General features: G+C 40.0%; 2 protein-coding genes across 2 annotated transcripts; one reads left to right on the forward strand and one right to left on the reverse strand.

Moving 5' to 3' along the window:
* Positions 1-32,238: 32,238 nt before the first annotated feature.
* LOC120860714 (double-strand-break repair protein rad21 homolog) lies at positions 32,239-59,378 on the reverse strand. The gene is made up of 14 exons (XM_040236461.1): positions 59,099-59,378; positions 51,709-51,883; positions 46,399-46,528; positions 45,142-45,241; positions 43,581-43,687; positions 43,082-43,288; positions 42,502-42,627; positions 42,053-42,175; positions 40,522-40,745; positions 39,181-39,340; positions 38,624-38,769; positions 35,561-35,710; positions 34,551-34,634; positions 32,239-33,930 (listed from the first exon to the last, which is right to left on the reverse strand). The coding sequence occupies exons 2-14, from the start codon at positions 51,850-51,852 to the stop codon at positions 33,739-33,741; spliced, it is 1,893 nt and encodes a 630-aa protein (XP_040092395.1). The 5' UTR covers positions 51,853-51,883; positions 59,099-59,378; the 3' UTR covers positions 32,239-33,738.
* Positions 58,868-113,582, forward strand: LOC120860711 (alanine and arginine-rich domain-containing protein-like). Its single transcript, XM_040236458.1, has 3 exons — positions 58,868-59,049; positions 109,058-109,412; positions 113,205-113,582. Exons 1-3 carry the CDS (start codon positions 58,868-58,870, stop codon positions 113,346-113,348), a joined length of 681 nt encoding a protein of 226 aa, XP_040092392.1. The 3' UTR covers positions 113,349-113,582.
* The last annotated feature ends 30,597 nt before the right edge of the window (positions 113,583-144,179 follow it).

Genomic DNA, 144,179 nt, shown 5'->3' on the forward strand with positions numbered 1-144,179 from the left:
CAATTTTTATTAAATCACAATGTTTTTGTGTAGTTAAGAGACTGGCTTTTATATCAAATGCATACATTTTTCTGAAGTTGATTCCAAAATGGAATTTTAGAAATATGTAGCTGGATAATATTTTTAAATATTAACTTTTCCTTCTACTGTAGTTCCTTCCTTCTTTTTTCCCACTTAAGAAGGGAGTCTGGGGACAGTCCTGTGGTTAAGACTTCACGCTTCCATTGCAGGGAGCATGGATTCGATCGCTGGTCAAAGAACTAAGATCCTGCATGTCATGTGGCATGACCAAAAAAAATGGAGTCTATTCTATACTTTACAGCCTTGGAGGAAATCTGCTATGACCAACCATGGGAAGGTTGATGGCTCTAGAGAGAAATAGCTATATGATACCTTTTAGCAAATAAAAGCTTCAGCAGACTTAAAGAGAAGTTTCTATGTCTCAAGCAACAGAGAACCACTGATCCTGAAGCCATCAGAGAGGAACAGTGGATATCATATGGGTAGCTTGTGTGGACAGATGATCAACACAGAGAGCCCCTCCTGAATGATGTGAGACTGAGGAAGAACTTGGAATCATGAAAGATTCCCAAGCTGGTTGGGTAGAAACACCAAGAATGATTGTCATGCGGTTTCTTACCAACTTGGTTGTGTAGAGTCTTGAATTTGAAGTTTAGTTTATAGAAAAATAAATATGGTTTATACATTTAGATGAGAGCTACTTTTTTTTTTTTTTTTACAAATATTATGAGCAATGGTTAACATAAACTTGTAGCTTCCCAAGTGAGGGATTTGAAGAGATACATTCATTTGCTTGTCTGCTGAGAGGGTGGGTGGCTCAACTGAATTTGATTCTATCACCTTATCACAGGGCTTTTAATTTGAATGCTTAGATCCCTAAGTGATCCCTCAGATCACTAGGAAATTGGAAAGCGAAAAGATTACATCTTCAGTAACTAGTAATTGAAATATAGATTTTTTTTTCTATTATAAATGTTGGCAACAAACCTTAGAAGTGTTAGCAATATTTATCATTTCATCAGCAATAGACCTCACACAGATTTTCATCTCATAATACGTGCAGGTGTATCAACATGCTCTTTGCTACTTGTTGTTGTTTAGTTGCTGAGGAGTATCCAACTCTTTGTGACTCCATGGATTGCAGCACTCCAGGCTTCTCTGTCCATGGGATTTCCAAGGTTAGAATACTGGAGTGGATTGTCATTTCCTTCTCCAGGGGATCTTCCCAACTCAGGAATCGAAACCTCAGCTCCTGCAATGGCAGGTGGATTCTTTACCACTGAGCCACCAGGGAAGCCCAAAATTGTGGTAGTTTCTAGATTTATTGCTAGGTGTTCTTATTTATTTAACAAGTAAGCACTGTTTGGTTCAGTTCAGTCACTCAGTCGTGTCCAACTCTTCGCGACCCCATGAATCGCAGCACGCCAGGCCTCCCTGTCCATCACCAACTTCCAGAGTTCACTCAGACTCACTTCCATCGAGTTGGTGATGCCATCCAGCCATCTCATCCTCGGTCATCCCCTTCTCCTCCTGCCCCCAATCCCTCCCAGCATCAGAGTCTTTTCCAATGAGTCAACTCTTCCCATGAGGTGACCAAAGTACTGGAGTTTCAGCTTCAGCATCATTCCCTCCAAAGAAATCCCAGGGCTGATCTTATCACAAATATTTTAAATATTTTGGTAATTTATATTTGAACATAATTTGTTTTCTTTGTGTTCATATGTTTTGTCTTGAGCATTTGCAAACATTATTCTGACAAATGGCCCATAGGCTTCAGTAGATAGTAAAATCTGTTCTTGGCATAAACAACTTAGGAGTGCCTGTTTGGTTAAATTCCAGGCTGGAGTCACCTCAGGAAGAGACAAGATAGCAATAAGGCAGCTCCTAGCTTTTCTTTTCCAGGTCCTCCTTACCCAGAAGATATGAGGATGTAACTTAACTCTGAGAGGATCTGACCTTGTACAGTCATTTCAGGCTCAATAAACCGCAGGAGCCCAGCAGTTTATCTGTCTGACTTGACAGCTTCCACCAGGAGCAGTGTTTACTAGGTCTGAGGGCCTGAAACTGCTCTGCAAGCTTTGGCTGTTGACAAATTTGCCTCTCTTCTTAACTTATGAGCTGGTGCCAAGATGACTTCTCATATCAGTGAAATATCTTTAAAGCTGACATTCTGGGCTTGGGGCCTCTTCTCATTTTACCAGCACCAATTCCATCGTGTCTTTGAATCCACTGCATTCAGGGCCCAAGGCCTCTATCGTCTGACTCACTTCTGCCCTCCCAAATGCCTTCTTCTCTGTCCACATCCCTTCCAGCTGTGGCAGGTGATGGTGCCAAGGGGCTGGAGGATTCCAGCATCCAAGACTTGCAGGCCCCTGCCAGGACCAGCTTTCACCATCTGAGAAGAAGAGAATGGAATCAAAATCAGGCCGAAAGCAAAGGCTGTGCTGAGCCGAAGTCTCTGATCTTGTCATTTTTTTTTTTAACACAAAACTGCCTGATCCAGAACCCCCTTACTTAAAGATCAACCTGATAATAAGACTTTCCAGTCTCTGTTACCAAAGAACGTTTTACCGCATGCAACTCCATCTTCTGTTTTAACTGTAGTAATGAGAACTAACATTTTATAATATCTGAAGTGCTTATTTATTTATTTATTTATTTATTGGCTGTGCTGGGTCCTCATTGCTGCATGCAGGCTTTCTCTAGTTGCAGTGGGTGAGGGCTGCTCTTCAGCGTGGTACATGGGCTTCTCACTGCGGTGGGTTCTCTTGTTGCTGAGCATAGGCTCTAGGTGTGCAGACTTCCATAGTTGCAACATGCAGGCTCTAGAGAGCAGGCTTCAGTAGTCATGGCACATGGACTTAGTTGCTCCATGGGACATGGAATCTTCCAGGACTAGGGGTTGAACTTGTGTCCCCTGCATTGGCAGGTCGATTCCTACCCACTGCACCACCAGGGAAGTCCCGAAGTGCTTTCTTAAATTATGATTTTATTTGCCCTCAGAGCAATTGTGTCCATCAAGTTTTCTTGTTCCCATGTGACAGAGGAAATGTCTGAGCCCTGATAGGTTTAAGACTATCTCTATGAAAGCACTGCCTGGAAGGTAACCCCGGACTTCTGACTGCAGAGGCAATGCTAGTTTCACTGCCCCAAACTTTCCGCCGTGCCATCTATGTATGTGCATGCTCAGTCGTGTCTGATTCTTTGCCACCCCATGGACTGCAGCCCACTGGGCTCCTCTGTCCTCGGGACTTCCCAGGCAAGAATACTTGGAGTGGATTGCCATTTCCTCCTCCAGGGGATCTTCCTGATTCAGGGATCGAACCCACGTCTCCTGCATTGGCAGGCAGATTCTTTACCAACTGCGCCACCTGGGAAGCTTTCTACTGTAGGAAGAAGTAAATGCTCAAGCTTGTGCTTTGTTGGCCATTTGTGTTCTGCACTGAGGTTTTGTTTCTTTCAGACAATGTTTTAAAAGAATTCATGTGCATTCCTAACATTTAGAAATTTGTAAATTTCACGTCAAATTCCAGGTTCCTGAATTTTTTCCTCTCTGGATGAACTAAAAAGTTTGATATGTAGGGTATACAATACTGCAAGGCAATAATTAACTAGAGCTGAGTAGTGAGGTTTCTTTTAGATGGTGTGTGAATTACCTAGATTGCCGCAGTCCCCACCATTCCCGGTAGAGTCCTGGCATTGAGGCTGAATATCAGTTGTCATTTATTATTCTCTTTGTTATATTTTTCTTATAGTAGAAATAAAAGAGAAATGGAAAACAACTCTTAAACTCATATCTCAAAAGTGGAAAAGTGAAATCTAGGCCAATTGCCTGGGTCTTGTAGGAATTTGAGTGTGTGATTCCTTATGGAGACAGTTGTTCCCAAATCTGGATGTCCATTGTAAACATTCTGGAAGATTTTAAAAAATACATGACTCTGGGCTGTGCCACAGACAGACCCATTGAGTCAGAATTTTCAGGTGTGGGCCCCAGGATTGGGAATGATTGAGGCAGAAAGAGAAGAGGGTGACAGAGGATGAGATGGTTGAATGGCATTGCTGATTCAATGGACATGAACTTGGGCAAACTCCAGAAGATGGTGAGGGACAGGGAAGCCTGGCATGCTGCAATCCATTGGGTTACAAAGAGTCAGATACAACTTGAAAAATGAACAACAATGGTTAATGATTTGTTAATATTTCACTGAATGAAGACCTTGGTCTGGTCAGGTCTCCTGAGGCTTGAATCAGCATATAGGGTGGGGTTAATACCAGGCGAGTAGGGTGGAGGGACCTAGCTCCAGCTTCTGGGGGCACCTGCCAGGAACTGCCATATGGAGGCTTCTGGGAACAAGCTATGCCTAGTAAAGAAATAAAAGTAGGGAATATAATGAATAATTATGACATTTCATTTGGAGTTATTTTCCAAAACAATTTTGTGTATGTGGTTTTATTTCACGCTCAGGTGTGTATACTACAGATAGCTTAAGCAGAGATTCTGTACTTAAAAGTGGGTCAGTGGTGGTTAATAGCTGCTGTGTGTTATGTTCCCCATAGACTGTCAAGAACCCCTTCTTCTCTACTAAAACACTGTAAGAAAAAAAAAACCACTTAATAGGGACTTCTCTGGCAGTCCAGTGCTTAAGACTCCGCACTTCGGGGCTTCCCTGGTGGCTCAGGTGTAGAGAATCCACCTGCCAATGCAGGAGACATGGGTTCGATCCTTGGTCTGGTATGATCCCACATGCCTCGGAGTAACTAAGCCTGTGTGCCGCGACTACTGAGCCCACACACTGCAACTACTGAGCCTGCGCCCTAGAGCCTGTGATTCACAAGAGAAGCCACCACAATGAGAAGCCCTTGCACCGCAACTAGAGAGTAAGCCCTGCTCACCACAATTAGAGAAAAGCTCATGCAGCAATGAAGACCCAGTGCAGCCAAAAATAAATAAAAATTATAAAAAAAGGTTCTTCACTTCTACTGCAGGGGGCGTGGATTCGATCCCTGGTTGGGGAACTTAGATCCTGCATGCCGCATGGAGTGATCAAAAGTATTTAAAAACAAATAAAATTTTAAAAGAGAGGAATGATGGAATAAAAAATAATATTTAAAAAATCAGTTAATAGTATTCATACTGAAGATAAGTTTGGCAGAGTATTGACATTATGTGAGCATCATCATAAAAGTGGCTTGGGATGGGATGAAGGCTGTTGTGCTAAAAGTAAAAATTTGGTCTGAACCTGGTTGGTTGATGAGTGAGAAGCTAGTGAGATTACGGGAAACTTGGTCAAACAAATGTAAACATTGCAGAGAAAAAAATTAGGGTAGTGTTAGAAAACAAGATGGAGAAAGCAATGGCACCCCACTCCAGTACTCTTGCCTGGAAAATCCCATGGATGGGAGCCTGGTGGGCTGCAGTCCATGGGGTCGCTAAGAGTCGGACACGACTGAGCAACTTCACTTCCACTTTTCACTTTCATGCATTGGAGAAGGAAATGGCAACCCACTCCAGTATTCTTGCCTGGAGAATCCCAGGGATGGGGGAGCCTGGTGGGCTGCCGTCTATGGGGTTGCACAGAGTCAGACATGACTGAAGCGACTTAGCAGCAGCAGCAGCAGCAGCAGAAAACAAGATAGGCAGCTTGAAAAGGAGTTTAGTTATATGCCAAAGGGAACAGAGGGTTGGAACATAATTGCCCTAGATTATACTTTACAATATGATCCTCTGGGCTGGCTGTATATAACTTCTGTGTAAGGATAAGCCTGTATCATCTTAATGGATTTTTGATAGAATACCAAAATTTTAAAGTAACAAGGCTGTGCTTCTATCAAGAAGTAATTCTCCTCATAACTCATTTTTTATTTTAATGTTCTGTACAGTGACTTGCTCATCACTCTTTCTTTTTTTCTTAACGATCCTAAGTATATTTTTCCAAAAAGCAACCACTGACAACCCTAAAGCCATTGTTCAGAGTTCTGACTCCTGTGAGCCTCTCAGGTAATACTGTTCCTAGGATTCAATGTCATCTTTCTTATCCCGTCATTTGCTTTCTTGGCTGCCAAGCGTCTTCCATTTATCCGTCTCCTTTTTCTTGTGTCAGGCCATTCTGAGTGGTAATTTTTCATCCTGTCTATTTCCATATCCCAGTGGCCCATTCATTTCCTTCAGGCTCCCTTTCCTTCCTCCTCCATGTCCCACTTCCTGACAGCACTTTCTCTAGTGAAGTTTTGAAGCATTTCAAGAGTTGACAGCTGAAGATGGTGATAGGGCTGAATGAGAAGATGAGCTTATTGAATAGCAATCCCAGGGTTTCACATTAGAGCTCTTGGTGGCAAATGATGGAAAATCAACTCAGCTTAAGGAAGGAATTCCCAGTAGTAAAGACTTTGTATGCCAGTGCAGGAGACACAAGAGATGTGGGTTTGATCCCTGGGTCAGGAAAATCCCCTGGAGGAGGATATGGCAACCTGTTCCAGTAGTCTTGCCTGGAAAATTCCATGGAAAGAGGAGCCTGATGGGTTACAGTCCATTTGATCACAAAGAGTCAGACATGATTGAGCATGCATGCACATAGCTTATGAAAAAGGGAATTTATTGGTTCACGTGTCAAAAGGGGTAAAGCAGGATAGGAGGGATTATTGTCAGAACCTGGACCTCACAAACTAGAACCAGAATTCAATGAATTTTTTTTTTTTTGATGTTTCATTCTATAGGTGGGTTTCCCTTATGTGCTGGGAAATATGGCTACTGACTTTCAGCTCCAGATTCATATTCTCCAGCAGACAAAGGGCTTTCTGTCTCCTGCCCACCCCCTCCAACTGCAGATCCATATATCATTCCCAGGGAAGGCATTTGATTGGTCATGGGGTTGGGGGAAGGGACTAGGATATGGCACTAACAACCTCACCAGAACCATCGACAGGGAGAAGAAAAGAGTGGTTCTTGAAAGGATTCTAGGACAATAAAAATAGTATATAAGCACTATAGAATTAAAGCAACTTTTAATAAATTTTTTCTTACAAAATTATACAGGAAAGAAGTCCCTTCCTCTGTAGTAACCCTTATAATTAAAAAATTACTTTGAAGAAAAGATTTATAGTACAGGTATTCCCAACTACAGGGCTTTTTGTTTTAATCAAAACACTATGTTAGATTCTTTTAAAAAAGTCTAGCATTGCATGCATGCTAAGTCACTTCAGTCATGTCTGACTCTGCAGCCGTATGGATCAGCCTGCCAGGCTTCTCTGTCCGTGGGATTCTCCAGGCAAGAATACTGGGGTGGGTTGTTATGCCCTCCTTCAGGGGATCTTCCTGACCCAGGGATCGAATCCACATCTCTTCACCATTAATTCATTAGCACCACTAATCCATACTGGTTGAGTAGTTCCCTCCTGCACTGACTCTGGGCTTGGTGGTTTGATTTGTTCTGTCCAGTTGGACAATAATACAAAACAGAAGCTTGAAACATGTGGGCATTGGGGCTTCCCTTCACCTACTGCTCTTGAGAACCCTGTTAAGCCTGGTTAATGTGCTAGATTATGAATGGCATGGCCGGGTTATACCCATTGTCTCTACAAACAGTGAACCATTGAGGTCACTGACCACCAGTTGACCATGAAAACAGGAGTGAGCAAAGATGACACCACATGGAGCAGAAGTGATCTATTCCTGCTGAATCAAGCCTTAAATTCTGAGGATGGTGAGGCAACAAACCATGTGGTCATCTGAGGGGAAGCCATTCCAGACAAAGAAAGTTCAGTTCGGTGCAGTCGCTCAGTCGTGTCCGACTCTTTGTGACCCCATGAATTGCAGCACGCCAGGCCTCCCTGTCCATCACCAACTTCCGGAGTTCACTCAAACTCACGTCCATCGAGTCGGTGATGCCATCCAGCCATCTCATCCTCTGTTGTCCCCTTCTCCTCCTGCCCCCAATCCCTCCCAGCATCAGAGTCTTTTCCAATGAGTCAACTCTTTGCATGAGGTGTCCAAAGTATTGGAGTTTCAGCTTTAGCATCAGTCCTTCCAAAGAACACCCAGGACTGATCTCCTTCAGAATGGACTGGTTGGATCTCCTTGCAGTCCAAGGGACTCTCAAGAGTCTTCTCCAACACCACAGTTCAAAAGCATCAATTCTAAGTTACCAGCATAATATTCCTGGGGTATGACGGGCCGGACTTGGTCCAGGCGTAACAAGGAAGCCAGAGTGACTGGAGTGCAGTGAACAAGGGGAAAGGAAGTAGGAAATATGATCAGGGAGGTAATGGACAAGAGTGAAGTTACCTGGGACCAATGCCATCACAGTGACTGGTGTTTACTCTGAGTGACATAGGAAGCCATTGGAAGGTATCGAACAGAGTCATCATCCATCTGGCCAAGGTTTTAACAGGATCACTCTGGCTTCTCCCTTGAGGACAGTTTGATGCGGGGGAATTGGCTAAGGTGAAAGGGAAACCAGTTGGGAGGCTATGGCAATGATCCAGGGAAAGAGAGAATGGACACTTGGATGATAGCCATAAAGGTGGTAAAAATGGTTGAATTTTGGCTATATTTTGAAAACAAAACAGCAGGATTTCTTGGAAGGTATGATGGAAGAGGTATGAGGGAGATTAAGGAGTCAAGGAGGGACCCCAAGGTTGTGGGTTTGAGGAAATGGTATTTCCATTGACTTTGATGGTGAAGTTACAGGAGGAAGTTGTTTGTAGGTGAAGCTCAGAAGGTCAGCTCTGGACATGTTAAATTTGAGATGTTCGATAGATATCTCAGGGAGAGGTCAAGCGGGCAGCCAAGAGCTAAAGATTAAAGTCAGCTAGAGGTATAGGTTTCAGCGTCATCAGCATGTGGGTGCTATTTAAAGCCATGAGACTGGAAGAAATTACCAAGGGAATGTGCACAAATGAAAAAGAGTTTCAAGGACTGAGCCTTGAGGTATTCCAATGCTAAAGATAGGGAGATGAGGAGGAATTAACAAAGAAACCTGAGAATGAGCTTCTAGTGAAGTGGAAAAAATAAACAGCAAGAGAGTGAATGTGAAATACCCCAGAAGCCAGGTCAGGAATATATTTCAAAGACGAACCAAGTGGTTGAATGAGCAAATGTGCCAACAAAATCATTGTTGTCAGGCCAGCAAAATCATTATTGACCACGTGATAATCATATTGCTGAGTATAAAATGACAAACTGGATTTCTGGTTCAAATCTTCTGTGAGGTGGATACTTCAAGTTGAACCTAGAGCACTGAAACTCCTTTGGGTCTGTTGACCAGATTGGGTAATATGAGGGTCAGACCTTGGACTATAGTAAATTCGTGTGACCTTGTGAGGCTATTTGGCAATCCCTCTGTTTGTATCTGCTTTTAATGATATTTTGGCTTTGTCACGTTCAGGGCCTGCCTGGGAATTCAGTCTTCACATGTGCCTCTAGCCAGCCTGCCCTGTCAGAGCTAATCTATTAGCTGCTTTATGAGATATCCCATCTGGGCTGGGTCTTTCATGGGTAGGTTCTTGGAGTCATTGCCACACACGTGGTGAATGGAGCAGCAGAAACTATGACCCTTATCACAGTCAGATTGGAATTCGTACAGCAGAGACTTGCCTGGGAACCAGAAGATGTTGTTTCTAGTGCTAGCTCCATCACTTACTTAGATCTGTTATTTAGGGTAAGTTACTAAGTTTCTTAGGGTATTATCAGGAAAGGTTAGATTATATAGCTGTTAATAAATTAGCACTAAAATCTCAGTGGCTTAACACGATAAAGGCTTATCCCTTGCTCCTGGTATATATTTATCCCAAGTTTATGAGCAGCCTCCATTCTCCCTAGTTACTCAGGGACCAGCTAGATGGAGGTTCCACCAGCTAGTAGCTACTGACGCACTCCCACCCTCCTTCCTCCCTTGAGCTCAGGGGAAGAGAGGAACAGGACTGGGAGAATAAGGTGCAAATGGGTTTTTCACTTCCTCAGTTCTGAAGAACTAATTATGCTTCATTTCTGCACAAAGCCCATGGGTGAAAGCTAGTTTTGTGACCTCACGTAACTATTGTCAAGTCATGAAGCATGAAGAAACAAATGAAATCTTCACTGACCATGGTAGTCTAAGTCACACTAAGTTTCTATATCTGTTGATACGTTTAATAGCAATACTGTTATTATCATGGAGATATGATTATCAATCTCATAATAATACTATTATTTATCTCAGATGTTAGGATTAAGTGAGATGCTTTCAGGTGACATGCTTAATGTACAGCCTGACTCCTAACAAATGTTGGACAAGTTCTAGACGTGATAAATGTATTATTAATAGGGCTTTCCTGGTGGTTCAGTTGGTAAAGAAGCCACCTACAAAGCAGAAGACTGCCTGCAGCGCAGGAGACCTGGGTTTAATCTCTGGGTTGAGAAGATCCCCTGGAGAAGGAAATGGCAACCCACTCCAGTGTTCTTGCCAGGAAAATCTCACGGACAGAGGAGGCTGGTGGGCTACAGTCTATGGGATCGCAAGAGTCAGATATGACTTATTTTTATTAAAGTGGGCAGTAAATGTTCTTTTGTTATTATTATCATCATCATTTTGTGATTCTCTTAAGAGCAAAACTGATTTTGCCTAAGCCCTTAACCGTTTGTCACTTTGGGGCCATTGTGAAGTCATTCTTCCCTGAAGTTTGGCTTAGGATCAAGACAAGGGCCATTGACAAAAACATTCCAGGAAAACTGGAATTGAAGACGGCTTCTCTTTACCTTCTTCCCTTGGCCTGCCCTTTCTCTCCAGTATTCCTGGCCACAAATGCCTCTGCTGGCAACCCAGGAAGAAGTCTGAAGATATTGGAAGCATTTAGCTCTTTCTCCTCCTAAGTGATTTTCCAGGGTCCAGAGCACTTCTTACATGTCCAGGCTCTCAGAGTGTGAGACACGGGAGGCTGCAGGGGCGGCTCAGTTTTCCTGGCAGTCAGGCTCCCATGTAAACAATGGAATGAGGTGGACTTAAAAAAATGGCCGCACTCAACAAGCAGACTTACTCTTGTCTGGAAATGTTTTTCAACTTTCTCTTTTCTATCTGGTTTGTCGAGGTATGAAGATCCCACATGACCTGATTTAAAAGCAGAAAGGTCTGTTGAGAACCCCTATTTGTTGTTAAACATAGGGATATGGAGAAGACTGTACTGAAGGAGAAATGCCGGGTAGTCCTTTGAGCCTAGACTCTCCACAAAGTCCAGCACAATTGAGTAGCCCGAGAGTTAATCCTGCCTACTGCCTGCTACCTAGGCTTTGCTTCCTTACATTTGCCCTTGAAATCAATCCTGCTCTTTTTTACCTCCACGCCCTTCTTCTTTTTTAAAAATTGCATTTATTTTTGGCTGTGCTGGGTCTTTGTTGCTGCCCATAGGCTTTCTCTAGATGCAGCGAGCAGGGGCTCCTCTCCAGTTGCAGCGCACAGGCTTCTCAATGCAGTGTCTTCTCTTTTGAGGAAGCATGGGCTCTAGGGCGCAGGCTTCAGTAGTTGTGGTGCACAGACTTAGTTGCCCCACGACATGTGGGATCTTCCTGGACTAGGAATTGAACCTGTTTTCCCTGTGTTGGCAGGCAGATTATTTGTCATTGGCTCATCTGGGATGTTCCCCGCCTTTTTTATGCAATTATGTATTATGTGTGTAATAGGTATCTGTCTATCTTTTTTAATCTATCTGTCTAGGCCAGGTTTAGTTGTGCCACGTAGGACCTTTACTCACAGCATGCAAGACTCTTAGTTGTGGCATGTGAGGTCTAGTTCCCTGACCAGGGATCGAACCTGGGCCTTCTGCATTGGGAATGTGGAGTCTTAGCCACTGGACCGTCAGGGAAGTCCCTGCCCTGCCCTTCTATCAGTCATCTGTATTCTACCTGGCAAATGAAATCACACTCATTCTTCAAGGTCTGGTTCAAATGCTGCTCACTGCCTCCTTGAAATCTTTGAAGATGTCATTGTAAGGATTATGTTTTTATGCTATTAACAGTGTCTGGTGTTTAATAAATGTGTGTCAAGTTGAAAACCTCACTCTTCATTAATTTTATCCTTTAGTTTATGTTTTTGGAAGCCATCAGCTATGTCAGGGTTTGTGATTGCCCCAGAATCTCATTAGGAAAAACATTAAATGTTGAAATTCCCCCAAACTTTCAAGTTTATAAAACTTGAAATAGTTACTCCCAGACATCATCCCTAACTACATGGTATTCCCTTACCTTCTGTGAAATTGGCTTGTAGATCAAGGTTTAACCTTCAGTTCAATTCAGTTGAGTTGCTCTGTCGTGTCCGACTCTTTGTGACCCCATGGACTGCAGCATGCCAGGCCTCCCTGTCCATCACCAACTCCCGGAGTTTACCCAAACTCATGTCTATTGAGTCAGTGATGCCATCCAACCATCTCATCCTCTGTCATCCCCTTCTCCTCCTGTCCTCAGTCTTTCCCAGCATCAGGGTCTTTTCAAATGAGTCAGCTCTTCGCATCAGGTGGCCAAAGTAGTGGAGTTTCAGCTTCAACATCAGTCCTTCCAATGAACACCCAGGACTGGTCTCCTTTAGGATGGAGAGGAGGATCTCCTTGCAAGGAGATGCAAGGTTGGATCTCCTTACAGTCCAAGGATCTCTCAAGAATCTTCTCCAGCACCACAGTTCGAAAGTATCAATTCTTCGGTGCTCAGCTTTCTTTATAGTCCAGCTCTCACATCCATACATGACTACTGGAAAAACCATAGCCTTGACTAGATGGACCTTTGTTGATGAAGTAATGTCTCTGCTTTTGAATATGCTATCTAGGCTGGTCATAACTTTCCTTCCAAGGAGTAAGCGTCTTTTAATTTCATAGCTGCAATCACCATCTGCAGTGATTTTGGAGCTCCCCAAAATAAAGTCAGCCACTGCTTCCACTGTTTCCCCATCTATTTGCCGTGAAGTGATGGGACTGGATGCCATGATCTTAGTTTTCTGAATGTTGAGGTTTAAGCCAGCTTTTTCACTCTTGTCTTTCACTTTCATCAAGAGGCTCTTTAGTTCTCCTTCACTTTCTGCCATAAGGGTGGTTTCATCTGCATATGAGGTTATTGATATTTCTCCCAGTGATCTTGATTCCAGCTTGTGCTTCATCCAGCCCAGCATTTTTCATGATGTACCCTACATAATAGCTAATAGATAAAGAGCAGTGACCTCAGGCCAAGCACTGTAAGTGCTTTGCTTGCATTATATTATTTAATCCTCATAGGATCCTTGACTAGTTTTTGCAGTAGAGAACCAAGATGTAGAGAAGTGAAGGCAGTCCCATGGTTGGTTTCTAGTTAGAGACAGAACTATTACTCAATTCACCTTTCTCTTATTCCAATTTCATGCCCTCAGCTCAACGAAACTTTCTCAATAAAGAGAAACTATCAATTAAAAAAAATGTGTTGGAGTATAGTTGATTTACAACATTGTATTAGTTTCAGGTGTACAGCAGAGTGATTCAGTTATACAGATACATATATTTATTCTTTTTTAGATCCTTTTCCCCTAAAAGTTTATTACAGAATATTGCCTTGAGACCCCTGTTCTTGTTGGTTACCTATTTTATATATAGTTCAGGTCAGTTCAGTTGCTCAGTCATGTCTGACTCTTTGTGACCCCATGAATCGCAGCACGCCAGGCCTCTCTGTCCATCACCAACTCCCGGAGTTCACTCAGACTCGCGTCCATCCAGTCAGTGGTGCCATCCAGCCATCTCATCCTCTGTTGTCCCCTTCTCCTGCCCCCAAACCCTCCCAGCATCAAAGTGTTTTCCAATGAGTCAACTCTTCGCATGAGGTGGCCAAAGTACTGGAGTTTCAGCTTTAGCATCATTCCTTCCAAAGAAATCCCAGGGCTGATCTCCTTCAGAATGGACTGGTTGGATTTCCTTGCAGTCCAAGGGACTCTCAAGAGTCTTCTCCAACACCACAGTTCAAAAGCATCAATTCTTCGGCACTCAGCCTTCTTCACAGTCCAACTCTCACATCCATACATGACTACTGGAAAGACCATAGTAGTGTATGTTTATTCCAAGCTCCTAATTTATTCCTCCTCCCCCAACGTGTTTCCCCTTTGGTAATTATAAATTTGTTTTTGAAATTTGTGAGTCTATTTCTGTTTTTTTTTTTTAAATAAGTTCATTTATATCATTAAATTAGGTGCTTTGTATGGATTATGTCATATGACATTTGTGTTTCTCTGACTTAGTATACCTATCAATGTTTTGATGATTGCTATTGACATGATTATTATCCATCCATGAGTTGGTTCTCTTATTTATTTTCCTACTGTGTAGGAGACTGCCAGCAACTGTGATAATTAGAGTGGGACTTGAGAACCCCTTTGGCCAGATGCCCTGTGGAAATAACACTGTATCAGTCCGCTCAACTTGGACAGCCTCATTCCATCTCTGAATTGTGTGGGAATTTCCCACTGCACAGCTGTTGGCCATTTGAGAATTAATTAGTCCTAGAGCATAAATAATAACTGACCAGGGGGAGGGCTCTTCCTCCTTCCAGTTGGGGCTCCAGATGCTGGCCAAGTGTTTGAAATGGCAACTCTAAGACTGGGGCTAACTTGTGGTATCTGAAAATATCATCTGGGAATTGCCTGCCTCAGAGCCACAGGAATGCTTGTTAAAAATGCAGATTCCTGGGCCAGATTTCAGGCCTATAGATTCATAATCTCCCACATGCCTCTTGCATTCATAACATCTGAGAAACACTGCATTGTTGGGCTTTTGGAAATTTGAGAGGGTGAGACTTTTGTCTCTATGTGTAATCTTTTTCTAGCCCTGCTTCTAAGAAGAGGTTTCTATTAGGTTATATGCTTATATAGTGGTTGTACAGTGGTTATCATGAGCTGAAGCATAAAGTCAAATAAGAATTCTCCTGTTAGGCTTAGAAAATAAAATAAAGGCCCTGGGAGAAACGAAGACAACGTTATTTAAAGAGGAAGCAGCCAGCCTGTGGTCTTTGAAGCGGTAACAGAGAAAACAGTCCTGGAAGCCTTGCTTTAGTGTTCTTTCCTTCCAGCTTTTATACTCCATGCAACAGAAGCCACACAGCTAAGGCTGGATCTGCATGTTAGAAGCAATTTTGGATCATATATCATATTTAAAAATCAGTGTTCAAGAAAATCTGGATTCATGGCCTCTCTTGATAAACCCCTAAATGTGGCATCCTTGGGTCCTGTTTTCTGAACCAGCAGTTGATGAAATTTTAACAGACACCACCCGCCCCTCCCACTTCTGTTTGTCCAGTTCACCGCTATTCTCCCTCTGCTGTCTTGCTGCACACCGACCTTGTCACTCATTTCCATTACCTGCCGGACGTGCCTAAGCACGTACCCTCCTGGCAATGCATGTCTGGGAGAGAAGTGGGAAGAATACTGAACAGGAAGCAGAGGCTGCTGGAAGTGTGTTCTTGGAATAAGAGGCCCCCACCATTTTAAATTCCTATGTTGACTCACTAGTTGAAAAAAAATGTAAATGTTTAGAGGAAACAGCATGAAAGCAAGATGACAAGGCAGGACCAGAAGGTCATCAAAGTAAGTGGCTCCAGTTACCTCCTAATGCCCAGGGCCCTCAACTCCACCTGGGAGGTCACATCCAGGGGTCGCTTCCCATATTTATGGAGCAAGGCTGGTTGTCTATGGATGTCCTTATCCTCCAAGTTCTGTAAAGTGGTAAATTCTTCTTCTTCTTTTTTAAATTGGAGTATAGTTGCTTTTTGGGCTTCCCTGGTGGCTCAGTTGGTAAAGAATCTGCCTGCAATGTGGGAGACCCGGGTTCAACCCCTAGGTCGAGAAGATCCCCTGGAGAAGGGAATGGCTCCCCACGCCAATATTCTTGCCTGGAGAATTCCATGGACAGAGAAGCCTGGCAAACTACAGTTCATGGGGTTGCATAGGGTTGGACACGACTGAGTGACTAACACACACACATAGTTGGTTTACACTGCTGTGTCAGTTTCTGCTGTACAGCAAAGTGAATCAGCCATACATACATATTTATTTCCTCTTTTTTGGATTTCCTTCCCATTTAGACCCCACCAAGCACTGAGTAGAGTTCCCTGTGCTATACAGTAGATTCTTATTGGTTATCTATTTTATATGTGGTAAGTGTATATATGTCAATTCCAGTCTCCCAGTTCATCCCCCACACCCTGGGTGTCCCTAGTTGTTCTCTATATCTGTGTCTCTTTCTGCTTTGCAAATAAGATCATCTATGTCATTTTTCTAGATTCCACATATATACATTAATATACACTATTTGTTTTCCTGAAGTGATAAATTCTTAAATTACATTTATGAAAGTGAAAGTGTTAGTTGCTCAGTTGTGTCCAACTCTTTGCGACCCCACAGACTGTAGCCCACTAGGCTCCTCTGTCCAGGGAGTTCTCCAGACAAGAATACTGGAGTGGTTGCCATTTCCTTCTCCAGGGGATCTTCCAGACCCAGGGATCAAACCCAGGTTTGATTGCAGGCAGATTCTTTACCACCAGGGAGGCCATAAATTACTTTTATAGAAGAGACTTAGAGACTTGTAGAAATGAATTTTTTGTGTGTGTATGATAATGTGTATATAGTGACAAAAGAAAAATGTTTTGATGCAGGTAGTTACATACTTTCTGATACTTTCTAGGTACCAGCTGTTGGTCTGGCTTGATGCTTGTTGTGTTCATAGAGTATGTTATTTGATTCTCACAAACCCCATGAAGTAGATCTTGTTACCCAACCTTAAAGATGAGGAAGCTTAGGTTCGAAGAAAAGAAGAGGTTTGCTTAAGGCATATTAGTGGTAAGTGACAGTTGTTCAATCGCCAAGTTGTGTCCAATTCTTCTTGACCCCATGGACAGCAGCATGCCAGGTTTCCCTGTCCCTCACCATCTCCCGGAGTTTGCTCAAGTTCATGTCCATTGCGTCAGTGATGCCATCCAACCTTCTCATCTTCTGTTGCCCTCTTCTCCTTCTTCCTTCGATCTTTCCCAGCATCAGGGTCTTTTCCAATGAGTTGGCTCTTTGCATCATGTGGCCAAACTATTGGCAAAGCTTTCAGCATCAGTTCTTCCAAAGAGTATTCAGGGTTGGTTTCCCTTAAGATTGACTGGTTTGATCTCTTTGCTTTCCAAGGGACTCTCAAAAGTCTTCTACAGCACCGTAGTTTGAAAGTTTCAATTCTTCGGCACTCTGCTTTCCTTATTGTCCAGCTCTCACGTCTGTACATGACTACTGGAAGACTATAGCTTTAACTATATGGACCTTTGTCAGCAAAGTGATATCTTTGTTTTTAACACACTGTCTAGGTTTATCACAGCTTTCCTGGCAAGAAGTAATTGTCTTCTAATTTCATGGCTGCAGTCACCATCCACAGTGATTTTAGTGCCCAAGAAGAGGAAATCTGTCATTGCTTCCACCTTTTCCCCTTCTATTTGCCAAGAAGTGATGGGACTGGATGCCATGATCTTAGTTTTTTAATATTGAGTTTCAAGCCGGCTTTTTCACTCTTCTCTTTCACCCTCATCAAGAGGCTCTTTAGCTCTCCTTCATTTTCTGCAGTTAGAGTGGTATCATCCGCATATCTAAGGTTGTTGCTATTTCTCCTGGCAGTCTTGATTCCAGCTTGTAACTCATCCAGTCTGGCACTTCACATAATGTGCTCTGCATTTCAGTTAAATAGACAGAGTGACAATGAATAGCCTTCTCATACCCTCTTCTCAGTCCTGAATGAGTCAGTTGGTCCATACAGGGTTCTAACTGTTGCTTCTTGACCTGCATACAGGTTTCAAAGGAGACAGGTAAGGTGGTCTGGTATTCCCATCTCTTTAAGAGTTTTCCACAGTTTGTTACAATCTACACAGTCAAAGGCTTTAGCATAGTCAATGAAACAGAGGTAAATATTTTTCTGGATTTCCCTTGCTTTCTCTATGATCTAGTAAGAAATTTGATCTCTGGCAATTTGATCTCTGGTTCCTCTGCCTTTTCTAAATCCAGCTTGAACATCTGGAAGTTCTCGGTTCCTGTAGTGCTGAAGCCTAGCTTGGAGCATTTTGAGCATAACCTTACTCACATGGGAGATAAGTGCAATTGTACTAAAGAATTGAACATTCTTTAGTACTTACCTTCTTGGGAACTGGGATGAGGATTGACCTTTTCCAATATTGTGTCCTCTGCTGGGTTTTTCAAATTTGCTGACATATTGAGTGTAGCACTTAAATAGCATCATCTTTTAGGAATTTTTTAATAGCTGTGCTGGAATTCCATCACCTACACTAGCTTTATGGGCAGTAGTGCTTCCTAAGGTCCACTTGACTTCACACTTCAGAATGTCTGGCTCTGAGTGAGAGATTACATCATCATGATTATCCCGGTCATTGAGATCTTTTTCGTACAGTTCTTCTGTGTAAAAAGGTAAAGTGACAGAGCTGGGGTTTTAAATTCAACTGTGTCTGATTATGAAGTCAGTAGTTTTTCTACCAGGGAGTCTAATGTTATATTTTCTCATTTTTTTCCATGGTTTCAAGAGACATGTTATGGTTGAAGACATATATAATGATATTTATTGGATTGTGTTATACTAACCAGTAGGTCATGCCACCTTAGAAATTTAACAGCATTTTTCTAAATGATAGGAATGTTTACTTGCTTTTAGGTTAGGACGATCACAGGTGACTCATTCTAACTTCTAAGAATTTATAATTATTTTTCAATTATTTAGCATTGTATGGTTTAATATTTTTGGAAAAAGATCCTTAAAAGAAAGTGTATTAAAATCTGTGATTTCTTTCAAAGAAAGTGGGGAAGTTTTGCCAATTAACTATAATGATCATTCTTTCATTTCATTCATTTTTTTCTCTAAATTTATTGAGGTTATATTGATATATAACATTGTACAAAGAGCACAGCATGTTGATTGATACACCTGTCTATTACAAAATTATTACCAATATGGTGTTCACTAGTTCTGCTATCTCTTCACATAATTACCATTTCTTTTTTTGTAGGGAGGATATTCAATATCTATACTCTCAGCAACTTTCAAGGACATAATAAAATATTATCAATGATAATCACCATCATATACATTAGATTCCCAGACTCATCTCATAACTGAAGTTTATTCTCTGATCAACAGCTCCCCTTTTCCCCCACCTCTCAGCCTGTGGTCCTACCATTCTACTCTGCTTCTATGAGTTCAGCTTTTCTAGATTTCACACGTCAGTGATATCATACAGTATGTGTCTTTCTCTGACTTACTTCACTTAGTATAATGTCCTCAAGGTCCATTTATGTTCTAGTAAATAGCAGGATTTCATCATTATGATTGAATAATATTCCACTGTGTGTGATGTATATTTACATACATTTGTATTTACATTGTATATTCACATTTCCCCCTCATTTTTATTGTTGTTGAAAAACACTGAAGTGGTTTCCATCAGTTCAGTTCAATTGCTCAGTCAAGTCCGACTCTGTGACCCCATGAACCACAGCTCGTCAGGCCTCCCTGTCCATCACTAACTCCTGGAGCCTACCCAAACCCATGTCCATTGAGTCAGTGATGCCATCCAACCATCTCATCCTCTGTCATCCCCTTCTCCTCCTGCCCTCAATCTTTCCCAGCATCAGGGTCTTTTCAAGTGAGTCAGTTCTTCGCATCAGGTGGCCAAAGTATTGGAGTTTCAGCTTCAACATCAGTCCTTCCAATGAACACCCAGGACTGATCTGCTTTAGGATGGACTGGTTGGATCTCCTTGCAGTCCAAGGATCTCTTAAGAGTCTTCTCCAACACCACAGTTCAAAGCATCAATTTTTCTGTGCTCAGCTTTCTTTATAGTCCAACTCTCACATCCATACATGACTACTTGAAAATCCATAGCCTTGACTAGATGGACCTTTGCTGACAAAGTAATGTCTCTGCTTTTTAATATGCTGTCTCAGTTCAGTACAGTTCAGTCACTCAGTCGTGTCCGACTCTTTGAGACCTCATGAATTGCAGCACGCCAGGCCTCCCTGTCCATCACCAACTCTTAGAGTTCATTCAGACTCACGTCCATCAAGTCGCTGTCTAGGTTGGTCATAATTTTCCTTCCAAGGAGTAAGCATCTTTTAATTTCATGGCTGCAATCCATATCTTGGCTTATTCTTTGGTGATAGCCATTCTAGCTACTGCGAGGTGATATTTCATTGTGGTTTCTATTTTTTCTTTTTTTTGCTTTGAAGTTGTATGACTTCTTTGTATAATTTGAATATTAACTTCGTATCAAACAGATGACTTACAAATATTTTCTCCAATTCTGTAGGTTACCGTTTCATTTTTTTGATGGTTTCCTTTGTGCAGAAGCTTTTTACTTTGTAATCCCACTTATTTTTGCTTTGTTGCCTTTGATTTTGGAGTTAAATCCAAAGAATCGCCAAGACCAATGTCAAGGACTTTACACCCTGTGTTTTTGTCTAGGAATTTTACAGTTTGAGGTCTTAAGTTCAAGTCTTTAATCCATTTTGAGTTGATTTGTCTGTGTGGTATAGGATAGGGGCCCATTTTCATTCTTTTGCAGATTTCTTGGGAAATCTTATGGACAGAGGACCCTGGTGGATTGCAGTCTATGGGATTGCAAAGAGTTGGACATGACTTAGAAACTAAAACAACAACAACCCAGATATCCCAATGTTATTTATTTGGTGCTTTTGTTGTAAATCAAATGATTTATATATGAGTGAATTTATCTCTGAGCTCCATATTCTAGTTCTTTGATCTATTTGTTTTTATTGCCAATACTGTATTGTTTTAATTAATATAGCTCTGAAATATAATTTGAAATCAGGAAGTATGATTCCTCCAGCTTTGCTCTTTCTCAAAATTTCTTTAGCTATTTGGGGTCTTCAAAGTCAATTTCCCTTGGGGTTCTCAGTCCCTTTGCCAGATCCTCAAGTTGGGAAGTCTGTTGTGGGTCCTAGAACTTTCATAACAGTATGAGAATTTATTTGGTATAACTATTCTGCAGTTTGTGGGTCATCTGCTTGGTGGCTCTATGGTAGGGTTAATGGCAACCTCCTCCAAGAGGTCTTATGCCACACCCAGGACAGCTGCATCCAGAGCCCCTGCCCTTGCGGCAGGCCACTGCTGATGCACACCTCTACAGGAGACATTCAGATACTCAAAGGGAGGTCTGGCTCAGTCTCTGTGGGGTCTCCTAGTGTCCACAAGGTTTTGTTTGAGCCCTCCAAGCATCTTTGGTGTGTATGGGGTTTGATTCTAAATGTAATTTCGCCCCTCCTACCATCTTGCTGGGGCTTCTCCTTTGCCCTTGGACATGGGGTATCCTTTTTTGGTGGGATCCAATATTCTTCTGTCGATGGTTGTTCAGCAGTGAGTTGTAATTTTGGAGTTTACAGGAGAAGATGAGTGCATGTCCTTCTACTCTGCTGTTTGTCATTCCATACAAATTTTTCAGTTCATTTCAGTTCAGTCACTCAGTCATGTCCAACTTTTTGTGCCCCATGGAGTGCAGCACGCCAGGCTCCCCTGTCCTTCACCATCTCCTGGAGTTTGCTCAAACTCATGTCCATTGAGTTGGTGATGCCATCCAACCATCTCATCCTCTGTTGCCCCCTTCTCCTCCTGCCTTCAGTCTTTCCCTGCATTAGGGTCTTTTCCAATGAGTCAGCTCTTTGCCAGAGTATTAGAGCTTCAGCTTCAGTCCTTCCAATGAATATTCATGGTTATTTCCTTTAGGATTAACTGGTTGGATCTCCTTGAAGTCTAAGGGATTCTGAAGAGTCTTCTCCAGTACCACAGTTCAGAAGCCTCAATTCTTTGGTGCTCAGCCTTCTTTATGGTCCCACTCTCATATCCGTACATGACTATTGGAAAAACCATAGCTTTGACTATATGGACCTTTGTCAGCAAAGTGGTGTCTCTTCTTTTTAATACACTGTCTAGGATTGTCATAGCTTTCCTTCCAACTCCTTTCCTTTTAATTTCATGGCTTCTGTCACCATCCGCAGTGATTTTGGAGCTCAAGAAAATAAAAGCTGTCACGATTTTTACTTTTTCTCCATCTATTTGCCATGAAGTGATGGGACTGGATGCCATGACCTTAGTTTTCTGAATATTGAGTTTTAAGCCAACTTTTTCACTCTCCTCTTTCACTTTCATCAAGAGGCTCTTTAGTTTTTCTTTGCTTTTTGCCATAAGGGCGGTGTCATCTGCATATCTGAGGTTATTGATATTTCTCCCAGCAATCCAGCATTTCTCCAGCATCTCTCCATATAAGTTAAATAAGAAGGGTGACAGTATACAGCCTTGACGTACTCCTTTTTCTATTTGGAACCAGTCTGTTGTTCCATGTTCAGTTCTAACTGTTGCTTCCTGACCTGCATACAGATTTCTCAAGAGGCAGGTCAGGTGGTCTAGTATTACCATCTCTTGAAGAATTTTGCAGTTTGTTGTGATCCACAGTCAAAGGCTTTGGCGTAGTCAATAAAGCAGAAATAGATGTTTTTCTGAAACTCTCTTGCTTTTTTGATGATCCAACAGATGTTGGCATTTTGAAATCTGGTTCCTCTCCCATTTCTAAAACCAGCTTGAACATCTGGAAGTTCATGGTTCATGTACTATTGAAGCCTGTCTTGGAAAATTTTGAACATTACTTTGCGAGCATGTGAGATGAGTGCAACTGCACAGTAGTTTGAGCATTCTTTGGCATTGCCTTTCTTTGGGAGTGGAATGAAAACTGACCTTTTCTATTCCTGTGGCCACTGCTGAGTTTTCCAAATTTGCTGGCACATTGAGTGCAGCACTTTCATAGCATCATCTTTTAGGATTGGAAATAGCTCAACTGGAATTCCATCACCTCCACTAGCTTTGTTCATAGTGATGCTTCCTTAGGCTTACTTGACTTCACATTCCAGGATGTCTGGCACTAGGTGAGTGATCACACCATCGTGATGATCTGGGTCGTGAAGATCTTTTTTGTAGAGTTCTTCTGTGTATTCTTGCCACCTCTTCTTAATATCTTCTGCTTCTGTTAGGTCCATGCCATTTTTGTCCTTTATTGTCCCCATCTTTGCATGAAAAGTTCCCTTGGTATATCTAATTTTCTTGATGAGATCTCTAGGCTTTCCCTGTCTGTTGTTTTCCTCTGATTATTTTATTTCCATTGGAAAATTGTTAGGGATTACATTGAATCTGTTTATTGCATTAGGTGGTATGGATATTTAATAATATTCTTCTAATTCATAAGCACAGTCTATCTTTCCATCTATTCATGTCTTCAGTTTTTCTCATCAATATTGTATAGTTTTCAATGTATGCTCTTTCACTTCCTTAATAAAATTTATCCCTCAGTATTATATCCTTTTTGATATAATTGTAAATCAGATAATTTTCTTAATTTCTCATTATAATAATTTATTGTTAGTGTGTTGAAATGAAACTGATTTTTGTGTACTGATTCTGTATCCTACAACTTTACTAAATCTGTTTATTATAACATTTTTTTGAGGGGGAGAGTCTTTAGGGTTATCTATATATACCCTGCTTATTTAACTTATATGCAGAGTACATCATGAGAAACGCTGGGCTGGAGGAAGCACAAGCTGGAATCAAGATTGCCGGGAGAAATATTAATAACCTCAGATATGCAGATGACACCACCCTTATGGCAGAAAGTGAAGAGGAACTAAAAAGCCTCTTGATGAAAGTGAAAGAGGAGAGTGAAAAAGTTGAATTAAAGCTCAACATTCAGAAAATGAAGATCATGGCATCTGGTCCCATCACTTCATGGCAAATAGATGGGGAAACAGTGGAAATGTCAGACTTTATTTTTGGGGGTTCCAAGATCACTGCAGATGGTGATTGCAGCCATGAAATTAAAAGACTCTTGCTCCTTGGAAGGAAAGTTATGACCAACCTAGATAGCATATGAAAAGCAGAGACATTAATTTGCCAACAAAGGTCCGTCTATTCAAGGCTATGGTTTTACCAGTGGTCACATATGGATGTGAGGGTTGGACTGCGATGAAAGCTGAGCACCGAAGAATTGATGCTTTTGAACTGTGGTACTGGAGAAGACTCTTGTGAGTCCCTTGGACTGCAAGGAGATCCAACCAGTCCATCCTAAAGGAGACCAGTCCTGGGTGTTCATTGGAAGGACTGATGCTGAGGCTGAAACTCCAATACTTTGGCCACCTCATGCGAAGAGTTGACTCATTGGAAAAGACCCTGATGCTGGGAGGGATTGCAGGCAGGAGGAGAAGGGCACGACAGAGGATGAGATGGCTGGGTGGCATCACCGACTTGATGCATATGAGTTTGGGTGAACTCTGGCAGTTGGTGGTGGACAGGGAGGCCTGGCGTGCTGCAATTCATGGGGTCACAAAGAGTCGGACACGACTGAGTCAGACGCGACTGAGCGACTGAACTGATACATACTATCATCTATAAGTAGATACAGCTTTACTTTTAATTTTCTGATTTGGATGCCTTTTTTTTTTTTGCCTAATTGCTCTGACTATTGTACTATTGTACTGTTTTTAATAAAAACTGTATTGTTTTTAATAAAAAGTTCAAAGATTAGGCGTTCTTGCCTTGCTCTTTATCTTAGAGAAAAAGCTTTCAGCCTTTCAACATTTAGTATGATGCTAGCTGTGGGCCTGTCGTATATGGGTTTTACTATGTTGAGGTACATTGCCTCTATAGCCATTTTGTTGAGAGTTTTGATAATGAAAGACATTGAATTTTGTCAAATGTTTTCTGTACTTCTGTTGATTTTTACCCTTTTGTTACTGAAGTGTATCACATTGACTGGCAGATATGGATCCATCCTTACATCCCTGGGAAAAAACCTAACTTGGTTGTGGTGTATGATCCTCTTAATACACTGTTATAATCAGTTTGCTAATATTTTGCTATGTTTGCATTTATATTCCACAGGGTTATTGGCCTATAGTTTTCTTTTCTTGTAGTGTCCTTGTTTGTTTTTGGTATCAGGGTAATGCTGGCCTGGTAAGATAAATCTGCACATGTTCCTTCTCTTCTATGTTTTGGAAAGGCTGAGAAAGTTTGGTGTTAATTCTTCAAACGATTGATGGAATTCATCAGTGAATCCATTTCCTCCTGGGCTTTTTTTAAAATAGTGGATTGTTTTTGATTACTGATTCAGTCTCACCACTTGTGATTTTTCTATTCAGATTTTCTATTCCTAATTCAGTCTTGTAGGTTCTAGAAATTTATCCACTATTCTAAGTTGCCATGTATTATTTATAATATTCCCATATAATACTTTGTATTTCTGTTATCAATTTGTCTCCCCTTTCATTTCTAATTTTGAGTCCTCTCTTCTTTATTAGTAGCCTAATAAACAGACATTTGTCTGTTTTGTTTATCTCTTTTTTAAAAAAAGCTCTTAGTTTCATTTTTTTCCCCTAATATCTTTTTTAGTCTCTATTTCATTGATTTCCACTTGAATTTATTATTTCCTTCATTTTATTAACCTTAGACTTAGTTTTTTTCTTTTTTATAAAGATGTAAAGTTAGGTGGGCTATTTTCTTTTTTACAGTTTTTATAATTTATTAAGATGTAAAGTTAGGTGGGCTATTTTCTTTTTTACAGTTTTTATAATTTATTAAGATGTAAAGTTAGGTGGGCTATTTCTTATGTAGGTATTTTTATTTACTGCTGTGACCTTCCCTTTTACAACTGCTTCTGCCTCCCGTAAGTTTTGGTTTTATCTGTTTCCAATTTTTATTTGTTCCAATTTATTTTTTATTTCTTTTTCAATTTCTTCTTCAACCCATTCGTTGCTCAAGGGCATTTTGTTTTATCTCCCCATATTTGTGAATATTCTAGTTTTCCTCTTGCAGTAGATTTCTAATTTCATACCATTGTTGTCAGAAAAGATGCTTGATATTATTTGTTTTCTTTAATTTGGTGACACGTTTGATGGTCTAATACATAGCTATTCTTGAAGAATGCTCCATGTGTACTTGAGAAGAATGTGTATTCTGTTGCTTTTGGATGGAATGTTCTGTAAATGTCTAAATCCATCTTGTCTAATGTATCACTTAAGTCCAGCATTTCATTTTTGAATTTTGGTCTAGGTGATCTATCCAGTGTTGAATGTGGGGTACTAAACTCCCTACTATTACTGCCTCTTTCTCCCTGCAGAGATGTTTATTATTTGCTGTAAAGCAAGGGCTTCCCAGGTGGTGCTAGTGGTAAAGAGCCCACCTGCTAATGCAAGGGACATGAGAGACCTGGGTTCGATCCCTGGGTTGGGAAGTTTCCCTGGAGGAGGGCATGGCAGTCCACTCCAGTATTCTTGCCTGGAGAATCCTCATGGAGGGAGGAGCCTAGAGGGCTACAGTCCATGGGGTCACACAGAGTTGGACACGACTGAAGCGACTGAGGACGCATAATGTGTATATTTGGGTGCCTTGATGTTGGGTATGTCAATATTCATAATCACTATATCTTGATGAATTGAGCCCCTTTATCATTATACACTGACCTTCTTTGTCTCTTATTAATGTTTTTGGCTTAAAGTCTGTTGTGTTTGGTACAAGATTAGTTGCCTCCACATGCTTTTTTTTCTACTTGTAAGGAATCTTTTCCCATCCCTTCACTCTGAAGTGAGTCTGCGTAGGTAGTATATATTTGGGTCTAGATTTTAATCCCTTCAGCCATTCTGGGTGTTTTCATTGGTGAATTCAACTCACACATATCTAGAGTTATTATTGATATGTAAGGACTTAACTAATGCAGTTTTATTAATAATCAGTTTGTTTTCTATTTCCATTGTTTATTTTTACCTCGTTTCTGGCTACTTTTATAAATTGGTGATTTTTTATGATCATATATTCTGTTTCCCCTTTCTTTATCTTTTATGCTTTTACTATAGGCTGTTGCCTTGTGGTTAATAAGATGGTTACAGAAGATGTCTGATAAATAAAACAGTCTATTTTAAGATGACAGAAACTTTAATTGTCTACAAGAGCTTCACCTTTTTGCTTTTCTACCTTTAAATTTTTGATGCATTTACTTTTTATATATATAGTGTGTTCATTAACAAATTATAATAGCTATAATTATTTTTAATACTCTTTTCTTTTGATGTTTTTGACCTCCCTGGTGGCTCAGATGGTAAAGTGTCTGCCTACAATGCGGGAGACCCGGGTTCAATCCCTGGGTCGGGAAGATGCCCTGGAGAAGGAAATGGCAACCCACTCCAGTATGCTTGCCTGGAAAATCCCACAGACAGAAGAGCCTGGTAGGCTACAGTCCATGGGGTTGCAAAGAGTCGAACACGACTGAGCGACTTTCTTCTTCTTCTTTTGATGTTGATACTGTAGTTAAGTGGCTAACACATCGTCCTACTACAGAATTAGTTTTCTAAGTTTGAATGTTTACTTTTACCCATATGCTGTATACTTTTGTACATTTTCATGTTACTGATTGGCATTATTTCATTTCAGCTGGAAAAACTACTTTTAGCATTTCTTGCAAAGCGGGTCTAGGGGTGATGAGCTCTGCCGGATTTTTTTTTCTGCTCTAGAAAATTTGGGGCTGGCAATTATTTTTCTTTCAACTTTGAATATGTCATTGCATCTCTCCTGACCTAGACTTTTAGCTGAGAAATCTGCTTAGAGCCTGATGGAAATTTCTTTATAGGTTATTATCTTTTTCCCTTGGCTGCTGTTAGGATTATCTCTTTATTTTTGATTTTTGACAGGGTCATTATAATGTGTCTTAGATATGGTTTTATTTGCACTGAGTTAATAGGGTTATATTAGCTTTGTATACTTGGATATATAATTCTCTACCCAGACTTGGGAAGTTCTTAGCTGTTATTTCTATTTTAAATTGAGGTGTTATCTCTGCAACCCCATGGACTGCAGCACCCCAGGCTGCCCTGTCCTTCACCATCTCCTGGCGTTTGCTCAAACTCATGGCCATTGAGTCAGTGATGCCATCCAGCCATCTGATTCTCTGTCGCCCCCTTTTCATCTTGCCCTCAATCTTTCCCAGCATCAGGGTCTTTTCCAGTGAGTCAGCTCTTTGCCAAAGTATTAGAGCTTCAGCTTCAGTCCTTCCAATGAATATTCAGGGTTATTTCCTTTAGGATTAACTGGTTTGATCTCCTTGCTGTCCAAGGGACTCTCAAGAGTCTTCTCCAGCACCACAGTTCGGAAGCCTCAATTCTTAGGCTCTCAGCCTTCTTTATAGCCCCATTCTCATATCCATATATGACTACTGGAAAAACCATAGCTTTGACTATATGGACCTTTGTTGGCAAAGTGGTATCTCTTCTTTTTAGTACACTGTCTAGGATTGTCATAGCTTTCCTTCCAAGAAGCAAACGTCTTTTAATTTTGTGGCTGTAGTCACCATCTGCAGTGATTCTGGAGCCGAAGAAAATAAAATGTCACCATTTTTACTTTTTTCCATCTTTTTGCCATGAAGTGATGGGACTGGATGCCATGATCTTCATTTTTTGAATGTTGAGATTTAAGCCAGCTTTTTCACTCTTCTCTTTCACCTCTCATCATAAGCTCTTTAATTCCTCTTCACTTTCTGCCATTAGGGTGGTATCATCTGCATGTCTGAGGTTGTTATTTCTCCCAGCAATCTTGATTCCAACTAATGCTTCATCCAGTCCAGCATTTTGCATGATGTATTCTGCATATAAGTTAAATAAGCAGGGTGACAGTATGCAGCCTTGATGTACTCCTTTCCCAATTTTGAGCTAGTCCATTTTTTCATGTCTGTTTTTAACTGTTGCTTCTTGGCCTGCATACAGGTTTCTCAGGAGACAGGTCAGCTGGTCTAGTATTCCCATCTCTTTAAGAATTTTCCACAGTTTGTTGTGATCCACAGTCATAGTCAGTGAAGAAGAAATGATTTTTTTTTTAATTCCCTTGCTTTTTCTATGATCCAATGGTTATTTGCAGTTTGATCTTTGGTTCCTCTGCTTTTTCTGAATCCAGCTTGTACATCTGGAAATTCTCAGTTCACATACTGTTGAAGCCTAGCTTGAAGGAATTTGAGCATTACCTTGCTAGTATGTGAAATGAGTGCAATTGTACGGTCATTTGAACATTCTTTGGCTTGCCTTTCTTTTGGATTGGAATGAAAACTGAGCTTTTCCAATCCTGTGGGCACTGCTGAGTTTTCCAAATTTGCTGGCATAATGAGTGCAACACTTTAACAGCATCATCTTTTAGGATTGGAAATAGCTCCGCATGAATTCCATCACCTCCACTAGCTTTGTTCATAGTAATACTTCCTAAGGCCCACTTGACTTCACACTCCCAGATGTTTGGCTCTAGGTAAGTGACCACACCTAGAGTGATCGTGGTCATCTGGTTCATTAAGACCGTTTCAGTATAGTTCTGTGTATTCTTGCCACCTTTTCTTAATCGCTTCTGCTAGGTCCTTGCTGTTTCTGTCCTTGATTGTGCCCATCTTTGCATGAGACGTTCCCTTGGTGTCTCCAGTTTTCTTGAAGAGATCTCTCGTCTTTTCTCATTATGTTGTTTTCCTCTATTTCTTTGCATTGTTCACTCAGATGACTTTATCTCTCCTTTTCTTTGGAATTTTACATTTACTTGGGTTTATCTTTCCCTTTCTCCTTTGCCTTTTGTTTCTCTTTTCTCAGCTATTTGTAAGGCCTCCTCAGACAACCACTTTGCCTTCTTGAGGTGAATATATCATTAGTTTCAAGTGCACAACATAATGATTTGATCTTTGTATATATTGCAAAATGATCACAGGTTAACATCCATCACCATATGTAATTACAATTTTTTTCTTGTGAGAACATTTAAGATATACTATTATCAACTTTCATGCAGTACAGTATTAACAACTGTAGTCACCGTACTATATATGACATCCCTATGACTTATAGCATGAATTTTATACATTTTGACCTCCTTCACCCATTTCACCAATCCCTCCTTCCCCATGTACCTCTGGCAACCACTAATCTGTTCCTTGTATCTGTGAATTTGGGAGTTTTTGTTTTAGATTCCACATATAAGTGATATCACATGGTCTTTGGTTTTCTCTGACTTATGTCATTTAGCATACTGTTCTGAAGTTCTGTTTTTGCAAATGGTGAGGTTTCATGTCATTTTTTATGGCTGAAGAATATTCCATTGTGTGTAAAAAAGACACACGGTTTTTATCTATTCATCCATCATAAGACACTTAGGTTGCTTCCATATGTTGGCTATTATAAATAATGACGCCATAAATTTGGATGTGTGTCTTCTTCAGTTAGTTTTTGATTTCTTCCTATAAATATTGAGAAGCAGATATGCTGGATCATATGTTGACTCTATTTTTAATTTTTAAAGGACCCTCCATACTGTTTTCCATAGTGGCTGCACCTATTCAGTCTAACAGCATACCAGGTATTCCCTTTTCTCCACATCTTCACCAACACTTGTAATTTGTCTTTCTGATAATAGCCATTCTGACAGGTGTGAAGTGCTATCTCATTGTGGTTTTGATTTCCATTTCTGTGATTATTAGAGATGATCTTATTTTTTTCATGTACTTGTTGGCCATCTGTATTTTTTTTTTTTTTTGGGAAAAATGTCTGACACTCTCCCCATTTTAAAATGATTGTTTTGCTATTGGGTTGTATGATTTCTTCAGTTTACCTATTAATCTCTTATCAGATATATAATGTAAATGTTTTCTCCAATTTTGTTTTCAGTTTTCTGGCAGTTTCCTTTGCTGTGCAAATGCTTTTTGGTTTTAGTCCTACTTGGTAGTCTTGTTGCTTTCTAAGGTCAGATCCAAAAAAATCTTAGTTGAGACTGATTTCAAGGAGCTTATCACCTGTTTTCTTACAGGAATTTTATGGCTTTACATGTTAGATTCAAACTTTACTTGATTTATAGTAAATTCTTTAATTTCCAGCCTCATTCTTTTGTACGTGGTGGTGGTTTTCTCAATACCATTTTTGAAGGGACTGTCATTTCCCAATCGTATATTCTTGGCTCCTTTGTTGTTAACTGGCTGGTCAAGTTTGTATCTAGGCACCTTCCAGGTGGGCCTTTTGTCTGCTCCCTCTGATTTGGGCCTGGGTCTGTGTGCACATGTACTCCTGAGTCAGTTATTTCCTTTGTTGTTTGCTACAGTCCTGTGGTTTCAATGTCAGCTTGTGAATCCTGTTGGTATTTAGAATTAGCTCATGAAGGGTCCTTCCCTCAGGCAGCAGTCATAAAAGCTGGGGCATCAGACATATGTATGATCTCGTCTCAGGGATATACTGGTGACTTGAAGCAAGCTAGAGGTGTCTGTTGGTTTTCCTAGTCTCTGAAGAGGATCACAGTCAGCCCCTACAGGAGTGCTACATTAGAAGCCTGAACCCTAAGCATCAGCTTTTTTTCTCCCCTCTGTGTATTTATATTAAAAAAAAAAAATTGAGTATAACTGCTTTACAGTGTTGTAACGGTTTCTGCTGTACAGCAACGTGGATTAGCTGTATGCATACGTACATGCCTTCCCTCCTGAGCCTCTGTCCCACCATTCTAGGTCATCACAGAGCACCGAGCTGAGCTCCCTGTGTTATGTAGCAGCTTCCCACTAGCTATTTCACACGTGGTACTGTATGTATGTCAGTGCTCTCTCCATTTGCTCCCCGTCTTCTTCCCCTGCTGTGTGCACAGGTGCTCTGTACCTCTGCATGTCCACCAAGCATCAGCTTTCAAATAGAAGCTTTTCTTTGTCGAATGTTTCCTGAGTGCATGAAGTCTTAAGTGTCTTAAAAGTTCACAGCTGGTGGTGGGACAAGTCAGATGCTTGAATGCAAAGATGGGTTCATTGCAAGTTACCTATTGAACGCCCTGGCTAAAGTAGATTTCTCATATGGATCCAGTAAATCTCCAGGACATTGTTAATTGGCTATGTTTGTTTAGACCCCCAAGGACACACCCCCCCATGTCATAATTTCTATGTACTTAACAATTACAAGACTATAACTATGCCCCAAAAGATTCCTCAGCATTAGCCATTTATTGGTTTCATTTTAATCTTAATACATTCTAATATACCTTGTAAAGATTTATTATTTTATACTCTAAATATCTCTTTAAAAATTCACTATTTGTGTGGATAATTATTTCTAGTTAAGGCAAAAAAGATGAAGCAATATTCTTGGGGGATGCCACCAACTGAACACCAATACTCCAAAATTTACAGCTTATAACACAACTTTTATTAGAAAAGTTATACATAACATAGCATCAACTATTTTCAAGAACAATATTAAACCCAATAAGCAACAAAAACCAGACTAACAAAATGTGTAACAAGAAACTAATGACCTTTCTATAATCAAACATTCAATTATCTACAATGTCTTTATACAAAAGGAGAAAAATCCGTGGTTTACAGGCACATGATACTGAAATAAAGCGGCAATAGCAATTTTATACAATTACCATTCTCAAGAAACTGAATCATCAAAACAGGAATTACGAGTTCACAAATTTAAAACATCTCACATAATTTAAAATTATTGGGTATACAATGAAGTCTGAATGATTTTTTTTTTCCATACAAGTGCCAACACTTAAGCTAGAACTTTTAGTGTGTAATTTTGCCCTAAAAAGTTAAGACATGTTTTAATCATAACAGTCACATAATTTCTGGTGCTACCTGGTCTGTTAATATTTAAAGCCTTTATTTGGATGTTTTTCTTCACTTAATTTATAGGAAACTATTGGATTTCTGTTGCAAAGCTATTACAGTTCCAAACAAAGGAGTGTGCAAGCTTTGGACAAAAAGATCAGTACTAAAACTTACAATAAATATCAAAGAAGCCATTAGTTTTTACAGCACTGTCTGCTTAAAGGTTAAGTCTACCAGTTGTACAATTTCCCATCAGTCTGTACTTTCAGTTAGCATAGCAATTTCTATTTTCATGATCTGAATACTCAAATATGTCCAAACATCATTTTAAAACCTTGATTTATAGCTCCTGGAAAATTATAGATGCTTTTTATATTTATTCTACTCTAAAAAGTCTATTTCTGCTCATTTTAGAGTCTCACTAAAACAACAGATTTCAGCATAGTAAGATTCATTAAAAAGTTTCAAATGGAATGATTTACAAAATAGGGCACTTTAAACCAAGTCCTATCTTTTTACAGTTACAGTACAATTTCACATACCAACCCCCACCCCCGATGGTGAATTGTGAAATTATACTTTAAAACGTATCCCGAGAAGACAGTCTGTCTGGGGCACCATCCCCGAAGGACAGTGCTCCCTTCTAAGACTGCTGGGTGTTGCTGATGGGAAAAGACAATTTCTGTCAAAGATTCAGACTACTGTTCTTAACTGTCAGATGTTTTTTCCTGAAACATTCTCCTTTATAATGCAGTAATGGAGAACTAAGATTAAAAACGCCAACCTTCCGTTGCTACTCAATTATATGCGCCAATATTGCACACATCTGTTGCGGACTGATCTTGGGGTGCTTGCTTTCTCCACCAGAATACAAACACCATACAAGCAGTTCTGCTTAAAGAGGAAATGGGTAAATTTAAAATACTGGAAAAAATGAAAAAAGGCAGAGACTTTGTACAGACAAAAAGCTAAATTTTCTGGAAGGGTTTTGTGTGCCCTACACATGGGGGCAATTTGTACACACTAGTGAAATGAACACTAGCTCTAATGCTTCTAGCTGCTCAAATAATGTGGAACCTTGGTCCCGGTGTTGCAATGATATCACTGTATGGTTCTTCCTGTGTCAGCTCAATAGCTTGCTGCTTTTTAAGAACCAAGAAGCTGTAGAACTTTGCTGCAGCTTGCTTTCTGTTCGTGTTTCGGCACAACTCAAGCAAACTGATAGATTCAGCTCCAGTTTTAGCGAGAGCTCGCTGAAATAAAACAAGAGGAAGAAATAAAGTAATCAGCAGACCAAATCAGTAATTTTAGAAGCATACTATTTTTGTATATTATGTGAATGTTTCTCATGTTAAAGCAAAGGGACAATGTTAACACAGACTCATTTCTTTGTAGATTTAATTGAACTGATAAAATAGTAAAATATAGCACTTACAGTTTCTCAAACTTTCAACTATCCTTTGAATCTATTTTAGGAGACCCTGAGCATCTTGCCTGGTATTTCAGACACTCAAGCAATCTCCTCTGTATCTGATACATGAAGGCCCAAGGATAAGTGACACTCTAACCCTGTACAATGATTTGACAAATTTAATGATTCAACATATTAAATTTGCTCAACCAAAAATAAGATGTATACACACACCAAGGAGCTCTGCTTTGCAGAGTAACAATGGGAAAGTGTTCACCTGGATGCTTTCCAGGCTTGATTTTAGCCTAACAGCTTATGTATTAAAGTAATTTAAGTTATGTGGTTTTGGAAGGTTTCACAAAAGGCAGACTTGCTGGTTATGTAGCATGTAACTTTTCCTTTTAAGGAAACAATGCCAAAAGCCTTTGATGAAATTTTTTCTCTAAGCCTTCACTAGCATACCTGAAGACCATGAAGCATCTGCTGGGTCCTTTTGTTCCACCTTCTTTCCTCTTGATCCTGATCACCCCCTGAAGCATCTTCATCCTAAGTGAAAATGACCCCACACAAAACTGACAAAACTGCTACAAAATGAAGCATTTCTGTTATCTCCTGAAAGCTCTAAATTGTGTATTTTGGTTAGTGGAAAAAACACTTAGCATTTAGTTCAGTCTTTTTTAAATTACAGAAGAATGTCCTCTGTGCGTTTAGCTGATGATATGATTCTGTACTGATCTAGAAGCATGGGATCTACACAGTGTGGTCCATGGACTAATGCTGGCAGGCAATGGGTTATTGGCCGCTGCTAAGAAACATACCAGGTGTTTCAAAAGAAATGGGCTATAATTTATAATATATATTTAACTGTAATAGCCTGGTTCCCAGTCATCTGCCACCTACAAGACTGAGGTTGGCACTGGGCAAGAGCTGAGATACTCCCAAACTATGTTGGAACTATACACTATACATAATATCCAAAGGACCAGGAGTTAACAATCTCAAAAATATCAGAAAGTATAATTTTAAATACTAATTGAACACAGTCTGAGATACTCTAGAACACAGGTTGGAAGAACTCTGGGGTTAAATTCTTACTTTAAAACAATGTTAGGTTCATAACCAAGCCCTAAATGGTTATGAAACCTATGCTGGCATAAATTACAAATATGAACAGATGGTAGTGAGAATTAGTCTTGGAATAAACTTTAAACATAAAGGTTTAAATAAAATATTTGACAGGACATCAAATAGAAAAATATCTAAGTCTTCTATAACAATTTTAAAGACCCAACAAAGACGGGAGGGTGGGGGGTTGGGAAAACAAAAGAATTTGGCTAAGTTTTGCTTTTATTCAAACATTTTTCATCACTCTGATAATTAGCTCCAATATGAAAAATAACAGCAAGCTGGTGGAAGATTTTCACTAAATCTGGATGGGACTGTACTCATCAGATCTTTTTACATTTCCTTACCTCCTCCTCCTCCTCCTCTTCTTTCTCCTTCTCCTTCTCCTTCTCTTTTTCTGGTAAAAGTTCTAACTCTGGAATTAACTGACAGATATTTGGAGGCTCTTCTGGGGGCAGCTCTACAGGAGGTATCTCCATCTGCTCTGCCTGCTGAGGCTTCAAGCAATAAAAACAAGGCAATTTAAGGATGCACATTTTAAAGGTGGCTTCTTTTAAGTATGTAGTTGCTGCAGTTTTTAAAATGAAAAGAAATATTGGGGTCACACCTCCACACTTCCTCATAATCAAAAACTGATTACAAATCTCAACATTAGTTTACAAAAGAAAATCCATTCACTGTCTTATCCTAGAGCAAAGGTGCTTTGTTTTTATACTTACTATTTGCAAACACTTAACAAAAAACCCTCAAAACTTTCTGTATTAACATTTTAGGAATAAATAGAATCCACTGACTCCAAGGCAATGCAAAAAGGCTCTAACATTAATTAGCCTGGCACAGGCAACCATTACTGTATAAGAATGCTTTAAGGTTATTGCAACTCAGCTTGAGTGCTAAATAGGCCTTCGGGCTCTTCCTGAAGCAAATAATACAAATGAGACTATTTTTCTGGATCCATTTCTTGTATTTTTTTCTCTGACTTAAGAGAAACAAATGAGAACATTAAAATACTGACAAGGGAACAATTACCCAGAGAGTGGTACTAAAGCAACCCACCTATTATCTGCTCCCCGTCCTGAACTCAAAAAGAAAAATGTGCCCAGCCTTTTACAACTCCTTAACACCAGGGGGTGCTTAGAGAACTAGTTCTTAGAATTTGCAAGGAATATTCTTTTGCCAGTGTCTTGATGGAGGCTGAACCAAGAGCCTAAGGTAACCAAAAGTCTCCCTTTGTCCAAAGTAATGTATTCTATAGACTTAAGCTTGGGAAGCTTCAAACCAGACCACCTTTCTTTTCACTTACAATAGGACACTGAAGTGAACTTAATGGTAGCCAGTTAAAATGAAGTAGCAAGATGCTACTTTACTTTTCAGACAATGAGATAGCCTGAAACTACTTTGTACTATAGATAGGCAGGAATGTTTGCTACACAATAAACCAGAATCTGGAAGAGAACAGAGGCCTAGGGATAAATCTACACTATATGGTCAATTAATTTAGCACAGAAGAGCCAAGAGTATACAAGAAGGAGACGACAATCTCTTCAATAAATGGTGTTGGGTAAACTAGACAGCCACATGTATAAGAATGAAATGGATTAAAGACTTGAATCTACGATTTGAAACCATAAAACTCCTAAAAGAAAACACTGGTAAGAAACTTATTGGTCTTGACAGACCCTTTTGGATTTGACACCAAAAGCAAAGGCAATAAAAGCAAAAATAAACAAGTTGGACTTCATCAAACTAAAACACACTACAAAGGATACCATCAATAAAATGAAAAGGCAACCTACAGAATGGGGAAATATCTGCAAATCATTTATCTGATAAGAGACTAATATTCAAGATATATAAACAACTCAACTTAGCTCAAGAGCAAAACAAACTGAAAATGGGCAATAGATCTGAACACAAATTTTTCCAAAGACAATATACCTGATGACGAATGGTACAAGAAAAGGTGCTCAACACATCTCTAATTAGTCAATGTAAACAAAAACCATCTGACACCTGTCTGAATGACTAACCTGTTAGAACACCAAAAAAGAGGAGACAGAGCAGCAAGTGTTGGCAAGGATGAGGAGAAAACGGAACCCTCATGCACTGCTGGTGCAAATGTAAATTGGCTCAGCCATTATGGAAACAGTGTGGAAGTTCCTCAAAAAATTAAAACTTTAATTAAAACTAGAAATTGCACCTCCAGGTATTTATCCAAAGGAAATGAAATTACTATCTGGAAAAGATGCTTCCATGCTCACAGCTAAGTTATGAAAACTACCTAAGGGTCCATCAACACATAAATGGATGAAGAGAATATGATACACACACAGATCTATTATTCACCACAAGAAATTATGCCTTTCGTGACAACATGGATGGTTCTGGAGAGCACTATGCCAAGTGAAATCAAAGATGAGTCCTCTATGACAGCTGTATCACTTATATAAGCAATCTTAAAAAGCTGACATTCATAGAAGCAGAGAGTAAAATGGTGGTCATGAAGGCTAGAAGGTAGAGGAGATGAGAGGTAGTAGATGCTGGTCAGAGTATACACCTGCAGTTATAAGTAAGTTTGGGGGGATCTAATACACAATATGATGATTACAATCAACAATACAATTGTCCCTCCGTATCTGCAAGGGATTGGTTTCAGGATCCCTTCTAAATAGAAAAATTCATGGATGCTCAAGTATCTTACATAGAACACTTATTCCAGACAGCCCTCAGTATACATCCATGGATAAGGAGGTTCAACCAACTATAACTACATACTTGAAAATTGCTCAGAGTAGATCTTGTGTGACAAGAAAAAAATCTAATTCTGTAAAGTGATGGATAGTAACTAAACTTATCATAGTAATCATTTCACAATATATACATGTATCAAGTCATTATACTATACACCCCAAACTAATACAATTTATATGTCAATTTTATCTCAATAAAAATGGAGGGAAAATGTTCCATCTTGCTAACAGTTATTTATCAGCAGGAAGCTTGTTCTATTTTATTCAAAATGTATTTAACAGGTTCCTTATGTTGCTTTTCTTATTCTATCTAGAATTGTCTGATTCACCATGGGCTAATGTTTGAGAAATAAAATAAAATTAGAACCTAGTGTCAAGGATTCCATATTAGCCAAGGATGTTCAGGCCACTCTGAAGCAAGACTATCCAAGAAGAGTCAGAAAAAACCAAAAGCTTCTAAACTAAAAACAACTCCCCCTCAGGGCACACTGTGTTTAGATCCCTGGCTGCCATTCTTTCTCTCTGGATCCATTCCTTGCTATTTTCTGCCCAAACCAAGATACTTCAAAAGGTCTCCTTAAATAACACTTGCTACCAATAGGGATCCTTAAAATACTGTCTGAACATCCCAAACATTTTTTGATGGAGAGATGTGCTTACAGGGATCACGGGTTCTGGGTCAATTTGTCCCGCTTTTCGTTTAACTCCCTGAGGTGGTGGTGGGGGCATGGCTGACTCATCCAAGTTTGTTCTGCTGGTCTCCATCGACTCCTGGAGGCGGCTGGGCTCTTCCAAAATAGGCTCATCTACAATTGGTCATATGAAGAGAAGACTTAGGTCATACAGTCCTTAACAATACTTTAGAACCATTTAATATTAATATGCTACAACATAGGTACTTTCCCTAGTAAGGAAGACAGAATAAAATTTTACCTCCACAAAAGTTACTCAATTTATAACAATACATTTCAAAGTAGGAAGGAGCTTTAAAAGGACAGATGCCACTTCCAGTCCAAGGCAGGACAATCCTTTAGCAGACCAGCACTCAGCCAAGTCCTAAACCTCTACGCAATCAGAGACTATAAGCACGTATTTCCCTGTTCAAAATTCTAGTACACGTCTTCGTTCCTGGTTTCTTTACTTTGGCAATATATAGGTAAAATTTAAGCCAAATGTTCACTTAAACTTTATGAGGGAACTATTCTAATAAAACAGACCGATAACATCACGCTGCTGATGTTGCTGCTGTTGGTCCTCTCTGGGAACCTCTGGATTTTCAAATTCTTTGAGGAATTCATCCAAATTATCAGCCTCTCCTCCTTTCCTCCTTTTTCGAAGATCTTCTGGTACTAGTGGTGTAAGACAGCGTGTAAAGAGCTATAAAAAATTTAAAAATCAATTATATAATCTCTACTACAAATCACAAGAAATGAAAACCTACCACTAACATTACAATGTTTTAATAGTTGGTATATATATACATAAAATTGAGCATGATTTCTACTTAATGTTATAGCATATTCACAGTCCATTCTATAATTTGAAGTCCTGTAAGATTTTCATTGCAGCAATTTTAGAAAATTTCAGGATGAAATTTTTTTATCCATTGTCTAACTTGGAGATTTAGTTTTAAATTTACTGACCTGCAGTTTATTTTCACATTTATACACTTAAAACTCAATCTAACTGAAATCAACCCAATAGCTTTACATGGTACCCTTTCACTTAATGATATGGTAATTTTATTAACTATTATTTCTAGTATTTTTAATGACTGAATATTCCACTGAGTGGAAATATATATGGGTCTGCATATATATGCCACGTTTGAAAGATTTTTTAATATTTTAAAGTTCTTTAGAAAAACTTAACTGTAAATAATAATTATTTAACATCTTCATGGAGTAGTTTTTTCCCCCATATTTTAAATTATCTCCTCAGGAAAAATTACTGACAATGAAACCACCAAGTCAAAACAAAAAAACAAACAAACAAAAAAAACTTAAGAACCTTTTCCAAATGATTGTGCGTCCAAAAAAACAGCAGTTTTAACAAAGCTTGCCGCTTTAGAGACTTTCGATTATTAAAAAAAAAAATCTGTTCTAAGAATATTTCAACTCTAGAAAAGGGGTTGTAAATGAAAAGAAATTCTCATAAAGCCAGAAATCTGTATTGTGGGTAAAGTAGAACCAAACCATGTTTTAGCCAGAAAGCACCATCTACAGAATATAGACTTGAACCATGGTACACAGTAAGGCAACAGAACTAATAATTTATCACAGGAAGTGGAGGAGAGAGAACTATTACTAAAAACACCAGTGGCTTTTTAGAATAGTGAAAATTCATTCACATCTTTTAGAAATGTAGGTGTCACTTATCATAATCTTTCAGATCAGGTTTATGTTCAGTATACTGTGGTTTAAGGGAGAAAACAGAAGATGCCATATGGCTGGCTGAACATTACCTGATCAAAAACGATTTAAAGAGAAGGTTTTAAAGTTTATTTTAAAAAATGATCAAAATCTGTATGAAATTTAAAATCCTGCAAACGCTATTACCTTCAGTAGTCTGTTATTCCATAAAGGCTGAGCAGGTAAAGAGAAGAGTTTTTCCACTCCTCCTGTCTCTTTCCACATCATCAATTTCTTGGTGGGTGGTGCCAGATCCAAAGTAGTAACAATATCAGAATAATCACTAAGCTGGGCTCTAATTGTCTTGCTATCCAACTCTTTAACACTGTCAACAATGAGCTTCCGCTTCCTCTTGGCTTTTGTTTCTTTGACTGGCATGATAAAAGAAAATAAGGTCATTTTTCTGAGAGGCCAGCAAGAACTGTACAACTTTGGTCTCATTGTATTTCTGCCTTTCTACATGCCTAGAAGAAATGTTAAACTTTCATGAGTACACAATCTATTTTAACTGATGTTTCCCAAGCACCATATAGAAGCCGACATATGATAAATATTCAATAAAAATTTGCTGAATGAATATGTATAGACTTAGCACAGAATTGGCCAAAAAAAAAAAAAAAATCTAAGAACCAATTCATTTTTGCCCATGTAGTTTTATACTGTAAACACGAAACATACTGCACCTCATTCAGAGTTAGACCCAAGTGCTAGGTTTTGCCAATTAGGTGAGTGACCATTAAAAAAATTTTACTTTGCTAACCTCTTCATGGTATTAAATAAATTCCTCAAGATTTCATTCTGTCATACATTATATAACTCTATTGGTTTTAAAGATAAAATATGCACATCGTTCAAAATTCAAGAAGCTGTTACACAGTGACAGCCTCTGTCCAGCCCCTGTCCTCCAGCTACTGAGTTCCTTTCCTTGAAATTAAAAGTTCAAGTTCTTGTAACAGTTGGCTAAACTCAGCTGTCTTAAACAATGCAGTATTTGTCCTTTTATAGATCTCTGTGATATCTGTCAATAATACAGTACATAATTTACTTAATTACCCAGGTTACCCTACTACTGAAGTTCCGTGAGGAAAGACTTGTTCATTTTTATATTTTCAGTTCCTAAATCGAGTTCGTTACACAGAAAGTACTCTTTTTAAACCAGAAGCCATGTACCAATTTTGGTGATCAGATTCTAAGTAGAAAATCTCGAAAAGTTAATCTTGTTTTAACTTAGAAGTAATAACAATACCTTGAGTCACACTGTAAATAACTTATTCCATCCCACTGTACCCAAAAACCATTTAGAAATTTTTAAGTTTCACATCCAAATTACATATTGCCTCTTCTACTCCGAAAAGGCACCTCCAATTATACTTTGCTGTGCTTCTTATTTAAGCACTATAACTGATTTAGTCCATCTTGTTATTTTACTGAAAAATGCCTTGCAGTGTTTTTAAACTGTTATACATGTGACCTGTTTGCATTTTTGTAACCCCCAAAGACTGAGATACATATTTGCAGGAAGCCTGTTTCATCCTTTGGAAAGTTATTTCACAGCAACTTGTAAAAACATTCTGTAAGATACTAAAATTGTCATTGATTAAAGATTCTACGATAGATGCTGGACAAAGGAGAAAAGTTATTTAAAATGAGGAGATTACTGGAAAGTGTGTTTGCTCACCAGTGATATCAATAGGTTCCAAAGCAAAGGCTTCTTCCTCATTTGGAACAAGCGTTGTCTGATCAGTCATAGTTGGCAACGGTTCGACAGGATCCACTGAATCAGGACTATCAGGCCCACCCACTATAAAAACAGAAAGCTGGTCACAAAAGGCTTGGAATTTACTATACATCCAACAAATGGCAGGGAAAAAACCCCTGTGAGTAACTGAAAGAAACCCACTGGTACCAAAGAGAGAACATTTTTCTAATTATAAGGTCTTTCCAGTTGACCTACTGGCCAAAACACAGGGAAAGCACAGGCTTAAATACGTAAGAGACTCAAGCATAAGCACCTTTTCAGATTCACAGTTCATTAAAAGCTGAAATGGTTAGTTTTTGGTCTTCTACATGAAATATGTTTTTGGATGCCATACAATCACATGCAATCACTGAGCACGAAATGCTTACTTGACACGTTATCATCCTCGTCCATATCATCGTGTGCAGGCTGCTCTGGCAACATCACCCCCGCCTCAGACAGGGCAGGGGGATCGTCAAAGATACCGCCATCATTATTACTAATCAGCTTGTCATCTGAAATAGGGAATGTAACTTAGTTGCAGTTTAGAAAAGAAATGCTGAAAGATCAATAGCCAATCACTGGGAAAATAAAATTATGTCAAAATGGATTAAATTTTTTAAATTTAAATCTGTATTCAATATGCATCTGTTCTCTTCATGGTAGTATATGGAAGTATTAAATACTTCCACACATGGGAAAAAAGTCTCTTTCTTAATTTTAAAACTTAACAGACACAAATAGAGAAGCCTGAAGAATTAGTAAAACTTAAAATTCCAAGACAAGCACTTATAAACAAAATTAGGTATTGCTAACATTTTAAGGTTACAGGCTTACAGAAAACTTCAACTGAACCAACTGGTCACGATTCACACATATATACCTAGAGAGATGCTCAAGACTGAGAATTAGCAGCCACTCTAAAACACTGCAAGTAAATAAAGAATTTATCATCGTGTAGTGACTCACCTAATATACCACCATCATTTCCTTCTCCAAAATTGTCATCCTTATATTGGTCTTCATATTCTAAATGGTTAATTTTCTCATTAAGATTGCTGGTGCTCTGCTCAGGCTCTAATAGGAGATTAGAAGCACCAGTGCTTGCTAACATGTCATCATCCTCGAAAGCGCTGCCTTCTCTCATTATCTCACGATCATCCATTCCAAAGTCACCTAAACAAATTTTAGTCAGTCATTAACAAAAAAAGTTAAAAATACTGCTGACAGAAAAGAAAATGCCTTATGATTTAATTATAATGCTGTATTTGCCTAATAAAGTCTTATGTATCTTTGAATATTGAAACATCTGGTTTAAACTTTAAATCTTCAGCATCTACATTGCATAAACCAATTCTGAGGCGTGATCAGAAAATTCAAATAAGATCCAAATTTAGGTTATCCTAAATATGTCTAGTGACATAATTTAACATTACAGCTAGTGGCTAATGATCTCCTTCTCTGTTACCGAAGTCATTTTCTTGTAGAATACTGATGTTTCCAACTTCTTCTCTCATGGTTATCTCTTCCACTCTACTCTGGTTCAGGCTGAACTGCTGGGCCACATCGATGTCACTATAAAAGAATTCCCAAAACACTTCAGTCTCAATTCTCACTGTATTGTTTTATAAGGGAAAACATATCTCAAATTCTATTCTATAAGGGGGGAGAAAAGCAAACACACAACCTATGGAGCCTAAATATTTGACATTAAATAAATACAATCCAAGAATCTAAATGATTTAGAAGCAAATTTCATTTGTGTTTAAATCTTAAAAATGTTAATGACCAGTGAGCAAAATATAGTATGCTGAAATCACTACATAAAGCAACATGGTATACACAGAGGAAGAACTTAGAGATGCCTGGGTTAGAGAACCATGGGTTTTCATCAGGGCCCTGCAATTCATAGGCTATGTGAACACTGACATTAACTGCCTTTTCTGGAACTTTGTTTAATATGAACCAACCTCAGATTGGGTGATAGTGGCAGCATGCATTTAGTGGGGGAAAAAAAACACCTGCATATAAGCAGACCCTTACAGGTGAAACTGGTGTTAAGGGTCATCTGTACACATTATATAAAACAAATTATATAAAAATGTACTGATAATGAAAGAAACTGGATGATCAGTACCTGGAGTTCATAATACTAATTGCTCTTACTTTTTAGCTGTGTTAAAAAGGAAAAATTCCACCATAAAAATTAAGAAAACCAAAAACAAAAAAAAACACCAAAGTATAAAGAGAAAAAGTAAAGCAGTCAAATAGTGCTGAGCACTAATTAACACAATAAATTCAAACTAAGTAATAAATTTACATTTAAGCCACAGATTGTTTTTTTAAAAAGCCAAAAAAAAAAAAAAGTTAAAAAATAAATGGGGCTTGATGTAGAGGGTTTCTTGGTTAATTGTGCTACTTAATCACTTGGTCACAGTCGCATTCCCTGTCACGGTCATGAGACCTGGCTTCTGAAGACTTGAGAAGAGGCAGACAACTCAGCAAAGCGTGCGGTTACAGTGGCCATCTCTGTACAACTTTCTGTTCTCAAATGTGTGTTGTGACAGTGACCTTCACTCGCTCTTTGTATAAAGTTATCTCACATGTTTATTAAAAAAAGAAAAGAAAAAAACTTGTGGCTGAGTATAGCTTGGTCAAGATGATAAAATGCTAGAAGACGTTAGTAAATACCTCTGGAAAAAAATCATGAAGCTACAGTTCAAGTTTATTGATATCCTCATGTAAAGCAAACAGCTAGACAGCTGTTCAATTTACATAATGGCCTAAGCAAATCAAATTCTCCTTAGCAGTGGTAAAGCTGACACCGTTTACATGGTTTTCTTACAGAAGAAACACTTCCTAGTTATATGTTTCATATTTATATACTATCATAAATACAGCATGTGCATTCTGGCTACATGTTAACTCAATGTCAAAACACCCCAAGAAAGCTATGTATCTGGTAAGCCAGTAATGTTTTTTGGTACACCAAGTCAATAATTTAAAAAAAAGAAGAGAGAGAGACATACTCTAAGTCAGGCAGTGGCTGATCAAAATCATGAAATTCTTCAGGTAAAGTAATGGCATTGTACGCAGCTTCTCGATTTTCCTCAGGCAGGTCAACAACACCTGGAAAAGTAACAATAAGCTTCAAGCCCTGGCTATACCAAAGATTATCAAGGGGTCAAGGAAGGTAAAATGTTAGTTTAATTTCCTAAGGTTAGATACCAGGAGGGTTGCTTCAGTAAAGCACAAGTACTTTAGGTTTTTCTAGAATCATAATTCACACTACTTGAATCACAAGAAAAAGGTCAAAGCACTAATTATGAATTAAACTGAGAAATCTTTAATAAAAGGACATAGCAACAAATAAGTATTAGTAATAGCTTTCTATATAAGCATGAAATTTATGAGGAAAAGGAATGACTGCAAGAGTATCCCAAACGTTAAGAGGAATTATTTTAGAAAAGTGGGACTGAATTATTTTTTATTTTCTTTACATTTTCCCCTATATTTTAAAGTGGTCTATAATAAACATACATTGATTTAAGATAAAAAGAAACAAAATGTTATTTTAGCAAAATACGCTTAGTAGCCACAAAGTAGAAAACAATCAAGTATCATGTCCTCTGCCTAAGCATTTTACTTTTAATCAAATCTTAGAATCTCAAAGATTTCACTATTCATGTTACAATAATTTGAAATAGAAGAATACATCAGTAGAAATTAACAGTATAAAGCAGCTCTCCTACACACTGAGATTATTTTAATCAGAATAAAATTTCATCAAAATTTAAAAAAAATTATACAATTGTAATTATCTATGCAGATGGAAGTTTGGTTCTAAGGATTCAGTTTTAGAAATCAACTATTACTTAAAACAAAACAACAAGGAAATATAGAGAACATTTAATAAAGTTTTAACAACTTCAGTTAAAAGTGAATTTGATTTTAAGACATTAAAATTTTAAGATTTTTTTTCTGAATTGTATTTTTTAAAACATAGAACAATGAGTTTTCAACACTTCAATCTCTGATGACTGCTGAAAAAGGAGTTAAAAGGGTAGCTCCAAAGGAATAACAAAAAAGGTCTGCCATAGTTCCATCCACAGAACAAAACTGAAATGGGCTATCTTCCTTGAAACACTGCCTCTCCAAGCTTTGCCCAGTTTTGAAGGGCTCCTTGTACTGCAATTAAACTATGCCCATCTAGAAATACATGCTTAGCAGTTTTTCACCCTCAACACAGTAAACTTCAAAGTTAAAACAAAAAAAGTCAACAATACCTGGCCGAAAAGCCATCTTTATCTTAATGAATGCCTCATTACAATCTGCCAGGAGGTATTTGGCTTTTCTGTGATAGATTCGAACTACTCCCAGTAAGAGATGTCCTGACGTTCGGAGTGCCATCTTCACCTGCGAATTAACATTAATTTATATAGTAATGTTCTGGTTTTAGAGAAAATTTCAAAGCCTGTATGTTGTGCAATTTATAGGCAGTTTATATCTCTTCATACTTTTAACCATTTATTTGAAGTTACCTCATAATCACGACTGAGCGACTTCACTTTCCCTTTCATGCACTGGAGAAGGAAATGGCAACCCACTCCAGTGTTCTTGCCTGGAGAATCCCAGGGATGGGGGAGCCTGGTGGGCTGCTGTCTATGGGGTCCGTACAGAGTTGGACACGCCTGAAGCGACTTAGCAGCAGCAGCATAATCATGTATATTTTTTCTCACCTGTAAATTTCCTGAGTATAGCCGAAGAACAGACTGACAGAAATCCATGAATGAACATGGATGTGAATGTACATATTAAGCAAGTATTAAGGCAACCCATGAAGTGCTATCATTAGCACACTAAGTTGTAACACTTTTGGATGCCAATCCAGGGTCACTGCTCCCTGCCAATTAACTGAACTCTGATTCTGTGTGGGAAGTGAACATCCCCAGACTTGAAAGATGATGGTCTTGTTCATCTCTGCTGATGCTTGTTTCTGAGTGGGCATATAACTTAGTTCAACTAACAAGGCGTATTAAGTAGGTCAGAGAATTCTGAGATTTTCCCAATTAAAAAAACAAAACAAAAATCTCCACAAAAAAACACTCTCTTCCTTCTCCCCTCCTGCACTTTGAGTAGGTGGAGCTTACAGCTGCTTGCAGTGGCCCTGTAACCACAGGGCATAAGCATGAGGACAAGGACAAGCAGCCAACAAACTAAGAAAGGTGAGTCTAGGTGAGTCCTTGGATGACATGTTTGAACTGCTGAATCAATCCTAGATCTTCCTACTTCTAAAACTTCTAGTTAAACAAGACCGCTAATTTCCTCTCTAAGCCACTTTTAGTTTTTATTACCTGACTGGAAAGCATACTAACCGATAAAGGATAACAGTACTTTTTTTTTTTTTTTTAACAAGAAATCACACTCCTCGGCCTGTATTTTATCGAGGTGCGTCTTGACCAGTGTTTATGGGGCGAGTATAGACTGGGGTCCCATCACTTCATAGGAAATAGATGGGGAAACAGTGGAAACAGTGTCAGACTTTATTTTGGGGGCTCCAAAATCGCTGCAGATGGTGACTGCAGCCATGAAATTAAAAGATGCTTACTCCCTGGAAGCGAAGTTATGACCAACCTAGAGAGCATATTCAAAAGCAGAGACATTACTTTACCAACAAAGGTCCATCTAGTCAAGGCTATTGTTTTTCCAGTGGTCACGTATGGATGTGAGAGTTGGACTGTGAAGAAAGCTGAGTGCTGAAGAATTGATGCTTTTGAACTGTGGTGTTGGAGAAAACTCTTCAGAGTCCCTTGGACTCCAAGGAGATCCAACCAGTCCATCCTAAAGGAGAGGAGTTCTGGGTGTTCTTTGGAAGGAATGATGCTAAAGCTGCAACTCCAATACTTTGGCCACCTCATGCAAAGAGTCAAGTCACTGGAAAAGACTGATGCTGGGAGGGATTGGGGGCAGGAGGAGAAGGGGACGACCGAGGATGAAATGGCTGGATGACCATCACCGACTCGATGGACATGAGTCTGAGTGAACTTCAGAAGTTGGTGATGGACAGGGAGGCCTGGCGTGCTGCGATTCATGGGGTCGCAAAGAGTCGGACACGACTGAGCGACTGAACTGAACGGATGGACTCCACTAACAAACTGAACATCTACTGTTAAAAGACAGCCATTGTGCTTTTTTGCGTTTCTTTTCCATGGGGATGGTCTTGATCCCTGTCTCCTATACAATGTCATGAACCTCCATCCATGGTTCATCAGGCACTCTATCAGATCCAGTCCCTTAAGAGTTATAAATTCTTATTTAAAACTGTAATAAATTTCTGACTAAATCTAAGACACATCCGATGCTGAATCTCTTTCCCCAATTAAAACACTGCTCTTAATTGAAAAATGAGACTCTCCCTTTATGGCTTGTCTTAGGAAATTTGAAATTAATAATGACTAGGCCTAACCCTTCATGTGAGAAAAAAGGAGGCAAAAAACTCAACCATGGTATGCCATTATCTTGTCCAGAATTAGCAACTTTTAGAAGGTGGTATACAGAAAACAGAGTAGTGGTTACCTTAGAAGAAGGGGACAGGGGAGAGGCAAAGGGGCAGAGGGATCAGCTCTATGGGAGAGGATGGAAACAAAACTTTAGGTGGTGAGCTCGGTGCACGGGATACAAAAGTAGAAATACAAAATCTATTCTATAATGTTATAAATCAGTATCACCTCAAAGTAAATTACTTACAAATGAAGATAATAGTTTAAAAAAATGTGGTGTTTGGGCTAAGGCTTTCTTTCTTTCTAGATTAGTTTGGTTCATAATTTAGTCTAGAAGGAGGTAAAATGAGGAGTGGAATTTTTGCTGCTGAGCTTGCTCATTATTAAGCATGTAGGTATGATCAAGAACACAGGCTATATACATACAAGAACAGCTCTACAGGGGCTAAGAGGGACCGTTCCAACCAGAGTGGGGGAAGGCACGGAGTTCTGAGTGTACCATCTGTCTGACACTTGTTCTGAACGACTAAATCAACATTTCCCCATGAGAACTGTACAACCAGAGCAAACATTAGAAATTTTTAGGTCATTTCACCCTGTGGAGGTATCTATTGTGATACATTCGATCACAATAATCCAAAATCTAAGAACAGACTTAGAAATGATTTTAAAGTTATAAGTGTCCCTAATGGCGTACAAAGTACCCTGCACATATTATGAAAAAATGTGTTTTTTAAAAAGCCAAATCAGCTTCAGTATTTGCTTATGGATTTTGTTAAAGATTAGCCACACATATCCATTTCCAGAAAAGAGTGCAATTTCTCCTTTCTCCGTTTACTTAATTCAGTAAGCATACCTATAAAAAGAAAACATTTCTCAATTTGACCAGCAGTGCACACTGGTACAACTTCCCCACAGAATACATTGTTAATGCATCAGATATCTTAAAAATAAGTATATCACCTGCTCCAACAATCATATTCCTAAAACATCAACATTAAAGAAAGACACAGAACAAAAGATTTTACAAATAACGGTTACCAAATGGTTGTTTTTTAAAGAGCAAAATAAAAACTCGTAATCATACCACTTAGAGCAATCTTTAGTAATATTTTAACATGCCTTCTAGGCTTTTATATGTGCATACACACAATTTTCCTTTTTGTGTGTGTATGTGTACATAAAACTGCATATTGTTCTGTAATGAGCCTTTATCCAGGAAAAGCTCTGTCTATAGTATTATTGTAATTTTTAATGGCTGCATTAAAAAACCAGAGCAATTAAGAAAATTTGGGAAAAAATATGGATTAGCTCCCTCCTTTCAAAAAATGCAGCTGGTAAAATAAATCATGCACAATCACAACTATAAATTACAAGTCCATTATCCTTTATCTGAAGTCCTAGGAGTCAAATGTGTTTTGGAATTCAAAGCTTTTTTGAATATTATAGTCAGTGCAGTACACACGCCATTTATCAAAACATTCCCAGAAGTGTCTGCAACAGCGCCACCCCCCAACCCCAAATCATACACCTTAGTGTTTCCACAGTGAATTTATGAAAACACAAATGACCTCACTTCAGTTAAAGTCAAGTGTGTTTCTGGGCTTTTCTCTGTATTTTAAGTTCTGTGCATAAGACACTACGACACTGTACAATACAACTGCTAAAACGATGGCAGAGTTATGAATAGAGCTCTTCCTGAACCCAGTCTTGTTATGAAACATACAATGCAGTTTTTGTATACATTCATTAAAAGGGAGAAAATTACATGTATAACACATGCACCCATGAAAGTCTAGAAGGCATACCAAAATACTAAAGGTTTTTCTAGGTGGTAGAACTAAAGGTCACTTATTTTCTCATTTGCAGAAAGCTTTCTAATTAGTATTGTCTTAGAAATAATAAAACATCTTTAACACCATAAATTCTACATTAATAACTCTAAAGCTGGCTGAAGTTCCATAGAAACTTTATAATGTACTCTAATTCCAAATCAAACTTTCACTTCTCCCCTGTAAAACATTTTTCCACATAACTTTTCTGAACAAGTCTCTGCTACATCCCAGCTTCATTCCTGGATCCTCTTGCTCTTTCAGCAATGAAGAACTACTCTCATTTAACTATCAGTTTTAACAGTAGCTCCCAATGCTGATCCAGAGATCTGGAATCTTTAAAAACAGGAAAACTGGTAGATTTATGTGTATATGCATATGTAAAAATACAACATAAAGGAAAAGACCTTTAAAACACAGACGTAATATATGTATAAAAAATGACATTCAAGGACTATACCTTTATTGTGAGATTAGCCCTTCATACATTTTTTAAAGCAACCTGTTTGTTCCTTAATGAAATGCTAATAATGTTAGTAGCTTTGTGTCTGTGTGTTTTAATGGTCCTTCTTTGGCAACACAAAAAACATGTATTAAGTCATACTATTTGTGAAATCCAAGGGTGGAAACCACTGCGTCAGAAGTTTCAGAGGATATCAAGAAAATCTCTAGAAACAGAGCAGCAAACAAGGCAGATAAGGTTAGGACATTCCCAAGCCTTCCATTCTAGGGGCACACAGTGATTAAGTATTCAGGGAAAGGGCATGGCCAAGTACAAAAGTTCTATGATGGGAAAAGGTTGGTATCTTCAAGAAATAGCAAGCAGGCCGGTGAAGCTGAGGTGGAGCAAGTGTTCTGGACACTGTTCACCATATGGATAAAGTAGTTAGATCTGGCCCCTGTAACATTTTCCAAATGATGGGTCCTTATTTTGATAACTTTATATAAATTCTATAAATTACTCAATCAAGAACACCTAGACACATATTTAGTACAAAAACATCTAGAAAGTCAAATATAAAATATTTGGGTACTGCTAGACCATCCTTATCTGTCATTAAAAGAGGCAAATGAAAATTATCTTTGTATTCACCACAGAATTTTTAGAGAAGAAAGTATCAAATTCAAACTCTGGGTAATCTATGGATTTTCTTTACCCCCAATATACACAGATGCCTGCCTAATAAATCATTTTTATAGAATTCCATTTCACACATCAGTGAACAATCAACAAAGTGAATAAAAATATCAACATCAAACATACCTTTGGTGAGATGATACTCTCCACACTGCTCTCTAAATTACACTCAAACACATGGGCTTTGGTTAGCTTCTTATCCCAGTGGGCCGCAAGCCAAATTTTGGCCAGCGGCCCTCTTTTACTGAGGACAAAATGTGCGTAGAACATTGTTCTGGTTGACTATGAAACAGGAGGAAACCTGAGGGGGAAGAAAAATTAATATAAATGCCACATGAGAACTGAATTATCAAGATGTACAAGAAATCGGGCTTCCCTGACAGCTCAGCTGGGAAGGAATCCACCTACCATGCAGGAGACCCCGGTTTGATTCCTGGGTCGGGAAGATCTGCTGGAGAAGGGATAGGCTACCCACTCCAGTGTTCTTGGGCTTCCCTTGTGGCTCAGCTGGTAAAGAATCCGACCCGGGTTCAATCCCTGGGTTGGGAAGATCCCCTGGAGAAGGGAAAGGATACCCACTCCAGTATTCTGGCCTGGAGAATTCCATGGACTGTATAATGGAGTCTCAAAGTGACACGACTGAGCGACTTTCACAAAAAATCTGAAAAGTTTCCTTTTAAATCTGAGAACTATGTATGAAAGGCTCAAGTGACGTAGAGTATAAATTAAAAGAAAGAAACCCCTATTGTTTAATTTTGATAGCATTAAGAAAAAGACTGCTCCTCCCATACTAAGGTGAAAAGGGGACAAAGGTCAGATCACTTTCATGCCACACTGTCATCTTATAATAGAAGTGCTAGTATGTTTTTTCACTTTAAGTAAAAATTGTCATCAGAAAACCTACTCTTTTTGAAGTTGCATCCAGTGTTAATTCTATTCCAAACCAGATTACTAACTGTGAAAGTAAGAAGTTTGCTTTTGGCCAAAAGTTAGAAAATTTATTCCTCATGATAAGAAAAAAAAGTCCAGGAAAAAAAACACTCAAGCACAGATATTAATCAATGAGGAAATTTTCATTTTAGAACCCCATTTAAAAATGAGATTCTCAGCCAAATGCATTATACAATAATTGCTACCTCTTGTCAAGCATTTTACATTTCACCAAGTTGATAAGTAAGTGGGTTGGCCCCATTTTACAAGTGAGTAGTTTAGAAAAGCTGAGCCTTAAAAAGAAGCATTATCTAAGTTTTCTCAACTCAGGAATCTGGAAAGCACTTGCCCTCTTATATTTAAATACTAAATCTAAAACAATGATACAGTATACAATTCATCATGACTGAAATATTCTTAGTAGAAATACAAGTATGTTATTTTCCTTTTAGTAATCTAATGTATAAATACCTAAAGCAAAAAAACAGCCTGAAATACTCTTGCTTAGGGAACACACTAACTGTGTCAAACGGTCATTTCCCTTATACCATGTAGTTTTTCTTTTCCACAGATTTTTAAAAATCTTTCACCAAATGAATTTCTATTTTTTTCTAAAATGTCCGTAACTGGAAAAAGGTAAGTCATACCTCTACAGAAAGCATGAAAAGTAAGTAAAATTTTAAAACTTACTTCACACCTATCCCTTGCTCCCTACCATTCCTAAGTTCTGGCCAAACACTAAATTTTCTTTAAACTTTATCATTTTTAGAATGTTACAAAAATGGAATCATACAGTATCTGACTTTGGAATAGCTTTTTGGATTCAGCATCAGGTTAAAAAATCTATCAAGTTGTTTGGTGCATGTATTAATAGTTTGTTCCCTTTCGACGCTGAGCAGCATTCCCTGGGATGGGTATGGTACCACAGTTTGCTTAGCCATTTTACCTATTGAAGGACATCTGGTTGTTTCTAAGTTTTTCGACTATTTCAAATAAAGCTGCTATAAACACTTGTGTATACAGACTTTTGGTGAATATAAGTTTTCACTTTCTAAGACAGATAGTCTGAGCTGTGACTGGACAGCACAATAAATATCCCTTTAATTTTTAAAGAAACTTTAACACTGCTGCTATCAAAATTCTAATGAGGCTTTTTAAAATAAGCTACCGACAAGATTTTTCTAAAATTCGTAAGGAGAGGCAAAAGACCTAGAATAACTAAAACTAATTTGAAAAACAAAAACTGTAAAGACTCATTCTACCCAATTTTAAGACTTATTTTAGAGGTATAATAGTCAATTACTGTGTGACCAGAAAGACACACAAATCAATGGAACAGAGTAGAGAACACAGTAATATATCCACACAATTAACTCCAACTGATTTTTCACAAAGATGCAGAATTCAAAGGAGGGAGGTAGTCTACTAGTTTTTTTGACAAATGACACTTCAGTGATTAGGTATCACCCCACAGGCAAAACAAACAACAACAAAAACACAAAACCCTCAACCCAAATCTCACACATTATATAAAATTTAAATTAGACTTAAATAGAGAACTATAAAATTTTAAGGGGGAAAAAAAACCACAAGAAAACACCTTTAACACCTGAAGCTTTGTAAGAATTTTTAGACATCACACCAAAAACATGTCCCATAAAGGGGAAGAACCTATTATGAAGGAACCCACTGAGGATGCAAAGACAAGACAGAAAATGAAAAAACATATGTGCAAGCCACATATCTGAAAAGGACCTGGATCCAGAATATAAAGAACTCCCAAAACTAAAGAGTTTAAAAAAATAATCCAACTAGAAAAGGGCGGGTATTTCAAGGAAGAGAATATACTGAAGGCAAATTAAGAACAAGATGCTCAGCACTGCTGGTTAAGAAAATGCAAATTAAGACTCAATGAGATATCACTGCACACCTCTCGTAAGAGCTAAAATAAAAAATAACGGCAACAGCTCATGCTGGTGAGGGTACAGAGAAGCCGCATATCTCATAAATGGCTACTGGGAATGCAAAATTTCCTTTTGAATTAGCTTAAGAAAAAAAGATCCAGACTAAGTCAATTTGAATTTTCATGCTTTCATAAAGGGACCCTAACTTTAAATAAGAACTTTGCTTACTGTATTTTCAATTAAAAACTGCTCATTCTTTCCAGTATGGTACAGAAAATACATATATACTAAACATATTCCAGGCAAGAGATTTCACACCTGTCAAAAATGTTTGGGAGAGCGGTGGTACAAGAGTAATAAGGTCAGGTTTGCCTCATCTTGATGCCAATAACTTGATGGAATTTTCATTCTCTGAACCAGATGCTTTCAGGGGATCATTAATTCACACCAGGAAAAATTTTTCAAAAGGAAAAAATAGGCTTCATCAACTGCCTAAAGTTGTGAAGTTTTTCTTGCACATGTGGAGTTAAGAAAAGAACTAAAGAAGAATTCAGGTCACTCTAAAGTAAAAGGACTAAACCTCCCCCTGCCATCAAAAAACAGAAAAACAGCACCTCAAGTGTACCTTATACCCTAGTAAATCAAAATATGCTTCCCATAATCAAGAAGAGCCTCCTATGTTGTAGCACTTCTACTTCAAGCCTTAAAGTCTGTTAGTATAAAAATCAGACTGCCTCTATAGCATTATAAATATAATCCACAGGATTGTGCAGAAATCCAATATGGCTTTGAAATGTTACTAAAAACACTGACTTAGAAATCAAGGCGGTGACGCACAATAAGCCCCAAGTTTTACTACAGAAGTCATGTTCCAAATAAGTTAAAAGAACTCTTACTATTTAGCTCCTACAAGACTCTGCTGCAGTCAAATACTAAATATGTATTTAATGAAAATGGAAATGAAATACACCAAGTGAGCTCATAATTGATACATGTAAAAAATTTTGGAAATTTTAGAAATTGAAACTGGCATGTCTCAACAGGTGTCAGTAGCTCACGGCCAGCACTTCAGCTGCTGGTTAAGAGTTCCATGCTTAAAATATCCCAGCTATGTCCAGACAGAGATTCCTAAACAGATGCTTTCTTGGCATTGGATGGGGAGTAACTAAAGCAGAGTGGTGCTAAAATTAAATCTGGGAAACAATTAGCAACAGGAAATCACCTTAATAACTAAAGGAAGCCTGATGGACAGTAGTGATCAACTACTGGCTTATATCTAGATAAGAGTAAAATTTGATCATCCTCGCCTTTTGCAGCATTTCTTTCCCTTACTGATACCAAACCTTTAGCCTGCCCCCCACCCCCACAAAAAAAGGTTGATTAAAAGTTCTCAAGATTCTAAATTTTGGAACTCCTTTACAATAGATCTTAGCAGAAAGCCTACATTTCTGCTTACCAGAAACATAGCTTACCAATTTCATAATTTCTCAATTTTTTTCTAAAGCAGCAACTTTTTAAAACTGATCCTAAAAAGTAATTTAAAAAATCTGATACGAAATGGCAGACTAGTATTTAGGAACATATTCAGGAACGCAAAAAATGGCAATTTCTTTAAGATATTTCAGAAAAACCAAAGTCAAATTACAGCTCATGTTTCTACAATGATGTTAAATCATTCTAATATTTCACTCATCTGTTAGAAAGCAGGGCAAGATAGTGGTTGTATAAATTGGTATGCCCTCTTTGAAAGGCAATTTGGCAAAATTTTATACTCTCCAGCCAGAAACTGGGCTTCTGTTAATAAGCCAAAGGTATACTTGAGGACGTATAATAATGACAGATCAAAAATTAAGACTTACTAAGCTCTAAGGATTTTATGTGTCCATCCTCTTCATGACAGTCTTAGAAGATAAATACTGGCCCATTTTATAGACCAAGAAAGCAAAGGAGAGGTATAAGGAACTTGGCAAAGGTCACCAGTATTCAATGCAAATGCAACTTGAACTTCAGAGCTCACAGAGCTCTAACTAAATGTTTTGTTGCCTTGCCAGCTCGACTACAACAAAGTATTAGAAAAAAAACTACCTAGCCCCTAAGACGGAGAAAGCAATGGCACCCCACTCCAGTACTCTTGACTGGAAAATCCCATGGACAGCAGAGCGTGCTAGGCTGCAGTCCAGGGGGCCTAAGAGTCGGACACAACTGAGCGACTTCCCTTTCACGCACTGGAGAAGGAAATGGCAACCCACTCCAGTGTTCTTGCCTGGAGAATCCCAGGGACGGGGGAGCCTGGTGGGCTGCTGTTTATGGGATCGCACAGAGTCGGACAGGACTGAAACGACTTAGCAGCAGCAGCCCCTAAGAAATGATTTTAAGCAAATAAATACAATCAGGCAATAGAATTCAATGCACTCTCAAAACAATGATAAAGTATTGAAAAAGAGAATTCTCTCTATACATGTATGTTAACATGCACTTGCACGAGCATAAAATATCTGCAGAGTGAAAACAGAACTGATGAAACTGGTCACCTTTGAAAAGTAGGTCCAGTGAGAAAGTAAGGCCTACCCTTCTGCACTGCCGGGCTTTTTTTTTTTAACTTAAAGCATACACAAATGTCACCTATTCAAAGTAAAAACAATTCTATTGGGAGTGCTTTCCCAGTAACTAGTGAATTAGGCTGGTTATTCTGTGGTGTTCATTTTTCCTAACCATTAAAAACTGGAAGGTGGAAATTCAGTGATTACTAACCTTGGAAAACATCAACATCTAACTCAGGTAAGAATGGAACTGTCTTCTGCGGGGTGTTTGGGGGGAGGGTCTCCAGAACAAAAGGTATTTGCAATGCTACACATTAGAGCTGCGTCCCTTTTGATACTAAAGTTCTTTGAAGGAGCGTTTTACAACCAGATAGTCCTAGGTTCAAGTTCAGCTCCCTCCTTAGCAGTTCTGTAACTGTTGAAAGCGATTTAACATGTGAGTCTCAGCCTTCTCAGCTCTAAAATGGGGATGTTTCCTAAACAGGATTTTGAGAATTAAATAAAACATCATACCCAACACAATGCCTTTACAGACGCAGTTACTCTGAGAAAAAAATCTCCTCCAAAGTATACAGAAGTTATCAAGAACATGCCTAACAACTCTGATAACACAACACTTAAACATAAAACCTTCATTTTCAATATCAAGAACTTTCCTTTCTGTACCAAATTATAAAAGAGAAAACTCATAATCTTTGTGTTCCAATAAATGGGAAACTCACCAGGAGAATCTCATCCTCAAGAAGTTAATTCTAGAGTGCAGTAATGTGTTGCCTCTAAACACAAAAATGGTAAAGATTATGCGCTACCAGCATAATTGACTTGTATATAAAAAAGCACAAAGTCCACTGAGTTATTCACTACTGTCATCTCATCTGCAAACTCTTAAATAATTTAATCACTGGATATGGCACAGGTCCCCATCAACGTCTTTTTAAAAGTAATTGATTAGCAGCCTCCAACAATTAAGCAAAGAAATTTAATGACCCTACAACTTCAAAAAGCTTCCCCAATCTGTCTTCAACATTCTGCACAATCATACAGCTCACTGGCATTGACATTCATTGGAAGAAAATAGAAATTTATTTTCTGCAATTCAATGATTACTCTATAAACAGCGTAAGGAGAGCAGATGTTAAACTTTGGCTTGCAAAGAGAAGCCGATAAACACTAGCCTTTACCAGAAACCCTTAAAAACACAAGCGCGTTTTCGAACGCTGGTAGCCTATCTATCAAATCTAAAGGCGGCCAAACCCTCCAGCATTTCCCTCTTTGAAGAAGGTCGCGAAGTCTGGTAGCACAGCTCGACAGTGTCACCCCTGAACTATTACAGATCCTTCTCAAAGCCTTCTCAGCGAGGAAAAAAAGACACCACTTATTTGTCAGAAACACACACTTCCCTCCCAAACACAACATTCAGTATCCTCAATCTCCAGGAAAAGTCTGGGAGGAAAACCAATTATGCTAATTTCCCAAGAATCAGAGGCAACTTCCCTTGGTCGCGTTTTCTATTGGTCTAACATTTGCTATCCCCATCGTAACCATTTTCCTTAAAAAAAAAAAAAAAAAAAAAAACGGGGAAAGGGGGAGCAGCAGCAGTCCCCGGCCGGGGGCCCGGCGCATCCTCCGGGCCCGCGTGTCCTCGATCCCCGCACCCGCGCGCGAAAGACGGTTGCGGCCCCTCGGAGCTGGTATCGCGAGCTGTCGCCGCCTCCCGCCCCGAATCCCGCGTCCTCCCAGACAGCCATTTTCACCCGAGGAGTAGGCGGCCCGGTCCGAGAGCGGGCTCGTTTAAACCTCCTCCTCGCCCTCCGCGGCCCAGGCTTTCCCCTGCTCCCCGAGGGACCCGCCGAGTAACGGCTCCTCTGGCCTAGAAACAGACCTGGACCATCTGTTAGCTAACAAGAGACGATGCGGGCCCAGGCGGCGCGGGTCCCGGCCCAGGGACCCGGGGCGGGCGGCGCTGCCGTCCCGGAGCTCAGAAGAGAGGCAGCACGGCTCCGTCTCGGGGCGCGGGCCGTGCCGCGGTCTTCCTCGCCCTCCCGCCCCGCACCGGAGTCCGGCTCCCCGACGGCAAGACGGCGGGGATCGGGGTGGGGGGGGGGAGCTGGAGCAAAAGAAGGGGCCGGCCGTCTATCTTACCTTGCTCTCCGCCGGGAGTTGGGCGGGCTGGGTGGCCTGGGGAGGGGAAAAGGGTCGGGGAGGGGGCGGGGAAAGGGAGGGGAGCCCTAGTGCGGTGTAGCTTCGCAGCAGCTCCCGCTGCCGCCACAGCCGCCGCCTCCTTTTCCGATTCACTCAAACAAACAAGATGGCTGCCGTTACGCCGCGGCTCTTCCTGCCGCCCAAATCCTCGGTTCAAATCGGCAGGATGTTTACGGTCAAAAATGGCCCCTGTGCGCCTGCGCAGCCAGCCTAGGACCCAGAAGGAGCGACGCAGGCGCAGCGACCATTTCCTTTTCCTAGGAACCCGCCCTCTGGTTGAGCAGCCCCGGACTGAGCAAGCGCAAAGGGGGTTCTCTTGCTAGAGGGTCTTCTAGTTTCGCGACCCTGGCAAGTGGCTTGCGCGCAGTGCTTGCCAGTGAAGCGCTAATTGGATTCAGTTTTATTCTTTGGCTTATTTTAAAGGGGAAAAAAAAAGACAACTTGTCTCTGTGCAGTTTTATGTGCCCCTGACACATTCATTTTAATGATTCTGTAGCAACTAAGGTAGCATAAAACCATTATATAAGTTATTTAAATGCAGGAGTTCATTCATTCAGTCAACCTATATTTATAGACGGTCTTTGAAACACGTTTTAGGGTCTGGAATCTAATGACTATATAATAAGATAATATCTGCCTAAGTGCTATTTCCCAAAGTGCTTAAGAAAATACAATGGTCTTGCCCCCGCCTCCTGCTCAAGCTTCCTGGCCCCTCTCTACCTCACTGTGCTCCAGTCACTCTGCCTTTTAAATTACCAAATGCACTACGAACGCTCCTGCCTCAACGATTTTTCCACTCGTTGGCCCCCGTGCTTAAAACAGTCTCGCAATTCCATCCCTTCCCCTTTTGTCTGATTTCTTTTGCTTTTAACTTAAAAATGTTTTATTGGAGTATAGTTGATTTTCAATGTTTTAGGTATATAGCAAAGTGAATCAGTTATACACACACACAATCTATCCACTCATTCTTTTCCTAAATAGCCATTACAGAGTATTGAGTAGAGTTCTCTGTGCTACAGTAGGTCCTTATTATTTTATATATAGTAGTGTGTATATGTCAATCCCAATCTTTCCATTTATCCGCCACCCTCTTACCCCCTGGTTACCGTAAATTTTGTTTCCTACATCCCTAACTTTATTTCTGTTTTGTTAGATAATCTTACACATCTTAGTTGAAAAGTCACCTCCTCAAGAGTCTTCCCTGATCTTCTGTATTATGTAGGATAACACTATTACTATAAGAAAAGGTCTTCATCCTGCCCCAAATTTAAGGGCTTTACAACAAGGCCCTGCCAATTTCTGCTTGTATGACCATGAGTAAGTAACAGCCTCTCACTGTGCTTTTGGTTTATCACCTGAGAGGATTGTTGAGAGGATTCATGAATTAGTATGTGTAGAAGCTTTTGGAATGCCACATGGCCTATTACAAGTAATCTAAGTTTTATTACTTAATATCTTCATTATCATTATCAAAATTATTTTCCCCTATAATGTTTTCCCCCTAATGAATGGCACCCTGAGCTAGAAATCAAGCTCCAAGCCAGAGGAGGAGAGTAGGATCATCATCTTTGGATGTGGACACCTAGTGCTTTTAATCCAGCCCAGTTGTGTGCTAGTTTTTCAACTGCCCTGGACCCTTCCGGTGTTTTCACACTATACAACTCACTTTTAACTTTCTTGTGTTGTAGCAACAGGTGGATAAGAAAGTGAGCAGCTTTCTGCTCCACTTATGCTGGGTCACCTGATTTTGGCTTGGGGCAAGGTTCAACTCACAAGCTGGAGTCCATTACCCTAGTGGTCATGGCAACAGGAACTCAAAGCTTCATCAGGTAACTCCTATTTTAGTTGGGCAATTTTTTTTGTTATTTTTTAATGGCGACTTTGACTACTGGAAAAAACATAGCCTTGACTAGACGGACCTTTGTTGTCAAAGTAATGTCTCTGTTTTTTAATATGCTGTCTAGGTTGGTCATAACTTTCCTTCCAAGGAGTAAGTGTCTTTTAATTTCATGGCTGCAATCACCATCTGCAGTGATTTTGGAGCCCCTCAAAATTAAGTCTGACACTGTTTCCACTGTTTCCCCATCTATATGCCATGAAGTGATGGGACTGGATGCCATGATCTTTGTTTTCTGAATGTTGAGTTTTAAGCCAATTTTTTCACTCTCCTCTTTCGCTTTCATCAAGAGGCTCTTTAGTTCCTCTTAACTTTCTGCCAGAAGGGTGGTGTCATCTGCATATCTGAGGTTATTGATATTTCTCCCTGCAATCCTGATTCCAGCTTGTGCTTCTTCCAGCCCAGCGTTTCTCATGATGTACTCTGCATATAAGTTAAACAAGCAGGGTGACAATATACAGCCTTGACATACTCCTTTTCCTATTTGGAACCAGTCTGTTGTTCCATGTCCAGTTCTAACTGTTGCCTCCTGACCTGCATATAGGTTTCTCAAGAGGCAGGTCAGCTGCTCTGGTATTCCCATCTCTTTCAGAATTTTCCACAGTTTACTGTGATCCACACAGTCAAAGGCTTTGGCACAGTCAATAAAGCAGAAATAGATGTTTTTCTGGAACTGTCTTGCTTTTTCCATGATCCAGCTGATTGTTGGCAATTTGATCTCTGGTTCCTCTGCCATTTTTAAAACCAGCTTGAACATCTGGAAGTTCACAGTTCACATATTGGAGAATTTTGAGCATTACTTTATTAGCGTGTGAGATGAATGCAATTGTGTGGTAGTTTGAGCATTCTTTGGCATTGCCTTTCTTAGGGATTGGAATGAAAACTGACCATTTCCAGTCCTGTGGCCACTGCTGAGTTTTCCAAATTTGCTGACATATTGAGCGCAGCACTTTCACAGCATCGTCTTTTAGGTTTTTCCAGTGGTCATGTATTGGATGTGAGAGTTGGGCTATAAAGAAAGCTGAGTGCCAAAGAATTGATGCTTTTGAACTGTGGTGTTGGACAAGACTCTTCAGAGTCCCTTGGACTGCAAGGAGATCCAACCAGTCCATCCTAAAGGAAATCAGTCCTGGCTGTTCATTGGAAGGACTGAGGTTGAAGCTGAAACTCCAATACTTTGGCCACCTCATGCGAAGAGCTGACTCATTGGAAAAGACCCTGATGCTGGGAAAGATTGAGGGCAGGCGGAGAAGGGGACAACAGAGGATGAGATGGCTGGATGGTATCACCAATTCAATGGACATAGGTTTGGGTGGACTCTGGGAGTTGGTGATGGACAGGGAGGCCTGGTGTGCTGTGGTTCATGGGGTCACAAAGAGTCAGACACGACTGAGTGACTGAACTGAACTAAACTGAATGGGGACTTTAAGAGGCTGGCAATAAGGATAGCTGTTGAAATTCCAAGCTAAGTAGGGAAGGGGTGCAAGCACTGTTATTATTTTCAATGTTATTTCCCTCAACCAATACAGATTAAATGTTTAAAACATTTACAGAACTTCCGTGGTGGTCTAGTGGTTAAAAAGCTACCTGCCAATGCAGGGCACATGGGTTCGATTCTTGGTCTGGGAAGATTTCACATGCAGTGCTGCCAGCTAAGCCCATGTGCCATAACTACTGAGCCCATGCTCTAGAGCCTACAACTTCTGAGCCCAGGCACCATAACTGCTGAAGCCTGCACACCCAGAGTCTGGGCTCAACAACAAGAGAAGCCACCATAATAAGAAGCCCACACACTGCAACTAGAGAGTAGGCCCCCTTCACACAATTAAAGAAAGCCCGTGTGCTACAGTGAAGACCCAGCTCAGCCAACAACCAAAGCAAAAACAAAACTGTTACAGAAGTAGATGATCAACACACGGTAACAGAGTTCTTTAAGATTTAAACACAACTTCATAGACTTAATCATCAGAATTGCTAGACTTTCAAAACATAATTCTCTATGACATAAAATATATAGTGTAGGTAGGAGAGGTTAGATTAAAAGTAGAGATTAGATTAAGAGAGCAATAAGGCAAATGGACAGACTTTCAGGATTAATAATGGAGTGTTAAGTATGAGTGTTAAGTATGTTAACACTTATAGAGTGTCAAGTATGTTGTAACAGAATTTAAAAGTTATTTAAATAAATAAATCAAAGTATAAAATATTTGTTTTATGAGGTTACTAAAGTTCATTAGAGTCCAGAAAGAGTGAATAAACCCTTTAAGATTTGGTATAAACATTTTCCTGTCATTATCTGTCCATTTTTCTCTGTTTAGATTCTGACTTTTCTTCTAATGTCAACAATACTTTTTATCCCTAAAAAGGATGGTACTATTTTGATCAAAAAGGGAACACATTCTAAGGACAACATAGTCAAAAATGTTATAATCAGATGTATTATATTTAAGAAGCAGCAGGACTAAGGACAAAACATTGGTATTGAAATATCATATTAAGATATTAAGTTAGTGAAATCACAGAAATGTTAGATTTCATTCACAATCAAATGCTCAGCTTCCGGCATGTGGGTTTGAATCAGGATCCTGCTCTGGAGAGGCGCTGCAAACATCCCTGTCAAGGCCGTACTAAAGGTCTGTTCAGGCAGGTAGGTGTCTGCAAAGAAATATCGCCAGAGGCCAGGAGTGGCCCCAGGGATGCTGCAGGTCTCTGGACCGGGTGGGAATGTGAATTTGTCAACACCTGAGATTGAGGCTTCTCAGGTGGCTCAGTGGTAAAGAATCCACCTACCAAGCAGGAAAGGTGGGCTCGATCCCTGGGTCTTGAAGAAGGAAATAGGAACCTACTCCAGTATTCTTGCTTGGAGAATCCCATGGATAGAGGAGCCTGGAGGGCTACAATCTATGGGGACATGACTGAGTAACTACACACACACAGTTAGTCCCTATAGTCTTCTATCTTTTATCTTGCTTCCCTACTGTTATCATTCATTTCTTTCATGCAGTGAGACCATGAGAATCAGAGGCAAAGGTGATCACTGTATCTTATGTTTGGGATCTAATAGATCAATGGCTTTTCATCCAGTGTTGCCACCCTCTATGTCTGTGTGGTAACCATACACCTACTTACCATTCAGCAAGTACCTTTGATAATTACTATATGATAACACTGTTTTCAATATATTTTTAAATTTTTTAATATTTTAAAAACTTTCCATTCACTCTACATCCCCTTCCTGCCATTGCACCATTTTAAACTACTCTTTACATCAAAATTTCTTTAAAGAATTGTTCATGTTTTGCACCTCTAATTCCTTCCTTTCCACAATCTTTTCACTGCAGAGAAGTATATATAATACAGAATTCACCATTTTAACCACCTTAAAGTATATAGTTCAGTGGCAGGTAGTATAATTACAATGTCCTACAACTATCACTAGTGTCTAACTCTAGAACCTTATCAACCAAAAAGGAAAACCTATACCCGTTCAACTATCTCTCCCTATTCCATCTTCCTTCTGGCCCCTGGAAACCACTAATCTCTGGATTTTCCTGTTCTGGATATTTTATATAAATGGGATCATACAACTTGTGACCTTCTGTACCTAGTTCTTTAGCTTAGTATAATATTTTCTAAGTTCATTCACATTGTAGTGTAATTTGTACTCCATTCCTTTATATATCTGTATAATATTCCATTGTATGGATATGCCACTTTGTTTAACCATTCATCAGCTGATGGACATTTGGCTTGTTTTCACCTTTTGTCTATTGTGAATAGTGTTGCTATCAACATTTGCTTAGTCATTTGTATGAACACCTATTTTCAATTCTTTTGGGTTTATCCCTAGAGGTGGAATTTAATCATTGCAGAATAGCCAGACTCTTTCTGCAGTGTCTGTACTATTTTATATTCCTACCAGCAATGTATTAAGGTTCCAATTTCTCTAAATGCTCACCACCACTAGTTATTTGGTTTTATTTCTTAATTCTATCCATCCAAGTGGATGTGAAATGGTATCTCATTGTGGTTTTGACTTGCATTTCTTTAATGACACTGAGCATTTTTTCACCTGCTTGTTGGCCATTTATATTTCCTCTTTAGAGAATGTCTATTTAAATACTTTGTCCATCCTTAATTGGATTGTTGGTCTTCTCTTGGTGAATTATATGAATTCTTAATAAATTATGGACTCTTAAGTTCTCATCAGGTATATTATTTGTAGATATTTTCTCTCTCTGGGTCATTCTTGACAAAGATTAGCACAAAACCCAAAAACCTCAAATGTTACGATATTCCATTGTGTGGGTTGAGAGTAGAGTTGTTGTTTTTTTTTTTTTTTTAGTTTGCCTACAGGCTTATTATTAGTAGAGATACAAATTTTGAAATCCTTTGTTTTCATTGTTGTCGTTCCATCACCAGGTTGTGTCCAATTCTTTGCAATCCCATGGACTGCATCACACCAGGCTACCCTGTCCTTCACTATCTCCTGAAGCTTGCTCAAATTCATGTCCATTGACTCAGTGATTCTATCTAACCATCTCATCCTCTGCCACCCTCTTCTCCCTTTGCCTTCAATCTTTCCCAGCATCAGGGTCTTTTCCAATGAGTCAGCTCTTTGCATCATGTCGCCAGCCAAAGTATTAGAGTTTCAGCTTCAGCATCAGTTCTTCCAGTGAATACTTAGGGTTGGCTTACTTGAGGATTGACTGATTTGATCTCCTTGCAATCCAAGGGACTCTCAAAAGTCCCCTCTAGCACCACAATTTGAAAGCATCAAATATTCAGCACTCAGCCTTCTTTATGGTCCAACTCTCACATCAGTACATGACTGCTGGAAAAACCATAGCTTTGACTATATGGAAATGCAAAAAACCAAAATGGCTGTCTGGGGAGGCCTTACAAATAGCTCTGAAAAGAAGAGAGGTGAAAAGCAAAGGAGAAAAGGAAAGATATAAGCATCTGAATGCAGAGTTCCAAAGAATAGCAAGAAGAGATAAGAAAGCCTTCTTCAGCGATCAATGCAAAGAAATAGAGGAAAACAACAGAATGGGAAAGACTAGAGATCACTTCAAGAAAATTAGAGATACCAAGGGAACATTTCATGCAAAGATGGGCTCGATAAAGGACAGAAATGGTCTGGACCTAACAGAAGCAGAAGATATTAAGAAGAAGTGGCAAGAATACATGGAAGAACTGTACAAAAAAGAGCTTCACAACCCAGATAATCATGATGATGTGATCTCTAATCTAGAGCCAGACATCTTGGAATGTGAAGTCAAGTGGGCCTTAGAAAGCATCACTATGAACAAAGCTAGTGGAGGTGATGGAATTCCAGTTGAGCTATTTCAAATCCTGAAAGATGATGCTGTGAAAGTGCTGCACTCAATATGCCAGCAAATTTGGAAAACTCAGCAGTGGCCACAGGACTGGAAAAGGTCAGTTTTCATTCCAATTCCAAAGAAAGGCAATGCCAAAAAATGCTCAAACTACCACACAGTTGCACTCATCTCACATGCTAGTAAAGTAATGCTCAAAATTCTCCAAGCCAGGCTTCAGCAATACGTGAACTGTGAACTGCCTGATGTTCAAGCTGGTTTTAGAAAAGGCAGAGGAACCAGAGATCAAATTGCCAACATCCGCTGGATCATGGAAAAAGCAAGAGAGTTCCAGAAAAACATCTATTTCTGCTTTATTGACTATGCCAAAGCCTTTGACTGTGTGGATCACAATAAACTGGAAAATTCTGAAAGAGATGGGAATACCAGACCACCTGACCTGCCTCTTGAGAAATCTGTATGCAGGTCAGGAAGCAACAGTTAGAACTGGACATGGAACAACAGACTGGTTCCAAATAGGAAAAGGAGTACGTCAAGGCTATATATTGTCACTCTGCTTATTTAACTTCTATGCAGAGCATCATGAGAAACGCTGGACTGGAAGAAATACAAGCTAGAATCAAGATTGCCAGGAGAAATATCAATAACCTCATATGCAGATGACACCACCCTTATGGCAGAAAGTGAAGAGGAGCTTTTTAAAAAGCCTCCTGATGAAAGTGAAAGAGGAGAGCGAAAACGTTGGCTTAAAACTCAACATTCAGAAAACGAAGATCATGGCATCTGGTCCCATCACTTCATGGGAAATAGATGGCGAAACAGTAGAAACAGTGTCAGACTTTATTTTTTGGGCTCCAAAATCACTGCAGATGGTGACTGCAGCCATGAAATTAAAAGATGCTTACTCCTTGGAAGAAAAGTTATGACCAACCTAGATAGCATATTCAAAAGCAGAGACATTACTTTGCTGACTAAGGTCCATCTAGTCAAGGCTATGGTTTTTCCTGTGGTCATGTATGGATGTGAGAGTTGGACTGTGAAGAAGGCTGAGCGCTGAAGAATTGATGTTTTTGAACTGTGGTGTTGGAGAAGACTCTTGAGAGTCCCTTGGATTGCAAGGAGATCCAACCAGTCCATTCTGAAGGAGATCAACCCTGGGATTTCTTTGGAAGGAATGATGCTAAGGCTGAAACTCCAGTACTTTGGCCACCTCATGCGAAGAGTTGACTCATTGGAAAAGACCCTGATGCTGGGAGGGATTGGGGGCAGGAGGAGAAGGGGACGACCGAGGATGAGATGGCTGGATGGCATCACTGACTCAATGGACACGAGTCTGAGTGAACTCCGGAGTTGGTGATGGACAGGGAGGCCTGGCATGCTGCGATTTATGGGGTCACACGACTGAGCGACTGAACTGAACTGAACTGACTATATGGACCTTTGTTGGCAAAGTGATGTCTTTGCTTTTTAATATGCTGTCTAGATTTGTCAGAGTTTTCTTCCAAGGAGCATCTTCCATTAAGCATCTTTTAATTTCATGGTTGCAGTCACCGTTTGCAGTGATTTTGGAGCCCAAGAAAATAAAATCTAATATACTGTTTCTACCTTTTTCCCTTCTATTTGCCATGAAGTGATAGGACTAGATGCCATGATCTTAGTTTTCTCAAAGTTGAGTTTAAGCCAGCTTTTTCACTCTCATCCTCTCAGATCTTTTAGTTGTAGGCAACTCTAGAGCCTATATCTAATATCCAAATATTTCCCTAAACATTGGAGTTTTTACACATGCAATTTAGTTCTCAGAGTATTTGAAATATGACCATGGAACCATAATTAAAATAAATGTTAATGGGTTTAAGAAAGGCCACCAACAGAAATTCGATGACTCTGAATCTTTCCTGATTTCTGAACCTTTGCGAAAGAATTTAAATTTAATGTACTAGATTATCAGGCTTGGAAATTTGGTTGTACATGTCTAACATTACAACTGATAGGCTGATTTATTTTGGAAGTTAGTAGACTCCTGACATTTTTGTAAAATAAAGACAGCCCATGCAGAATTGCTATGAATGACCTATAGAAGATGTGTCAGTCAGGGGCTAGCCAGGAGATAGAAACCACTCAGTAAATTGAATGGAACATTTAAATATAAAGCATTATTATCTAGTAATGAACTACTAATAGCAATTAAGTAACTAAGGGATAAATAATTAATAGTTAACTAAATAAGAGGAGGTGACATCTTAGCAATAAAGTAAACTTGACTGAATATAAGAAAAGCAGACGTAGGGAGGGGCTACTACCTCTACGGCTGAGGCTAAAACCCATGGAAGGAGAAGATTTGGAAAGAAGCCAACACTGACATACAGGCCCTGTTGGAGAGGGTGTGGCTATGGCCTACTTAATGACAGAGAGTTTGCTGAAGTGCCACCAGTCAGGGCTGGCTGGAAACCACCTGTTGGGGCCCTAGGAAAACTAGCTGGGAATCAGCCCTCTGGGATGCTGGTGAAACTCACTTTCTGATTTTTGCATATCGCTGGCAAAACTTGTTGGTGCATGAGTGCCTATGTGCTGCATGGGTGTCCTATATGTTGCTTTCTGTCAAGAGCTGTAGGAGCAACCTCCTCCCACAGCCCCAACCCTCCATCTTCACGCAAGAACCCAAAAGAGCAGTCCCTGCCTCCAGCAATAGCACTGCCTCGCCCTCTGCTGACAAAGCCTAACATTGCACTAGCTGATATGGGGAAATGTTTGCAGGGTCCAGCTAGCACAAAGCAAAGCAAACAAAGTTGAATTAGGAGCTCAGAGACAGTAAATTGATAACTGGCACAGATGGTGACTATGACTGTTTGAGGGGAGAACCCAGGTTTATGGTTTGTGAAGAAAAGTTTCAGAGGTGGTCATTTGTGGAATTAATGGTAGCACTGTGATTAGTCTGAGAACAAAAGCTTAGCAATGGCTGAAGCAGGAAATCTGTAATAATTGAAAAATAGATTATGTTGCAGGTTATCTGAATTTGTGAGCCAAGAACTTCCCCAAACAGGAAATTCTCTCTTGGAACAGACCCAAAGATAATGCCCAAATAGGTATTATACAAATACGTATGAGTCAATATCACATGTTCTAGATAAAGTGTTATGTTGCATGAAGAATTGGAGACATCAGCAAACAAATGATTTTCTGTTTTTTCTTTATCCAAGAAGACTGTTGTGACATCAGATCAGGCCTACCTTTCAGGACCTGGAAAAAAGATGCACTCTTCCTTTTAGAGTTTTATCAATGAAGAATTCCTTTTTTTCTACAATAACAGTGGTTTCAGGGACAAAGAATGAAACATTTACACTGGATATTAATCCCTTATGGGTCATATCATTTGCAAATATTTTCTCCCATTCAGTAGACTGCCTTTTCATTTTGCCAATGGTTTCCTTTGTTGTGTAAAAGCTTTAAAAAATTTAATTAGGCCCTATTTGTTTATTTTTAATTTCCCTTGCTTTAGGAGACAGATTCAAGAAAATATTGCTGTAATTGATGTCAAAGAATGTTCTGCCTATGTTTTCCTCTAGAAATTTTACAGTATCTGGATTCTTACTTTTGTATATGGTGCTATCAGTTCAGTTCAGTCGCTCAGTCATGTCTGACTCTTTGCGACCCCATGAATCACAGCACGCCAGGCCTCCCTGTCCATCACCAACTCCCGGAGTTCACTCAGACTCACGTCCATCGAGTACGTGATGCCATCCAGCCATCCTCGGTCGTCCCCTTCTCCTCCTGCCCCCAATCCCTCCCAGCATCAGAGTCTTTTCCAATGAGTCAACTCTTTGCATGAGGTGGCCAAAGTACTGGAGTTTCAGCCTTAGCATCATTCTTTACAAAGAAATCCCAGGGTTGATCTCCTTCAGAATGGACTGGTTGGATCTCCTTGCAGTCCAAGGGACTCTCAAGAGTCTTCTCCAACACCACAGTTCAAAAGCATCAATTCTTTGGCGCTCAGCCTTCTTCACAGTCCAACTCTCACATCCATACATGACCACTGGGAAAAACCATAGCCTTGACTAGACGGACCTTAGTCGGCAAAGTAATGTCTCTGCTTTTGAATATGCTATCTAGGTTGGTCATAACTTTTCTTCCAAGGAAATGCCCTAATTTCATTCTTTTACATGTAGCTGTTCCATTTCCCCAGCACCACTTAGCAAAGACTGTTTTTTTCCTTCATTGTGAATTATCACTCCTGTCCTCATAGATTAACTCACCGTTAGTGTGTTGGTTTATTTCTGGGCTGTCTATCCTGTTCCACTGATCTATGAGTCTGTTTTTGTGCCACCACCATACTGTTTTGATTACTGCAGTTTTGGAGCATAGCCTGAAGCCAGGAAGTGTGATTTCTTTAGATCTGTTCTTCTTTCTCTAGATTGTTTTGGCTGTTTGGGGTTTTTGTGTTTCCGTACAAATTTTAAAATTATTTGTTCTTGTTCTGTGGAAAATGCCATTAGTATTTTGATAGAGATTGCACTGAATCTGTAGATTGCCTTGGGTAATACGGTCATTTGAACAATATTAATTCTTCCCATCCAAGAACACAGCATATCTTTCCATCTTCAATTTCCTTCATCAGTGTGCTATAGTTTTCTGAGTACAGCTCTTTTTATCTTCATAGCTCATACAGCTCAACATCAAAGAAAAAAATCAAATAACCCAATTAAAAATTGGGCAGAAGAACTGAATAGATATTTTCTAAAGAGGAAATGCAGATGTCTAACAGGCACATGAAAAAGTGTTCAACATCATTAATTAACAGGGAAATGCAAATCAAAACCACAGTGAGATATCACCTTATGCCTGTCAGAATGCTGCTGCTGCTGCTGCTGCTAAGTCACTTCAGTCGTGCCCAACTCTGTGTGACCCCATAGATGGCAGCCCACAAGGCTCTTCTGTCCATGGGATTCTCCAGGCAAGAATACTGGAGTGGGTTGTGATTTCCTTCTCCAATGCATGCATGCATGCATGCTAAGTTGCTTCAGTCGTGTCCAACTCTGTGTGACGCCATGAATGTGCGACCCTGTGGACAGCAGCCCACCAAGCCCCTCTGTCCATGGGATTCTCTAGGCAAGAATACTGGAGTCGGTGGTTGCCATTTCCTTCTCCAGAATGACTCTCATAAAAAGTCTACAGGGACTTCCCTGGAGGTCCAGTCGTTAAAACTCTGTGCTTCTATTGCAGGGGCATGGGTTTGATCCCTGGTCAGGGAACTAAGATTCTGAATGCTGTGTGGTGTAGCTGAAAACAAACAAACAAATAAATAAGTTGGCAAATGTTGGCAAGGATGTGGAGAAAAGGGAAAACTTGTACAATGTTGGTAGGAATGTAAATTGATGCAGCCACTGTGAAAAACAGTATAGAGGTTTTTTAAAAGAGTAAAAATAGAGTTGCTATATGATCCTGCAATCCCCCTCGTGGGCACACACCTGCAGAAAACCATAATTCGAAAGGATACATGCACCCTAATGTTCATAACAGCACTATTTACAATTGCCAAGATATGGAAGCAACCTAAGTACCCATCAACAGATGAATGGAAAAAAAGAGAAAGATGTCACACACACAGACACATACAACGGAATACTACTTGGCCATAAAAAGAATGTAATTTTGACATCTGCAGCAACATGGACGGACTTTATGCAAAGTGAAATAATTCAGAGAAAGACAAGCATTACATGTTATCACTTAAGTATGAAATCGAAAAAAATACAACAAACTAGTGAATATAACAAAAAAGAAGCAGACTCACAGACATAGAGAACAAACTAGTGGTTGCCAGTGGGGAGCGGGAAGTGGAGAGGGGCAGTATAGGGGTAGGGATTAAGAGGCACAAACTACTGGGTACAAAATAAGCTACATGGGTCTACTGTACAATATGGGGAATACAGCCAATATTTTATAACTATAAAGGAAGTATAACTCTTAAAAACTGTGGATTCACTGTTTTGAACACCTGAAACTTATGCAATATCATAGGGCAACTATACTTCAATAAAAAAATAGAAAAAATATAAATTTGCACTTGGAAGCAAAAAATATATATATTAACATAAGAAAACATCTGGAGCAAATAGCTCCTTGATAAACTCAAAGCCTCACATCTTTTACATCTTCCTGCCCTATCAGCCTAAGAGTACTGGCTTCATGGTTGAAATATGATGCCTGTTATGATAGGTATCATTTCATCTTTTAAGTCAAGAAGAAGGAAGAAAGGAATTGACATCTATATATGTGCTCAACAAGCATCGTTGGTATCAAATTGACCAACATGTATTGAAACACCATGTGTGTGGCAATGTATCAGACTGTGGAATTTAGTGATTAATTAAAATATGTATATTCTGGGCCCTGTAACAAATCCTACAGGTTCAAATATGAAGCTTTCCTTCCGAGGGTTTCCTTTCCCACCTCATTCATGCCTGACTGCACAAAGAAGAATCTATCTTGAACTCCTGCATACTCACAGTAGGAATATTCCTCTATCCTAAGTCTTCTTGGTACATCCTGGGAGTTACCTTATTTATACTCACTATATCATATGTTTAGGATAATATTTTATGTAATGGTGTTTTGTGGCAGAATTCCTTAATGTAAAATCCTTTTAAAAAATATAAATTTTATTAATGGTTGTCAAGAGTATTTATTCTCTCTCCTGCTTTCTCTCTTCTCCTGTCTTCAGCACCTAACAAGCTATTATGTTAGAAGATATAAGAGTCCCATTTTTAAAGCGCATTCTCTTTGTTGTTAGGGTCTGACTTTCATCTGAAGTGGGAAATATACTGAGTAGGACAACCAAAAGAGAAACTCTCTTTTGAAAAATAATGTTCAATGACAATTTCTCATGATATAAATTACAACTTTAGAAGGGACAGTCCTTCTGCACTTTTTGGGAACCAATTGTTTTTTTTGGCTGTGCTGTGCAGCTTCTGGGTTCTTAGTTCTCTGACCAGGCACTGAACCTGGGCCCTTGGACATGAAAGCGCAGAATCCTAACAACTGGACCACCAGGGAATTCCCTGGGAACCAACTCTTAAAAACTCGTACAATAACTCTTTAACAAATAGAAAAAAAAAACCCACAGTGTGTTAAAAGTACAATATAATTGACTCACATGTTATTCAGTAACTTTGTATTACAAATTTTCATACCCATGAAAAAATATGTTGGCCCTATCCATCCTCTGATACCTTCTGCTTCACCCACTTTCTGTATTAAGAAATCTTCTCTTACCAGGTTTGTCTTTTCAGAGGAGTAGCCTGTCCTTGGCTTGCCTCTATAAAATTATACAAACAGTGAAGAGGATTTTCCCTCTATGATGTTTTTCTGAGATGGTTTTCTCTTTGAAAAATGTTTTCAGTTTCAAAGGCAAACACCACAGATATACAAAAAAAAAAAAAAAGAAGGAAAAAACCACACTAGACACAGAGTTTAGCTGCTTCAACAGAATGTACAGAAGACAGGAAGCAACAGCCAGATTCTCAGGCTCTGATTGTCCCAAATCACACAAGTCATCAACCGAGTAATCAGAAAAGGAAAACAAGCCATTTTTAGTTGAAAGAAGATTTGAATCCATAATATGCACTGTAAATCCACAATGGATGGTTTATAACCAAACAGCTGGTTTTTGTGACTTAATTTGAGTTACCCAATGCAACATATCTTGAAAATTCCACAAAATATCCTACAGGATACATTATGCAAAATGCTTAAATATTGAGATGCACAATTTTCTTTTCCCTGGGGAGCAGTCTTAACAGTCATCCACAGCAGGTGCAAACTATTCCAGACAGAGGGCTGGGCTGGAAAGAATATATTTTTTCATCAGTTCCAGAAATCCATGTTTCTGAGAGATTAGGAAGAGAAATTTCTAAAATGGAGTAGGTGTTACTCAGTCATTGGAAGAGGAATTTAGAATTGTTCATTTAGTTTGAAGGGTCAAATAAACTTGGGTGTGACTTATTGTGGTCATTTAGTGTTCCTGATGATCAGTTTTCTTGACGTCAGATGGGGGTGTAGTATTAGGGTTCAGTCTTAGATAGCAGGGCACGTTTGGATAAACTAAGATGAATGAGAGAGATGGTGAAGAAAAGCTGACTCTCTCTGGGTCTCCAGGAGAGACTCCCAGAATATCCTCTAAAACAAGGGCTACCTCTGCAACTGTCAGGAAGCTGGGGAATCAAAAAGGCCCTGTTGGCATACTTCCAGAATTAGCTACATTAGCTATGGACTGGAGTCAGAAGCTTCCTTCAGCCTTAGAGCTCCAGGGAGAGACCATACCTACTACACCCACTCCAGCAAAACATTACTGGCATCCTCACCTTTCCTTCCCTTTATTTACTAAGTGAACACACACATATTTATTGAGTACTTACTACAACAAATGGCTACAATATATAGTACATTAGAAGGGATAGGGCTTCCCTGGTGGCTCAATTGGTAAAGAATTCGCCTGCAATGTGGGAGACGTGGGTTTGATCCCTGGGCTGGGAAGATCTCCTGGAGAAAGGAATGGCTATCCACTTCAGTATTCTGGCCTGGAGAACTCCATGGACTGTATAGTCCACAGGGTTGCAAAGTCAGATGCGACTTAGTGACTTTCACTAGAAGGTGATAAGTGCCATGGAGAAAAATAACGTTGGGCAAGTAGAGAGTAATGAGTGGGTGAAGGAAGGCTCCCTAAGAAAATGATACTTGGGACTTCCCTGGCAGTCCACTGGTTACCACTCTGTGCTTCCACTCCAGAGGGCACAAGTTCAATCCCTGATCAGGGAACTAAGATTCCACATGCCACATGCTGTGGCCAAAAATTAAAAAAAAAAGAATGACAACGATATTAACACTTGTGTGGAGATTTGAGGGAAGTGAGAGGATGAGCCCCGTGAGTTCCTAGGGAAGGAGTATCCAGGAGAGGGAGCAGAAAGTACAAAGGTTCTGAGACAAGAGGCTCCCTGGAAGTCTTAAGGAACAGAAAGGAGACCAGCGTGGCTGGAGTCGAGTGGAGCGAGGGGATAAGCCTTCTATGAGAGTCAGACTTATTCCAAAGTAGAAATTTCTTAAGATGCTTCTTAAATAATTCATTGCTTGGTTTGCTATATAGACTATGTATTTTGAACTAGGATATTAAAGATTTGGACAGATTTTAAACTAACACATACGTCTTGAAATAAGAACAGATCTATAAATACTAATCTATTTGAAGCTATTGTGCTTTCAAATAATATATATATATATATATTTTTTACAGATAATAAGGGCTAATATTTATTGAGCATTTTGGGTAAGGGGAGGCACCAGCTGCAACTTAAGGTAGCATATCTAGTTTGGTGTTTTTTCTTTGTATTGTTTAAATTTTATCATAAGGAATTTAAAAATACCCATCTTTGATGGAATGGTTTTATGTGAAGAATTAATCAGTTACAAGATTGAATTCTACAGTTTGGGAGATTCTTACAATTGGCTTCATCTTTATTATGGTACAACTATTACATCCAAAAGAAAATCTGAGTATAAGTTGTCAGATGCATCATTGAAACATATCTTAAGGATGGAGAATAATAAGTAGGCCAGCTTTGACAAATATTTCTTCTCAAAAGAAGGCTAAACATGAAAAAATGAACTTGTATCTCTGTGAGATAGAAACTTACATTTGACAAAGTACTTTCAGAAATAACATGCATATTCTAAGAACACTGGTTTTTATCTGAGACACAAGTGATCTTATTGTAAGAACCATTGTGTTGCCATTATAATCAAGGATTAGCCTAGGGATTTAGAAGAATACATGGGAGGTAGGCTGAGGAGGAAACAACGCAGAAGACATCTAAGAGACAGAAGGTGTTGAAGCAGGCTTTCCCAGACTCAGCGTGACTGTCCTTGTGCCTCCTGTGGCAGCTGTCCAGCGGTCCGGGTCTTTAGCAGCATTTCTGGCCTCTGTCCACTAGTAATATCTCCCTCTCCCTCCTTATGTGACAGCCCCAAGTGTCTCTGGTTTGAGGACCACTGAGTTACAATCAGAAGAGTGAAATAACCTGCAAAATTGATCTGACTTTGAAATCTGGAAGAGAAATCTCCACCTATGGATCTGGGAACCAAAGGACCTTCTGAACAGAGACCTAAAGAATTTAAGATTGAATCTTAGATGCAATTTTAATATTATTTGCAATCTTTGTTAAATAATTTTTGGTAAAAATCATTAGTTAAATATCTGTGTACAAGTTTTTGTGTGGACATAAGTATTTAACTCTTCTGAGTAAACAGCAGGGAGTAGAATTTCTGGATCATATGGTAAGAACGTGTTTAGTTTTGTAAGAAGCTGTCAAACTGTCTTCCAAAGTGGGTGTACCATTTTGTATTCCTACCAGCAATGCACGTTCCTGTTGCGCTACATTCTCATCAGCCTTCGGTGGAGGCGACATTGTGGGTTCTGGTCATTTTAATAAAGTGTGTAGTGGTGTCTCACTGGCATTTCCATTGGTATCTTCCAGACGACAGACAAGGGCTTCTCTGGTGGCTCAGCTGGTGAAGAATTCGCCTGCAATGCGGGAGACCTGGGTTCGATGATGTGAAGTGTTTTTTCACTCACTTATTTGCCCATCTACATACATATCTTCTTTGGTGAGGGATCTGTTAAGGTCCTTGGCTCATTTTATAATTGAGTGTGTGCGTGTATGTGTGTGTGTGCACGTGCGCTAAGTCACTTCAGCTGTGTCCGACTCTTGACAACCCTCTGGGCCATGGCCTGCCAGGCTCCTCTGTCCATGAGATTCTCCAGGCAAGAATACTGGGGTGTGTTTCTGTCCCCTCCTCCAGGGGATCTTCCTGATCCAGGGATTGACTCTGTGTCTGTTACATCTACCTGCACTGGCAAGTGGTTTTTTTCTTTTTTTAACCACTAGCATTATTACAGATATCAAAAAAATAAAAAGACTAGGAGAAAAACCTTACAAAATACTTGACAACTGACTAGGTTTCTTACTATTAACACTTTTTGTGTATTTGGAATAATAGCCCTTTATCAGATATGTATTTTGCAAGCTTTTTTTTCTCCTAGTCTTTATATTTTCTCAATATCTTTTGCAAAGCAGGAATTTTTAATTTTAATGAAGTCTAGCTTATCATTTTTTTTTGTGGACTGTGGCTTTGTTGCTCCATAGGAAAAGAAGCAACTACAATGAGAAGCTGTACATTGCAACCAAGAGTAGCCTCCACTTGCCACAACTAGAGAAAGCCCAAGTGCAGCAACGAAGACCTACCACAGCCAAAAAATTAAAAAAATAAATATTTTTAAAAAACCAACTAAGAATAGAACTACCATATGACCCAGCAATCCCACTCCTGGGCATATATATAGTGAAACTATAATTCAAAAAGACACATGAACTCCAGTGTTCATTGTAGCACTATTTACAACAGCCAGGATAAGGAAGCAACCTGGTGTCCATCAACAGAGGAATGGAAAAAGAAGATGTGGCACATATATAAATGGAATATAATTCAGCCCTAAAAAGAAATGAAATTGCGTCATTTGTAGAGACGTGGATGGACCTAGGGACTGTCATACTGAGTAAAGTAAGTCAGAAGGAGAAAAACAAGTATCATATATTAATACATATATGTGGAATCTAGAAAAATGGTACAGATTATCTTATCTGCAAAGCAGAAACAGAGACACAGATGTAGAGAACAATGTACGGACACAAAGTGGGATGGGATGAATTGGGAAGTGGGTTGAAATACATACGCTATTGATACTATGCATAAAATAGGTGATGGATGAGAACCTACTGTGTAGCTTGAGGAGCCCTACTCAGTGCTCTGTAGTGACCTAACTGGGAAGGAAATCCAAAAAAGAGCGGATATATGTATATGTATAGCTGATTCTCTTTTTTGTACAATAGAAACTAACACAATATTGTAAAGCAAGGATACTCTAAAAAAATTACTTTAAAAAAAATCATGCAAAAAATACATACAGGCCACAGAGACTAAGTTGTCTGCTTCATGAAATATGGGCTGGCAGGAGGAGGCTTTGGTTTTCTGATGGGGAAGTGGAGGATGCCAGTAACAACTTCCCATGTTTCCATGAACATGTATTATTGGTGCTTGCATTCATAGAGTTGAATCCATACATTTATAGAAAATTATACTCATTTTCTTCATCTCAGAAATCAAAAGTTTCCAAGTAGGAAAGCAAATTGACTTTCCTGTAATTTTCTTAGTTCATTTCAGTTCAGGAGCCTTTTACTATCTGAAGTTTTCCAAGTGTAGCTCAGAGGCAAATGAATCTTTCCCTTTAAATAGCATGAAACATCTGGGAGTTGCTTCTTGTCTGTTAAATTAACAGTTCATGGAATTCCATGAACTGTAGAGTTTGTCCTAAATGCACAGTAGAATGAAAGTCCTTTTCCCTGATGGAAAACTTTGAGTGCTGTGCTGAGATAGGTTTTGCTCAAGACTGCATTTTGCACATTGATTTAATTGAGTGATTCTCATTCTATTTTACTTTAAGATGATGTCTCTATGGGATGAAGTGAATTTTTTTTTAAACAGAGATATGATGCAGGAGGAACTAGTTATTAGCTAATATAAGAGACTGTTGATCCAGTCATTAGACTGCCAGGCTGAAGTGACCTGAGATTGGGTCAGGAGCACTTTTCAAGAGCACTCTTCTGATGGTAAAACCTGAACAATGTTCCATATGAGTTCTTCCCTTATATTACAAGTTCACCTTTTGGAATTCAAAACATCTGGTAAATATGAAATTCTCTCTCAAAAACTTTCTATAATATATACTCTTTGAAACATTTTGTGCAGAAAGTTTATTTCACTAAAACCTAGCAAGCCCAAGCATGCAACTCCAACATACAAGACTGTTCCCTTTTGTTCTAAACATAGCACTGGGTCCAGCTTTCACAGAAAAGACCTGATTGATCCCCTCTCTCATTATAAACCTTTACTGATATGGACTACCCAAACACAATGCAAAATAAGAACAGACTGAAACTTAACTGCATTTGAAAACAGGCTGAATTCATATTAGTTTTCTGACCACTTTTAACCCACGCTAAGTTTACTGTCAAGAAAAGCCTCTCTGATTTAAAAAAATTATTACTATATCTGCTGCTGCTAAGTCATATCTTTCCATATTTGTGCAACTGCTTCTTACATTTATCCTTAGTTAATTTCTTATTAGTGTATTTTGGTTCATCTTAGTACACATCAGTATTTTTTACTTTCGATTTTGTCAACAGTGTCATCTGGAAATTTGGGGTATGTAACTTTATCCAAGTCATTAACAATAAACAATGAAGCAAATAAATATTAACTGGCTAGCACCAAGGACAGAGTCAATATATAGTTAAAGCAGTTAGATAGATTCTGTTACCATGTGTATATTTACATAGATCCAACTTCAGTATTAATGTACACTTTTCTAACAAAAGACTAATTTTCATACCAGAAGGCTAATGGATTGATTTGTAACAGAAGATTTAACTGCTGTGACTAATGTTATCATCATGTCCATAGCTGAAATTCTTATTATCATCAAGATATCTGGGACTCCAACTCAATAATCAGAAAAGAATGTTTTGCAAATGATCTTGCAAAGCAAAATCAAGTTTAATATACCTAAGAATTATTTCATCTCATCTTTTTGTATTCACTCATACAGATCAACAAGAAATCCAATTTACCAATTGGTTGTGATTCAAACATCACTTTGGGATTGTTTTGGTTAGAATTTGTAACATATTTCCCCTAGTAATGATATTACCATGGTGGTTAAATTCCCAGTTATTTCAACAAAAGCCCGTTTGAACTGTAATGTGGATGAAACAATGTACTTTTAGCCAAAACAGGAAACGATACCTGTCTTAAAACTAATAATTAAGTTAAACACACACAATGAATGAAAAACGATATTCACAAAAATTCTCCTGCCTTCAGTGTCTCTTGTGGTAAGCTGGCCCCAGTGTGCTTTCAACACTTTCCCTCCATCCTCATGGCACAATGGGCATATCTGTAAAGTGGAATTTATTGTGCTGAACTTAAATTATCAATTTATTTTTGCTCTCTTCTTTACTAGAAGAATCTTTTGTAAACTCTGACTTGCTAATGGAGGTTTTGAGATGTTTTTAAAGAAACCTTTGGAGGATTTAATTATCAGCATCATGCACGCAAAAAGGCCAACAGAAGGCCAGTTCAATGATCCACATTTATAGGAAAAGAGGATGGCTGTCTAACCTTTGCTGAACTACAGAAAATAATGTTTCACAACAATCGCTGAGTGAGAGTCAGCTGACCGGTTTCTCAGAACAAGTCTTAAACCCTTTTACTCCCAAATTGCTTATGCATTTTTATCAGGAGTGCTAATTTCTTCCCAGAGGAAGCGTTGGAATAATAAAAATAGGGTTCTGTTCCATACCAAGTTTGGACAATTTTTTTCTTTTTACAGATGTAATGTGGTCTTGTATATATAAACAACTCTGATTTTTTAAAAAATATGTGGTTTGGTTCAGTCTTACTGAACCCAAATTTAGCTCTCCACATTTAGAGGTCATAGGTATGCATTTATGAGAATATTACAGAGAGAGACTGTGAGTGTGTGTGCGGATGCTTCACACTCTCTCTCTATGGAATCAAGGTCAGGAATGCTGTGCCCTCAAGCGCTGTGATGATTTATGACAAAGCAGGTGTTACAGAGCATGTTGAAACAACATAGAAAGAATGCAAGTGTTAACAACATTACATTTCAAGCCAGTAAGGACTAGTTCAAAAATACGAAAACCTGCAAGACATTAAAGCTCCAAGGAAATCAATTTTGCCTTAGGAAAACAAGACCACATCAGTGTATTCTGAAGGACCGATGAAGATGATTAGTAAGAAGAGTTATCCAATATGCATGCACGCTCACTCAGTCTTGTCCAACTCTTTTGCAACCCGTGTGGACTGTAGTCTGCCAGGCTCCTCTGTCCATGGAATTCTCCAGGGAAGAAAGCTGGAGTGGGTTGCCATTTCCTTCTCTGGGGTATCTTCCCGACCCAGGGATCAAACCTGTGTCACTTGCACTGGCAGGCAGGTTCTTTACCACTGAGGCAACCAGGGAAGCCTATTGCCAGCATTATAAATAGGCTCTATGTTATATTTAAAAATTCTTCACTGAACAGGAACGTTTCTACTTAAATAGAAAAGTTAAAAGCCAAAGATGTTCTTCCAGGAGTTAATTATTAAGCACCTCTCTGTAGATATTTATGATTCTTGGATGATGGAATCAAATTTTGTCTTTCTAATAACTACTTGAGATTATGAAATCCAGTAGAAATAATTTATTATATTAATTAAGAGACACTGTAGAGAAAGGTTTAATAGTAATAGGAATCAGACAGTATTATTAAGGTTGGGGTGGATATATAAAATAAAGCTTTTCATGACTAAAATTTATCTTGATTCACTTTCTTAAAATAACTCTTAATGTATTTCATTTCTCTGATACTTTTATTACAATTCTCTATGAATATCATTTAGCCTAGGTAGGATATTTCATTAATTAAGTATAAATTGTGTTATATCAAGACAGGAAATAATAAAGTTATGTGTGAGTGTTAACATATCTGGGACTAAAAGAAAAAAAGTTAATCTAATCAAGATGCCAATCACAAAAATAAATTACATGAGCTGAAGAAAAATGTGAATGTCAAATAAAAAAGAGAAATGGCATTCTAAATCTAGCAAGGTGAATGGGTAGAACTGAGTTCCAGATAAAGAAATATTTAAACTCATAACTATTACTAGACTTAATTTCAAGCCGACAAATTTCAATTTAGATTTTTTCTTACCCTGAGTTGCAGCAATATGTCTCCATTTATTGATGAATCCTGTCAAGATGACAATGGAAGACAAATTAAACCATCAGGACACTCCTCACACTCCTCCTAGGATAGAATGCCATCTATATGAGGGAACAGAAAACAAATTAAGTGTAAAATTAATGTGTATCACCAGCATCCTCAAAACACTGACTCATAATCAGGCTGAAGTAAGCCTTTGTTATATATTCGTCAGCTTTCAATTGTCGGTAAGCATGGGATCTTCAAACAAAAACAAATGTCTCCCCAGAAAGGCTATGGTAAGTAATGATAAATTGTCAAAGGACACATTCAAGAAAATCAAAAAAATTACATAGGGCTATTTTTATTTAATTTTTTCATTCAATTTTAAATTATAATTTATTTAAAAAACTTTTGCAAAATTTCCCTTTAATTAGTAAGAGGAAATTAATAGGCTTATTTTAGGGAAAAAAAAATAAAGAGAAACTGAAAGCAGAAAAGTAGCCTGTGAAATGTTTAGTAAAGAAAAGCACTCTGTTATTCTATACCTCTCCAAACTTTTATTGTTTCTTTAAGCTAACTGTGCCTATACTGAATATATATTCAAAATGTATATTGTATTCTGTATCTGATATGTCTGTATATACATATATTGTCTTCTGTACTTTTATTCACTTAGTGTAATATAAGCATGCTTGCATGTTACAACATCCTGTTGATAAAGATAATTCTTAACGCATTGATGGTATTCTGACTAGTGTATACAATCCCAAGATATAAAAAACTTTTTAACTTAATGCATACAAATAGCTACCCAACATTGTACCAACTTGTACCATTATGTCACCATCATATTAGGAGACTGCTTATTTCATTCTTCTTCCTAATATTAGTCTATTTCTGGACTGTTTGCTCCATTTCTTAGATCTCTTTATCAATTCCTATCCAAGTACTCCACATTTTAAATCACAAAGCTTTAGAGTGTATTTTGATATTGAACAGCCAAATGTCTCCAAAGGTTCCTCCTTTTTCATCAGGTCTATGAAAAGTTTATTAGGCCTTCCCCCATATTCATATTGCAATTACTTTTAAAAGCAATACAAATAATCTTACAATTCTGATTTTGTCTTATTGCCTCAAGCCCTTCAATGACTTACCTTTTGTCTACTGTGGTGGTGATCAAGCAGGGGCTATCCCATCCCCCAGGGGACATGTGGCAACATCGGAGGCATTTGGTTGCTGCAGCTGGAGTGGTGGGGTGCTTTCTTCTGGCATCTGGTGGCTCAGGGTCAGAGACACTGCTGAACATTCTTCACTGCACTGTAGAGGGTGACCTGCTCCAACAGTAAAGAGTTTCCCCCAGTTTCCAAAATGTCAACAGTGTGGAGGTTCAGAAACCTTTGTAAATGGAGATAAGTTGAAAATTCCATTGCTTGGCACATCAGTCTCTCTTTCATCTAAGTTAATAGTCTTCAAACTGAGGTATGTATACTGATGGTCAGATTCCAGATTCTCAACATGATCTTCTGGAGAAGGAGCCCAAGTTCAAAATAATTCTTCAACATTAGAAGGAAGAAGAAGAGGACGGGGAGGAAGAGGCATATTTTTCATCCATTTCAAATCTTACTATGTTGCAATGCCCCTAGGCTAAAAAGAGAAAACACACTAGGAAGGCTACTTAAATCAAGACAGTGCATTAATCCACACAGCTACATTCATGGGCTTCAGCCTTTTCTTTTTAATGGCATATACTAGTGTATTTAATAAATGCTAAGCTTATCTCTATGCTTAATTTTTAACTAGATATTTCACAGGTTTATGATTCCATTTGAACTTAAAAACTGGTTTTGTCAAAAAAAATAATCCGTTGGGCATATTTTAATTGGATTACATTGATTTTATGGATTAATTTAGGGAACAAAGCTAGTGGAGGTGATGGAATTCCAGTTGAGCTATTTCAGATCCTGAAAGATGATGCTGTGAAAGTGCTGCACTCAATATGCCAGCAAATCTGGAAAACTCAGCAGTGGCACAGGACTGGAAAAGGTCAGTTTTCATTCCAATCCCAAAGAATGGCAATGCCAAAGAATGCTCAAAATACCGCACAATTGCACTCATCTCACATGCTAGTAAAGTAATGCTCAAAATTCTCCAAGCCAGGCTTCAGCAGTACGTGAACCGTGAACTTCCAGATGTTCAAGCTGGTTTTAGAAAAGACAGAGGAACCAGAGATCAAATTGCCAGCATTCACTGGATCATGGAAAAAGCAAGAGAGTTCCAGAAAAACATCTATTTCTGCTTTATTGACTATGCCAAAGCCTTGGACTGTGTGGATCACAATAAACTGTGGAAAATTCTGAAAGAGATGGGAATATCAGATCACCTGACCTGCTTTTTGAGAAGCCTGTTTGCAGGTCAGGAAGCAACAGTTTGAAATGGACATGGAACAACAGACTGGTTCCAAATAGGAAAAGGAGTACGTCAAGGCTGTATATTGTCACCCTGCTTATTTAACTTCTATGCAGAGTATATCATGAGAAACGCTGGGCTGGAAGAAGCACAAGCTGGAATCAGGATTGCTGGGAGAAATATCAATAACCTCAGATATGCAGATGACACCACCCTTATGGCAGAAAGTGAAGAAGAACTAAAAAGCCTCTTGATGAAAGTCAAAGAAGAGAGTGAAAAAGTCGGCTTAAAACTCAACATTCAGAAAATGAAGATCATTGCATCTGGTCCCATCACTTCATGGCAAATAGACAAGGAAACAGTGGAAACAGTGGCTGACTATTTTGGGGGGCTCCAAAATCACTGCAGATGGTAATTGCAGCCATGAAATTAAAAGATGCTTATTCCTTGGAAGGAAAGTTATGACCAACCTAGATAGCATATTATAAAGCAGAGACATTACTTTGTCAACAAAGGTCCATCTAGTCAAGGCTATGGTTTTTCCAGTAGTCATGTATGGATGTGAGAGTTGGACTGTGAAGGAAGCTGAGCACCAAAGAATTGATGCTTTTGAACTGTGGTGTTGGAGAAGACTCTTCAGAGTCCCTTGGAATGCAAGGAGATCCAATCAGCCCATCCTAAAGGAAATCAGTCCTGGGTGTTCATTGGAAGGACTGATGCTGAAGCTGAAACTCCAATACTTTGGCCACCTGATGTGAAGAGCTTACTCATTTGAAAAGACCCTGATGCTGGGAAAGATTGAGGGCAGGAGGAGAAGGGGATGACAGAGGATGAGATGGTTGGATGGTATCACCGACTCAATGGACATGGGTTTGGGTGAACTCTGGGAATTGGTGATGGACAGGGAGGTCTGGCGTGCTGCAGTTCATAGGGTTGCAAAGAGTTGGACGTGACTGAACTGAACTGAAGGGAATGCTGATAGACATGTATTTGTCTTATTTTATATCCCTTAGTGGACTTCCCTGGCAGCTAAGATGGTGAAGACTCTGCCCACAATGCAGGAGACCCAGGTTCAATCCCTTGGTTGGGAAGAACCCCCGGAGAAGGGAATGGCAACCCACTCCAGTATTCATTCTCGAGAACTCCATGGACAGAGGAGCCTGGCGGGCTATTCATGGGGTCACAGAGTAAGACATGACTGAGCGACTAACAATATCACTATATCCCATAGTAAAGTATTATGGTTTTCTCCCCATTTCTTGTTAAGTTACTTGAATAAGATCTTTTCTCCCTTGATACTTTAAAATGGTATCTGAACATGCAGCTGGCCTGATATAGAATTCCTGCCCTATGACTCTTGATTCCTCACGCTTATTTGTCTGGTGGACTGGTTGGGTCTCACTCATCTATATATTCTGAGCACTGGGTAGGGCGCCTTACACATTGCAGATGGGCCACACATGTCTATTGAATGAAGAAATGATAAGAGGCATTTATAGGCAGGACATCTGCGTTCTAGTACCAAGTATTCCTCATAGAGCCCTCTCCTGCCCCCTTTTTAAAAAAATAAGTATTCAGATTATTGTATTTTTTTTTTTTTACTTTACAGTACTGTATTGGTTTTGCCATACATTGACATGAATCTGCCACGGGTATACATGAGTTCCCAATCCTGAACCACCTCCCACCACCCTCCATGGGGAAATAGATGTATAGATTAAAGCAATTCCTGCCATTGTTTGTATTTTCTCCTATAACAGTGATAAACACTGCTTGAGCAGTTACATGCTTGGTATTGTGCTAAGAGTTTTGCCCATATTTACCCAATTCAATTTTTTTCCCCTAAAGCCTACTGCTGCTGCTAAGTCACTTCAGTCGTGTCCGACTCTGTGCGACCCCATAGATGGCAGCCCACCAGGCTCCCCCGTCCCTGGGATTCTGCAGGCAAGAACACTGGAGTGGCTTGCCATTTCCCTCTCCAATGCATGAAAGTGAAAAGTATAAGGGAAGTCTCTCAGTCATGTCCGACTCTTAGCAACCCCATGGACTGCAGCCCACCAGGCTCCTCCATCCATGGGATTTTCCAGGCAAGAGTACTGGAATGGGGTGCCATTGCCTTCTCCGAAAGCCTACTACTAATCACTTAAATAACAGACTTTAGGACTTTCCTGGCGGTCCAGTGGTTAAGACTCCATGCTTCCACTGCAGGCTACATGGGTTTGATCTCCTGGTCACTTGTGACCAGATCCCATGTGCCACACAGTGTTGCAAAAAAAATAAATACACTTAAAGAAAGACTTTAGTTTAGAGACGTTTTAGGTTCATAGCAAATGGAGCGAAAAGTACAAAGTTCCCCTGTCCCCTGTGCACGTATACACACACATACAACTCCACACATGCAGTTTCCCTCACAATCACTGTCAGATACCAGGGTAAGATATTTGTTACAACTGATGAACCTACAATGACATATCATTATCCACACATATACACACACGCACACTGACATTTTCATTACTAGCTTTTTTATTTTGAAGGACTGTATAATGTGTCATGTCTTTTTCATTATAAAATGCAAATAAGCTTTCTTTTCTGAAGGCAAAGAATAGGATCTACTTCTCTTAGTCCCACAAACTCTAATCCTGCCCTGGGCAAGACCTGGCGTGAGGCTTTTCTAGAACTATCCCAGGAGGCAGGTGGTGGGGTGCTGGTTGTACTTCAACACTGGGTGGGTAGCAGGCAACTGGGAATACCAGGCTCCCAAAAGACATTCTTAAAACCAAATAGAAGAGTTCTTTTCTGACTCCCATCAGAAAAGAACAATCCAAAGACTGGCCTTTTCTTCCCCTAAAAGAACAAAATGAAAAAAAGAAAAAAAAATCATTACATCACTGAGGCAACCAGTGCTTTATTGAGAAAATACTGGTGGTCATGTTCCATTCAGAGGTGATATATTGACCAGAAATTGCATTTCTAGAAATCTGTCCTAAGGAATGAAGTAGAGTTGGGTGTGAAAACATGCAAATAATACACGCATCTGTAGCATGCTTACAATGTGCTATGCAGTTCATGTCATCAGTGAGGCTGGTGATGTAATCCTTATTTTATGAGGGAAACTGAGGCTCAAAGCAGGAAATTGCCCCAAGTCACAAATCTATGAAGTCAAGTCCAGATCAACTCAAAATCTATCTGATGACCTTGACTTTTGGGTTCAGCGTGTGTGTGTGTGTGTGTGTCCTTGTGTGTGTTTCAAAGTAGTTTTGTCCTAAGCAACAATGTCAGGGAAATCACAGTTTTGATGTCAGTTATATTTCCCCCAAACCAGTCCGAATACATCCCATCTACAATCTTCAGAGAGGCCGGCTCTCTCTTTTACATTAAGGTCACCAGCACCCTGGTTGAAAGGCTAACACCATACGGCCTGAAGGCAGGACTGTGAGTGTAGAGCCCAGCAGATCTCAGGGTTTCTCATGGATGGAGAGATTAACCTCAGATACTTTAATAATGGTACTGCATTCCTGGGCTTATCCTATTCCTGGCATCCAAGAGCAGTGTATCTTTTAAATTCTTATCAGTTGCTTATAGGAAATGTCATTCATTACACCACTGTAAGGATTAATGCTGAAGTTGAAGCTCCGACACTTTAGCTACCTGATAAGAAGAGACAACTCACTGGAAAAGACCCTGATATTGGGAAAGACTGAGGGCAGAACAAGAAGGGGGCGACAGAGGATGACATGGTTGGATAGCATCACTGACTCAATGGACATGAGTTTGGGCAAACTCTGAGAGATACTGAAGGACAGAGAAGCCTGGTGTGCTGCAGTCCATGGGTCACAGTCAGATACAACTTAGCAACTGAACAACAAAAATGCTAATTAACACATCCTCTGATGTAGATGTCAATAAGAATACTTTACCAAATAACCTACTCTGAAAATGTTGATCCTTTTTAGGACATCTCAAGTGCCATTTAATTGTCCCTGCTGCTGCTGCTAAGTCACTTCAGTCGTGTCTGACTCTGTGTGACCCTGTAGACAGCAGCCCACCAGGCGCCTCCATCCATGGGATTTTCCAGGCAAGAACACTGGAGTGGGTTGCCATTTCTTTCCCCAATGCATGAAAGTGAAAAGAGAATGTGAAGTCGCTCAGTCGTGTCTGACGCTCAGTGAACCCACGGACTGCAGCCTACCAGGTTCCTCCATCCGTGGGGTTTTCCAGGCAAGAGTACTGGAGTGGGGTGCCATTGCCTTCTCCAATAATATACAGAAGTGTACCAAAAAGATCTTAATGACCTGGATAACCATTATGGTGTGATCAGTCACCTAGAGCCAGATATCCTGGAGTGCAAAGTCAAGTAGGCCTTAGGAAGCATCACTATGAACAAAAATAGTGGAGGTGATGGAATTCCAAACTGAGCTGTTTCAAATTCTAAAAGATGATGCTGTGAAAGTGCTGCACTCAATATGCCAGCAAATTTGGAAAACTCAGCAGTGGTCACAGGACTGGAAAAAGTCAGTTTTCATTCCAATCCCAAAGAAGGGCAATGCAAAGAATGTTCAAACTACAACACAAGTGAACTCATTTCACACGCTAGCAAGGTAATGCTCAAAATCATCCAAGCCAGGTTTCAACAGTACATGAACCAAGAACTTCCAGGTGTACAAGCTGGGTTCAGAAAAAGCAAAGGAACCAGAGATCAAATTGCCAACGTCCACTGAATTATAGAAAGAGCAAGGGAATTCCAGAAAAACATCTACTCCTGCTTCATTTACTATGCTAAAGCCTTTGACCGTGTGCATCACAACAAACTGTGGAAAATTCTTCAAGAGATGGGAATACCAGACTATCTTATCTGCCTCCTGAGAAACCTGTGTGCAGGTCAAGAAGCAACAGTTAGAACCAGATACGGAACAGACTGGTTCAAAATTGGGGGAAAGGAGTACATCAAGGCTGTATATTGTCACCCTGTGTATTTAACTTCAGAGAGTTGGACACGACTGAGTGACTGAACAAGACAAAGGATGTGGCTTAGGGATAATTTGCATTATGCTCCTGAGTACAAGCCTACATACAGATGCGCGCACACACACACAGTCACCACAAGATTCTTATATTGTTGTAGCTTAAAGTCAATCATCACACAGGCCATAGAACAGCCTCAGCAAAAAGACACTACTAGTATTTTCACTCCAGTGTTACAATAATTAAAAAAAATTAAAGTTGAGTAAGAATGACTTGGTTCAAAAAGGAAATCCTGCAACATTCTTGGATTTCTCAATGGCAAATCTTTGATATTTTGAGCTGTAGAATTCTGTTTTGGGAGACTGTCTTGTGCTTTGAAGGATGTTTAGCAGCAGCCCAGCTTCTAACTCACTAGATGCCAGTAGTACTCCATTTCTCCCAGTTGTGCCAATCAAAAAGCACAATGTAAAATGTCTACTGGGGGCAAAACTGCACTTGGTGGGAATGACTGGTTTACAGGATGGAATACCACAGGCTCTGTTGTGTCTAACTCTTTGTGACCCCACGGAATGTAACCTGCCAGGCTCCTCTGTCCAGGGGTTGCTCAGGCAAGACTACTGGAGTGGGGCTGCATTTCCAACTCCAGGGGATTTTTCTGACCCAGGGATCAAACCTGCATCTCCTGCACTGGCAGGTGGATTCTACACCACTGACCCACTCGGAATACCATACTATGAAAAGCTACTAATAACAGCTTGTAAAGGTTTTCAATGACCTTGGAAAACGTTCAAAATATTTTTTAGTAAAAAATCAGGATTAAACAAAATAAGTATGGCCCCAATTTATAAAATATAAAATGGATATATGCACTAAAATATAACTACAGCTAATCTTTTTTCATGTACTTATTCTTTACCAAAGATTAAGTTTTCACATGTATTATCTATTTAATTTCTGAATAACCTTATGAGGTTCGTACCATTATTAACCTCATTTGACAAATAAACTGAAGCTCAGAGAGATTAAGAAACTTTGAAAGATAATATCAAAATATTAACATCAATCATGTTTGAATAGTAAAATTTGGGTGCTATTTATCTCTTTATTTTTTCCAAGCTGTCCTCAATAAATATTTATTACCTTTTATCAGAAAACTTAAAGACATTGTAGAATCACAAACCTTTATTTTAGAGAACAAAATGCATTTACTGAGTGCTTTCTTACTTTTCACATAATACCTATAGTCTTAGTCTTTTTCCTCTGACTTGACTTTTTAAAAATTTTCTTTTTTCATTAAGGTATAATTGACATAAGACATTATATTTGCTTCAGATATATAACATAATGACTTGATATTTGTATATATCAGAAAATAATCACCACAGTAAGTCTAGTTATAATCTTTTTCCTGTGATGAGAACTTTTGCATATATCTACAATGGACTATTACTCAATCATAAGGAAGAATGGAATTCTGCCATTTGCAACAACATGGATGAGCCTAGAGGGTATTCTGCTTAGAGAAATAAGTCAGACAAAGACAAATACTCTATGTTATAACTTATATGTGGAATTTAAAAAATAAAATGAATATAACAAAACAGAAACAGATACACAGGACAAACTAGTGTTATCAATAAGGAGAGGGATAAGATCAGGATGGAGGATCAGGGATGCAAACTACTATGTATAAAATAAACAAGCAGCAAGGGAAGGACTGATGCTGAAGCTGAAACTCCAGTACTTTGGCCACCAGATGCAAAGAACTGATTCACTGGGAAAGACCCTGAAGTTGGGAAAGATTAAAGGCGGGAGGAGAAGGGGACGACAGAGAATGAGATGGTTATATGGCATCACCGACACCATGAACATGAGTTTGAGTAGGCTCCAGAGTTGGTGATGGACAGGGAAGCCTGGCATGCTGCAGTTCCTGGGGGTGGCAAAGAGTTGGACACAACTGAGGGACTGAACTGAACTGAATCAAGCAGCAAGGACATATTGTACAGCACATGGAAATAAAACCATTATCTTAAAATAATTTTAAATAGAGTACAGTCTATAAAAATGTTGAATCACTGATATGCACCTGAAACTAATATATCAACTGTACTTCAATTAAAAAAAGATCTACTTTCTTAGCAACTTTCAAATATGCAGTATTATTACTATGGTCACCATACTGTACCTTGACTTCTTTTTTAATAACATTTTCTTTCTAATTATTTGATCACTTAAACCTGTAATGAAGAATCTTCCCCATTATTCTAGCTCAGATGAATATTTAGTGCTTCAATTTAAAGCCCTGAATCACTGAAATAAAACTTTGATGAAACCCTTCTAGAAAAATAAGGTACCCAGATACCGTGAAACATTTTTATTTCTAACTTAAAATTAACTAGAAAACTCAAAAAAATCCCTGTTGAGATCTTTTGAAATATATCAGCCAATATTCCTCTCCTTGGTGAAGAATGTTAACGGGCAGAACAGATAAAAATAGCTTTAGTATGCTTTGAGGATGGTGAGTCCTTGAGCCTGTGGAAGCTTAGGTTTTTGATACCCCAAGATCAGGACACAATACTGATGTTTAGGAAAGTAAGACTTTTTGACCACTGGAAGATACTCTTTTTTTTTTTTTTGCCACTCTACTCTACTTGTGGAATCTTAGTTCCCACAACAGGGATCAAACCCAGGGCATTGGCAATTAAAGTGTGGAGTCCTAACCACTGGACCTCTAGGGAATTCCCTGGGAGATACTTTTATGTTACTACTTGCCTGTTTGAGGATTATTCAAAGTGGCAAACAAAATCAAAATCACAGTGAGGTACCACCTCACATTGGTCAGAGTGGCTATCATTAAAAAGTCTAAAATAACAAATGCTAGAGAGGGTCTGGAGAAAAGGGAACCTTCCTACACTGTTGGTTGGGAATGTACATTAGTGCAGCCGCTGTGGAGATCTGCCATGTGATCCAGAAATCCACTCCTGGCATATGTCAGGGCAAAAGCATAGTTCAAAAAGATACATGCACCCTATGTTCATGGGCTTCCCTGGTGGCTCAGATCGTAAAGAATCCGCCTGCAATGCAAGAGACCTGGGTTCGATCCCTGGGTTGGGAAGATCCCCTGGAGAACCCACTCCAGTATTTTCTGGCCTGGAGAATTCCATGGACAGAGGAGCCTGGCAGGTTACAGTCCATGGGGTCACAAAGAATCAGACACAACTGAGCGACTTTCACTACGGTCATGGCAGCACGATTAACAATAGCCCAGACATGGAAACAACCTACATATCCACTGACAGATGAATGGATAAAGATGTGAGACACACACACACACACACACACACGAGAATAGTAGTTAGTCACACACAAAAAATGAAATAATGTCATTTGCAACTAAATGGATAGAACTAGAGACCATCATATGATGTGAAGGAAAACAGAAAGAGATCGTAGGATATCATTTACAGGTGGAATCTAAAATATGACACAAATGAATCTAGGCAATGGCACCCCACTCCAGTACTCTTGCCTGGAAAACCCCATAGACAGAGGAGCCTGGTGGGCTGCAGTCCATGGGGTCACAAAGAGTTGGGCACGACTGACTGACTTTACTTTCACTTTTCACTTTCATGCTTTGGAGAAGGAAATGGCAACCCACTCCAGTATTCTTGCCTGGAGAATCCCAGGGACGGGGAGCCTAGTGGACTGCCATCTATGGTGTCGCGCAGAGTCGGACACGACTGAAGTGACTTAGCAGCTTAGCGGCATGAAACAGAAACAGACTCACTGATATAGACTTGCGGTTGCCAAGGGGGACAGGGGTAGGGAAATGTTGGATTGGGAGTTTGGGATTAGCAGATGCAAACTATTATACGCAGAATGAATAAACAAAGTGGTTTTATTGTATAGTACAAGGAACTATATTCAGTCCTGTAATAAACCGTAATGGAAAATGATATGAAAAAGAATGTGTAACTGAATCACTCTGCTGTCCACCAGAAACTAACACAACATTGTAAATCAACTATACTTCAATTTAAAAAAATGGCAAACACAGTTGGTTTCTGATCACTAATGAAAGCATTGTTTTGTATGTTGGTTATTTATGTTACCCTCTTGGATAGGTAGAAAGAAGTCTCAGTGATTGGTCTCTGCTTACTCATCTGGCCTTGACTTTTCTTCACAATTCTTCTAAGTTCTTGACCCTCATTCAGTCTGTATTAGTTCGCCCCTCTCTATATTTTCCTAGAACTCAGTGAGCTACCATCAGAGATTTCTCATAGAGCTATAGGTGGAAACTTAAAAAATCTTCATAAGTTGCCTCTTTCTGGAAGGAGATGTGGGTGTAGTGATGAATAGGTATCACTATTGAGTAGTAAACATCACCCAAAGCTCACCCTGTTTTTCATGTATTTTTTGATACAAAATGACAATGCGATATTTGACTCTAAGCTTCAAGGTCAAGTTCCAATTTATGGAACATTCAGTCCCACCTTCCAATCCCCATTCCAACACATTCACTAGGAAGGTATTTCTCAACAATAAACATCAAACAAATACACAATTTTCACATGTGTATTGGGTCCTCATCTAACATTCTCTTTATCCAGGTCCTCTTTCTTTGGAGTCAGTCGATAAGAAATAGAAGTTAGGTATACAATTTTAACCAAAGGGGCTTTAAAACAGGCAACCACAGACAGAAGAGCTAGATTCAATACTACTCATGTCACTACAATACGTCTGAGCAACTCAGAATTGATGAGATGCTCTCAAGTTGGTTTCTGCCTCTAAAACAAAACTTTTATCACAGCCAGGAAAGTTATAAAGGGTTTACAATATTGAGAGCCTTGGACCATCTTTGTCCATCACGTGGTCCCTTCTTTCCTACCCCTCATCCTCTCTTTCTGGCTAGATGCAGAACTCTGGAGACATCTTGGTGTCTGTGATGGGAATGAGAGGGTAATTTGGGGATTGAGAGAGGAGGATTAGCTTAGCATACCCATGTGTACTGAAATGTATATTCTATAGAGATTTTAAAAATCAAATCAAAATGCTCAAGTGTGTGTGCTAGTCATTCATTGGAAATTATCCGCTGAAAGATGTTAGGTTAAAAATTAGCAAAGTGAATAACCGTTCAATCTATTAATATAGTCAATTGACACGCACATACGCATTTTGCTAGGAGAACGATTTAACAATTCAAAACCTAAACTATTATTAATGTCATGTATATTTTCTTTTACAATGTTAGTTTATCTAACAATTATTCTGCATGCTTATATATCACCCTTCACAAAACACCTCTAGTGAATGCTGTCACAGGTGGAAGTTAGTTATTCAGTAGAACTCAGGCTGGATGTAATAGGCTTGGAAGATTAACAGCTTTGCAGCTTGAAATCCTGGTTCAAGTCCCAGCTTTGACCCCTCTCATATTTATAACCCGTTACTTATTGACCTTAAGCTTCAGTTTTCACTTCCCTAAGAACACAATTGTCTGCCTTACAAGGGTTACTGAGAGATTAAATGATACATAATGTATGTGACGATTTCGGCACAGTGCCCGACATACAGCAGAAGTTTAATACGTGACAACGATACTGCTGAAAAAGGAGCAGCTAGAAGAAGAGCTGGGGCCAGGAAGATCTGGATCATGGTGGTACCATTAAGAAAAATTGGAAACCCAGAGAGAGGACTTGGCTGATCCAGAATGAGGTTGATAAAAGCATATGATAGTAATGATCTGGTATGTGAAGTGGTAAAATTAAGTTTTTAGGAAATGGCATGTTAAGTGTCGAACACTCCTGTTAGCCTGGGGAGAGGCTGCAATGTCTTTTTGTGGACAGTAGGGGGCCCCCAGGTACTGGAAAGCAGCAAGCAACGCTCTTTTTTTTTTTTTTTGTACTTTGCTCAGTTTTCTTATTGCTGGCAAAAGCTAAGACCTAGCCTCATTTGGTGTCATGGTTTAAAAGACAGGGGTTAGAGAGGTGCAGCACAAGCCATGGGACACCAAGGATAGCCAATGACCTCCAGAAGCTAGAAGAACAAACAGCTAGAAGAAGCAATCTTTCCTTAGATTCTGGAGGGATCCCGGCAGGGCTGACACTTTGATTTGGGACTTCTGGCCTCTAGAACTGCGGGAGGGTAAATCACAGACTGTGGTGATCTGGCAGTCGTAGGAAACTAACACACCTTCCTTTGTAGGAAAAGACCTGCATGCTGTGTGACATCTCCAAGGTCACAGAGTCAACGGGTAGCCAATCTCACATTCCATCTTGCCTTTGAACTGTTCTTTAAGAATTTTATTTTTCTTAAAGAGATGGGAATACCAGATCACCTTACCTGTCTCCTGAGAAACCTGTATGTAGGTCAAGAAGCAACAGAATCAGACATGGAACAACCAACTGGTTCAAAACTGGGAAAGGAATATGTCAAGGCTGTATATTGTCACTATGCTTATTTAACTTATATGTAGAGTACATCATGCGAAATGCCAGGCTGGATGAATCACAAGCTGGAATCAAGACTGCTGGAAAAATATTAGTATCAATCATCTCAGATAGACAGATACCACTCAATTGGCAGAAAGTGAGGAGGAACCAAAGAGCCTCTTGATAAAGGTGAAAGAGGAGAGTGAAAAACTTGGCTTGAAACTCAACATTAAAAAGTCTAAGATCATGGCATCTCGTTCCATCACTTCATGGCAAACAGAAGGGGAGAAAGTGAAAGCAGTGACAGATTTTCTTTTCTTGGGCTCCAAAATCACTGCAGATGGTGGCTGCAGCCACAAAATTAAAAGACACTTGCTCCATGAAAGGAAAGCTAGGACAAACGTAGACAGCATATTCAAAAGCGAAGACATCACTTTGCTGACAAAGGTCCAAATAGTCAAAGCCACAGTGTTTCCAGTAGTTGTATGGATGTGAGAGTTGGACCAAAAAGAAGGCTGAGAGCTGAAGAATTGATGCTTTTGAACTGTTATGCTGGTGAAGATTCTTGAGAGTCGCTTTGACTGCAAGGAAATCAAACCAGTCAATCTTAGAGGAAATCAACCCTGAATAAGTCACTGGAAGATCTGTTGCTGAAGCTCTAATACTTTGGTCACCTGATGCAAAGAGCCAACTCACTGGAAAAATCCCTCATTCTGGGGAAGACTTTCGGCAAAAGGAGAAGGGAGAAGGGGGCGGCAAAGAATTAGATGGTTAGATATCATCACGGACTCAATGGACATGAATTTAAGCAAACTCTGGAAGACAGTAAAGGACAGAGGAGCCTGGCCTGCTACAGTCCATGAGATTACAAAGAGTTGGACACAACTTAGCAAGTGAACAACAATACCAAAACCCTCATCAAGTTGTATACAGCTTTCTGTATGTGAATCATACCTCAATAAAATGTTATTTTTTGTTTGTTTTAGATAAAACCAAACAGTTTAAAATCAGTACAAGCTTATGCCATAGAGCACAGGGAACTCACCTTGGTGCTCAGTCATAACCTAGAGGGTTGGGATAGGAGTAGGATGGGAAGGAGGTCTAAGAGAGAGAGGGGATATATGTATACGTATAGCTGATTCAGGCTGTAGTATAGCAGAAACTAACACAACATTGTAAAGCACTTATACTCCAATTACGACCCAGCAATCCCACTGCTGGGCATACACACCAAGGAAACCAGAATTGAAAGAGACACATGTACCCCAATGTTCATCGCAGCACTGTTTATAATAGCCAGGACATGGAAACAACCTAGATGTCCATCAGCAGATGAATGGATAAGAAAGCTGTGGGACATATACACAATGGAGTATTACTCAGCCATTAAAAAGAATACATTGGAATCAGTTCTAATGAGATGGATGAAACTGGAGCCGATTATACAGAGTGAAGTAAGCCAGAAAGAAAAATACCAATACAGTATACTGACACATATATACGGAATTTAGAAAGATGGTAATGATGACCCTTTATGCAAGACAGCAAAAGAGACACAAATGTATAGAACGGACTTTTGGACTCTGAGGGAGAGGGTGGGATGATTTGGGAGAATGGCTTTGAAACATGTATACTATGATGTAAGAAACGAAGTGCCAGTCTATGTTCGATACAGGATACAGGATGCTTGGGGCTGGGGCATGGGGATGATCCAGAGAGATGATATGGGGTGGGGGGTGGGAGGTGGGAAGGGGATTCAGGATTGGGAGCTTGTATACACCCGTGGTGGATTCATGTCAATGTATGGCAAAACCAATACAGTATTGTAAAGTAAAATAAAGTAAAAATAAAATTTAAAAAATAATAATAAATAAATAAATCAAAGACAAATTACCCAATTGAAAAAGAGACATTTCAAAGATAAGAAGAGACAATTCACAGAAAAATCAACATAAAAAAAGTACAAGTTTAAAATAACAAACATTATCTCAAGATTTCTGTGTTCAGAATCTGGTGTAACTCAGCTGGGTTTTCTGCCTCAAGGTCTCCCATGAGGATGCAGTCAAGGTGCTGGACGGGGCTGCAGTCATCTGAAGGCTTGGCCAGGCGAGGACTTTCATTCAGGCTCACTCATGTGGCTGTGTAAAGTTTCAGTCTCTCGTGGGCTGATGGACAGAGGGCTCACTGCTGTCCTCCAGCCCTTGCTTCATGGCTTTTCACAGGTCAGCTCATGGCACAGCAACTCGCTTTCCTCAGAAGAAGCAAGCAAGGAAGTACAAAAGACTGAGCAAGGTCAAACCCAGTCTTTCTATAACCTACTCTAAGAAGTGACGTCCCATTTCAAGAGGCCAGTCAGTGGTAAAGAACCCTCCTGCAATGCAGGAGGCATATGTTTGATCCCTGGGTCAGAAAGACTCCCTGGAGGAGGGCATGACAACCCACTCCAGTATTCCTGCCAGGAGCATCCCATGGGCAGAGGAACCTGGTGGGCCATGGTCCATGGGGTTGCAAAAAGTTAGACGCGACTGACGCAACTGAGCATGAACAGAATCTAAGAAGTGACATCCCATTTCAAGGGGCTAGTGTGGCACTAGTGGTAAAGAACCTGCCTACCAGTGCAGGAGATATAAGACACTTGGGTTCAGTCCCTGGGTCAGGAAGATCCCCTGGAGGATGGCATGGCAACCCACTCCAGTATTCTTGCCTGGAAAATCCCATGGACAGAGGAGCCTGGTAGGCTGTAGTCCAATGGGTCGCAAAAAGTCGGACACAACTGAAGCAATAGCACCAGGCATGCACATCCCCAAATACTAAAAATGCTTCTGACAGTTACCAGCATTTCAATTTAAATCTGTGTCATCAGTCACAAAAAGCATGCATTTGCTAGCATATTTCTTTTGCTTAGGTGTTCTTTGAACAGTGTTTTCTGAGTGTGCTCAATTGCTCCGTTGTATCTGACTCTTTGTGACCCCATGGACTGTAGCCCATCAAGTTCCTGTCTATGGGATTCTCAAAGCAAGAATACTGGAGTGGGTTGCCATTTGCTCCTCCAGGGCATCTTCCTGACCCCAGGATTGAACTGATATCTCCTGTGTCTTCTGCACTGGCAGGCAGACTCTTTTACCACTGAGCCACCTGGGAAGCACACTGCATTAAATACGGTTCAACGAACATGTTGGGTTGATTGAATAACATTTAAATTTCGCTGGAAAGTTCAATCTTAAAAGAAGGCAATAATATTCTCCAGCAGATTTTGCTTCCTGAGTACTTCCTGGGTATTTATAACTATTCTGAAAATTGAAATTACCAAAGAAAATAGTTAACTCGTGTATCTTATGTAAAAATGTATCTGTTGGAATGGGTATCAAAGTTGCTGCTGGACAGATTTGACATTTATTCTATTTCTCAAAACTCTTGAATATCATAGTACATAAAAGGCAGAAAAATGTCATAAGTTTCCTAGTTTCTGTATTTTTCTGGTGTCATGTTTAGTTGAATCTTAAAAGAAGGTTGTATTTGAAATGTCTTCAAGAAACAAAGCCTGAAGACAAGATAAAACGTCAAAACTATGTTAAAATAACATACCCCTTTTATATTTGGGGTGGAAACGAGGCTGTGATGCTCTACTCAGAGTATAAAGTGACAAGTCTAAAATTACAGTGTCTTGTATATCTGCTTCTATATACTCTCTGTCAATAAAAAAGTTACTGTTATCTATATTCCATACGTAACTTATAACTCATTTAACCTAATAAAAGAGGAAGTGTTTTTGAACAGTTACTAGAAATTTTTTGTACCTCCCAACAACTAGATTTGTCCTGTTTGAGGCAAATATGCTTCTGCACATCTCTGCTCAGAAATGATTCAGTCACATTTCAATTTACCAAAACTCCCAGTCCTCTGGATGCTTACATGTGCACTCTACTTTTAGAAAAAGGAAATAAAGCAAAAGGATAATCAGATATCAAAGCTTTCAAAAAAGAAAATACACTCATCTTCTTGGATTTCTACATTTGTTTAGTTCTCACTCAAACTATATAGCCACAATAGGCCAGCTTCCCCTCTCGTTCATGATTATCTCTTTTCTACGACTCAGGGTAAGGAGTTGCCTGCCCAGGGACAGTGCTGGAAAACAGAAGAGGGCTGATTGTGTGACACCATGGACAGATTTCGCTCGCACATCACAAGTGTCTCATGTGTTCACAGTTCATTGGCTGAAGCTAGTCCTATGGCCAAGCCTGAAGTCACTGTAGTGTAGAAATATAATCTTTCCATTGCAAGAAGCAGAGAATACTGTGAGCAATAAAACTCACCAAACACACCTAGAAAATGTGAATGAGATTATTATACTGATGCCATGTGATCACTCACAAACTAAAATGGTCATCCAACCCATCAGAATGGACTGTGTCCAGGCTGAATTCACTTTTGTAGTTCAGACTTGACTCAGCTTCCCTTGCAACCAATACCAATTCTCTTATATCTTTCAGATTCACAGCACTGTGATTTTTGCTGATGTAATGTTCAGAAACATGCTTCTACATCAAGAACCCCATCACATCCCTCATGTGAGAAGTACGGAAAACATATATGAAGGGCCATAAATGGTTCAGTGGGCTCCTGTGTGCTGTAGTTAATCTCCTTAGTAACTGAGTGAAGAGGGAAAGGTTATTTTCTTTTTACTTGTGAACAAATTGACCCAGAGAGCTTACACAAAGTCAAATGGCCAGCAAGGGGTGAAGCTGGGATCTGAAGGCAACATTTTGACCCCAGGGTTCTGGCAAATTAAGGAAGCAAGACAGTGACTACATTCCAGACATTCCACAACCAAAAAGAAATTTTTGGCAACTATTAGTTAGCCAGGAAAGGAACAACCTTCCCCACAGGCTCTCAAGTGATCCAAATCACTAACCTGTTCACTGAAATAAATTACAAAATATCTATTTTAAGGCTTATAAGGAAAGTCTTTCTCTGAAGCCTAGAAAATGTTTCTTTTTTGCACAGAACACTTGATACAGAAATATTTGTTCCTTTTTTTGCACAGAACACTTTAGGACATTCTGTTTGCAGTGGGAACACAGAGAACCCACTGCTTAAAAGAATAATTGTTTAGAATGGATGGTTGAAGATGAAGCGAAGAAGTGAAATTAGAGCTCAAGGTTTTCAAGGTACAGATAAAGAACACATACATAAAAGAACCAGGATCCAGGTTTCCCAGGGAACAGCGATTAGGCAGGAAAACAAAGTAGAAATGAGTTGCAACAAAGGTGGATGTTAACTGGTGAATTTACGTAAAAGGATTTTGAGAGGAGACTAGAATTTTGCATAAGGAATTTGATTTTTATTTTGTTGCTGTTTTGTATGAATTAGGAGGATGACATATGTATTCAGGGTTTCCCAGGTGGCATCAGTGGTAAAAAGTCTGCCTGCCAATGCAGGAGGACCTAACAGCTACAGGCTCCATCCCTGGGTTGGGATGATCCCCTGGAGAAGGAAATGGCAACCCACTCCAGTATTCTCGTCTGGAGAACCCTATGGACAGAGGAGCCTGGCGGGCTACAGTCCATGGGGTCGTGAAGAGTCGGATACGACTGAGCACACACACACATACACACATACATATGTGCATTCAACCTCCTTCTGCTGTTCAAAAGGGCTGAGAGAAGGTGGCCTTGCTAAACACAGGGAGGAAGCAGGATGGCACTTAGGCTAGGGAAGAACTGGTTTAGGTAACTGGAATAAAAGAAATTCAAAGTTCTAACCTTCTTTAGCAGATTTTAAATGATTCTGTAACTGTATATTGCGTGATATGGAATAAAGAAAAGAGCAAAACCCTTGAAGACACACAGATCTGGTATCCAATCTTGCCTCCACCATTCCTTTGTCCATGATTTGACCTTAAGCAAGTCTCTTCCTTTGAACTCCAGGTTCCCAAACAAAAAACAGAACAAAACAAACCTAACATGGGATTTTTGTGAAGATTAAGTAAACTATATACTATTTATATCTGTGTCTATATTTATGTGTATGTCTATAAATATATCTGCATCTGTACCTGTGTCCTCATCTATATCTATATACTACTTAAGAGGTGCTCTATGAATGTTAATTGCTTTCTGCCTTGCTGTATTCATCAATTTGCTAATGCATTTAACCAATATTTAAGTGTTTGTTTCATGCTAGCATTGTGATAGTTTCTGAAGATGATGAAAAGGTGATGAAGACAGAGACACAGTCCTTAAGAAGTTAAAGGAGAAATAGATATATAGACCACATGATTCCAGACATCACATGGTTTCAAAAAGTTAGCTGAGACTTCTAGGTTCAGGCACTGTCAGCTGGATAGACTTGGGATTGCTGTCATGACCTGTCACTGCATCATGCAATCCATACTGGACAAATGCACTGGAGAAATATGCTACAAGGACAGGAACTATTTTTGTTTTCATTAGAGGATGCTGTGCTCTTTTTAAGCAGGCCTGATATATGAATTTGGAGTCACTCTGGAGAATATCGTAAACTGACATGATTACTTCACATTTGTTTTAGCTCTCTGGTCTACTCAACTCCTTCTGCCTTATTTCTCTCCCCTTCATCCTTCTCTTTGTTCTGATGTCCTCTGTTTCTTTCTCTCCCTTCTTTTCATTCATCTAACAAAATTTTACACAGTGCCTACATTTCTCATGCTAGTAAGGTTATGCTCAAGATCCTTCCGCTAGGCTTCAGAAGTACATGAACTGAGAAAACTTGCAGCTGTACAAGCTGGGTTCGGAAAAGGCAGAAGAACCAGAGACCAAACTGCCAACATTTATTGGATCACAGAGAAAGCAAGGGGAATTCAAGAAAAAACATCTACTTCTGCTTCACTGACTACATGAAAGCCTTTGATCATGTGGATCACAACAAACTGTGGAAAATTCTTAAAGAGATGGGAATACCAGACCACCTTACTTATCTCCTAAGAAACTTGTACACGGGTCAAGAAGCAACAGTTAGAACCTTACATGGAACATCGGACTGATTCCAAATTGGGAAAGGAGTACGACAAGGCTGTATACTGTCACCCTGTTTATTCAACTTATATGCAGAGTACATCAAGCAAAATGCCAGGCTGGATGACGTACAAGCTGGAATCAAAATTACCAGGAGAAATATTAACAACCTCAGATATGCAGATGATACCACTCTAATGGCAGAAATCAAAGAGGAACTAAACAGCCTCTTGAAGAGGGTCAAAGAAGAAAGTAAAAAACCTGGCTTAAAATTCAATATTCAGAAAAACTAAGATCCTGGTATCTGGTCCCATCATTTCAAACAGATGGGGAAAAGTGGAAGCAGTGACAGATTTTATTTCCTTGGGCTCCAAAATCACTATGGATGGTGACCGGAGCTGTGAAATTAAAAGATGCTTGCTCCTTAGAAGGAAAGCTATGACAAACCTAGATAGCATATTGAAAAGCAGAGACATTACTTTGCTGACAAAGACTCATGTAATCAAAGCTATGGTTTTTCCAGTAGTCATATACAGATGTGACAGTTGGACCATAAAGAAGGCTGAGCACAGAAGAATGGATGCTTTTAAACTGTGGTGCTGGAGAAGACTCTTGAGAGTCCCTTGGACTGCAAGGTCAAGCCAGTCAATCCTAAAGGAAATCATCCCTGAATATTCATTGGAAGGACTGATGCTGAAGCTGAAGCTCCAATACTTTGACCACCTGATGCAAAGAGCAGACTCGCTGGAAAAGATCCTGATGCTGGGAAAGATTGAGGGCAGGAGGAAAAGGGGGTGACAGAGGATGAGATGGCTGGATGGCATCACCGACTCAATGGACATGAGTTTGAGCAAACTGGGAGATGGTGAAGGACAGGGAAGCCTGGTGTGTACAGTCTATGGGATCTCAGAGTTGTACATGACTTAGCAACTGAACAACAACTAAATGCCAGATGTCATTTTAGGTATTGAGGTTAACAAAAGAAAGCACCTATTCTCATGCAGATTGTATTAGCAGACAGTGGAAAATACATGAGAAAACAATAAATATATGACAGTTGGTATAGGTATTAAGCAACACAAGGCAGAGCAAAGACCCAGAGAACGACAGGTATGCTGCTGCTGCTGCTGCTAAGTCACTTCAGTCGTGTCCGACTCTGTGTGACCCCAGAGACAGCAGCCCACCAGGCTCCCCCATCCCTGGGATTCTGCAGGCAAGAACACTGGAGTGGGCTGCCATTTCCTTCTCCAATGCATGAAAGTGAAAAGTGAAAGTGAAGTCGCTCAGTCGTGTCCGACTCCTAGTGACCCCATGGACTGCAGCCCACCAGGCTCCTCTGTCCATGGATTTTCCAGGCAAGAATGACAGGTGTACATATGCTAATTTAGATCAAGGAAGGGTTTCTCTGATGAAGTGACATTTGGGCAGAGACCCAAACCCAGTAAGGGAACTAGCCATTCACGTATACAGAAGAAGAGACTCCTAGGAAGAAACAATAACAAAGCAAAGGCCCTGAAGTCAGAACAGTAAAGCAAACAGGGTGGCAGGATGGAGTAAGCAAAGGAGAGAGAGGGAGGATCTGAGATGAACTAAGAGTTTCAGTGTGACTCCAGATATATTGCAAGGTACAGCCTACAACATATGCTGATGAATTTCAGGCAGGACGAAAGAGGGAGAGAAAACAAAAGTGCGCGGGCTTCCAGGTTTACGGTTTGGGTAACTGACAGAACAGAATTTGCATTTACTGAGTTGGGGGAGGGGGTACTTCAGCCTGAGCTGTTTCTTTCTCTGAAACTGTCTCTTTCTCTGTCTTGTTCTGAGGTAGGCTGGCCACTACATCATAAGGCCACTCAAGCAGTCTTGGTGAAGGAAGCACATAGAGAGGAACCAAGGGGCTTCCCTGGGGGCCCAGTGGTAAAGAATTCACCTGCCAAAGCAAAGACACAGTTTCAATCCCTGGTCCCGGAAGATCCCACATAACTCGGAGCAACTAAGCCCAGGAGCCACAACTGCTGGACCCACACGCCACAACTCCTGAAGCCTGCACACTCTAGAGGCCATGCTCTACAAGAGCGGTCACCACCATAAGAGGCCAGTGCACCGCAACAAGAGAGTAGTCTCCACTCTCTGCAACTACAGAAAAAACCCGGTCAGCAATGAACACCTAGCACAGCCAAAAATAAATGTTAAAAATTATTATTTTTTTTTTTAAAGAGAGGAACTGAGGCTTCTCACCCAACACCAGGACCAACTGCCAGCTATGTGAATCATCCACCTTGCATATAGTCCCTATAGCTCCAATCACACCCAACTTGAGATGACTATAGTTCTGGCTGACATTTGACTGCAATGTCATGAAAGTCCCAGATCGTTACCTAAGCTGTTCCCAAATTCTTGCCCATGGAAACCATGAGACATGATGTTTATTGTTGTTAGCCACTAAACTTTGGGATGATTTGTTATGCAGCAATGAATAACTAATCCATCTCAAATGTCTCTGCATGCTATATTTACTCTGATTTATCAATGCTTTAATTCACCTTATTTGTATAAAAGAAAAAAATACTGTAAAATTCAACATTAAAATGCGCCAAAATGCACAACTGAAAAATATCTATCTATGGAGGAAATTATTAATTTGTGGTAAAACTAGCCTTCTAAAACATCATTTTGTCTTACTGGTTTACTTTCATAGGTTGAACACTCTAATACTGCTGCTGCTGCTAAGTCGCTTCAGTTGTGTCCGACTCTGTGCGACCCCATAGACGGCAGCCCACCAGGCTCCCCTGTCCCTGGGATTCTCCAGGCACAAACACTGGAGTGGGATGCCATTTCCTTCTCCAATGCATGAAAGTGAAAAGTGAAAGTGAAGTCGCTCGGTTTTGTCCGACCCTCAGTGACCCCATGGACTGCAGCCTACCAGGCTCCTCTGTTCATGGGATTTTCCAGGCAAGAGTACTGGAGTGGGGTGCCATTGCCTTCTCCGGAACACACTAATACTTGGTATATAATGAGATATTAAATAAATATTGCTGATGAATGAATGAATGAATTTGTTCCTTCAGGTTTTAAGCTTCTAGAGGACAAAAACTGTCCCATATGAGACAATGCTTTTTTTTATCCCATATGAAACAATGCTTAACTGAACATGCTCCATTCACTGTTTGTTGAATTAAATCAAACTTAGCTGAAATCCTTGTTGAAGAAAATGATCTAGAAGCAGAAGTGAAAAGTTATGGCAGAAAACTAATTTTAAACATTTATACTGCACATTGACGGGTGCTGGTTTTTAAGCCTCATCACCTATCACATGCTGCTGCTGCTGCTGCTGCTAAGTTGCTTCAGTCGTGTCCAACTCTGTGCGACCCCAGAGATGGCAGCCCACCAGGCTCCCCCGTCCCTGGGATTCTCCAGGCAAGAACACTGGAATGGGTTGCCATTTCCTTCTCCAGTGCATGAAAGTGAAAAGTGAAAGAGAAGTCGCTCAGTTGTGTCTCTCTTCGAGACCCCATGGACTGCAGCCTACTAGGCTCCTTCATCCATGGGATTCTCCAGGCAAGAGTACTGGAGTGGGGTGCCATTGCCTTTTCCGCACCTATCACATACATACAATAAAAACTGCACAAAAATAAAGAAACCCCTAAATCTCTAAATTTATATTCAGTTGGTTCACAGTAGACCATATGGATTTTCATAATTTCCACCAATAGAACACGTCTTCAAACGTTTCTAGAGAATCTTGATAGAACAATATATAATGATAGATATATAGCTGTTCAGGTTGTAAACTACTGAAAGGTGTTGAAATTGGCAGATTACCTGCAAAAGCAGTAACCTGCATTCCACTTTATCCAATTACAGCCTTAATCCATTTCTGTAGAGTTGAATTTTATGAGCAGAGGGAATTTGCACATTCAGTCATGCAACATGTAACCTTAGCAATGTCTTTCCTCTTCCGGAGGTAGTGTGTATCCAAGGTGTGTCTCAGTGGCTTAGAATACAAGCTAGACTTTTTCGGCACAAATCCCAGCCCTACCACTTACCAATTTGGTGATCTTTGCCTTACTAAGTCAATTCAGGCATGTCCGACTCTTTGCGACCCTATGGATCATAGCCCAGGATCCTCTGTCCATGGGATTCTCCAGGCAAGAATACTGGAGAGGTCTGCAGTGCCCTCCTCCAGGGATTGAAAACGTGTCTCTTACATCTGCATTGGCAGGCAAGTTCTTTACCACTAGTACCAACTGGGAAGACTTACAGCTTAACAACTGCCTTAGTTTTCTCACCTGTGAAAGAGAGAAACTAACAGTACCTTTCTCACAGGGTTACTGTGAAGATAAAATGGGTTAATCTATGAAAAGGGCCTGACACACAGTAAATACTAATAGCAGTTAGCTCTTACTGCCCTCAATGCCAATCACGAACTTGGAACAGTTTGTGGGAATTGTGGGTAACCTGTAAATCTTTATTAAACAAATGACTAATTCTGAGAGTACTATATAGATATTTCTGCCCTTTTTGTGTGTGTGTGTGGGTGGGGGGGAGGTATTTGCATTCTATGATCACATAAAACTTTTAATTGTTTATTCCTTTTTAGAAATTCTTCATTAGACCCCAAAGAGGCAGCTGATTATGTTCAGTGATAAAGGATATACAAGTAATACTGGCACATGACTACACTGAATTGGGATTTAGAAAATAACATATTTTGGAGTAAAGGACTTTGCCCGTTGTTCAGCTGCTCAGCTGTGTCTGACTCTTTTTGACCCCATGGACAGCATCACACCAGGTTTACTTTTCATTTTAACCCCTTCATAATGTGAAAGTGGCAGAATGGTCTCAAGAATAGAAAAGAACATGGAGTTTCAGAAACTAAGTGGCTTCTACATTGTTGGGCTTGTGGAAACAAGTGTGTGTGTACTCAGCTGTGTTGGACTCTTTGTGACCCCATAGACGGCAGGCCCCCAGGCTCCCCTGTCCCTGGGATTCTCCAGGCAAGAACACTGGAGTGGGTTGCCATTTCCTTCTCCAGTGCACGAAAGTGAAAATGAAGTCACTCGGTGGAGTCCGACTCTTAAGGACACCATGGACTGCAGGAGAAGGTGATGGCACCCCACTCTAGAACTCTACGTTGTTGGGGTTGTGGAAACAAGTGTGTGTGTACTCAGCTGTGTCAGACTCTTTGTGACCCCATGGCCTGCAGCCTGCTAGGGTCCTCTGTCCTTGGAATTTTCCAGGCAAGAATACTGGAGTGGGTTGCCATTTCCTCCTCCAGGGGATCTTCCTGACCCAGGGATCAAACCTGCATCTCCTGCACTGGCAGGTGGGTTCTTTACCAGCTAAGCCACCAGGGAAGCCTTGTGGATTCCCACAAGCCTGGAATTGTGGAAAGATTATTCTAACTTGCCAATAGGGCCAAGCTTCTCCTACTAGGCTGTCTTAGCAATGTCTGGGATGGCTACTGCTGCTGCTGCTGCTAAGTTGCTTCAGTCGGGTCCGACTCTGTGCGACCCCACAGACTGCAGCCTACCAGGCTCCTCTGTCCGTGGGATTTTCCAGGCAAGAGTACTGGAGTGGGGTGCCATTGCCTGCTCCCTGGGATGGCTAAGGGGTCTAATTAAACTTTATATCCTCAACACCTGTCACAATGCCTGGCCATATAGTAGAAAGCCAGAGAAAAATATTTTAAGGGCTTCTGAAATATTAAACAATCAAAGCAACCCGGGTCTGAGACGTTCCATCCGGACCTCACTTCCACCTGCCTGGATGGACTTCAGTCTCTCCTTGGAATGACACTCAAGGAGCGAGAAAAAGGGATCCAGTTGAAAACTCTTCTCGGGCTCATGGGAACTACTTCCTCCGTTTGTTGCTAAGTGGGGAAGGTCAGACGTGAGGCTGTAGGAGTGGAGCGCCTCTGAGTAGCAAGCGATAGCCTCGTCCCACGCGTTTCCCCGCCCCTGCTGTCACTCGCCCTAATTCTCACACTTGGGAAGAAACCCTTAGCCATACAGCTCTGGAGCTGGGAGCCGGCACCTCCGAGATGGGCCTAGAGGACTCCGGCCGCCGCAGAGAGGGGCCCTCCCGGGGGCCCCACAGCATCCTCCACGCGGCCGGGCTCCGGTCCTCCACGCTGCGTCCCTCTCAAGGCTTCCTCGAAGGCGGCAGGGGCGTGGACGGCCCGGAGGAGGCCCAGGCCGCCGGTCCGGGGCTGGAAGAGCTCAAGCGGCGGCTGGTGCGCGCCTTCCAGCGGGCGGTGCTGCGCGGCAGCTCCAGGCGTTTGCGGGAAGAGGCGGCGGCGCGGGAGGCGCAGAGCCGGGCGCGCGTGGAGAGCGCCCTGGCCGGGCTGCGCGCCGAGCTGGTGAGCGTGCCCGCGGCGGGCTCTGGGGCCACCTCGCCTTGGTCCTCGCCCGGGGCCCTCGGCTGTAGGCCGCGCACGTGCCCCATTGAGGACTGGGGCGGCCGAAGGCAGCTTTTCCCTGGGAGACGGTGAGGCCGTGCAGCGCGGGCGAGCTGGGTTCCCGACGGCACTGATGCTACTGCCTCCCAGGCAGCATCCAGGAGGGAACCGGCTCTGCAGAGCCCAGGTGCTGGCTGTCTCCGGCGAGGGCTGAGTCTACCCGTAACACAGCCAAGACCCCCGTAACCACTCCTCCTGAGCTTGTTCTCTATTTTTTTTTTTTTTCTACCAAATAGAAAGTTCTCTCTCGGGCACATGCAGTGTGTATGAGCATGAAAGGGGCTGGGGCGGAAATATCAGTGAAATAAACTCAGGGGATGGGTGGAGCGAGTCTGTTAGCAAATGTTTCTTTTATTTTGCAAGTTTTACTATTACCTTTCTCCTTGGTAAGAATTCAGAAAACAGGAAATGGTAATAAGGAATTTTGTAAAATTGTAGCTTTTTAACATTAGGCAGGAGAACTATAGGTAACTAGTTACTGTTTTGTAGTTTAAACCATTTTCGAGTTAGGCAAAATTTGAGCAATTTAAGCTTTTAAGTGGTGCTACCTATGATTATGCGTGGGAATTCTGCTGGTTCAGCGGTAAAGAATAAAGCTGCAATGCAAGAGACCCGGTTCAATCCCTGGGTCGGGAAAATCCTCTGGAGATGGGAATGGCAACCCACTCCAGTATTCTTGCCTGGGAAATCCCATGGACAGAGGAGCCTGGTAGTCTGCATAGTCCACGGGGTCCTAAGAGTTGCGCACAACTTATCGACTAAACCACCATCACCATGAATATGCATAGTGTAGATTTGGAAAGTTATACTCTTTTGCATTGCATGCTAATAAAATAGTAAGCACTACCTACTTTAGAACTGATTCAACCATCAGTTAATTGTCTGAAACTTAAAAGTTTACCTTGTTTCTATGTTTAAGAAGGGCAAGAAGGTAGTACATTTAATTTTCATTTAATTTTACCTGTGTTAACAATTTGAATTTGACAAAGAATGTATTAATTTTGACCCAGCCATATAGTGGCTCAGATGGTAAAGCATCTGTCTGCAATGCAGGAGACCTGGGTTCAATCCCTGGGTTGGGAAGATCCCCTGGAGAAGGAAATGGCAGCCCACTCCAGTATTCTTGCCTGGAAAATCCCATGGACCCATAGCCTGGTAGGCTACCATCCCTTCACTTCACTATCAAAGAAACATATGATTTTCTTCCAAAACCTGAGCAGTGGGTGGGTGAAACCCCTTATTAGAAGAGATGGCCTGGAGGGATGTGCTGTGGGTCAGGATGCCAACTGGATGGCTGAGACTGGGCTGAGCTACCCCTCTGCTGCTGACCTGGGGTGTCACCCCCTCACACCTCAGTTGACTTATATTTAAATCAGGTGAAGAAAGTATATTCAAGAAGCTCCGAGACACTTGAACTTTAGCATTCTAACTAGTCAGCCACTCCACCAGAAGGAGTTTTAAGCAAGTAATGTACCAGGGTGGGGAGAAAGAGAATAAAATTTCAAACAGGTGAGGGTTCACAGCCCAGCATTAATATTTACAGTCTCTGCTCCTATTGTTTCTGTTACCTTAGGAATGCTAATTAGCAAGTTTAGGTTTCGTCTGTAAAGTGGAGATAATAAACCCATAGAATGGCTCTGAGTATTATACAAGATAATGTTACATGAAGTGCCTAGAATGTAGACACTATTTAGAGTGGCTTTTACTGGTTTTCGGTTGTGCCCCCCCAAATGGCAGATACATAGGCATGAAAGATCAAGGGTTTTGCTGGAAAGAGGCAGAGACCATAACACAGATGCTGTGTTCCCGAGACACAGACCATGGTCATTGTCTTGGCCGACCACTGTGTGTGACCAGTCATGAAGAGACAGCAAAAGAGTGTGGATCCGTAGCACTATCACCAGTAGCCAGAACATGCCGTTTCTGGTAATGGTCTCTTGGCCAGATTTCTGTAGGAATTGACACCCATCCATGCATGTCTATCCACACCTCATTTGTTAGGGTGGTATCTGTGTAAGGAACAATGATGAACAGGTTCAGTTAATTACAGACATGTTGCTATTTTTGTTTTCATTTATTTTCATGTTGCTATTTTTGAGACATGTCATTTTGAGATGTCATTTATACTATTGTTTGAATTGGTCTTCTTAATGGGATGCGTTGAGTTCTGGGAGTCTGTGAGTGAATTTCAGGGGTTCTGTATACTTCAAATTGTATGCCAAGCTTTCTGTGCACATAAAATGCACATCTTTCCCCAGAATGAGTTAATAGTTTTCATTAGATTCTCAATGGGATCCATGAGGAGAGAAAATTAAGGAACCATTGGTGTTCAGATTTCCTAAAGAATTATGAGTTACACGTACTATTTTTTTTTTTAAACTTAGGTGGTAAGCCATTATCAATAATTTAACTGATTCTGGGCATGAAAGTACAGGATGGGTATTCATCAGTTCATTTATTTGTTCCTTCATTCAGTCTTTTAACGAATACACAGAGAACCCAACATGCTGTGTGCGCAGGCAGTGCACCCGCGGTTAAGGATAGGAACAGACTTTGTGCTCGCAGTCACCAGTTTAGTGTAGGCTGTGTGCTAGGAGAGGGCCACGTGCAGAGCGCTGTGGAGGCACCGGTGAGGTGACCCAGGGAGGGCTTCTGAGAAGAGCTGGCATTTGGCTGGGCTCAACGGGAAGCGGGTGGCAAGGGCAGAGAGGGCAGAAGATGTAGCTCAGCATGACTTGTTTATTCCAAGACAGGCAAGATTTCTGACCAGCTGCCCCCCGGAGGGGGGGTGGGGTGGGGGGATGGTGTGTGTGTGTGTGTGTGTGTGTGTGTGTGCGTGTGTGCGTGCGTGTGTGTGTGTGTGCGTGCGTGCATGCGTGTGTGTGTGTGTCTGGAGAACTGAAGCTTCCTTAGGGTGTGTGTGTGTTCAGCAGAGAGAACAGGGTTCTCCTGAACTGCATTAAACAAGACCCTAACTGAAGAAATATGCAGAGTTGGTTACTAGTTTTCAACTATAATGCAAAGATTATGCTGGACTGCCTCTTAGGTACACTGCCTGAAAGATCTATTTTTTCTTTTAATACATGAGGACCTTCACAAACTCCTATTGGAGGGAGGTTATAAATCAACCTTTCTCTACAACAGATTTCACTGTAGAGTGAAAATTGTTAGATTCTATAAGTACACATAACTGTACATGTGCCTCTAAGGGGTCATTAAATGTTTTGCTCAACAGGGAGGCTGTTTAAAATCCTAAGAACTTGAAATGACAAGTAATCAAGTAAATGGGCCCAGGTCCTGAAAGCTCAGGTGGCCCTGGGCAGTTATCCTGAAGCTCAGAAAGCTCATAAAGATAAGTGATTTCCTCGCAGATCATATGCCATTGCTTGGAAACAGCCTTCCAAGGACAGGAATTTTTCAAATGGATAGCTCTGTGCATCAGCTATTTTTGTTTTCATTGCAAGGCCATTTCGAAAGCTATTTGTATATCTGGATTTTACCTTGTTGTATAGAAAGTCAGTTTTAAAGTCAGGCCAAATAGTCAGAACTGGAGAATAAGATGAGAAATACATCTTTCTTGATGTCTTATTTTCCTTTCCTACAAAATCCTTATACTTTTCGTGTGCAGAGAGCAGGTTCATTTGATCCATATCTCAGGCTAATAAAAACCCTTATTCTTTTTCTAACTTTCAGCTGGAAATGCGTTTCCAGAATCGTCAGCTGGCCAGAACTCTGCTGGATTTAAACATGAAAATACAACAACTGAAAAAGGAGGACGAAATGGAAACTGCATCAGAATCGCAAAGCTCCGAAGATAACGCTCAGAATCTGGAATGAGTAAATGCACAGATGAAGGTTTGAACCCTAAGAATAATGCAGACAATGCCAAAACAGTTCTAACAGTAACGTGATGGATGCTTAGCATAAGATTTTAGGGGCAATTTTTAGACCAAAATCTTCTAGGCCATGGGGAAGTGCCAGTGCTATGAGAGGGGAGAGAGAAAATGGTGTGTTGACAAGTTTTAAAGTTATGTATTGTTTTGTGTGGGACATACAAGTGAAAGAATGTACTGAGACTTACCTTTTGGACCATTGACTCACTGTCAATGAGTGGATAAGAATCTACCTGCCAATGCTGGTTTGATCCCTGGTCCTAGAAGATCCCACATGCTGTGGGGCAACTAAGCGCCGAGCTGTAGCTACTGAGCCACGCACCGCAACTATGGAAACCTGCGCGCTCTGAGCCCGTGCTCTGCAATAGAGAAGCCGCTGCAATAAGAAGCTCAAGTGCCACAACTCGCTGTGTAATGGCCTCCCGCCTCCGGTAGAGAAAGCCATCATAATAATGAAGACCCAGCACCGCCAAAATAAATAAAGTGTAAAAGAAGAATGTACGGGAGAATGTCTTAGTGCCAGTTTCCAGCATTTTCTCTTGTGCTATCTTAATTTTCTGAACTTTCGTCAGAGTCGCTGTTAGTTTGTGTTCTACCTGATTATACTTCGTTTGTCTGCCCAGCCAGCTGTTTAGTAGTCTTCCCTCCGTACCCTACCCCACCCCCATTTTTTGAAGAATTAACTTCTGCCTGGATTCCAACCATACCCTTCAGATGGTCTACCATTCAGGGTGACTCACCACCTTGGATATAGTCATGCAAATTAAGGCAGTTTGGTCAGATTGTTCTCGGGAGCTTTTGAACTAGAGCAGATGAGTCTTAGAAGGTGATGGTGGAAGCTGTGGGACAGAGGGGCTTGGAAGCTGCTGGCGGCTACCAAGTGAGAAGGTGTGAGCTCTTTGCAGAAGATTGAAAGTGTACCCCTGAGAGCCCAAAAGAGGAGAGAGAACTGCTCTTCCTTGGCTTTGGGGTCCAGCTGTTTAAATCCCCAGTCCTGGCTATCATTAGGATACATGAAAATTCTCTCCTAGCCTCCTATTACAGTCTCCTTTTGCCAAGTCAACTGACTTGGACTTTTATGACTTGTATTCCAAAGACTGCTAACTAACACAATTCTTTTGTTATTAAGCTTTCAGGAGTTAAAGGGCTCATGTTGAATTAGAATAGCTACCTCTGCCTTAAAAGTGCTGCCTTCTGGATGCAAAAAATAAAGCTAATTTAAAAAATAGTTGCCATATTCATAATAATCATCTGTAAAAGTGCATTTATAAAACAGGTCATTTGCACATTTAATTAACAATAAAAATTAGTTCTGGAAGACAAAGGAGAACAGAATGGATGTGGTCTTTCTCTTAAATACAAGTTTTATGTGTGTGAGGATTTGAGGATTTTCTGAACAAAGTTTGTCCTTAACTTTTTTGGGTTACTATTAATGAATTCTTTAAATTCTTTGGTACTTAATTTCTTCTCTCTGTGCAACTGAGGTACCACTAGGTTTCAACTTCCAGGACATTGTCAATGAGCTGTCAGCAATATCCTGAGACCTAGTCCCTGGATTTCTTGAGATATTCTGCATATGTGCTCCTGCCTTCCAAATATACAGGCTGATTTCTTAAATTGTATTTGTAAAACAGATTTCTTATGTGTTTCTTCATAAAAGTTATAGAAATTCTGAAGAAAGAGGCAGTGAAATTCCTCATGATCTGTTCTTCAAAAGAGACTAATCAGATACTGGAGCAGTCATTCTAAAGTACATTTTACAACTTAACATTTATACATTCTTGAGAGTTTGTGTTTAGCAGATACTCAAGATGCTTCACTTGTAAGTGCAATTCCTCACAGAATGCAGAGAAACTGACGTTAGTTAGCATTCATGTGAATGATTTGATTCCACTAAATGTGCTCTGTTGGGAATCAAAAGATACTTAAAAAGAGATCTTCTGAAAATGGATGCATTGTTTTTCACATTGTCAGATAAAAAGTCCACAATTTATTGTAAAGTTCTTGGTCACCAGTTTTTTGTCCTATCTTTCAGTGATACACTTTGGATCACCATATCTTTTAGGAATGACAGATGGAGAAACAAGAGAAAAGAAACTCGTTGTTTCAAAGTCTCTTTATTTTTTGAAGCCCTCATTAGAGGTGGCTTGTGATATGAGCTGACACAAAGAGATACAGTGAGAACTCGGTACATGGGACACTATTGCTATTAAATGTTTTTGCTTTGTTTCCCCTCATGAAGTGAATTCTGCTCTCATACCATATCCTTCATCTTTTTTTTTTTTTTAAGTAGCAGAAGCCAGATTGTGTTCATATATAGATATATTTTTGCAACTGCACTCAGCTGTGTATTGTTTGCTGAATTCTGGTTCTGTTCGCTGCACATAGACAACAGGGACTCTTCTACAGGATGTGGGAATGCACTTCAAATGGCTACACTTCCTCACTTTTCAGAGTGTTTAAATAAGTGAGAGCAACTGTGTGACATTTTAAAGAAATACGAGGTGGAAGGGACCAAACTACTGCCAGCTGGAGGGGAGAATGAGAAAATAATTATAACCTAAATGGTGCGACAGGGAAGCAGTAACGGGGTAAGTCAAAGTACGGAGGATGCTCATCCCAGTGGTGGACAGAGAGTGCCAAAGACGAGAACTGAAAAAAACAGGTTAGTGAGGAAGATGCAGTGTTAAGGTTTTCCAAAATGCCGATTTCTCACAGCTTTAATTACAGGGGGAACCATGTTAGTGGGAACAGGCTTGCACTCTATGGTACCTGGTTAGGACCTACCAGTGAAGAGGTGCCAGATTAATTATGACACTTGGGAGCTTTGCACAGGTTGTTAGGCATTAAATCCCTTTACGGGTGGCCTGGATGAATCCACATTTTGGTTGCTTGCCAGACTGCTTCTGCTATTAGAACAGGTGCTTCTGGAACACCAGCCTGGGCAGCGTCTGATGTGGGTAAACCTGGGATGGCTGAGCCTGCACCAGTGTAACTGCAAGAATGCCGTCTCCCCTGGTCCCTGCCCTGGCAGGGTGCCGGGCCATCAGGCAACCGTCAGTTTGGTGTATTCAGCACTGTTGTCACTGCAGGAGCCCCTCCCAGCCCTGAGCCTGGCACAGGGCCCTCCGGGGCCAGCTGCTTCCTCTCATTCATTGTCGCTACCTCTCCTGCCTCTTTGGCTGTGTCATTAACGAGGGTTATGGGAAGATTAGAAATATGGGTAGGTTTCAGGTTGAACCTATGCCACTCTGCTTACCTCTGCGTCTGGCAACCTCTTGTTTCACCTGGACCAGGTGCTGTAACTCAGTGATGGGCACGGACCTCTTATAGCAGCCCAAGCCAGGTACTGCTTCTCAGGGGGCCATGCACCATCAGTGCTTCTGGGTCTTGGCTCTGATGAATGCTGGGGCTTACAAATTTCTACCTCTTCCTTAAAGAACACACTGCTACCATCCTTCTGCGCCAGGACCAGTGCAGGAGAGACCCTTGGCATGTAATGATAATGAAACCAGCAATGACACGGGCCACCCTCTTCTGTGCCCAGTGTTGTTCCAGGAATGAAATAGTAAGTATTAGCTTATTTAATCCCACGATGATTGGGATGCACGTAGACGATGATTTTGGAGTCATCTGGCCTTGATATTTAGCCAAGGCTCTGTCACTTGCCAGCTTTATAACCTAAAGTAAACTGCTTTTAATCTCTTTAGATCTGTCAAAAGAAGCTAGTCAAAATGGGTTGTCGTTTAGTGGCCAAGTCACGCCTGTTCTTTGCAACTCCATGGACTACAGCCCACCAGGCTCCTCTGTCCATGGGATTTCCCGGTTAAGAGTACTGGAGTGGGATGCTATTTCCTTCTCCAGGGTATCTTCCAGACCCAGGGATCAAACCCACATCTCCTGCATTGTCAGGCAAGTTCTTTACTGCTGAGCCACTGAAGCTCCAAGTCAAAATAGTATCTGTCTTATTTAAAACCTGAGCTCAAGCTAAAGAACCTTGAAGCAGGTTTGGGAGACAGAGTGAGCGGTGAAGGCTCTTCCACTTCCTGTGTTTCTTTCTTTTACATCTTCAGTTCTACATGATTGTACTGCGCTTTTGGACGCAGACCTTCCTTGTGCCTTTTTGTCATGTCTTCACTGTGACTCCCTAACGTTCTGCCGCCTGCTCTCCGTTGTAATGTTACCTCTTCTGCTGGTTGGTAAATTGATTTATCAAACTCGAGAGGAGGCACCAGGGAGATATGAAGTCACCGGTAACTGCTACTTACCAACCCCTGAATCTGCCTGGCACACAGTGCCGTGTGCGTTTAAAACTCGGTCATCCCAGCAACACTGTGAAGTTGGAACTATTGCTTTTTCCATTTTATCGAGGAGGAGATGAGTATCAAGGAGGCTAAGTGAGTGGAACTGTCAAGATTCTGGTCCAGGGCTGGGTGTAGTGTGGTTTTTGAGATCCTCCCAAGGGTTACCCTGTGGCTCAGCTGTAATGGAAGCCTGTATGAGGTGCTGGGCATATTTTCTGCAAGGGTCAGATAAAGAAGACTTCCTTGAGGACATGCTCTTAAGTTCTTTCTGTTTCACCTGGGAAAAAGCCCTCATTCTGTGCCTTACATTGTACATAAACAAGCTGGGTGATCTGAACACACTACTCCACTCTCTTTGGGCCTTATTTTACTCATTGGAGAGCTTCCCGGTGGCTCAGATGGTAAAGAATCTGCTTGCAATGCAACAGACCAGGGTTTGATCCCTGGGTTGGGAAGATCCCCTGGAGAAGGAAAGGGCTACCCACTCCAGTGTTCTGGCCTGGAGAATTCCATGGACAGAGGAGCCTAGTGGGCTATGGTCCATGGGGTTGCAAAGAGTTGGACACAGACTGAGTGACTTTCACTTTACTTACTGGAAAATGAGAGGAAGAGTGGAGTGGTCTCTAAAGCATTTTTCTAACTTGGAGGCTCTATTCCAGTGCTGCCTGCTTGTACCTGGACCCTCCATCACTTACCTCTGCCTCACCCAGACTTCCTGACACCTGTGGTTGGGGTAGGGGAGGGGGAGGCGGGTTGCTGGCTGTTAATCACTGGCCCTGGGCTGTGAGTTGTACTCTCCCGGTCCTTGACCCCATCACACCTTGGCTTGGCAGCCTTGATGACAACGGGACGCAATTCCTGTCACTCTCAGATGCCTCTCTGCTCTTCTCACCCGCACTGTGACTGCAGCCAGGGGAAAATGTCACGTTTGCACTTCACAAGGAGACAAACATTGCTCAGACCTTTTATGTGTTAGATTTTGGAAGCAGCCTGGTAGATTGCCTGCTGAGGGGGATGCTGCAGGCTGAGAGCGGTGTAATGTAGCTAGGAGTGCAGTCTCTGGAGTCCAGAGACAGAGGTGGAAATCTTGGCTTCTTCAATGCCTCACTGTGTTCTTACTGCTGAAGTTCAGTTTGCTTCTTCTCTGTAAAGTGATAATAGTCACACCTACCCACCCGAAGAACTTGTGGCAATCTCGTGGATTAAGGTATGTGAAGTGTTTGGAATGCTCTCAAGTAGTGTTTATTATTTTCACAGCCCACCTAACAAACATCCGGCTCACCCTTCTGGTTTATTGGAAGTACTCGATTCCAAGACAGACTGACAAGGACAGTTTCACTTTCTCCAGATCTTCTGGGAGCTTAAGATGGCTATGAAATCCAGTTTTGTACAATAAGACATAAAGGAAATTTGCAGGGGTTTTCCTGAGAACCGGGCTTCCCTTGCGGCTCAGCTGGTAAGAATCTGCCTGCAATGCGGGAGACCTGGGTTCAATCCCTGGGTTGGGAAGATCCCCTGGAGAAGGGAAAGGCTACGCACTCCAGCATTCTGGCCTGGAGAATTTCATAGACTATAGAGTCCATGGAGTCACAAAGAGTCAGACACGACTGAGCGACTTTCACTTTCACTTTCTGAGCACCATTTTCTCTTCCTACAAAATGAGGAATAGGAGTAAGTTCTCTTTCTCCTTATGTCCTTCTTGCTGAGGAACACTCTCACATGATGTGGGAAACCCTGCACCTGCAGCAGCGACCCTGTGACCAAGGTGGGAGGTACCTGGACTCTTTGAGGATGGGAAGACAGCAAGATGAAGAGAAGCAATGTTTCTGATGCCACCAGTGAGGTCCTGGGCCAGCCCTGAGACTGCCTACCTGTGGCTAGTCTTAATCTCTAATAGAAGAGCAACATCAATAAAACTGAATTATTCATCACTTTTATTTAAGTATTTAGTTCCATGAACACAATGAAGGTTCACTAACTGACACACTTGAATCCCAACAGCCTCCTGGGATGAAGGCTCAGGATGATGTATTATCTGACCGCAACCTTAGATATCAGAAGCTACATGCAAAGGATTCCAGAAGCATCATTTAGTTGCTTAAAAGCCTGTAATGAGGACCCACCTCATGCAACAGGAGACCAATCAAACCCTATCAGAGTAAAATGTGTCTGAGTGAGACTCTCTCCCTAATGCTGTGGAGACTCTGGAATTCCGCAGTAAAGGGTCTAATGACAATATTTCCACATGCTCACACTTGTTAAGAGGAAGACAACAGATCCAAAATGGAGTCAGCTATGCTAAGCCCCATGCCATCAAACTGAGACTTAACTCAATTACAGTTTAGGGCCTCTGAGAAATGGAAGTTTAAACCAGTCAACCAGTAATCATGTGATCAGCACTAATCAGGTAATTTGTCTGATAGAACCCTGCCATCCCCTAAAAGAAAGTGACCCTGCAATAACCAACCCATTTTTTTTGTTGTTGTATGGCCTAATAGAACTTTCTTGTTTCCACTCCCTATTGGCTATAAAAGTCTTTCATTTTGTCAAGCTCCTATCTGCAAGATTGGATGCTGTCTGCTTCAAATTGATTTTTTCTCAAATTCTTAAAATGTTTTAATATGTCTCAGTTTATCTTTTAACACACTCCATGAAGGATACCCAAATGCCTATGGAACCTACCACCTATCTGATTCTGTCAGAGAAGCCATTTTATTTTTCAGCAATTGAAATAAATTGGAATGAAATAGTTTTCTAAAGTGTTTGAAGAGTGAACTGGCAGCAAAATACAGTAAACTGTTCGTCAGCTTTAAAATTTTATTTCAGGGAAGTTTATTTAGCAAACTGTCCAAAGAATAAAAACCAGCCAAAATCAAGTCTATACAAAAATTGCTTCTGAATTGGTATTAAGGATGCTCATCTCTCTAAACTTCTAAAGGATTTTTAGGAATTGTCATGCAAAGAAATGCCTCAAGATTTCAAGGTGAGATTGTTGGGTTACTGAGAGCACAACCAATGACTTGATGGTTTATTGTCTACTCTGAACCCTACAGCTTACCGAGTTCTTTATGGTGTATAATTTACCACTTGTTGTCATAGCCAAATGTTCATTAAACCCACAAAAACCTTCTGGGGGTATGTTGCTTGAGGCTGCGGAAATTTGAGGGGCAGCAAGAAAGCTTGTTTGACTTTGGGAACATCATCCTCATCCTGCTTCCCAAGATGTCACTCTTTCTAAATGGCCAGTATTACCTCCAGGAGGAAGTACCATTCTGGAAGTCAGAAAATCCAGCTATGGGAGTCAGCTCTGAGTAGAACCTGCTCTGTGATATCTGGTGAACTGTTGATGTCTCTGGGCTTCAATTTCCTCATTTATAAAGTCAGAGGTTGAACTCAAAATCATCTTTAAGATTCTTGGGGTTAAGCATATTGTCTCCAACTGATGCTTCTGGAATCACCCTTGGAAACCATGCTGACACCAGTTCTTTGGTGTGGATTATTTTAGGTGGTAATATGAAAACACTGACCTTTAGAGTATCTGTAGCGAACAATTAAAGAAGAGAATAGAAAAAAAGGAAAATACAAAATTTAAATTCTTTCTTTGCACTTTATAATTTGGCCTTAAGTTCAATAGACAGGCATGAATCTAATAGTGCAAATATTCTTTTTTTTTTTCACTTCCTCCCTCCACTTTCCCTTCCTTTTTTCAGTTAACTTTTTTGCTATGCCTATTGTGTGCCAGGCACTATTCTAGGCATATGTTAAACATCAACACTGAAATGAACATCTTGCTGGTGCTAAGCATAGGAGAAAGAACATGAAAGAAGGCATTCTAGCTCTCATGGGTCTATATCTTGGATGAGGGGGCAGATAATTCATTAAGATACTATAATGTAATGTGATCAATGTTGTAATGGGGGAGCACTTAGAGTGCTGAGGGAGTAAACGGGAAGTACACTTAACCTGGGTGAGATGGGAGGGGGAAGGCTTCCAGAAGAGGCAACTGGGGAGAGAAGAGGAGTGACAGACAGTCTTTGGCAAAAGCAACTGCTCGTGGAAAGCCAAGGGGTGAGCAAAGTCACCATCTACTAGGGGGAGGTGAAGAGGCTCAGTATAACTGGAGCTTAGAAGGAAAGGGTAAGATGTGAGGAGTACGGCTTGAGTCATAAGGAGAGCTGGCTTTATGATGACAAACATTGCAAGCTTCCCTTTGGATTTCAGACTTTATCCTTAAAAGCAGGGGTAGCCATTAAAGAATATTTTAAAATTCAATTTTATTATAATAATACATGCACATAATATATAAAAACAGTAAAGTCTAAAAGCCTTACTCAAAAACTTTCAGTGCCCTATACCTGAAATGGTACCCCTGCCGTGATACCATCCCAGAGGAAACCACTGTCAATTCTTTTACTTTCAAAATAATGCCTCTTTCTTTTTTTGTTTTTGGACATTATGCTTTCTTATTACAACAGAGAAGAATTCTAGCTCTCTTATTTTGAATCCCTTTACTCTTCCCAATATTAAAATGAGGTGGGAGGGGGAATATACTTTTTTTGTAGAAGTCTACAGGCAGGTTTCCACACACAACGCAATAGTAAGGAATACTGAATGTTTGGATTTAGTCATATCTCAGCTATTCTTTGGAGAAGGCAATGGCACCCCACTCCAGTACTCTTGCCTGGAGAATCCCATGGATGGAGGAGCCTGCTAGGCTGCAGTCCATGGGGTTGCTAAGAGTCAGACACGACTGAGCGACTTCACTTTCACTTTTCACTTTCATGCATTGGAGAAGGAAATGGCGACCCACTCCAGTGTTCTTGCCTGGAGAATCCCAGGGACGGGGAAGCCTGGTGGGCTGCCGTCTACAGGGTCACACAGAGTCAGACACGACTGAAGCGACTTAGCAGCAGCAGCAGCAGCTATTCTTAAAACAACTCTATAAGTTCATTAAGGTAATTGGCTAAGTATTTTGGGATAATATATGTGTGCTCATAATTTCTGTCTACTTAGCTAAGAAACTGAAATAGTTAGAATCTAGAAGAATTTTACAGAAATTGAAGCAACCACACTTGAACTGAGGGAAATGCAGATTTCACATCTTTAATGAGAGTTCAATGTTAGGAAAATGTCTCTCTTGATTTTTTGTCTTAAAGAATGTGGAGGATATTAATGCTTCTATACTTTGTGATTTGATTTATGCTCCCACTTTTTATGGCTCTTGTATCTTAAATAATAAATACCCTTAAGATTTCCTGGATTTCTTTGGAGGGAATGATGCTGAAGCTGAAACTCCAGTACTTTGGCCACCTCATGCAAAGAGTTGACTCATTTGAAAAGACTCTGATGCTGGGAGGGATTGGGGGCAGGAGGAGAAGGGGACGACAGAAGATGAGATGGCTGGATGGCATCACTGACTCAATGGATGTGAGTCTGGGTGAACTCCAGGAGTTTGTGATGGGCAGGGAGGCCTGGCATGCTGCGATTCATGGGGTCACAAAGAGTCGGACATGACTGAGTGACTGAACTGCACTGAAGATTTCCTCAATATCCTTAGGAAAGAAAATAAAGGAAACACAAAATAAAGGAAGGAAGGATGGAAAGAAGAAAGAAAAGCTAAGTACAGCCATTTATTTATTCACTCATTCATTTAAGATATAGTTGAATCTCTTCTATTTATGTATAATATTCTATCTTGTTTATGGAAACCTACAAAGACATATGTGATGTAAAGGCAGAAATAAAGATACAAATGAGAAAGTGGGACAAAGAGAAATAAAACAGGGTGAATAATTGACACCAGGTAATTGACATCAAGTAAGATCAGTACTTGAAATATTAGAGTATTTTTAAGCAATAGGTTAAATATTGAGTTTAAGCTTTCCAACAACTAACATTGTAATCTATTTCTAGTGAATCATCAAGGACAAATTATTTATAATATATATATATATGCCTAGGAACTCAGTAAGTTAGCTCATTGTATTAATTCATTAACTGGAAAACAATTGGGTTCAATGAAGGCTTTCCAGAATGATGACTTTTGCCTTTAGCATGGAACATTAACCTTATAGAGCTATAATTAAAAACAAGAACCAATATTTTAAAAAACTGGAGTATAATTGCTTTGCAATGTTGTGTTAGTTTCCGCTGTACAAGGAGTCAGCTATATGTGTACATATATTTGTTTAGGCCAGTTTCCACAGGACTGGTAAAAGTCAGTTTTCATTCTAATCCCAAAGGAGGGCAATGCCTCAAACTACCGTAAGAGCACTCATTTCACGTGCTAGCAAGGTGATGCTCAAGATCCTTCAAGCTAGGCTTCAGCAGTACGTGAACTGAGAACTTTCAGATGTACCAACTAGGTATAGAAGAGGCAGAGGAACCAGAGACTAAATTGCCAGCATTCATTGGCTCACAGAGAAATCAAGGGAATTCCAGAAAAATATCTATTTTTGTTTCATTGACAAGTTAAAGCCTTTGACTGTATGGATCATAACAAACTGAGGAAAATTCTTAAAGAAATGGAAATACCAGACCACCTTACCTATCTCCTGCGAAACCTGTATGTGAGTGAAGAAGCAATGGTTAGAACCTTACATGGAACAATGGACTGGTTCCAAATAGGAAAAGGAGTACGTCAAGGCTGTATATTGTCACCCTGCTTATTTAACTTCTATGCAGAGTAGATCACGTGAAATGCAGGCCTGGATGAATCACAAGCTGGAATCAAGATTGCCAGGAGAAATATCAACAACCTCAGATATGCAGGTGATACCACTCTCATAGCAGAAAGTGAAGAACGAAAGAACCTCTTGATGAGAGTAAAAGAAGAGAGTGAAAAAGGTGGTTTAATACTCAAGATACCAAAAACAAAGATCATGGCATCTGGTCCCATCACTTAATGGCCAACAGATGGAGAAAAAGTAGAAACAGTGACAGATTTGAATTTCTTGGGCTCCCAAATCACTGCAGATGGAGATTGCAACCACAAAATTAAAAGATGCTTGCTTCTTGGAAGGAAAGCTTATGACAAACCTACACGGCATGTTAAAAAGCAGAGACACCACTTTGCCGACAAAGATCCATACAGTAAAAGTTATGGTTTTTCTAGCAGTCATGTACAGATGTGAGAACTGGACCATAAGAAGACTGAGTGCCAAAAAACCAATGCTTTCAAATTGTGGTGCTGGAGAAGATTCTTGAGAGTCCTTTGGAATGCAAGGAGATCAAACCAGTCAATCCTAAAGGAAATCAACCCTGAATATTCATTGGAATTACTGTTGCTGCCCTGGAGAAGGAAACAGCAACCCGCTCCAATATTCTTGCCTGGAGAATCCCATGGACAGAGGAGCCTGGCAGGCTACAGTCCATGGGGTCACAAGAGTCAGACACGACTGAGTGACGAAACCAGCACCACTGTTGCTGAAGCTGAAACTCCAATATTTCGGCCACTTGATGCAAAGAGCCAACTCATTGGAAAAGACTCTGACACTGGTCAAGATTGAAGGCATAAGGAGAAGCAGGTGGCGGAGACTGAGATGGTTAGATAGTATTATCTACTCAAAGGACATGAATTTGAGCAAACTCAGTGAGGTAGTGAAGGACAGGGAAGCCTTGTGTGCTGCAGTCCATGGGGTAACAAAGAGTCAGACATGACTTAGTGAGTGATCAACAACAAATAAAAGCCATGCTACCTGCATATTAAAAAACAGTTATCTTACTTATTTTAAGTAATCTTCCTTCTTCCTGCCTCCATTTTATCCCTTTTTATTCTACACTAATGTCAAGACCTTGACATAGATTTTACCCCATTGTAACTTTCACTTTCCTCAGTTCATCACAAAACTATTCTTACTGATACTCACTTCAGCCATGACATTAAAGTCATTTTATGGGCATCAATAGCCTGGAAATAGAGTTTATTCAGTTTATCCAAGAGTTGATTCATTTTCACAGAATTAAAAGTTAAAAATTGAAGCAAGATCAATACATGTTGCAAAAATCTCATGTTGCTTCTAATACATTTATTCACCAGGTAGTAAAAAATATAACCATATCCCTGTCTAAAGGCACTTCATTTATGACACTGTCCAGCAAAGATCTGATTTCAGCTTATGGAAACTGACACACTGCTTTATGAAGTATTACTTAGTGCATTAACAGTTCATAATTTGGGAACAGCGTACAGTTTTCACTTTATACACAAGAGAGAGTAATTTCTGAAATCCCTCCCACGTGCCAAGGTAGAGTGCAAGGACCATAGAAAAAACTGTGAGACTCAAGGAACTCAGAGACTGGTGGGGAAGAGAGAAAAGACAGCAAACAGGTATGATGCAATATGATGGTATTAATATAGGTATTGTATAATAGGTGTTATATAAGGCATCTAAATTGGATTGGGAGTTGGGGAGGTCAGGGAAGGCTTTGCTTAAAAATTTAGGAGGTCTTTAGACTAACAGAGAAAGCTCATTTCATGGAATTGAGGAAATTACTTAAATTGGGCTTCATTTATTTCCCTGAAACACCAGGTCTGAAGGGAACCATGAGGCTATTTAAAGTTTCCCTCTTAGATTTCAGGCAGGACTGTAGTTATACCCTTCCAGAAACATGAGAATCAAACTTACAGAAATAATTTCTTTTTAAAAATTGTGGTTAAATACACATAACATAAAACTACTAGTGATAGATGGTGACCCACTCCAGTACTCGTTCCTGGAAAATCCATGGACGGAGGAGCCTGGTGGGCTGCAGTCCATGGGGTCACAAAGAGTCGGACATGACTGAGTGACTTCACTTTCATTTTTCGCTTTCATGCATTGGAGAAGGAAATGGCAACCCACTCCAGTGTTCTTGCCTGGAGAATCCCAGGGAGGAGGAGCCTGGTGGGCTGCCGTCTATGGGGTCATACATAGTCGGACACGACTGAAGCAACTTAGCAGCAGCAGCAGCAGCAGCAGCAGTGATTTTTAGCACATTGACAATATTGTACAACCATCACAACTATCTAGTTCCAAAACATTTTCATCAGCTCAAAATGAAGTGCAATACCCATTAAATAGTCACACCCCCATTTTCCTTTCCCTCTAGACACTGGCAACCTTTAAAACGCTTTCTGTATTCTATGGATTTGCCAATTCTGGATATTTCTTATGATATGTAATATTTGATGAAATGACATGAATGATATTTCATATGTTATGAATATTTCATATTTCATGAAATATGTGACTTCTTGTGTGTGATTTCTTTCACTCAGCATAATAATTTCAAAGTTCATCCATATTGTATCATATATCAGCATATGGTATATTTGTTTCTTTTGTGGTTGATGATATTCCATTTTATGGATATACCACATTTTACTGATCCATTCATTAGCTGATGGATGTCTGGATCAACTTTTTAGCTATTGTGAATAGTGCTGCTACGAACATGTGTGTAAGTTTTTCTATGAACATCTGTTTCCAGTTCTTACGAGTTTAGAATGAGAAATGAAATTGCTGGGCCACATGGTAATTTTATGCTTAGCTTTTGATAGAACCACAAACTACTTGCCACAGCAGCTACAGCATTTTACTGAGTTTACTGTTAATGAGAAAGCATTTCTTTCAAGGCTATCATGTGCTTTGTTAATTTTTTCTCTCTTGACTTTAAAAGATCACTTGGAAGATTAATAATTTTTGTGAAACTATTAAAGGCCTTCAGAAAGCAGCCTTTATATATTTAAATTAGAGGTATTATGTATTCAGGCATTCATTACAGTGTAGTCTACAAGAAGTTTGATAGTTCAATAAATTTATATGAAATTCAATCTCTATAGGTGTGAGCTTTTATAATCTTAGAAAACCTGAAGCTGAAAGGAGACAAATTGAGTTGAATTAGTTTGCCACCATCTGACCTGTTTTTCCTAATGAGCTATTGGAGGCACAAAAAAGAGCAATTCTTTTAAAGTATGGGCATGCTGACTGTGGTTGTTAAATCCATTAATTAATCTATCTTTATTCAGGACATTCTAATGAACTGAAATTCAAGGTTGCTTTAATCCAAAGTAGAAGCTCAAGGAGGGATGAACCAATGACATTTGCACTGTTTCAGCCAACTTTCATAATGGTCTCTGAGACATAACCAGGTAAAAAACAAATTTGAACTATTTATGGCTCCAGACTGTTTTGAAAACTCTATTGAGAAGAGCAGGCAATAACATATTTGTCCGAGCTCCTATTATATACTTGGCTCACATTGGTGCTTTAGGAAAGATCATCAACTTAAAGTATTTATGTAGACCACTCCCCACAGCATCTGGATTCCTGGATGTCAGCCTTCCTGAGAAAAACCTGTGTCCTAGGCTTGAATCAATCCAAGACTGGCTACAGTGGATCAAGAAGCTCACACAGCAGGCCCCAAAGCAAAACCAAGACATCAAGAGCCCTGTCTAAATTTTTCTTTATCATTTAAAAATGCCTGATGCTGCATAAAATCTCTCCATAACCTACTCAAGCACCTTGTTGGGAAAGGCGGTACATTCACACGTGAAAATGAAAGTTGCTCAGGCGTCTCCTACTCTTCGTGGCCCCATGGACTATAGTCATGGAATTCTCAGGGCAAGAATGCTGGATGGGTCGTCATTGCCTCTTCCAGGGGATCTTCCCGCCCCAGGGGTTGAACCCGCGCCTCCTGCCTCTCCCACACCGGCAGGGGGGTTCTTTACCGCTAGTGCACCATTGGTGTATAATATCATGTTAATGTCAGGCGCACTACTTCAGTTCAGTTCAGTCGCCCAGTCGTGTGCGACTCTAAATGCTCACCACGGTAAGTCTGGTAACCATCTATCCCCATACACAGTTATTATAATATTATTGTCAATAATCCTTATGCTGTATATTATACCGCTGTGACTTATTTATTTTATAAATGAAGGTCTGTACCTCTTAATCCCCTTCACCTGTTTAGCCCCTGAACCTCCTCCTCTGTTCTCTATGAGCTCTGTTTTTGTTGTGTTTTCTAGATTCCACATGTGTATGTGAGATCATATGGTATCATCTTTCTCTGATTTGTTTCACTTTAGCTTAATACCCTCTAGATCCATCTGTGTTGTCACATATGGCAATATTTCATTCTTTTTAATGGTTGAATAATATTCCGTTGTGTGGAATATATATGTATATACATATGCATACATATGTGACTATATATATGTGCTGTCTGTGCTCAGACGTGTCTGACGCTTTGCAACCTCATGGCTGTAGCCAGCCAGGATCCTCTGTCCATGGGAATTCTCCAGGCAAGAAAACTGGAACAGGTTGCCATGCACTCCTCCAGGGGATCTTCCCAACCCAGGGATCAAACCCAGGTCTTCCGCATTGCAGGTGGAACTGCAATGGGCATGGCAACTCACTCCAGTATTCTTGCTTGGAGAATCTCCATGGACAGAGGAGCCTGGTGGGCTACTGTTTCTCCCTTATCCTTTCATCTATTGATGGACAGTTAGGTTGCTTCCATATCTTGGTGATTATAAACAATGCTGCTATGAACACAGGGGTGCATATAACTTCTCAAATTAGTACTTTTGTTTTATTTAGGTAAATACTCAGAAGTGGAATTGCTGGATCATATATAAGCTCTATATAAATTTTTTTGAGGAGTTTCTACACTGTTTTCCAAAGTGGCTGTGCTAATTTACAATCTTATCAATAGTTAATGAGAGTTTCCTTTTCCTCACATTCCCTACCAACATTTTTTATTTGTTGTCTTTTTAATAGTAGCCATTTTGATAGGTGTGAGGTTGTATTTTATTATGCTTTTGATTTGCATTTCCCCGATCAATGCAAAGAAATCGAGGAAAACAAGAGAATGGGAAAGACTAGAGATCACTTCAAGAAAATTAGAGATACCAAGGGAACATTTCATGCAAAGATGGGCTCGATAAAGGACAGAAATGGTATGGACCTAACAGAAGCAGAAGATATTAAGAAGAGGTGGCAAGAATACACAGAAGAACTGTACAAAAAAGATCTTCATGACCCAGATAATCACGATGGTATGATCACTTACCTAGAGCCAGACGTCCTGGAATGTGAAGTCAAGTGGGCCTGAAGAAGCATCGCTATGAACAAAGCTAGTGGAGGTGATAGAATTCCAGTTGAGCTATTTCAAATCCCGGAAGATGATGCTGTGAAAATGCTGCACTCAATATGCCAGCAAATCTGGAAAACTCAGCAGTGGCCACAGGACTGGAAAAGGTCAGTTTTCTTTCCAATCCCAAAGAAAGGCAATGCCAAAGAATGCTCAAACTACCGCACAATTGCACTCATCTCACATGCTAGTAAAGTATTGCTCAAAATTCTCCAAGTCAGGCTTTAGCAATACGTGAACCGTGAACTTCCAGATGTTCGAGCTGGTTTTAGAAAAGACAGAGGAACCAGAGATCAAATTGCCAACATCTGCTGGATGATGGAAAAAGCAAGAGAGTTCCAGAAAAACATCTATTTCTGCTTTCTTGACTATGCCAAAGCCTTGGACTGTGTGGATCACAATAAACTGTGGAAAATTCTGAAAGAGATGGGAATACCAGACCACCTGACCTGCCTCTTGAGAAACCTATATGCAGGTCAGGAAGCAACAGTTAGAACTGGACATGGAACAACAGACTGGTTCCAAATAGGAAAAGGAGTACGTCAAGGTTGTATATTGTCACCCAGCTTATTTAACTTCTATGCAGAGTACATCATGAGAAATGCTGGGCTGGAAGAAGCACAAGCTGGAATCAAAATTGCTGGGAGAAATATCAATAACCTCAGATATGCAGATGACACCACCCTTATGGCAGAAAGTGAAGAGGAGCTTTTTAAAAAGCCTCCTGATGAAAGTGAAAGAGGAAAGTAAAAACGTTGGCTTAAAACTCAATATTCAGAAAATGAAGATCATGGCATCTGGTCCCATCACTTCATGGGTAATAGATGGAGAAACAGTGGAAACAGTGTCAGACTTTATTTTGGGGGGCTCCAAAATCCCTGCAGATGGTGACTGCAGCCATGAAATTAAAAGACACTTACTCCTTGGAAGAAAAGTTATGACCAACCTAGAAGGCATATGCAAAAGCAGAGACATTACTTTGCCAACAAAGGTCCGCCTAGTCAAGGCTATGGTTTTTCCAGTGGTCATGTATGGATGTGAGAGTTGGACTGTGAAGAAGGCTGAGTGCCGAAGAATTGATGCTTTTGAACTGTGGTGTTGGAAAAGACTCTTGAGAGTCCCTTGGATTGCAAGGAGATCCAACCAGTCCATTCTGAAGGAGATCAGTCTTAGGTGTTCTTTGGAAGGAATGATGCTAAAGCTGAAACTCCAATACTTTGGCCACCTCATGCGAAGAGTTGACTCATTGGAAAAGACTCTGATGCTGGGAGGGATTGGGGGCAGGAGGAGAAGGGGACGACAGAGGGTGAGAAGGCTGGATGGCATCACTGACTCGATGGATGTGAGTCTGAGTGAACTCAGGGAGTTGGTGATGGACAGGGAGGCCTGGCGTGCTGCAATTCATGGGGTTGCAAAGAGTCGGACATGACTGAGTGACTGAACTGAACTGAACTGAACTGATGATTAGCAATGTTGAGCATTTTTACATGAGACTGTTTGCTATCTTTATGTCTTCTATGGAAAATGATCTATTTGGGTCCTTTGCTCATTTTTTAATCAGTTTTTAAAAAATATTGAGTTGTAAGAGTTTAAAAATATTTTGGATATTATCCTCTTATGTATTTAGCAAATATCTTCTCCCCTTCAGTAGGTTGACCTTTCATTTTTTGATAGTTTCCTTCACTGTGCAAAAGCTTTTTACTTTAATGTAGTCCCATTTATTTATTTTTGCTTTTGTTTCCCTTGCCTGAGGAGAGAGGTCCAAATATATAATTAAGATCTATGTCAAAGGGAGTACTCTCTATGCTTTCTTCTAGGAGTTTTACAATTTCAGGTCTTACATTCAAGTCTTTAATCCATTTTGAGTTTATTTTTGTGTATGGTGTGAGAAAATAGTCCAGTCTGATTCTTTTACATGTAGTCATCCAGTAGTCTCAGCATCAGTAATTGAAGAGACTGGTCTTTTCTCCATTGTATATTTTTTGCCTCCTTTGTCATAGATTAACTGAACATTAACCCTGGGTTTATTTCTGAGCTATCTATTCTCTTATATTGATCTATATATCTGTTTTTGGTGCTTGTATCATATTGTTTTGAATACTGTATAGTTGCAGCAGTTTGAAATCAGGGTGTGTGATACTTCCAGTTTTGTTCTTCTTTCTTGAAATTACTTTGGCTATTCAGAGTCTTTAATGTTTCCATACATATTTTAGAATTATTTATTTTAGTTGTGAAATACTAATTCTTCCAATCCATGAGCCTGGGATACTTTCCATCTGTTTGTGTCATCTTCAATTTCTTTCATTTCTACAGTTTTCAGAGAACAAGTCTTCTACCACATTGGCTAGATTTATTCCCATGCATTTCATTCTTTTTCATGAATTTGTAAATGGAATTGTTTTCTTAATTTGTATTTCTTAGTTTGTTGTTAGTGTATAAAAACACAATAGATATGTATATTAATATTGTAACCATAACTGTACTGAATTTATATATTAGTTCTAACAGTTGTTTGACAGTCTTTAGGATTTGCTATATATAATATATTCTCTGCAGATAGTGATGGTTTTACTTCTTCTACAGTTTGGATTCCTTTTATTTCTTTGTCTTCTCTGGTGTGGCTGGGACTTCCAATACGAAAAGTGGCAACAGTGGACATCCTTGTCTTGTTCTTAATAAAACGCTTTCAACTTTTATGTTGAGCATGATGTTAACTGTGAGTTTATCATATGTGGTCTTTATTATATTGAGGTATTTTCTCTCTATGGGCCTCCAAGGTGCCTCAGCCGTGAAGAAACTGCCTGCCAGTGCTGGAAATGTGGGTTTGATCTCTGGATTGGGAAGATCCCCTGGAGAAGGAAATGACCACCCACTCCAGTATTCTTCCCTAGGAAATACCACAGAGAGAGGAGCCTGGGGGGCTACAGTCCATGGGGTCACAAACTACTCAGACAAGACTTAGCAAGTATATAATGACAACAACAATTTTCCCTCTACACTGTTTTTTGAGAGTTTTTTTTTAATCATGAATGTTGAATTTCGTCAAAAGCTTTTTCTGTATCTATTGAGATGATCATATGATTTTTCTTCTTCAATATGTTAAAGCTGTCTATCATCGCATTGATTAACTTCTGGCTATTGAACCATCTTTGCATCTTTGGGATAAATTCCACTTCATGAAAGTATCAAAGAATTGTTGAACTCAAGTTTGTTAATATTTTGTTGAGGATTTTTATATCTATATTCATCAGTGATATTGGCTTGTAATTTCACTTTTTTTGTGTGGTGTCTTTGGTTTTGATATCAGGGTGATGCTGGCCTTGTAGAATGAGTTTGGAAGTGTTCCTCCCTCTGCCCTTTTCTGGAATAGTTTGAGGAGCATAGATATTAACTCTTTTTAATATGTTTTGTAGAATTTACCTGTGAAGCAATCTGATTCTGGACTTTTGTTTGTCAGGAGTTGTTTTTTTTTTTTTATTACCAACTCAATTTAATTAGTAGTAATTAGTCTGTTTATATTTTCTATTTATTCTTCTATTGTGCATTTCTGGAATTTATCTAGTACTTCTAGATTGTCCTTTTATACTGCTATATAATTGTTCATAATTATCTCCTATATGGTGTTAGCTGTAACTTTTCTTTCATTTCTGATTTTTCTGTTGATTTGGGCTCTTGCTTTTTTTATTTTATGAGCCTGGCTAAAGTGTTATTGATTTTGTTTCTCTTTCCAAAGAATCAGTTCTTTTTTCATTGATCTTTTTTATTGTTTTTTTGTCTCTATTTATTTTATTGTCTCTGTTTACTCTGTTTTTTGTTTCTTTCCTTCTATTCACTTTGTGTTTTGGTTCTTCCTATTTTTCTGGTTCTTTTAGGTGAAGAGTTAGATTCTGTTTGAGGTTTTTCTTGTTTCCTGAGGGAGTCTTGTATTGCTATACTCTCCCCCTCTTGTCTCCTGATGTGGTCTTGTATTGCTATAATCTCCCCCTCTTGCTTCCTGAGGTGGTCTTGTGTTGCTATAATCTCCCCCTTAGAACTGCTTTTGCTTCATCCTATAGATTTTGAATCGTTGTATTTCCATTTTCATTTGTTTTCATGTATTTTTAAATTTCCTCTCCGATTTCTCCCACAACCCACTAGTTGTTTACCAGCATATTGTTTAGACCCCACATACGTCTTTGCAGTTTTTTCTTATAGTTTACTTTTTGTCATATTGTTGTGATCATAACAGATGCTTGCTTAATTATAAAAAAATTACCAGGTAAATAAGAGAGGAGAGGGTGTTGTTACTAAAATATGGATAAAGAAGATGTGGTGCTTTTATACAATGGACTATTACTCAGCCATAAAGAAGAATGAAACAATACCGTTTGCAGCAACATGCATGGACGTAGAGATTATACTTAATAAAGTAAGGCAGACAGAAAAGAGAAATACCATAAGGTAGTGCTTATACATGGAATCTAACAAAATGATTCAAACAAACTTACAAAACAGAAACAAAGTCACAGATGTAGAAAACAAACTTATGGTTATCAGCAGTAAAGAGAGGGAAGGGATAAATTGGGAAATTGGGATTGACATATATGCATTGCTATACATAAAATAAATAACTAATAAAGACCTACTGTATAGCACAAGGAACACTACTCAATACTCTCTAATGGCCTATATGAGAAAAGAATCTAAAAGGGTGAATATATGTATAACTAATTCACACTGGAAACTAACACAACATTTTAAATCAACTATACTCCCAATAAACATTTTAAAAATTAAAAAAAAATTACCAGAGGAGAGAGTGTTAACACTCAAGTACAAAATGATGACAATAAAAGCCCATTAGTGCCATGAAGGTAATGACACTAAGTTCCAAAAATCACTTTACTGCTAGCTTCCCATCTTTCAAACGTGTGTCTAAATGAAAGAACCAGACTTGAATAACATAAGTCTCTGACTCATTCACCAAAGGGAGTTTTGGGGCAATTTGCAGTAATCTATCCTTACCCCTTGAATGTTTCTGGCTGTTCAACTGCTTCTTTTAAACTTTGAAACATAATAAACAGCTATATTTTGTCATTCTCACAAGAGAAAAGTAAGGATGTGCATTTTATAAAAGACTAAGACAGTGTTGCGACTCAAACAAATATCCCTCAGGACTGAGGAATCAACTTTTAGAAGTGTAGAGTGAAAACATTTTTAGGATTTCTCTATCTGAAGTGGTAGGCTAAATTTAAAAATATAAAAAACATGTGATCCTGGTGAGTCCAACTTAGCTTGTGTTAAAAAGCAGATGGAAGAGAAGAGAGTTGGTAATGGAAAGTTAGCATAAAAAATTGAAGAACCACCTTATCTTTTCTATATGGCTTTTAAATTGTCTAGGGAATTATTTTGCCTCAGATGGTAAAGAATCCCTCTGCAATGCGGAAGACCTGAGTTCAATTCCTGGATTGGAAAGATCCCCTGGAGGAGGGCATGGCAACCTACTCCAGTATTCTTGCCTGGAGAATCCCTTTGGATAGAGGAGCCTGGTGGGCTAGAGTTCATGGGGTCCCAAAGAGTTGGACACAACTGAGTGACTAAGCACACAGGAAATTATTTTAATTTGAATGGTCTATATCTAATAGAAGCATGTTGTTCAGTCATACATTTTTCCATGTTGTCATGGAAACTGTCCACTCAGGACATTGATAGTTAACAAGGATTGATGTGTTCTGATTTCTACATTGATCAAGCTACATTTCACCTCTATAACTTTGAAACCACCAAGTTCAATTGGATTTTCTAATCTTCAAAGTGTAATGGTTTGTCTTTCAGAGTTCACAGAGGTAATTATTGTGTACCTGAGTAAACCAAGTCCATACATGAAGATGATTCATACCGATTAGGATATATTGTAGTTTCCTCATGGTAGCACATATGTTTATAAAGTATAACCAGCTACAGTTAGAAGTGGTAGTTCTTTTTAAATGATAAGATATGACTTACAGTTGTACTTTTTAGATTAGTAAAGGAACAAATTGTGTGACACACCCAGTAATTTTAGGGCAGGCTGGCTGAAGTTTGGAGATTCAAAGTCATAAACTCTCTGAAGGTAATGCGGGTCTTCTGGGATCTTTTATCTCCTGGAAGAAGAAGTACTATACTATCATAAGAAAGGCCTGTGCCTTGATATCACAGACCAAAAAAGGGTGGGGATAGTTTCCCAATACTAATTCTGTGATGTCAGCCAAATCACTTAATATGAAAACTGTTTTCTCCTTTATAAGATGAGAATAATGATACTTTCCTGATAAAACCTATGAAACCCCTTGGTTTATTCAAATACATACTAACTACCCTTGTGAATTCTGAAGGATGATATATTATACTTACAAGATCTGAGAATTCATTTCAACTCCTATTAGCACACAGGAGAGGTAACTGTATTAATCAGCTGTGCTGCAATAACAAATAACCACCACGTTTTAGTGGATTAGGACAACAAAAATTTATTCTTGCCCATGTTCCTTGTCAATAGCTGCAGGTCAGATGGAGCAGCATCTATGTGAGACCTGTTTTATTCATGGCAGAGGGGGAGGGAGAAAGAGAATTAGAGGAAGTACATTATGCTTCTATATGCTCTTGTGGGAACAAACAAACAGCCAAAGTAAGTTATATGACAAAGCTTGCCATTAATGAAGAAGTCAAGTACGCTTCTCCCTCAAAGCCAGTGCAAGTCTCATGGCAATGAATAAATATATTTTAATCTCTTATAGGAAGTGAGAGAGAACTGTTGGGAATAATAATACATCTAGTAGCTCAGACAGTAAAGAATCCGCCTGTAATGCAGGAGACCTGGGCTCAGTTCCTGAGTTGGGAAGATCCCCTGGAGCAGGAAATGGCAACCCACTCCAGCATTCTTGCCTGGACAATCCCACAGACAGAGGAGCCTCGAGGGCTACAGTCCATGGGGTCACAAGAGTTAGATATGACTGAATACACATACATTACTTTATTACCACAATAACTATTGCTATTACTACTATTACTACTGCACTGGATGGTGGGTAAGAACATAGACTCTGAACTTGGGTTTTTATCCTACCTCTAGAGTTACTTGCTATAGGAATTTGGGCAAATTACCTTTCTATGCTTGTTTGCTCATCAGGAAAATTTGGATAATAACATTTATCCCCTCCCATAGGATGATTAAGAAACTGATATGAGATTTATGTATGTATAAATACATAAAAATGTATATATACTTAGAATGAAACTGACCTGCATAGTAAGTAACATGTATTAGCTATTATTATCACTGGCTATATTGAGGGGATCAGTTCAGTCCAGTCGCTCAGTCGTGTCCGACTCTTTGCGACCCCATGAATTGCAGCACGCCAGGCCTCCCTGTCCATCACCAACTCCCAGAGTTTACCCAAACCCATGTCCATTGAGTCGGTGATACCATCCAGCCGTCTCATCCTCTGTTGTCCCCCTCTCCTCCTGCCCCCAATCCCTCCCAGCGTCAGAGTCTTTTCCAGTGAGTCAACTCTTTGCATGAGGTGGCCAAAGTACTGGAGTTTCAGCTTTAGCATCATTCCTTCCAAAGAAATCCCAGGGCTGATCTCCTTCAGAATGGACTGGTTGGATCTCCTTGCAGTCCAAGGGACTCTCAAAAGGCTTCTCCAACACAATAGTAAATTTAAATAGGCATTTCTTATAGAATAAACAAGTCAATTAAAGTAGCTATGATAGGAAAATGATATATAAATTTCCCACATCTCTTAAAGTGACCTTCTCTACACAATTCAACTGGTTCATATCATTGATTCTTTACCACTTTCTTTTCTTTTTTGGTCAACAGTCTTTGAAGATATCCTGGCAGAAAAAGTAAGAAGGAAGATTTGATGGCTAACATGGCATCAGCTACTAATTCTGTTTCCTCTTTTTGAGACCATTTGATGATATTCCCATTTTCAATAACTTTTAGGGAAAGTAATTTTTTTAGGGGCAGAGAGAAGCTTTATCTCCGTATTTTCAAAGAATAAAATACAGAAAGATGTTAAAAAACTAGGACGAAAACTACCATATAACCCAGCAATCTGACTGCTGGGCATATACCCTGAGAAAATAATAATTGAAAAAGACAAAAAAAAAAAGAAAAAGACACATGTATCCCAGTGTTCACTGCAGCACTATTTACAATAGCTAGCACATGGAAGCAACCTAGATGTCCACTGACAAATGAATGGATAAAGAAGATGTGGTACATATATACAATGGACTATTACTCATCCATAAAGAGGAAAGAATTTGAGTCAGTTCTACTGAGGTAGATTAACCTAGAGTCTGTTATATAGAGTGAAGTAGGTCAGAAAGAGAAAAACAAATGTCGTATACTAATGCATACATATGGAATCTTGAAAAATGGTACTGATGGACCTATTTTCGGGGCAGGAACAGAGTCAGATATATAGAAAAGAATTATGGACACAGCAGGGGCAGGAAAGGGTGGGATGAATTGAGAGAGTTGCACTAAAATATATACATTATCATATGTAAAACAGATAGCTAATGGAAAGTTGCTGTATAATACAGGGAGCTCTGTTTGGTGCTCTGTGACTACCTAGAGGGTTGGGTTGGGGTGAGAGGTGAGAGGGAGGTTCAAGACAGAGGGAACATATGTATGATATGTGGCTGATTCATGTTAATGTATGGCAGAAACCAACACAGTATTGTAAGGCAATTATCCTCCAGTGAAAAATAATTAATTAAAAAATACACAAAGATGTTGGTTTCTGGTAATGAACATGAGTGCTTCTCTCCCGCCATGAGCTTGTTTCCTTAGACAATGAGCACTGCATCTTTCCGCTGTTTTAATACTCTATTTTGAGAAATAATCAAATAGGTAATTTCCCAAATAACACTGCAACAGTAGTAAAGTGTCACCATCTTTCCTCACTATCATGATGATGGAAATTCTATAGAGCAAAATGTGTCTGATTAATTTCCTCCATCTATATAAAGAATCTGCTTGAAAATTTAACCTTAATTTCCTTTAAACAGTCCCTGCAAAATTTACTAGGTAAGGAGAGGTATCTATAAAGTTATATATATATATATAAATGAATGTTCCAACTAAAACAGTAATGATCTTTTGTATTATAAAATGAACAAACTAGGAAAAACTAGATCAAATCCCATAATTGCTCATTTTAGATACTACCAGCTCTGGGAGATAGTGAAGGACAGGGAGGTCTGGCCTGGCCTGCCGCAGTCCTTGGGTGTGCAGAGTCAGACACGACTTAGTGACTGAATAATAACAGATATTACAAAAGCACAAGAAAAGAACCAGTTACCAATTACATTACTTCGAAAGTTTTTCTTTTCATCTTCTTCCAATGAATCACGTCTAATTGCACATTTACATTTTTTAAAATTCTTACTATTTATTTAATGAATTTATTTGGCTGTACCAGGTCTTAGTTGTGGCATATGAGATCTTAGTTCCCTGACTAGGGATAGAACCCAGGTCCCCTGCATTGGGACCATGGAGTCTTAGCCACTGGACCACCAGGAAAGTCCCTACACCTTATCTTCTAATCATTAACATTCTTCCTATTCCTGGCATGGGATTCAGGCATCTGGGAACAATTTACAAACTTGCTGAAAACGTCATCCAGACACTGGGATTGAATCCAGACACTGGACTGACACAGAAGTTTGGGACCTGGCCTCCCCACAAACAAATGAAATAAAAGTCCGTGAACTCTTGTGGAATTGAGGCAGAGAAGTGAGTCAACGGGTGAGTGACTTCACTCATGGAGGAATACACAGTGGCTGTTTTTGAGCTGGGTTAAGATGGTTAGGACTATAAGGAAGAGGAATAGACGACAACTATGCACTCTTGGACTGCAAGGAGATCCAACCAGTCCATTCTGAAGGAGATCAATCCTGGGTGCTCTTTGGAAGGAATGATGCTAAAGCTGAAACTCCAGTACTTTGGCCATCTCATGCAAAGAGTTGACTCATTGGAAAAGACTCTCCCTCCCTCTGGGAGGGATTGGGGCCAGGATGAGAGGGGGATGACAGAGGATGAGATGGCTGGATGGCATCACCGACTCGATGGACATGAGTTTGAGTGAACTCCGGGAGTTGGTGATGGACAGGGAGGCCTGGCGTGCTGCAATTCACAGGGTCGCAAAGAGTTGGACACGACTGAGCGACTGAACTGAACTGAACTGAACTGATGCACTCTTTCCTCAGTGTAAGTTTCTCACCTTCAGCAGACCTGAGCTCACAGGAAGAGAAGCCTTAACTTTTCATGGAGTCTGAGTTTTAATTATTATGCTGCACATATGAATTAGTGAACTGACAAAATATTTTGGGGGACTAAAGTGACCAGTGGCCTTCCTTGGTTGCTCAGATGGTAAAGCATCTGTCTGCAAAGCAAGAGACCCAGGTTCAATCCCTGCATCGGAAAGATCTGCTGGAGAAGAAAATAGCTATCCACTCCAGTATTATTGCCTGGAGAATCCCATGGACAGAGGAACCTGGTAGGCTACAATCCATGGGGTTGCAAAGAGTCGGACATGATTGAGTGACTTTGTTTGTTTGTTTTTTTTCCCCTAAAGTCACCAGCAGACTTTTTAGAATTTGAGAGTGACCAGAGAAACCATAGGATTGACCTGAAATTTCATCCAAATTGTCAGAGGAAAACTGCTGCCTGGAGCTGATATGCAGATGCTGATCTATTAAAAACAATGTCTTGTTTTCTGTTTGTGCCTGTTCAGAAACCACTAATTGTTCACAGGTTTCCAACCCTCTTGTTTTCCTTACTAATAATAAGCCCCCTCATTTTCATCTGGTCATATGGATGCCCTCTAGTGACTACATTACAAAGCTTTCATTGCAGTTAGTGTGGCCACGTGACTAAATTCGGACCAGTGAGGTGTGGGTGGAAGTGCTATATGTACCTTCTGGGTCCCTTTCTGTTTTTTTTTTTTTTTAAGGTGCTCTATCTAGACCTTCTTTTCCTTATGGAAAGAGGCAACTAGTGGAACAATTTGGATATCAGGGCTAATCAAGCAGCATTAGATTACTTAGTTCTGGGATAATACACAGAGGAAAAATAAGTTGTATTAATTTAAAACACTGTATATCTTGGTATCTTTGCTATAAATCTTCACTTGTACTTTACCCACTATACAAATTAATATCTGAAACTATATTGTAGCTGTAATGAAAACCTCAAATATATGGCCTTAGTGCCAGAAGCAAGATGACCGAGAAACTTATCAAGGCTGGAAGGCTTATGACCTTTCTGAAATACTTTGAGAATGTTTTTGGTAAAATTGTTAAATGCGCTGACTTGAAAGAAAGAGCACTTAACTTTAGAGAAGTGGTTAGAAGAAGGTAGACTATCAGGTATGTTGACTGTTTCTTGTTGATTTTACAAAGATTTCAGAAGAAAGAAATGAGCTTGGACGATTACTGGCCACTTTGTAAATGAAGACGGAAGAGAGTTCAGTTCAGTTCAGTTCAGTTGCTCAGTCATGTCTGACTCTTGGCGACCCCATGAACTGCAGCACACCAGGCCTCCCTGTCCATCACCAACTCCCGGAGTCTACACAAACCCACGTCTATCGAGTCAGTGATGCAATCCAGCCATCTCATCCTCTGTCTTCCCCCTATTCTCATGCCCCTAATCCCTCCCAGCATCAGGGTCTTTTCAAATGAGTCAGCTCTTTGCATCAGGTGGCCAAAGTATTGGAGTTTCAGCTTCAACATCAGTCCTTCCAATGAACACCCAGGACTGATCTCCTTCAGAATGGACTGGTTGGATCTCCTTGCAGTCCAAGGGACTCTCAAGAGTCTTCTCAAACACCACAGTTCAAAGGCATCAATTCTTTGGCACTCAGCTTTCTTTACAGCCCAACTCTCACACCCACACATGACCACCCTAAGAACCATAGCCTTGACTAGACGGACCTTTGTTGGCAAGGTAATGTCTCTGCTTTTTAATATGCTTTTTAATATGATCATAACTTTCCTTCCAAGGAGTAAGTGTCTTTTAATTTCATGGCTGCAATCATCATCTGCAGTGATTTTGGAGCCCAGAAAAATAAAGTCAGCCACTGTTTCCCCTGTTTCCCCGTCTATTTGCCATAAAGTGATGGGACCAGATGCCATGATCTTAGTTTCCTGAACGTGAGTATAACTATACTAATGGAGGTTTTTTCCTGCTTTTGGTGAAAAGTGAAAGTGTTAGAAGCTTTGTCGTGTCTGACTCTCTGCAATCCCATGGACTGTAGTCTGCCAAGTTCCTCTGTCCATGGAATTTTCCATGCAAGAATACTGGAATGAGTAGCCTTTCCCTTCTCCAGGGAATATTCCTGACCAAGGGATCAAACCTGGATTTCCTGCATTGCAGGTGGATTCTTTACCATCTGAGTCACCAGGGAATTTCCCTGCTTTTGGTCTATAGGCTAAATCTCAGGTCTAGAAATTTGGGTCCTGCAAGGTTGGAATGTCCATTTTATCTATACCTGAAATAGCAGGAGGTAGATTCATTCATAGCCTTTCTCAAGGGAGTTCCATAAGACAGTTCAGCTATCAGGAGGTAATTATGGCCTGAGCCAGGCATCAAGTTAGTTCTTGTTGAAATAAGGATAGCTGAGCTAGCAGCTAATAAAGAAGGAGCAGAAGCTGGCACTGGTCTAAGACTTTATTGTATATTCTCATATTTTATGTTCTCACTCAATGTTTGCTATTATTATGAGTAATAAATATGCCCTTTGACTGAATGAATGAAGAAAAGAGATGCAAAATATATATCACCATTAAAATTTTTTTAGAGGTAGGTGGAAATTTTTGAATAGCATTTATTTGCGTCATTTATGGAAAACAGAATAAATAAATAGAAAAGCCCTGGGCATGAAGCAGTAACAAGGTTCATTTTGAGCATGTGTGATGCTTAATGCTTTATAAAATGTAACCAGAACTATGGCCTCCTCTTAGCAGGCTCTTAATTTGAGATGATCAGTCATATTGCAAACCAAGGATAAAAATGGGGGTCTCATCAGTGATAACTATTACTCTCTTTTCCCTTCATTTCCCCTCTCTCTTAGTAAATGTACAAAAATTTAAATAAAATATCATGCAAAAAATATTATGAAAGAAAACCACATGCTATGTATTTGGAAGAAATATGTCCAAATGCTCAGACACAATCTGTATTTCCCCTTGGAGAAATTTTTAATTTTTCTGGGAAAATTTGAGACCTAGCCAGTGGCCTTATGATTGTTGTTGCTGTTTAGTTGGCAAGTCATGTCCAACTCTTTGCAATCCCATGAATCGTAGCCTGCCAGGCTTCTCTGTCCATGAGATTTCCCAGGCAAGAATCCTGGAGAGGGTTGCCATTTCTTTCTCTAGGAGATCTTCCTGACCCAGGGATTGAAACTTTGTCTCCTGGAATGCAGGCAGATTCTTTCAGCTGAGCCACCAGGGAAGGCCAATCCTAGGGTGACTCAGGTACAATTCATTCTAACATCACACATCCCCAAAGAACCTATAAAGTTGTGTAACAGAGAAGGGAGAGAGACTGAATGTCTCAAGGAATTGGGAAATGGAGTGGGATGCCTTTCCCAACCCTTGTCATTGGTTTCCATTCTGCCGAGGTCAGACAAGGCAGGAGATTAGTTGCCCTAGGATGATTTTTTTAATGCATCTTTGGGAACCAGTGGTCTGAGATCCATTCCTGGGAGATATTTATCAAAATCTTGAAAGCCTTACGATTGAATTTCCTTATATTGTATGCAAACAGCTAGCTAAGAAAAAAAACAGGGCAAACGATGAAGGGGACTACCAAAATACACAATAGAAGCTCAGGGCAACCCTAGTGAATTCTTCATGTACCCACTGGCCCCAGGAGGAGTGAGTGCCTCCCTCCAGGACCACTGCAGACACCACCTTTTCAAGATGCTTCTACCTGTGAAAGCAGTCTGTTATCATACACCCCGGACATGACTCCCCCAGGGGTTTGGTTGCTTGAACTATGCCAACAAAAATCAGTTCCATGGTAGCAGGGGTAGGATGAGAAATAAAATAAAAAGCTTTCATGAGGTGAAGGTAGAATCAGTTCTAAAGGGACAGAACACTTAGAGGAAGTAAAAGAAGAAGGCCTAACATGAGGTTGAATTTGTATAGAAATCTGGACACCAATACTTAAAATTACATTATGAAAGCAAGGAAAACTATGGTGGACGTGATTTCTTGATCACTGCTCTTTCTGAGGCATGGGAAACTGTACATAAATATTGTTGTTGAGTTGAGTTGCTAAGTCGTGTTCAACTCTT

The sequence above is a fragment of the Oryx dammah genome, unplaced genomic scaffold (assembly GCF_014754425.2).
Source record: "Oryx dammah isolate SB20612 unplaced genomic scaffold, SCBI_Odam_1.1 HiC_scaffold_11164, whole genome shotgun sequence".
NCBI classification, from domain to species: Eukaryota; Metazoa; Chordata; class Mammalia; order Artiodactyla; family Bovidae; genus Oryx; species Oryx dammah.

Coding starts and splice junctions, on each gene's coding strand:
- LOC120860711 (XM_040236458.1), top strand. CDS start 58,868: ATGCGGGCCCAGGCGGCGCGGGTCCCGGCCCAGGGACCCGGGGCGGGC. Junction 59,050..109,057: donor GCAAGACGGCGGGGATCGGG/GTGGGGGGGGGG, acceptor AGAAACCCTTAG/CCATACAGCTCTGGAGCTGG. Junction 109,413..113,204: donor CCGGGCTGCGCGCCGAGCTG/GTGAGCGTGCCC, acceptor TCTAACTTTCAG/CTGGAAATGCGTTTCCAGAA.
- LOC120860714 (XM_040236461.1), bottom strand. CDS start 51,852: ATGTTCTACGCACATTTTGTCCTCAGTAAAAGAGGGCCGCTGGCCAAA. Junction 42,176..42,501: donor CGAGGATGATAACGTGTCAA/GTAAGCATTTCG, acceptor CTGTTTTTATAG/TGGGTGGGCCTGATAGTCCT. Junction 40,746..42,052: donor GGAACCTATTGATATCACTG/GTGAGCAAACAC, acceptor TTATCATGCCAG/TCAAAGAAACAAAAGCCAAG.